We start from the raw sequence: 135,078 nt of genomic DNA, 5'->3' as shown, positions 1-135,078 counted from the left end.
TCCCTCCTCCTGCCTGTCCTTCAAACATCTGCTTCATACCGTGAAGCATCATGCCTCCACCTAGATAAAATAGAGAACGAAGAGTTGTGAATCTTAATCCCTCTATCCAATTTGTCTGTAGAAAGTACTATTAGTCCGGTACCACTAGCCTTCATCTGTATCCACTGGTTAAATTAGAGTATCTTTAAAAGTGAACTCTGTAACCGAATCCATGCATTATTGATCTGTGATAGACCTACCAATAACGAAAGTCAAACGATAATTCTATTCATCAAAAGTCAACTATCCTATTAACTCTACAAAAGTCAACACATTACGACCTTTCCAGACATACCATGCACCTATTCTTTAGATAGGTGGTTGGTCTCATCATCTTGTCTTTGACACACCCTGCTTTTTTAAGACAAGTTAGTGTCAATTCAACATCTTTGTCTAACTTCAAAAGAAAATGAAATATCTCTATCCTCCAAATAAGTCATCAATTTCCTAGCAACAACTAATTGTTGCAAATTATGACCTAAAAAATTTTTTTTCCATATTATCTATGCAAGTGAATAAGACTTAGTTTCCTCCTCTATATGCAACACCGACAACTCCTCATAATGACACGCCCTCACGAATAAAATTCTTGATTAAGAATAGACTGATGAATATTTATTCAGTCTACTATCCTCAATCGGTGTCATTCTAATAAGTACCTAAACCAGTACTAAATCCTCCTTCTGACTTGGTAACAACTTCTGGAATTTTCCAAGAAGATGTTCAGCAAATCTAGCACCTCAAATAAATCATCGTGGCATTACAGTGATCTTTATTTACCACCATCTCACGCATCCCAAAATATTAACAACCACCATTATCATAGCGTTGTAATATGACACGAATCCATGCCTAGAGTAAAGTAAATCAAACTAATCATACTAGATTATTTGACTCACAGTGATGGTTTAACTATCCCATCCCAAACAATATACTAGAATTGCTTATGAGTTGAATTAAATTAAGTGTTACTTGAGTATTTGATTATGTGTCTATGTGTTATTTGTATTTGTCTATGTGTTAATTGTTTAATTAAATTATGTGCTTAAATGGTGTTTTGATTAATTGTAAATTAAAATTTCCAAATTATCTATGCAAGTGAATAAGACTTAGTTTCCTTCCCTATATGCAACACCGGCAACTCCTCCTAATGACATGCCCTCACGAATAAAATTCTTGATTAAGAATAGACTGATGAATATTTATTCAGTCTATTATCCTCAATCGGTGTCATTCTAATAAGTACCTAAACCAGTACTAAATCCTCTTTCGACTTGGTAATAACTTCTGGAATTTTCCAAGAAGATGTTCAGCAAATCCGGCACCTCAGATAAATCATTGTGGCGTTACAGTGATCTTTATTTACCACCATCTTACATATCCCAAAATATTAATAACCACCATTATCATGGCGTTGTAATATGACACGAATCCATTGCCTAGAGTAAAGTAAAATAAACTAATCATACTAGATTATTTGACTCACAGTGATGGTTTAACTATCCCATCCCAAACAATATACTAGAATGATGCATGTCCAGGTCTAATAGATTGGCTAGAATTATGTGTATCTACTATATCCTATGACCGCATGCTCACAAATCTAGCGTAAATAGCGATATTACTCCATATTATTAAAAATAATAGTTGGCTGATCACATACTTGTGTCCCCAACTAAACCACATACCATTAACTGGAATAATCAACGAAAATAAAACACGTATGACAAACACACTAGCATAAAATATACTTCTACTTAGGATATCGTTCTTTCTAGAAAAGAAAGTCTCCTTTGAAATCAATCTTACCAGATTGTTTCACAATTTCCTTTTATAGTTTCGTAGATAATCATCCAACCTCGAAACATATCCTTTAAACATAGCTTAAAAGTAACATATGTTTGCCTGAGCAAATACTAAGGGCTTAACCCTCATCCTCCCTATACGCGGAATGTAAACTATCTAACTTGGCTTTATAAAGCGAATTAGAACGTCATAACATAATACCAATACCTTCCAGAATGTGATACAAAATCATACGTTTCGTTTTGATAAGAACTCCATCAAATCCCCAATCTTCTGAAGAGTACTTCTTATATATCTCTTTTAGAGATGATAAGACAGTTTAATTATATGTAGATTGATCAATACCAATTCTACAAATAACATTCGCTATACAACTAACAAAAAAGATCACCCTCGCTTGATCATCCATCTTCCATGTGACGGCCCTGGTTTTTAGGCCAGCGTGTCCTGTGATGAACCGAAGATTGACCCGATAATGGATCCGATATATGGAAGCGAAAATAGAAAACAAGACTCTAAGATGTCAAAATGACCTTCCATGAGGTCGTGGAACTCAATGAGAACTGACGCGGAAGCAAAAGACCAAAAATATGACAAATAAGCCCCTAGGGGCAAAATAGCCATTTCTGAAAACTGTGGACTCGGGTGCCACCGAGCACACCACTGGAAGAACAACAAAAAACTAATCAAGATGGACTCAAGAATCACTTGATTCGGAGTCCGGATGAAGAAAATATGAAACTCCAAAGTTTCATAAAAATCACATTTTTGGGTTTGAAATCAATGCAGCAAGGGTACTTCGCAAGGGGTAAAATGGTCTTTTCTGACAAAATTAAATGTAACTGAGCATACCTTTAGATAGACCAGGAAAAATTAAAGAATTTAGGCTCAAGAATCACTTGATTCGGAGTCCGGACGAAGAAGATATGAAACGTCAAAGTTTCATAAAAACCAACTTTTGGGTTTAAAATCAGTGCGGCAAGGGTACTTTATAAGGGGTAAAATGGTCTTTCAAGATATAATTTGATGCAATCGTGCATACCGTTAGATAGACTAGCAAAAACTAATAAACTTAGACTCAAAAATCACTTGATTTGGAGTCGGGACAAAGAAGATATGAAGCCTAAAAATTTTAAAAAAAACAACTTTCTGGGTTCAAATCTGGGCAGGACTTGCACAGATTTTTGGACTTCAAATGTGATTTTGAGGGCTTAAAACACATTTTTTGGCAAAAAGTTGTGAACAACCACCCCCCCCTCCCCCCAAAATCATGTTTTCTACATGACCATGTCAAGAGAAGGTTTTATTTTACAAGTGAAATACCCGAAATGCCCCTTAGATCAGCATTTTTTCCAGAAAAACCTGGAACGACCAGATTTTCCAGATCTGCGAGTTGTTTTCGGCATTAAGATGATTTTTTTTTGTAAAAACATGAAGAAGAAACCCCCCCTAAAATCACATTTTCTACCCAGAACGCAGACGAAAATGAAAAATAAACACTATGAAGTACCCAGAATGCCCCTAGATTAGAAAAGGGCAAGAGGATTAAAAAGCTGCTATATGCATAGTAGAAAGCTGAACTTTGCATGGGATTTCCGGCACCAAGGCAACATTTTCTGGGAAAACACGAAGAAGAAATCCCCCCTAAAATCATGTTTTCTAAGTGACCATGTCCAAAGAAGAAAATAAAACTGATGTGAAAGGTCCAGAATGCCCCTAGGTCAGATTATGCAAAAAAAGTGCGAAATGAATTCACAAGAGGCTCAAATCACCAAGGATGAGGTTTTACCCGGAAACGACTATGCATGCAAATGTAACTTACCTATTAGGATGTGCTACAATGGTCCACGACTTAAAAATATAGCCGATGCAAAATCCGACCCCCCAACGAGCAAGAAGGCAAAAATGGACTTAGAATGAAAAACATGGAATCCAAAAATGTAAAATGGAGTCAAATGACCATTTGGCCCTTGTCCACACTTCATATAAGATTAATAAGACCCTATGAAAGAATGAAAATGGAATTCCCACACCCGATGCAACCATGGTGAAGCAATGACTTGCGATTTTTCAAGATTTTCACAATATTTCATGAAGTTAAAAAGTACATAGAATACAATATAATGGTCATTGGCCTCCGGCCTCATCTCATACATATCAAATACATTGAAAGAAGTGTACTTAAATACACATTACATACATAGAATCAAATATACATATTTTGAAATATAAGTCTACAAAATGACATTTCATGCTAACATTCGCATGAAATGGAAACTTGAAAGCTACACGACATCCAAGGAATGCTAGGCGTCATGAACCAAGTATTTGTACCTGAAATATGCCCCAGTATCGTAGGGGTGAGTAACATAAAGCTACTCGTAGGAGATGAGCATGCATTGACCTAGCATTTTACAAATTTATCATCTTAAGGTGAAACATGTTAAAGGGGCTCATGCCACATAACGTCTATGTCCAAGTGAGACTCGGGGAGCATCCTAAGCTACCTTAGAGTTTAAGCAACAAGAATCATGATATACATACGTGTATGAAATGAATCATGGTTGGGATAATCCAAAGAACACGACAAGAAATATGCTTAAGCATAGATTAACATGAATTGTATTTTCAATACAATCGAACTAGGTCTAGAGTAATTCATACAACATGACAAAAGCATATTTGAATACAAGTTAACAAGAATCACATTATCCATGCAATTCAACAATAAAAGAGCATGTTATACAATGCAACAAGGTTTAAGTTCTCAAAGCCATCAACTTAGAATCTAAAGCACAAAATAACAGTAGTGCTTGATGCCACCTAACGTCTATGTTATAAATGAATCAATAAGATAAATCCTAAGCTTTATTAGAACGTCAAAACATAATTTTCAATATCGATGCAATTTAACCAACATTGGAATTTCCAATAAAACGCATAAAGCACAATTTCGCAAAGTTAACATCCTGTAACTTAAAATGAAATGACAAATAAGAAACCACAAGTTACAACATGATCTAGTTATCAACTTGAAAATGAAATGCGAAATCAAACAAAGTGGATACTCGAACGTCACGCCGGATCAGACCGATAACATAGTTACTTTAGGGTTACTAGCCCATTGGTAACCTCCCTATGTGCGCACTAGACCTTATAGAGGGACTATCTCCCGTACTAGAACCACGTCCTAGCCATAGTCAAATAACGACATCCCCAAGTTTCCAAAATCAACAAGTTGTGCAACAATGCATATATCAACAAGAATATACAAGATAATCAACTATCTACCCATCACAACCAAATTTGGAAACCTATACAATACATGCTCTAAATCCACAACTAATATACTAGGATGAATGTCGAATCTTCAGTGTGCGATTCCTTACACGCTATACATGAATGATGTTAAATATGAAGTGTGCAAATCATTACGCAAGATAACAATATATTCAATATTGAAAACATAAGCTCATGAGTTTAAATACAACAACAAGGTAGAACTTTAATTAAATCATGCTAATTTAAATCCCAAGGTTCTAAAACAACTTCTAATTGTTCCAAATTAATATATACTAGTAAACAAGTCATGGCCAATACAAATATCAAGTTAAAACCTTAATTAAGCTAATGGGACCACAAAATAGATTTTAATTAATTCTTTTAATTAAAATCTCTTGATTTTCAAACTTAACCAAATGCTCCCAAATTAAACTATGTTAGAAAATATGCCAAGAACTAATGTAATATCACATTACAAGTTTATTTCATTCAATTTAAGACCATGTGAATTAAACTTTCACTAAAGTTAAATATAAATTAAAAGTTGCAATTCTCATGCAATTAATCCCAATTTAATATATGTGAACAACTATACCTAAGCTTAAATTTCTAGCATGCCACAATACAATTCCAAGTTGTATATCACCATGATGACTAAATCTTAAACATGGAATTTAATTAAATAAAAGGTTTCAAAACCTAACCGAATATTCTAAATCAAATATATGTGAAGCTATATGGCATGTAAATCAAGAATATCAAGTCGGAATTCAAATAGAGTGAATAGTGCACTCGGGGCAAATTAATTAATTAAATTAATTAATAGTTACTAACTTTCAAAACACCTCCAATCACTTTCAAATTCAACTATGTTGGAGAGCATGCTAAGGCCTAATTTAATATGCTAACACATATTGATTTTAAGCTAGTTAAGGCCATGTGAATTAATCTTTCACCTAAGATAAATATTAAATAAAATCTTTAATACTTGTTCAAATTTCCTCAATTTAATATATGTCAATGACCATATTATAGAGTATTATATTACTATGCTACATGTTTAAAACAAGTCATAAGCAACTGGGAAAATCAAATCCAATATAAGAAAATTAAATAATAAAATCTCTAGATTTCATATTTAATCATGCAATCAAGTTGTATAAGCATCAATAGCATGTTATATAACAAGAATTAAACCTATAACACCTCCTATCTCAATTTGAGATGAAAATCCCAAAGGCCCACCGAAAAAAAAGTGTTCGAATACGCCGAAACCGAAGGGTTTTGTCGGGGACAACACGATGTATATGAATCCCCAAGAAGCCCCATGAAAATCCAAACTTGGCCTCAAACCCAAACTCAAAACTTGGCCAAAAATGGTTTCTAATAAGGGGTAATGGTAGAGCACGACGAGGCGAACAACAAATGCTAAGGCCGAAGGATTTCTACCAGGGAAATCAAGTGGAGGAGAAGAAAGAGTGAAGGCAGCCCCTTGGGCTCCCATGGCTGCCAGCCAAGAGGAGGAAGAAGGTCTGAAAATCTGATTTTAAAAATTAGGGCAACCTATTTATAGAAATCTCAAAAAGTGCCCCGAAAGGGCCCCGCTGGGTCCGGAAAAGTGAATTTTGAGCAAACGCGCTCAAACGGAAAAACTCCGTGAACAAAAAAGATTTAAAATAAGAAAATATGAATAACGGAAGAAACAACATTAAAAACTGAGTCCCGAGCAGAAAGTTATGCCCCGAACAAGTTCGGCAGCAACTAGGTCCAAAAACTCTGAAACCGGAGAAAAATGACCAGAAGGAAATTCTATGAATTTTCGAGTTCACAAAAAGTGAAAATGAATCCCGTACAAGGATCCAGGCTCCAGACGAGACATTTTTGCAATAACTTTCGTTAATTGCACAATAGCCCCTACAAAAAGGGTTAACTCCGAAATTGCCCCAGAATGAAAATATCTTCCAAAAGATATTTTCTTAGATGCCCCTAAAATAAAATATCTTTAAAATATATTTACGAAAAACAACCCAAGAAATGAAAAAGATTCTGAAGAATTGTGCATCTATGCCCCTGTGGACACCGGGAGCAACCAGAGTACTTTATTGCAAAAGTCAAGATACGTATTTCGAGGAAACCACTCAAGATGAAGGCACGTGAAGTCAAAAACCAACTCCGAGCATGAGAAATGAGGTTGTGCCAAAAACTGACAAACGGAGATAAGACGAAATAGGGAACATGACAGAATAGGGAAAAGACGAAATAGCGCATAGTGTCCAAAAAATGAAAAATGCGAAAATGACTCGGTCCTCAAAGGAAGTTGTCAATTCACATGAAAGAGTCTCAGAAACCAATTTTGAGTACTCGAGATGACACTAAGCGACACGAAACAGAGTTCAAAAAAGAAAATTAAACGAAAAAAATTCATTCGTAAAATTTCAGGAAAAAGGAAAGGAAGACAAATGACTGGGTCATTACATTCCAAATGTAGTACACTCTCTCTTGGATATGCTGAAATCTCCTCCATTAGGATCCTCTTTGGACTCCTAATCCCCGCTTGTCTCATTTTTGAGATCAACTGAAGTCGTGTTAGCCCTGATATGCGGTGACCTATCATGCACATCTAAATCTTTCCTTGGTTTATACTTTAAAGTAGCTCCAAACGAACCTAAACCTTCGATCCTTAATTCTACCTTCGGGCAATGAAATCAATAACGTACTCCTTTACTCCTTTGGGTCTTTATCGCTGTCGCCTTGGACCCCATCTTTTTCCTAGTGCCAACCATTCTGTAACTACAGAATATAACTAACATCAGCTCCCCTAATGAACCGTAAATAAAGTACAATGAATCCTAATACGGGCTCTAAGTTTTAAGAGACGCAATGCGGAAGTCACATAATGAAAGACACTCCTAAGGACACTTGAACCTGGAGTGCTCTGATACCAACTGTGATACCCCTGGATTTATGAATGTTTGTTAGCCAGGCCCACAACCAAATACCCGGAGATATCAAAAATAAATCGGTAATAAACGAACACAAAGTACAAAAGACTAAATATAAATAAATAATTTGCTGAAAGAAAACTAAAATAACAATCCAATAACTCAGAATAAATTCTTATTAATAATAAAAATATTCTGATACAATTAATCATCCATTAATACAACTCGGGAATCCATACTGTATGGACCCCTAGAAAAAAATCCAAAATAGAACAAGTGATAGCAATAACCGTCTACACCAGAAAACTGAAACGTAAAAGAAACTCCTGTGTAGACTCTGGAAGAGTGAAGTAGACTGATCCCTACTCAGCACGAATAACCTCTACTCCTGACGACCACCTGAAAAATAATGGTGGGTCAGGCCCATAAACAAGTTTTACTCTACTACAGTCCAAGCAGAGATTTGATACACGTATACATCCTAATCAATCCAACAATAACTAGTAGTTCACACACATATATATATATATATATATATACACACACACACACTAAAGGAACCTCACTAGACTTTAGGGTTATCTCAACCTGAATAGTAGGCAACATGCAAAACGCACATATAGTGGGCATGAGTACCTAGACCTACCAGGGTACACAACTACACTATATCTAGCTACACATCCCTGGCGATATACGCGCCCTAACCACTGATCATAAGACTCAAGCTCATATCATGACACTATACTTATATATATATAATCTAGTAACCATCCTATCTAGTATAAATTAATCCTCAATAAGTCATTCAACTTGTTCAGCTGACCTAACTTGAATATAAGTAGGACTTAACATTTTAGTTAATCCATTCCCTTATATAATAAATTAATCCTCTATAAGTCATTCAACTTATTTAGCTGACCTGACTTGAATATAAGTAGAATTTAACATTTTAGTTAATCCATTCCTTTATGTAAAATAGGTTGGACTTAACTGATAAGTTAATCCGTCCCTATAATGCCACTGTCCCATACCGGTGCATTAAACCACACAATCCAACAATTGATGTAACAATTAAGGAAATACATCAAACATTCTAGAAATAACTATGATAATGTGATATCAAGTTATTACATAATAGGAATGACTTATTATTTATTTAAGCTTCCTATATCATATGTCCTAATTGGCCCATTACTACTAACTATAACCATAAAAGGAAAATAAAAGAAAACAATAAAATAAAATAAAATATTTAATTTACAATTAATCAAAACACCATTTAAGCACATAATTTAATTAAACAATTAACACATACACAAATACAAATAACACATAGACACATAATCAAATACTCAAGTAACTCTTTATTCAATTCAACCCATAAGCAATTAGTCAAGTAATCAATTAAATAATTAAAAATACAATTAAAATAAATAAATAAATACCGAGATTATCCTTTTAGAATTAGGGGTATTACATTAGTTGATTACTCTAGAAAGCAATTAATTAAAATGCAATTAAAATAAAATAAGTTGAGTTAGGGATTTAAGAGATGAGAAATGAGGTCTTGGGGTGCATTAGAAACACTACCAAGCTCGTTCACCAAACCACGCACTTTTAACTAATTTGGGAAAAACCTTCTTGTGAACAAAACGCGACTACTAATTTCAATATTAAGCATGGACCATCAAATTCAATAATGAATTGTCTACTTAATCGACAAATAAACTAAGTGTAGTATAACCAATTAATTCTAAGCATGCCCCATCAAACTAATCACAATTGTAGCACACATTAATCTAAAGAATCATGAAATTTATAATAATAAGTCATGGAATATCAAATCAAGTATAGATTGTCTACCTACCTATAAGCATTAATTAAATTGTAGAACAACCCATCAAACATAAGCATAATCCATCAAATAATTGACAAACTCATCTAATATAAATCACGTCTAGCCATCACTAGATTCTCAATCAACTACACATAGACATGCAATTAATATAGAAAAAATAGTGTACAGAACAATTCTCAAATAATCACACATAAGACAACATGTAATCACTTAGAGAATCAATAGAAAGAATTAATCCATAAAAATCAAAGGAGAACCCAAGATTCATTAAATTCACAAGGCTAAAACACTAATCACAAGATATTATTCCCCAAAAGGTATGAAAGAGATAGAGGTTTAGATTACAAACTTGGGACTCATCCAAGCTCCAAAGAGAAGTTTAGCCAATCATGGAGGAGGTGGGTGTGATCTTGGAACCCTCAAGGGCAATCCCCAAACATGGCTCCATCTTCTTCCTCTTCTTCTTTATTGAATTCTAGAGATAGAAAGTATGTGTAGATCTTGAGATATATTCTTGGTGCCTCCACTCTTCTCTTTTCTTCTAACCCTAATCTCTAACTTTTCTAGAGAGAGAAACTAGCTATTATAATGTAAAAGTAAAAATAAAATTGAAGACAAAAGATAGATTACAAAATGGTTCAATTCCCTTTAAATATAAGGTGCTTGGAGTAGTGAACAAGTCAGATAATAAGCCTTTAAAATATATAATCCCACATTTATGTGGTAGGTGGAGTTTGGGCACGCGGGAATAAAATAGCTCACTGCCAGTGTATCTTCGATCGATCAAAGAAATCTATGATCGATCCAATCCCACTGGTGGCGAAATTCTGCATTTTTGACCTTTTACCAAATTTTTCTAGAATCTTCTCGGAACTTTTGCTTGACTCCAAAAAGGCTGTAATGGACTATTTTTAGCCCATTTGAACCTTATTGACCTAAAAATAGATAAAAACATAAATTAGTACTAAAACGAAAAAATAAAGATAGATGAATGGACTAAAATACCCAACCTTAGATGCTAAAATGCATCACATTTGAGCACTCATCACATAATATTAAGATTTAAGACTTCTTTATTATAAAATTTTTGCCTACTGATAAGAAAGAATAATAGGTAAGTTGAAAATGCACAATATTAACTTTTTGAATTATATAATCACCATTAAACTGGAAAAGATAAGATTTAAAAATGGACTATATAGACAATAGTTATAAGAACTTAGAAGACCAGTGACCGGCGATCATTCCAACTCAATTTATGCCTATTTTTTTTTTAGGTTTTAACCTATTGTACTATTCTGTTGACTTATTTTCATTGGGAATATATTTAGTAGCCAGAGTTCTTATTAGTTAATCATTGTTCCTAACTTCAAAGACTATGGTTTATCTAGTTTGGCCTGTTGGTGTCTGGTCTGTGAATAAGGCTTCGGAAAGTTTGTATTGTGTCTAAAAAGGTAACTGTTTTCTATAATGACCCGGTCATTTTCCTTCCTTTCCTTTTTCTGAAATTTCACGGATAAATTTTTTTCCGTTGAATTTTCTTTTCTAAGTTCGGTTACTCATCACTTAGTGTCGTCTTGAGTGCTCCAAAATGGTTTTCAAGACTCTTTCCTTTGTATTGACAGCTTCCTTTAAGGATCGAGTCATTTCCAAATTTTTTCTTTTTTTTTGGACACTATACATTTTTCGTCCTTTTCCTGTTTGTCACTTTGTTGGCACAACCTCACTTTCCATACTCGGAGTTGAGTTTTCACTTCACGAGTTTTCATTCCAGTTGATTTTCTCGAAATACATAGCTTTACTTTTGGAGAAAAGCTCGCCGGTTGTTTCTTTCTCCCGTAGGGGCGTGGATGAAAGGATTCTTCAGAAACATTGATGTTTGTTGGAGTATTTTTCATAAATATCTTTTGGAGATATTTTGATTAGGGGTTTTTAAGAAAATAACTTTTCATTCTAGGCAGTTTTTTAGTTATCCCTTTTTGTATGGGCCATTGTGCAATTAACGAAAGTTATTGCAAAATGCCTCATTTTGAGCCTGGATCCTCGTACAAAATTTATTTTCACATATCTTTGAGTTGTGTACTCTTAGAATTTCCTTCCAGTCGTTTTGCCCAGTTTTAAGGTTTTCGGCCCCGGTTGCCACTGAACTTGTTCGGGCCATATCTTTCTGTACGGGACTCAGTTTTTGACGCCGTTTCTTCCATTGTTCATTTGTTTTCATTTTGGTTCTTTTTTTGTTCACAGTGTTTTACCGTTTCAGCATGTCTGCCCAAATTCTATTTTTTCGGACCCAATAGGGCCCTTACGGGGCACTTTTAGGGTTTTACTATAAATAAGGGGTTATAAAATTAAAAATTCATCTTTTTCCTCTTCTCACACTACTTCAAATCAGCCATGGTAGCCCAAGGGGGCTACCACCCTTCTTTTCTCAAATTAACCTTCTTCCCTTTTGTAAAATGCCGTAGTACCTTAGTATTTATCGTAGGCCTTGGCGAGGTGCTCCGTTCCCCCTTATTAGAAGTTGATTCCGACCATTTTTGAGTTCGAGTTTGGATTTTCATGGTGCCTCAATGGTGATTGTTGTTTCTCTCATAGTCCTCGACAAAACCTAGAAGTATCGTCGAATTCGAAGCGGTTTTCTTTCGGTGGGGATTTGTGATTTCATCACAAAATGAGGTAGGGGGTGTCTTTGGTTTATATAATTGTTGTATTAATTGTTTATAAGCTTATACAATTTGTATGTATGCCTAGGTATTTTATCTATAATTTAATATAATTATTTTCTCTGTATAAGATTTAATTCTCATGGTTGTATATAGCTTGAAATTAAATTATGGTATGTTATTAAATTAAGCCTTGATATGTCCATTAACATATATTAAATTGGGAAGATTTGAATAAGTATTGCAACTTTTATTTAATCTTTCACTTGTATAAAAATTTAATTCACATGGTTGTAACTAGCATGGAATCAACTTGTAATGTAATATTAAATTAGACCTTGGTATGTTCTTTAACATATGTGAATTTGAGAATATTAGGAGTTGTTTTAAAATCTAGAGAAAATTAATTAATTAGGATAATTAATTTTATTCTAAGTGTTCTACTCACTTAAGTGGATTTTTAACTTGACATTGTTGATGAGCTTGGTATATTCTATCATATACATTAAATTGAGAATAATTGAATAGGTTTTGAGACTTTTATTTAATTATTTTCTTTATTTGGAATTTAATTCACATGGTTGTACCTAGCTTGCAATGAATTTACAATGTGATATTAAATTAGGCCTTAATTTGTTCATTAACATATATGAAAATGAGAATATTTGAATAAGTGTGGAGAACTTTATTTAATTATTTTCTTGTATGAAGTTTAATTTACCTAGTTGTGAGTTTGGTAGAAATAACTTGTAAAGTGTTATTAAACTAGGCCTTGCTATGACCTTTGACTTGTATTAGTTTTAGAATATTTGGAGTTACTATGTAATCTTGAGAATTTAGTTATTTAATTGAATTAAATTCCATTATATAGTTCCATTGAAGTAGTTAGGTATTAAAGTTGTTTTCATACTTAACTTATAAATTTGGAACTTGTTGTATGATTACATTATAGTATTCCATAAGTAGAAGTTATAGTTTAACTTGCTTATATACACATTATATATTTGACATGTTGTATGCCATTGTAACTTGAAGACATAGGATGAATATTGTGTGTTTTACTTGATTTGTTTGTGTATAGTAGTTAACCAATATATTGTATTATACCTTGATGCACAACTTGATGATTTTAAGAAAGTTTATAAGGATATTGTAATATGTTACGACTAGGGCATTGCTCTAGTACGGGGGATGGGAGCTCCCCCTACAACATATAGTGCACACTAAGTGGTTCCCTAAGGGCTAGTAACCCTAAAACACCAATATATGGTTTGATTTCGGGTTTAGTGCACACTAGGTAGTACCTTGCGGGCTAGTAACCCGAGATCAGCTTGCATGGTCATTGAGATTGTATGTTCTTGTCTTTCCGCCACTACTTGATTTCACATTCAATTCCAAGTTGTTTAATATGGATTGATTTATAGCTTGCGATGTGGTGTTTGACATTTCAATTAGGTGTAGTATACATGTGCTTAGTATACTTGCATACCTTACTTTTTAATACAAGTTAATAGCACTAAATTTTCATAACTTGTTTCCGTAGTCTAGATTTCAAGTTGTTAACTTTGATAATCTATGCCTTGATACGTTGTATTAGAAGTTCTAATATTAATTAAAATTGCATTGATATTGTAATTTGGGTATTAATTGTTTAATATAGCCTAGGATGATTCCTTAGACTCATTTGGATCATAGACGTTAGGTGGCATGAACTGTTTCTGTTGTTTTCACATTTTAGGTTACAAGTTGATAACTTTGAATGCCTATGTCTTATTGCGTTGCACTATATGCTCCTATGTTGTTAAATTGCATGAATGATGTGGTTTATGCTAAGTATACTCTAAGGTATCTTAGGATACTTCCTGAGTCTCACATTTGACATAGACGCTAGGTGGCATGACTATATGAATGGATTTATATCAACTTAATAAGTTTGTAAAATGCTAGGTCTATGCATGCTCATCTCCTACGAGTAACTTTATGTTACTCACTCACGTAGTGGGGATATTTTTCAGGTACATGATTCAAGACTTGGGGCTTTACATTTGCTTTGGGATGTCTTGTAGACTTGAACTATTTATTTCATGAAAATGTTAGCATGAAATGCTATTTGTAGCTTTACTTGTCAAAACTTGTATATTTGGTTCTAAATATGTATTGAGCACTAAAGTGTGCCATTTGGGATGTATTTGACTTGTATGTAATGAGGCCATGAGCTAATGAGTTTCATTTTGTATTCTAAGTACTTTTATTTCTAGGTGATTTTGTTGAAAAATAGAAAAATGCAATGCTTTAACTCCATTACTTTTGCATGGGTGGTGGGAAGTGGGTTTTAGCACTTCCATAGGGTCTCTTCATTTATGCATGAAGTGTGGACAATGGCCAAACGGTCCTTTGAAACCACTTGATAATTTTTAGTCTCAAGTTTCTCTTTTAAAAGCCATTTTAGACAAAATTTGAGGTTTAATAGGTGATGCTTTATATTTAGCGACTATTGAGGTTGTAGGCCATTAGAACGCGTGTAAATATGTATATTACGTTTGTGTGAATGCCCACCTTGCACAAAATATCACATTTGTATGAAATGGATGCTTGTTGGTCTCAAAATTTTCATTTAAAACATTTTCTTTGCATTTTGAGGTTCGGATAGATCGTATTTTGCATCAGGCATTTTTAGGAGCCGCAGACCATTCCCCCGCGCTTAAAATCACTAAATACATTTGTGTGTATGATCGTTTTAGCACACAACACCATTTTGGGTCAAATGAACACTTGGTGCAAAGTTGTTCATTTTTTTATTTTTTTTAATCGTTTTTGACCTATCTGATCTAGGGGCATTTTGGGAATTTCTTTTGAAAAATAAATTCCGATTTTGATATGATCACATAGAAAGCATGATTTTAGGGGGGATTTCTTCATAACATTTTCCCAGAAAATGCCATCTCAGTATCGAAAACTCCGCGTCAAATCTGATTTCCTATGCGCACATGCATTTTTTGAAAAAAAGTCTGTTATAAGGGCATTTTGGGGATTTTACGTCAAAAATAAAATATTCTTTTGACATGGTCGGCTTGGAAAAATTATTTTAAGGGGGGTTTCTTCTTCGTGTTTTTCCATAAAACGTTTTTTAATATCTCAAAACGGCACACGATTTCAGCATTTTGCCTAGGTTATTATTCATTGCCGTCAAAACACTATTCATGGCTACGGCAACGTCAAAACTTTGTTCTGACTTTTCTCTTCCATTCGGTCTCTGAATCAAGTGATTCTTGAGTCTAACTTGATTAATTTTTTGCTGTCTTTCCAACGGTATGCTTGGTAGTACCCAAATTTTGCTAGAAATTATTATTTTACCCTAAGGGCTAAATTTGTCCCTTTTTAAAATGCCGTTTCCGCTTGTTTTCCATTTGTTTCCGTGGCTTCATGGGAAGTCACACTTGTGTCTTGGGGATGATGTACATTTCTAAAGATGTTGCTTCCATGTAAAACGATCAATTTGCCCTTGGGGGCTTATTTGGTCTTTTTCTGATCTTTTTCTTCAGCTTTAGTTCTCGTTAAATTTCGTGGCCTAATGAAAGGTCACCTTGTCATCCTAGGGATGTTGTATATCCCTAGAGACCTTGTTTATGTTTTTGTGTCCGCATTTCGGATCAGTTATTGAGTCAAGCTACGGTTCATCACAAGACGCACTGGCTTGAAAAACTAAGGCCGTCACATTTTCGAATTTGGATTTTGCAATTGTTCTTATTGATTTATTTTGAATTCGATTACATTAATCATCACAGTTTTTATTTCAGTGTGGTTTCATTATATGCAATTTCATGGTGTATTATTATTACAGGCTTGTACACCTTTTGAGCATCCTGCTCTGACAAAGGCTTATTTGTTCCCTAAGAACAATAGGTTTTGACCAATAACATTTTTGCATTTTGTTGATCATTTTCTTTGTTAAATATGAGTTGCAAAATTTTGTTTTAGCGACTTTAATTGAAAAACAACCTTCATAATATGTAATTAGAATGGTGAAAAAACTATGGTTTATGTTGTTTATAAGAGAACTAGCTTCTTAATGCGTAGGGAACTAGATTAGTGCAAATAATTTGACATCCAACAAACCTAGTAACCAATTGATTAATGGAATTGCAACTCAGAGTAGTATTGATGTCCGGATATAATGCATATACAATATGTTTGGCTGAGAACATGAAGTTTGTTTAAAACTTATATAGCATAAGTCTATGGCATACACTGAAATAGATATGATCATTTGGAAGAAGTACCCAATATCAGACTATGAAGGTTGATTTCTTTTCTTTATTAAGTCCTCAATTTGCCTTCTCTGATTTCCATATCCCCCTAGCTGTCATTGTTTTCCTAAATTACTTATTTAAATATATATTTTTTTGCTCTTTTATCTAGATGTTGTCAAATCATCACCTGGCTAAAATTCATGTGATGTTTGTGAATTGGGCTCTATATTAGAAAACATATGATGATATAGAGAGATAAGTGAGGTGTTGTCAAATTATCACATGGCTAAAGTTAAAAACAGTGGTGCTAGGTGCATAAACACGTGAACTATTATGAAAGACAGCCCATTCATGCCAAAAAGAGAGATGTGTAAGTCCCTTTTGTCAAATCATCACATGGCTAAAATTCATTCACATGTCTGTGAATTGGGCTCTATAAATAGATATATAACATATGCGCAAAACCATAACATTAGCACTAGTAAATCTCAGTTGTTGATGTATGGAGCAAAAGTATATAGAGCGAAAGTACTTGTTTAGAGATGCATGGATTGAAAGTAGTTGTTATACATTCTCAATGGTTCTCAAAACTATTCTATTTTTAACTCGTCATATCGATTGTTCATTTTTTTATGTAATGATGATGGCATATAATCATCGTCTCTTCCACCGGGATTTAATGTGTATTTATTTTTCAATGTGTTTAAGTGTGTAGTTATTTTTCCTTCAATAAAATAAGTGATTGTGTTCTACAAATGTACCCTGTATGAAGTTGAGAACTTGAGAATTCCCTCATGGAAATATAAATGGTCGTGTTGTGCTTGCCAATGTAATGATATTTAACAAGACTGAAATCTCGCAGTGGCCAACGTTTTTAGTGAACCTTCTTATGATTCTCAGGGACCTTCTTATAATTTATTGGACCTTTTTTTTTTTAATTTTTTTTTTCAACTTTAAATGTGTAATAGTTCGATATGTTTAAATGTATATTGAGATTTGCCCAAGGTAAAATAAGCCATTCTATTTCCATAAACTCTTCTAAATATTATTAAAACTAAAATAAAGATTCATGCATTTCATAAAAATACTACATAAATATAGCCATATATGCATTTACATAGTGGGTCACGTGCTTTAAGTGACCCCTTTTTTACGGTATATAGGGGGTCACGTGCTTTAAGTGACGATTTATTATGCATAAATGGAGGTCTAGAAATTGTTGTGGATAGAGTGTTTGAACTAGAAGAACGTGAGTTCTGTTAAAGGGTTGGAACTACTTACATTAAAAATCAAGTACATTTTCTCTCATTACCTTCCCCGTGTATGTAACTGGAAGTTTCCATATGATCTTATATATTTAAATCAGTTGATCCTTGCGATAGTTTCTCTTGTCTTAGTTTTGCTTATTTCTGTATGTTGTTTTGTTGGTACTTTTTTGTAATAGTTTCTTCGCTGCATTTTGTTTGTCAATGATAATGATATCCATTTGATTCATAAATGATAATCTTGTTCTTTCCCTTTTGTTATTAGCATACTGAATTTGAGACTTATGTGATACAACTACTTACTTGAATTTTGTACCATGGACAAGACGTGGTTTTTTGACAAGTGCAGACGGAAACTCAAGTGTAAATTTTTCAACAGCAGTGCTAGGAAATTGATGATTTTCTTGACAAATGGATTTCGTTCCTATTTTGGAACATTGATGAATGGTGAATTGTTTTGGAACATTGATAAATGATGATTTTTTTAATTGTAAAATGAATTTTTTGTTGTAGTGATAGGCAGATATATTAAAGCATAATGAAAAAGTGATGGATGAAATAATTTAAAGAATATCTAAGTGATAGAAATAATTTATCAGAGGAAACTATAATGATCACGGAAGGAAGATTAGTGAATGATATTCGAAAACATATGATGATACATGTTAAAGATAGAATTAACATATGATTTTATGACATAGAGAGATCTGTGAGGATCTGTAAAATCATTACATGGCTAAAGGTACATAAACACGTAAACTATTATGAAAGACACCCCTTTCATGCCAAAGAGAGAGATGTGTAAGTGTCTTTTGTTAAATCATCACATGGTTAAACTTCATTCATATGTCTGTGAATTGGGCTCTATATTAGAAGACATATGATGACAAACATGTTAAAGATAAAACTGTGATATAGAGAGATATGTGAGGTGTCGTCAAATCATCACATGGCTAAAGTTAACAATAATGGTGCTAGGTGCATAAACACGTGGACTATTATAAAAGACACCCCTTTCATGCCAAAGAGAGAGATGTGTGAGTCCCTTTTGTCAAATCATCACATGGTTAAAATTCATTCACATGTCTGTGAATTGGGCTCTATAAATAGATATATGATACATGTACAAAACCATGAAGGCCATATAGGGTGGCAATGCCATCATGCTCTACCACAAACTCAGTAGAAAAGTCAGTTAAGATGCCATTTGATCCTTCAATAAAAATATTCAGGACGAGAAAGCTCAACACGTACACGACTTGTTTATTAAACGGGTGACATGACATGACCCGTGTAACACGCTTAATAAATGGGTCGTGTTGGGTTGAACACAACACGACCCAATTAACCCATTTATTATATTGGGTTTGACACGACCTAATTACATGTTATTTGATATTTCAACTCATTTATCATCTAAATAAATATATATACTATGAAATTATACAGTTATTAGGAGCTCAGGTTGCAGTTTCATGCAAGTAAGTAGACTACTTCATTTCAGATCCACTATATAACAACAAGAATGTTGCACAAGGTTAGTAGATCAAGGAGCTGATGTGAGATGTTGAATACAGCGGATGTTTGATTTCATTTCCTTTGAAGGTAAGCATTGATAGCAAATAGTCAAAATATGTTCCAATAAACCATCCAACACATAATCACATTACACATATATATAATTTCAACCCAAAATAACAAACCATCTAATGCATTACTAGTAAACATAATTTCATCCCCAAACTGACAAAGTTTCATACATTCAAATTTGTCCCACACTTCTTGCACTTGCATTTTTGTTCCTTGCCTTCTTCAAGAGGAAGCATATCAAAAGAATCCCTAAACATAAGTGGGTCTCCTTTTTTAATTTTGCAGCTTCTTTTGGTTTGAAATTGAATATTAGTAGCTTCCATCTAAAAGTTGCAACAAAATAAAAAGTAATTAGATTATTCTCATAGCTCTAAGAAAATTCAAAAATGTCAAAGTTCTAGTTTAACAAAACACGATTCTATAATCTTAATATGGTGGAAAAAGGGAAATAACTGAATAGATATAACTGTTGCGACGGCCCTGGTTTTTAGGCCAGTGCTTCAGTGATGAACCGAAAGGATGATTCGATAACGGATCTGAAATGCGAAAGCGAAATCGGAAAACAAGACTCTAAGAAGTCAAAGTGACCTTCCATGAGGTCGTGGAACTTAATGAGAACTGATGCGGAAGTAAAAGGTCAAAAATATGACAAATAAGCCCCCAGGGGTAAAATAGTTATTTTTGAAAAATGTGGATTCGGGTGCCACCGAGCACACCACTGGAAAGACAACAAAAATCTAATCAGTATGGACTCAAGAATTGCATGATTTGGAGTCCGGACGAAGGAGAAAAGGCCTGATGAAGAAAAACAAGCACTTAAGGCTAAAAGGGTAATTTGGTAATTATCCAGAAAGATTTGGGTGCAACTGAGCACACCGTTAGAAAGATAGTGAAAAATTAGTCCAGTTCACTCGATTTGGAGTCCGGACGAGGGAGAAACGAGGGTTTGAGGTTGAGACGTCGCGGCGGCCTGACGAAGGCCATGGCGCACACGGCGCCCATGCACTAGCCCACCAGCGACCAATGGCATGCACAATCTGACAGCAAGAAGAAAAAAAAATGAGATTCCAAAACTGAGGCTTGAAACGGAGGCCAAGACGAGTTTTTTCTGGAAAAACATGAAGAAGAAACCCCCCTAAAATCGAGTTTTCTATCCAAATTTGTGGACAGAATAAAAAAAAACTCACTGTGAAATCCCTAAAATGCCCCTAGATCAGAACTGGACAAGAGGGCAAAAAGTTGCTACAGGATCTGTCTACATCTGAGATAAAAAACGGGCAAGAAGATGAATTTTTATAGAAACCCCCCCTCAAAATTGAGTTTTCTACGTGACTTGCAAGAGAAGTAAAAAAAAAAATGCAATGTAGAATGCCCGAAATGCCCCTCCATGAAATCTGGTCATGGAGGTCCAAAAAGCTGCTAAAAACAGAAAGCCGAACTTTGTGATGGATTTCTGATACCAAGATGATGTTTTCTGGAAAAACACGAAGAAGAAACCCCCCCTAAAATCACGTTTTCTAAGCGAGCATGTCAAAAGAAGAAAATAAAACTGATGTGAAAAGTCTATAATGCCCCTAGAACAGATTATGAAACAAAATAAAAAAATGATTCCATAGGAGGCTCAAATCACAAAGGAAAGGGTTTTTCCCGGAAACGATCATGCACGCAGACGTAAATGGTGATTTTGAGCATGCGAGAATGGTCCGTGGCTCCTGAAAATGGCCGAGTCAAAATCCGACCCCCTAACGGCCAAAAAGGCGAAAATGAACTTAAAATGGAAAATATGGAAACCAAAATTAGGAAATGATTTCAAATGACCATTTGGCCCTTGGCCACACTTCATACAAGATGAATGAGACCTAGTGGAGGTGCTGGAACACACTTTGCATCACCCGATTTGAAAATGAACCCTTAAAGGCTCGGATTTTACTATTTAGCCCAAAAATGCAATATGTGAACTAAATTGCAAAAATGAAAACTAAATGGTGTTTAGCCCTTGGCCACACCTCACATATGAAAAATGAATGCTAAAGGATGAATTACATACACAATGCATACACCGGTGCGAAAATGACATATCAAAACCCTAGTTTTTATGCTTTTCACATTAAAGGCAAAATTCTACATTTTTTAATATACATGGATTACAAATGAAGTTTGGCCCTTGGCCACATATTATACACATAGAATGAATACCAAAAAGTGTGCTTAAGCACATAATACAAGTTTTATCAAAATAACAAAAATAAACATGATATGCTAACATGTGCCTATTCAATGTCATCAAAAATACTTCAAGACTTCTAGCATGTCTAAGAGAGTTGTGTATCCCACAACAAAGCTTCTTTACCTGCAAAACACCCAGTAACTTCGGGTGAATAAACAAGACTAATAAGTTTATTCGTAGGGGATGAGCATGCATCGACTCGATATCTTTTAGATTTTTAGACAACATGTTTCAAAAGGAATCATGTCACCTAATGTCTGTGTCAAAGGTTAGACTCAGGGAGCATCCTAAGCTAACATGGAGTATAAGCAACAAAAATCATGATATATATACATATATGAAACAAGTCAAGATTGGGATAATCCAAAAACACGATGAGAAGGATACTTGAAATCAAGGACAAGGCATATGATCTATGCGATTAAACAAGGATAGGACATTCCATGAAACACGAAAAGAGATTATGCATGAAGTCAAGAACAAGGCATAATATCTATGCAATTATACAAGGATGAAATATTTCATATCACACAAAAAGAGGTTGTACATGAAATCAAGAACAAAGCATAATATATATGCAATTTAACATGATTGGAGCATTTCACATACACGACAAGTTTAAATCTTCAAAGAATAGCAACTTGAAATTTAAAGAGTGAAATCAACCAATGTGGAAACTCGGATATCGCCCGGATTAAAATCGTACTCTTGAGATCACTTTAGGGCTACTAACCCATGGGTACCTTTCCCCTAGTGCGCACTATAGTGTAGGAGGACAATGCCCCGTACTAGAACTAAGTTCTAGCCATGACAATTTTTTATTGATATCCCAAGTCCCAAAATCAGCAAGTTGTGTGTGCAAGTCAAGATTGTACCAAAATACAAGAAATGCATTAACCACATATCATGCACAACCAAGATTTTGGAACACACAAGTTATGCCCTAAATTCACGACTATGATGGCATATGAAATGTCAAGAAATCATAGTGTGCATCTATATAACTAGAACCAAGATATATAGCACAAGAAATCCATCGAAGCAAATACATTACAAGTATAAGATATATGATATCAAGGCGTGATTAACTCGAGGGAGATATAAAAGGAAATTTAATCTACTTAAGGGATTAAATTATCAAGGTTACATGGCAAGTCCAAATGTTCTACGAACAAGTTATTTCAAGGGTCATGTCAAGGCCAAGTTCAATGTCAAGTTTCAAGTTCATTTCATACACGACACAAGCATGTAAGTTAAGTTCCATACAAAGGAAATGAATAAATATAAGTTTCAAAACTTATCCGATTATGCTCAATGTAATACACGTGAAGGAACTTATCAAGGAAATCATGAATACAAGGTTATAAACTTAATCAAGTGCATAGAACCATTGAATGGATTTTAATTATTTCATTTAATTAAAATCTCTAGATTTTGAAAGTCATCCAAAATGGTCTCAATTTAATATATGTTATACAATATGTCATAACTTAATTTAAGAACACATTACAAGTACATTTCATGCAAGTTACGGCCTTGAGTATTAAACTTTAATACAAGAAAAATAATAAATGAAAGGTTTCAAAACTTAATCAAATATTCTAGATTTAATATATGTGAAACTATAGGGCATGCATATCACGAATATCAAGTCGGAATTCCAATAGAGTGAATAGTACACTCGGAGCAATTTAATTAATCTAATTAATTAAATATTACTAGATTTCAAAACTTCTCTGATTACTCTCAAATTAATCTATGTTGAAGGGCATGATAGGGCTTAATATAATATGCTTTTACATGTTGATTTAAAGTTAGATAAGACCATATGATTTAATATTTTATTCAAGATAAATATTAAATAAAATCTTCATTACTTGTCCAAATAATCTATATTTAATATATGTCAATCTACATATCAAGGGGTAATATTCTATCATGCCATATGATTAAACAAAGCTATGGACAACCGGAAAAATTAAATCCTTCACAAGAAAAATAAATAATAAAATCTCTAGATATTACATCCAAGCATGTAATAAAGTTGTATAAGCATCACAAGCATGTAATATAGCAAGAATTTAAATTATAATACCCCCTACCTCAATTTGAGATGAAAACCTCAAATCCCCACCGAAAAAAAAGTGTTCCGAATCCGCCGAAAACGAAGGGTTTTGTCGGGGACAACACGATCTACATGAATCCGAAGGAAGCCCCATGAAAATCACAACTTGACCTCAAACCCAAACTCAATAAATGGTCAAAAAATGAATTCTAATAAGGGGGAATGATAGAACACGTCGAGGGGAACAATAAATGTAAAGGCCGAATGATTTCTACAAAGGAAATCAAGTGGAGGAGAAGGAGAAAGGGTGGCAGCCAAGGAGCTCCCATGGCTGCCGGCCAAGAGAGTGGAGAGGATGAGTGAAAATCTGATTATTCATTTTAGGGCATCCTATTTATAGTAAGTCTCAAAAACTGCCCCAAAAGGGCCCCGCCGGGTCCGGAAAAGTGGATTTTGAGCAAAAGCACTCAAACGGCAAAACTCCGTGAACGAAAAAGATTCAAAATGAGAAAATATGAACAAAGAAAGAAATAGCGTCATAAAATGAGTCTCGAGCAGAAAGATATGCTCCGAACAAGTTCAGCGGTACCGGGTCTAGAAACTCTGAAATTGGAGAAAAACGACCAAAAGGAAATTCTATGAATTTACAAGTCAACGAAAAGTGAAATAGATCCCGTACGAGGATCCAGGCTCTAGACGAGGTATTTTGCAATAACTTTCGTTAATTACACGATGGCCCCTACAAAAAAAGGTTAACTGCAAAACTGCCCCATAATGAAAATATCTTCCAAAAGATATTTTCTTAGATACCCCTGAAATAAAATATCCTCAAAAGATATTTAGGAAAAACACCCCAAGAAAGGAAATTAATTCCAAAAAATTGTGCATCCATACCCCTATGGACACTAAGAGCAACCAGAGTACTTTCTTGTAAAAGTAAAGATACGTATTTCGAGGAAACCACTCAAGATGAAGGCACATGAAGTCAAAAACCAACTCCGAGCATGAGAAGTGAGGTTGTGCCAACAATGTGACAAACGGGGAAAAGACAGAATAGGGAAAAAGACGAAACAGGGAAAAGACAGAATAGGGAAAAAGACGAAACAGGGAAAAGGACGAAAGGCGCATAGTGTTCGAAAAGTAAAAATGCGAAAATGACTCGGTCCTCAAAGGAAATTGTCAATTCACATGAAAGAGTCTCAGAAACCAATTCCAAGCACTCGAGATGACACTAAGCGACAAGAAACAGAGTTCAGAAAGGAAAATTAAACGAAAAAAATTCATTCGTAAAATTTCAGGAAAAAGGAAAGGGAGGCAAATGACCGGGTCGTTACAACTGTGATAAAGAATGTAAAACAGAACATTGCATGATTCAACTTTGAAAAATTATTTCAAAATAAACAAAGATTGCAAAACAATTTTTTCTCACAACCACCATGATGATTTTTTGTTTGCCACCTTAATTATATATGCAACTGTTTCTTACACAGCATATACTCCCAAGGATGCATTCACATATTGCATTGATTTTCAAATCCATTATGCATATACTCCTAAGGATGCATTTGCATATTGCATTAATTCTCAAATCCATTATTGACAATAGCATATATAAAAATAAAATAAAAAAACCTCCATTTCTCTATGTTATTGGTCTGTTACAGTGCATGATATTCAATCGTAAGGCAAAGGGGTGCTTTAGAATTTACCTTCAAGATAAGAATGGTTATATCATATGGGGAATTACAATAGGCAGAATCTGGGGAGATGCTTGCACCTATTGCTATTTCACTATTAATCTGAATGAAGCCTGAGTAGAGTAAATTATAACAACTGGTGGCCTGCTTTGAAAATTTTTAATAGAAAAGATTAAAATAAATAAACAAATAGTTTTAGAAAAGTTAAAATGGATAGAAATTTTGGAAGCTTACTTGAAATCAAGTATATCATACTCAAGCTCAATAATGGAGAAAAATATGCAAATTTGCTTTTAGATTGATTAACCAAAATTAAAGTGAGAAAATTACCTGTAAACCAGCTTCAATGTTGTTTAGATCTTCGCCAAAAGAACCACCCAAAACCCAAAGTTGAGATAAGTTGAACTCATTCGGCTGCTGTATTTTGGATTCCCAAACATTTATGGTTGTTTTTGCTCCATAAACTTATATCCTTCCACATAAGCTATTGCATGCTAATGTCCCCCAAAATTACCCCCAAAAAGAAAAAAAAATTGTAATTAGTACAAACAAATAGTCGCCAAATCAAGAAAAATGTCAGATGTATAACTTTTATTCAACAATAAAGATGTGTTTTTATAGGGCTTTTAAAGTTTTGCCTTTCAGAGTAGCAACAGTAGTAAAATATAGTTATATCAACCTCCAAAAAAGAGAGTAGTTCAATACAATCATATTGCTCTTTGTCATATGCAGATTGTTAACAAAAGGGTCACCTCCAAGCATATGCTCTTTGTCAGTATAGTCATGATACTTTATTTTGATGCTATTTTTGTTCGTTTTCTTTAAATATAAAAACACTAACATGGATCTGAGAAACATCTATTCAATTTATACATGTTTCATATTCAAACCATATATTCTTCAACCTTTGCCATCCAGGTTTTCCATTGTTTGGTCATGGCTACACAATATATATACAAATGTTGTATTGGTCAATAACAGAGTTCTATAGGCAATGAACTTGCAAAGAACGAAAAATAATTCCATATTCTGCTCATCACAAGTAAACTTTGACTTCATGTGGTAATAATAATAAAATACTTTTGTTTAGGTGGTTTTATTTTGTTACCCAATCCAGATTTTGGCTACAAAATTGCTTGGATCCATAAATTTTTTTGAGTTGCACCCAAGTTAACTTCCCCTTTGATATCCTATAAATTCCAAAGCTTAGTGGCCCAAGTAAAACTAATCAAAATACCAATTATAAAGTTAAGTGCAAATGTAAGAGTAATTGATGGAAAAAAACTTGTGTCCATATACAAAACTGAGGGCAAGAGAGTAATCGATGGTTTACCTTGAAATCCATAGAAATGTGTCTTCTTCATCGGAAGATTGATATAGGCATCTTCTATGGATGTCTTGTGATACCTCTCGACTCCGAGACATGGGTTAATCAGGCCCAAGCCCAAATCCGAGGGAATATCAAACAATTAATATTTAACAAACACGGAATACAAAATAGAATTAAGAAATAAAATAATAAAGTTAAAAGATCTCTAAATAATAAATCCTCAAAAATAAATGATTATAAATATCTGATAATCCAAAACCTCTAATAATATTAAACAACTCGGGAATCCATCTAGTGGACCCCTATCAAAATCCCAAACTGAAAGGTAAACAACTGAAAATGAAGTCTAAAGCTAAACTATGGAAAGAAATCCTACGTCATCAGAAGAATGAGTAGGTTGTCCCCACTCAACCACTACTGAAACTTTGGCTGGATCTACCGCTATTCCCTTTTTTGACACCACGTGACCCAGAAACTGCACATCCCACTGCCAAAATTTACACTTCTCGATCTTGGCATATAACTGGTGCTCACAAATCGTCTGCAACATTGTGTGAAGATGTCTAACATGATCGTCCTCTGACTTTGAATAAATCAAAATGTCATTAATGAAGAAAATGAAAAACTGATCTAAATAAGCCCTGAAGACTCTGTTCATTAAATCTATGAAAACTACTGGTGTGTTAGTCAGTCCGAAAGGCATGACACAAAACTCATAAGAGCCATATCTAGTGAGAAACGCTGTCCTCGGAAAATCCTGCTCCAAAACCCGAAGTTGATGATATCCAGAATGCAGATCAATCTTAGAAAAGTATGTAGCTCCCTTCAACTGATCAAAAAGATCATCAATTCTAGGAAAAGGGTACTTATTGCCAACAGTAACCTTGTTTAACTTCATGTAATCTATACACAAGCGAAGCGAACCATCTTTCTTCTTCACAAACAGAACTGGTGCTCCCCAGGGTGAAGTACTTCTATAAATAATACCCTGGCTGAGTAATTACTGAATCTGATCCCGCAGTTCTCACATCTCCACTAGTGCCATCTTGTATGGCAATTTAGCAATAGGCGTAGTGCCTAGAGCTAAATCAATCACAAAATCGATCTCCCTACTAGGTGGCAACCCTGGAATCTCTTGAAAGACATCCGAAAATTCTTGTACAATCTGTATGCTATCCAATGATACAGTAATCCCCTCCTCCGTTTCCTCCTCCATATGGAACAAATAAGTGCTAATAACCCCGTTAGAATGTGGCATAGCGACGACGTAAATATCCTAACCAAGTATGGTAAAAACCCCAGACCTATCATACTAATTAACTTAGGCATGGTAGTGAGATAACCAAACCATCCCAAGTAACACAGCATGAGTGCGCTTATCTAGGACCGATAGATTGGCTAGAAATCTGAGTCTACCAATATCTAGTGTCTCAGGCCCATCACTCTCATGTAGAATGGCAGTACCGCCAACCAGTGTAGAAATACCCTGTGATTGATCACACACTTGTGTCACCAACTAAACTATAAACCAAAATGTCTAAATACTTGTAGAGCAAAACACGTAAGGTATACAAAATGCTTCAAAATCTACTTACATTATAAAATATCACCCTATCTTGGGAATTCTCCCTTCGAAATCAAACTTACTGTATTCATTTACACAATTTCTATTATAAATTCATCGATAATCGTCCTGTCTCAACACAACATACATATAAACAAATATTTGTTTGCCTGTCCAAAACCAATCACTCCACTGTGATAATCCTTTATCATCGTAACAAACACATAAATAAAAAATAAAAAATAAAAAAAAATTCAATAAACCATTTGTTGAAGAAAACTCAAAATACTTTAAACCATAAACTGTCAAAAGAATAATTATAAATATTCTTTAACATACTACTAGTGTACGTGATTAAATATGTACCACAGTTTCACTAATACCCCTACTACTACAAGTAATTAAAATTACTCCTAAAAAACCCATCCTCCTTATGATCCGGTACCTTCCTACTTGGACAGTCGGGTATCTCCTCGTTTAAGACACTGCCTGAAAGTGTGGCCAATCTCCCCACAAGTATAACAAGTACCCCTAAAAGTACCTAACGGTCTCCTTTGCTGGTTAGACTCTAACTGATCCCATCCTACCTGTGGTCCCCCATTATGCTGTCTCTGAGTGAACCCAAGACATTGTTTGGCTGTATGCCCATAATCTCCGTAGGCAAAACAATATCCTTTAAACACATTTTGCACCACTGGTACTGCTTCTAGTGTCTACTGAGCGTGTAGCTGATTCTAAAGTGCAGTTGCTATGCCCGCTGCTACAGCTTGAACAATGGTATAAACTAACTAAGGAGAAAACTATGGTTTCTTGCCTTGATTATAGCCATAATCCAGAGACTCCTGAGTCAGCTGTACGTCCTCCTGCTTGATATGCAACTGACCACCTTCCTCCTGTTCCTCCTCCTGAAACCTGGGCAGTTGTTGTTTTTCCCCCATTTGATGACGCTGTAGGAGATCTTGCTTCCTACGTGCCGTTTCCCTTCGCTGCCTACGGTTCCGTCTAGTTCTAGTGTTAACCATTCTATTAACACAACAAAACAGACATCAACTCAATCTAAATGAACCGTAAAAGAATACAACGAAGAATACAACAAATCCTAACCTTAAACTCTAAACAAGAGAATACGCTACGCGGAAGTCTTAATACGAAATACCCTATAGACACTTGAACTTGGAGTACTCTAATACCAACTGTGATACCCCTCGACTCCGAGACATGGGTTGATTAAGCTCAAGCCTAAACCCAAGAGAATATCAAACAATTAATATTTAACAAACACGGAATACAAAATAGAATTAAGAAATAAAATAATAAAGCTAAAAGATCTCTAAATAATGAATCCTCAAAAATAAATGATTATAAATATCTGATAATCCAAAACCTCCAATAATATTAAACAACTCAGGAATCTATCTAGTGGACCCCTATCAAAATCCCAAATTGAAAGGTAAACAACTGAAAATGAAGTCTAAAGCTAAACCATGGAGAGAAATCCTACGTCGTCGGAAGAATGAGTGACTGTCTCTACTCAGCACCAACAAGCTCTACACCTGGAACAGACAAATACCTGAAAAATGATAGTGGGTCAAGCCCACGAACAAGTTCCATCTTACTACAATCCAAACAGAGACTCGATACACATGTACATCCTAAGCAACTCAACAATAGCTATATAGTCGTACATATATATATGCACACTATGGGACTCTCACTGAACTACGAAAGGGGTCTTAACCTGAATAGAGGTAACATACAAAAATGCACTCAAAGTGGGCATATGTACCTAGGCCTAACAGGGTACACCATTACCTGTCACAGCCAGTTATACATCCCAATGCATATATGCTCCCTAACCGTCGACTCTGAGGCTCAAGCTTATATCGCGGTATTATAATCATATATTTAAATTCTATTCCAAACTAGAGTATGCCATTTAATTGTTCATTGAAGTGACATAAAACATAAGTAGCAAACAATCCCGTACGTCATTCAACTTATGCAGTCGATCTGACTTAATTTAACAAGTAATCCATTTAATCGTTCAACCTGTTCAGTCGTGCTGACTTAATTATAAGTAGGATTTAGTTTATAATCCATTCCCTTATTCCGGTATAGGTAGGATGTAGTCTTTTGAAACTAATCCGTCCCTAGTATGCCACCGTCCCATACCGGTGCATACAATCCAAACATTCGATAGTTGACAATACAAACAATGAATGTAAATATCAACTAATCCATACATCTAACAATTGATAATAAAATAAGAATTATAACATCAATTGTTCCATATTAAGCATGATAAAATTTTGTAAATTAACAGGCTTATACATGTAAACATTAATTAATTCCAATCAAACATAACAGAATAAATACTACTCCGTAAAGCCCAATAATTGATACTACAGATTATACATGTAAACATCAATTAATTCCAAGCAAACATAACAAAATATATAACTTCCTATGCTTATTTTATAATACTGGAACATGATTAAACTATAAAACCATTATTGAAAATTGTAAAGATGATGTTGAACAATTTAAATCCTCCACATCTAAAAACAGCATACCAATTTGTGTCAGAATTCTATACTGTTTAAGCAACAAAACAAGGTGGTTTATTATGCATTATTCTATCTTCTAGAGTTTTAATTTATCCCTAGGCAACATTTAAATCATCCATTACAACTCCCAATTACAACTGGAGCATCAAAAATCCACTACAGTAATAAAAAACTCGCCGAAATCGAAGAAAAATAAAAATTTCGGCAAGAGCAGGCTCCCTTAAAGAGGGAGCCGCCTCCAAGCTTCATGGAGCCGGCTCCCTCTTCAAGGGAGCCTACTCCAAGGCCCTAAGAGCCTGCTCCCTCAATGAGGGAGCCGCCTCTTTGTGTATGAGAGCCCGCTCCCTTCAACTGGGAGCCGGCTCTCACCCGTTTCCCTCACCTGCTTCATCTCCGGCGACTTTCCGATCCTCTGTCCTCCACTCCTAGAGTTCCTAGGTGTCTGAACTCAATTCTAGTGTGTTCCAGAACCAATTAAATTCTTTATTCATTAATCGTCATCACTTAAAGCACGAATTATGCAAGAAAATTCTAAAACAAGCAAAAACTAGTTCATGTAAACACATACAGATTTAATCGATCCTAACATGCAAACCAGATTAAATCACCGTTTATTTATTCCTGGAGTTGTGCTAGGCATGTAAAGAACACGAGTCAAAGGGAGAGAGTTAAGAGTAGAACTTGCCTTTAGGTCTTAGTTTGAAACCTTGCACCTTCGTCTTCCTAAACTGCTTCCAGCAAATCTACTATGCACAACTCCTTTGCTTCTTCTGCCCCCAGTACGTGCTTAGGGTTCTAAAACCCTTGGCAGACTTATACCCGTATCTATATAGGCAGTTAGGTTTACCCTAAACCTAGTCCTAATAAGAGACGATTTCATAAAATAACATAAAACCCTAATTATATTTCACTCAATTTAAACCAAGTAACACATTATATAATTATTAAAATTAACCCAAATAAAATAGATTAAAACAAATAAATTATTTAGCTAATTTAATTAATTAAACCAGTTAACAATTAATTCAATTAAAGAAAACAAATAACAAAATTAACTCCATTTAAATAACAACAATTAGGCAAAATAACCAAACAATCAAATTAAATTAAAAAAAAAAAATTGCAATAACACAATAATTACAATGCTGAGACTATCCTTTTAAAATTAGGGGTATTACACGTCTTCTGCAGAGAGAGGGAGAGAGATGTGAGAAAAAAAAAACGTTATAAACGAGGTATTGACTATTGCATATGTTTGGCTATTCGTCCCTTTTTTAAGTGGCCGCTCCTCTTCTCCGTGTTTTCACTTTTAAAAAAAAAAAAACTCCCATAATAGCTTATAGATGTTCTCTCAAAACTCTAACTCTAGTAACTCCAATTTTCTAAAAACTGTTTTGGAAAAACAGAGCCAAGCAGGCTTATTTTGCAGTTTTCAATTTTTTGTCACTATGAAAACTGAAAATTGTTTTTCATAGTTCTAATCCAAGCAGGGCCTTAAATTTCTAAAAAATAATCCCATGGCTAAATGTTACAAATTAAAATATAGCCGTTAAAGAGTATAAATGTGCTTAACCACAAATATCATATAGAACGTGCATGGGTCTTTACATAATCCTTCAATTTGTTATTGTCATTTAAAAGCAATCTAGAAGCGATAGTTGCACGTAACTTGTCAACATCCTCTTATACATTAGACTAGGTAATTTCTTTTCATGAGTACAGGATAGAGAAATGAACTTCATACGTGAATGCATATAAGTGTAAATAAATAGTGATCTACTGTTGCAGAAACTATATACTTGATAAAGAAAACTTTTTCACCACTGTTGAATTTGAAATCAGACAAAATCTCGGTGATACTAAACTTTTATATGTGAAAGATTGCATAAACAGATAGCTTCATCCTTGGTAAATATGTCAGCAATTTGGTCAAATGAGCACAGAGACAGAATATAAACAAAACCACAACAAATCTAATAATAGCAAAGAACTCCCTGTCCCAAAATAGTTGTCCCGTTTCAGTGATTCCAAGGTTTTAAAGGACACACATCTTTTTTTACGAAATTCCAAAATTAATCTTCAAACTATAAGGAACTTTCAATTGTAAGGAAAATTTTGTAAAGTCATTTATTATTTTGAAAGTAGACATTATTTTGGGATATTCCAAAAAAGGAAAGAGAGACAACTAGTTTGGGATAGTGTGTGGAATACATTTATATGATTTGTATGTGCATGAATATTGTAGCACCAATTAAATGGCCCCCATATTGTCAAGATACATCAAATAAGTGCTGGGACTATGCTGCCAATAATCATACAATAATTAGGAGATTCACAAGGGACATAGGAGAGAACTTTATACATAGCCTTAGTGCTAGATTGAGCAAGAGACTACATTTTAATAGAACAAAAAATGTGTGCACATTGGTTGATTATCGAGTACTAGTGCACCCTCCTAATTAGCATAGACATAGCAAGTTAAAAGAGCCATTGGCTGATTGTCGAGTTTTAAGTTAAAAGACCTAATTACATGAACAATTATTAGACTAATGTAAAAACACAAGAAATATTTAAAATACCCTCGACTTGTAAAATATAATAAAACATCAATAAGATTGAATTAACAACATATAACCAACAATAAACCTAAAGTAAGACATGATTTAACCTAACTTAATTACACAAGACGTCAAGCATGCTCTATGTGATATTATTGATTTTCTTTTTTTCTTGTTATCATGCTTCACGCCAATCATGGCCATCAAGTATCAACATTTATGTTGTTAATGAAATCTTAACTTTCATATTATGTTAAACTTAATAAATTCTTAACTAGGTAGCATATACTTTATAATCATCCATAAAGATCTTTATTGTCCTCCAAAAATTCAAAATCAGAAACACCATTTAAAAAAATAAATAAGACCCAAGTAAAAAATAGATTTTTTTACTTCAACTTCTCTTTTGGGTGATTGAGTGAACCATCCCATTTCTCTATAAACTCCTGTAATGACCCGGTTATTTTCCTTCCTTTCATTTTCCGGCAAATTTCATTTTTTGTCTTTTTTCCTATTTCATCTTTTAGTCATTTTTCATTTTCCCTTGCATAACCTCACTTTTTGTGCTCAGATTTGATTCTGGCTATGCATACATCCATGATATTTAATTTCCAAGACATCTACATTTTTACTTTTGCAGAAAAACATACTAAATGTTTACTTTTCTTGTAAAGGGCATGGATGCATGACTTCTTGTAATTATTCACAACTTTTGGGGTTTTAGTGTAATTAGATAAAGTAATTATTTTCCATCTTAGGGACCATTTTGTAATTTAATTTAGAAGATATTTTCAAAAAGGACCTTTTTGCAATTTTTAGAAAATATGACAAGTATCACATTCCAAAGGTGCCATTTGTTGATCTTGTGGTGAAACCACTTGGGGGCATTATCCCTTGACACATGGAGGGTGGAGATTCATCCATTTGTTGGCCTAGGATAGGAGCATATGTTGGCATGGATGGTTGACAAGTGAAGGCTTGATATTAAGTCTTCATCCATTTGTTGGCCTAGGATAGGAGCATATGTTAGCATGGATGGTTGACAAGTGTAGGCTTGATATTAAGTCTTGGAAGTTTACATAGGATGGTAACAAGTGTAGGCTTCACAATTGGTCTTGCAATTGTGTGTGTGTGTGAGGTAGTGCAAGAGCACCTAGTGAGTGGAGAACCCCATCACATTTAGCTTAGGGTTTCCTTTCATTTTATGTCATTGATCTCTTTCCTCTCAAGAACCCTAACAAAACCACCATTGAAGCAAAGCTTGGTTTAAAGCTTTAAGCTTCATTTTAGCCTCTTTCCACTCACCTTAGAACCTTGAACTTGGAATACTTTATCTTCCTCTCACTCTCCTCTACAAAACCTTAGCTTGGTTTTCCATTTTGAGCTTGGTTAAATTGGATTATAGAGATTCAATTCTCTATTGAGGTAGGGGGTGTTCTAGTTTATTTTCTAAGTGAATAAATTGATCTTGTAATGATTTACAAGTTGTATGCATATCCTATGTTAATTTAAGAAATAAATGACTAATGGTAGCTTGTATATAATTCACTTTGGACTTGATATATGGCATGGCCATGACTTGAATCTTGTTGTGTATTAATTTAACATAATTTAAATGAGCCTTTAAATCTAGAGAATTAGTTAATTTAAGTTGATTTAAATTCTACTTATTTATACCATGCTTGTATTCCAATTTGGACTTGATATATGGCATGGCCATAATTTGCTTCTTGTTATATATTAAATTGGAATCATTTGAACAACTCTTGAAATCTAGATAAATTAACTAGTTACTCTACTTAATTTCTATCTTATTGATCTAATGATTTAGTCATAATTCATAGAGCTTTATTGTGTTTTTATCACATATCATGATTTATTGCTCAACTTGTTGATTTTGGAAACTTGGGATATTATCAAGAACTTGACTAGGCTAGGACTTGGTTCTAGTATGGGAGATAGAGAGCTCCCTACATTATAGTGCGCACTAGGAAAAGGTATCCATGGGTTAATAGCCCTAAAGTGATCTCAAGAGTACGGTTTTAACCCAGGTAATGTCCAAGTATCCACTTTAATTTGATTTCGCACTTTAATTTCCAAGATGATAACTTTGTGAAATTGCATCTCATTGTGCTATGTTGAAAGTTCCAATGTCACTTTAATAGTATGGATTACATTATATTGAATTGTAAACCTTGTAATAAATTAAGCATATGCACGCTCATTCCCTACGAATAAACTTGTTTATTCACCCCGAAGTTACTGGGTGTTTTTCAGGTAAAGAAGCAATATTATGGGATGTACAACAATCTTAGACTTACTAGACTACTTGGAGCATTTTTGCTATATTAGAATATGCACTTGTAAGCATATCACACTTCATTTTGCTTATTATGACAAAATATGTATTTGTTGTTCAAACCATGTAATGTGCACTTAAGTGCACCTTTTGATACACTATGGATATGTTTGTAATGAGGCCAAGGGCCAAACATGTTTACTTTAGCACTTGTATTCATTTGGTGCAATAGTTTGCTTTAAAGGCATATTTTAACTAACTTGGAGTTTTAGCATATGAAAATCTTATAAATGAAGTATATGAGGCCATGAGCTATTGTTTTATGTTCATTCATTCATATTAAGGTTGTTGGCATACTCACACACTTGAATCTCCTTGAAAACCAAATTTAAACTTTCATTTTTGAACCTAATCATCATAGGATTCAAAGCATGGGTTGAACCTCAACACCTTTGGCATATAGCAGGCATTTTAGCAGCTTTTCGAGGTGTTTCAGTCGACCGATAGCCTATTTCGATCGACCGATGCATCAATTCGGTCTACCGAACCAACCACACTTCAAAAACAAGATTTCAAAAATATTTCTGCCAATTTAGGTTATCTAAAACTTTATTTCGATCAATCGAAACTCCTCTCATATACCTGTCTTCCAGATTTTGTTCCAGCACTGAAGTTCCGACTTCAAACGGCCATAACTTCTTCATTTCTAACCCAAATGGGGTGATTCATGAGCCTAAATTCATGAACTTGAAGTTAGATTTCTAATGATATGAACCAAGCATCAAAACTCCAACTGTAGTGAGAGTTATTGCAGTTTTAGTGACATAGAATCGTGAAAACTCTTAACCGGAGAATGCAACTTCATTCTAAATTCATATCTTTTCCGTCGGGACTCCAAATCAGGCGATTCTTGAGTCTATTTTCATTAATTTTTCATTATATTTCCAATGGCATGCTTGGTAGTACCCATTTCCATTTTCAAAAAGACCGTTTTGCCCCTAGGCTCATTCTTGCCCCTTTTTGAAACGTTGCTTCCGTATTTGTTTTCTTTAAGTTCTGTGACTTCATTGAGGGTCACATTGGTGTCTTATAGACATGTAGTATCCTTTGAGGCCTTGGTTTATCTTTTGCTTCCGCATTATGGATCCATTACTGGATTAATTAACGGGTCATCACTGACGCACCGGGTTGAAAAACTTGGGTCGTTACAACTCCAACATGAAATCACCACAACTATCCCTAAATAGAAGATTGTTTAGGTATAATTCAATTATAATTGTGAACATAATCAATACACCAAGCCAGGAACATTAAGTGATAAAATTACCTATCGAGCTGTTAAAGTATGTTGGGCACATTATATAAGAAGTTTTGTAGATATCTTTTGGTGAATATCTCAACCAACATTACCTACAAATGCACAATATATAAATGATTAAAGTAGAAAATTCAGTAAAGAGTCTTCAACCTGTATACTTTACCATCCTAATTTAACATTAAATGAATACATAATCATAAAAATGAGCTCATATGTAATAAACATTTACCAAATCTTTTAACATATAGTCAGGAGTAGGCTTATTATGCAAACATCGCTTCATTGAATCCAATATATCTATATGACTATCACAAATGTTGAAGACATACAAGCACCAATATTTCTCATTTACAAGTATTGGAAAAAAAAAAAGCTGCATATTTAAAAATATAAAAATTTAATTACTTTTACAATAATATTTTTTTGATAAAAAAAGAATAAATGGTTATGTTTCCAAATGATAAAATATTACCATATTGAATTGGCGAACTTTGTTGTCATTGACCTTCCTTATCCTTTTATACTTATTCCATATTGCTTGTATTTTAGCCTTCCTATCAACCACTTTTGAAGCTATCTTGGAAAGTTCAATTTGAAAATGCACACAATTGATAACCTATATGTGTGAAACAAATACTCATTATAGATAGAAGAATTTGTTACCCCAATCCAAGGCAGAAAGAAAAATTTGTATCCTCTACGCCTTTGTTTAGTTGGAGCATTTGGCAATAGACGTCAGCCACCTACAACGCTCACATTTAAACCATAAATTCATGCGTGTGATTGGTTTGAAAAATCAATGAACTTTAAGTGAACATACCACAGTTGATATCTAATTATTGTAAAAGATTATTCTCATATCTTTTCTTATGAGGTAAAATTCACTATAATTAAACAATAACATATTAAGTGTTTGAGCATAGAAAGTAAATAAATATAGAGAAAATAAATAATTATTTATATAATTTCTCACTCATCATTTTTGCTCTCATTCATGGCATATGTGAGGACCATCTGTCCTATTGCACTAATGGCACACAATCGGTTGACCTTTATTTCAACCCTAAGTGATCCCATATGACACCTAGGCTTTATAACACATAATAAAGGGATGCTCACTGCTTCCTGCACATCACCTTCCTCTTCTATTACTGTGGAGGTTCTTATTTCCTCCTCCATTGATGCGGGGATTTCTCCTTCCTCCTCTATGGGATCGTGTTTTGCAAAAGATTGCCAAAGTGAGTTTGCTTGTTGTGTGGGGGTTTTGTATTCCTCCTCCACTGGTATGTGGGTTTTATCTTCTTCCTCCATCGGACGGTGTTGTGCAAACAATTATGAAGGTAGGTTAGGTTGTCATATGGATGAACTGGGTTTTATAGCGAGGCTTTCTGAGGATCTTGACTCCCTACCTTGGCCTACATGGTGCCGTTGCTTCCATTTTTTAAACACTATAATAATTTCAGATGTTAACTCCTAATAATTTTTAAAAAGTTTAATAAATATATATCAGTTAATATATAAATGTAACCGTAGATTTACAAGTAATTCTGAATATGCAAATTTAACCGTATATTTAGAACCAATCATAAAAAGCCATGATTGACATGATTACCTTATAATTGGCATCTTCAGATGTATGAGTTACAAACTTTACCTCACCGCAGCCAAAACCATTATATTTACGTTTCTCCAAATTAAACCTCTCACTAATTAATTTGTTGGTCCATCCACGTAGGCATAAAATCTCAACCATCGATTTTGGGCCCGTTGACATCCACACGGTGTAGGAAGAAAATCTACAACATATAAACCATTATGATAATGGCATTATAACTATTTGAAATAAAATGATAGACACATTACAAATATTATATCTTAGAACATACCATAAGGAAGAACAAGTATCCATGTATGTATTTACAACCTTCTCTTCCTTCCTTTCCTTTATAGGACGCAATTCCTTTTCTCAACCAATCTAAAACAAACTTCCCCCCATTGTATGATTTAATAGCATCCACATTGTCAACTTCCATCAAAAACTTTTTGCTAGTTTTGTTTTTCGATATGGGTAATAGAAATGATCCGCAAGCGAAAAAGACAAAAGCCCTCTTGAAGTCATCCCCAACAGGAAGAACATCCAATTGATACACTAAGTTTGGCACTTCTATTGCACCGTTCTTTAAAAAATTGCCATTTTCTAACCAATTCATATTTTCTACAATATAATTTTGGCACATCTTCTCTTTTTCCCAAAGGTAGGCCAAACAGTTTGATCGGTATAACAATTATATATCAACCTTTGCAATACCACAAATCATTATAAAATAGGGCTATTGGTCGGGTGAGTCGAACCACTAGGACTGCTAGTTTATGGTAACTAAGATGTCTAGAATCACTTTTAGAATGATGAAAGGGTATATAGAGGTTTGTTGATTTGTCACTAAGTAACTAAAATTAGAATAAGCATAAAACAGTAAATGAAAGAAATCTAAGATGAGAGGAACTTATGTAGAGAGGACTAGGGAAGTGAATTCACCATAAACTATGTAAACATGCTTGCTTGCAAATAACTTGAGGGACAAAATATACATATAACCATGATATGTAGAAATGCAAGACAACTACAATATCTTCAAGAACTTCACACATTCAAGAATTAAGTATAAGTCATCAAAGGTTGGTATAATTCATCTATCTAAACTAAGGTATAGCATGAAATATCCTTCCTAAGCTATGAATTATCAAAGTCCTCAATTTGTGTGGTAAGTGCATAAAAAGTCAAAAGCTAAGGATAATCCATCAAAAGGGAGGCCCTAAGCTTGGACTATCAAAACTTCCATACAACATGCCATTAAGATTATTTCATATTCTCATCTCCATTCTCACTATGGAGATGTAAGCCATATAATCATGAAAACATACAATCTAAGACAAGATAATACATTTTAACACCATCATTTATTGAATTAAAGAACATTTACAACATGTGTAAGTCTCTAGAATATGAAAAGATTACATACACATTTCATTCCCCAAATCAAAACAAGATTATAGCATGCTTACAAAGAATAGCTTCATCACCTCCCTAGGATAGGGAGTTAGTTGCTTATGAACGCAAGAGAGGAAGGAGAAAAGATGAAAGCCCCCTCTATTTTCGTGCTTAGAGCTCCAAGAACACACACACCCACTTTTTTACAATATTTCTCTCTCTAAAAGGTTCCTAAAATTGAGAAAAGAGATAAAACAAGCCTCCCCCCTTTTCTTCCACAAAATCTACTTTCTATCCTCCTCCTCACGAGCTCCAACCACCCTAGAGCAATTAGGACCACAAAAATTGCAAAAGGGGACCAAAATCAGCAGGAAATCCGGAGCAGGTAACTGTCATCTGTAGATCCGTGGGCGCCCGCGGAATGCTGGCGAGCGCCCGCGAGGGTTCAAAGTTTGAGGGGAGCTACTGGCATAAACGGTGGGCGCCCGCGGTGTCTCGGCGAGGGTTCTACGGGAGCTCTATGCGGCCTCGCCAAACAAGGAAGAGAGTTGAGGAGTTGGCAGGCGCCTGCAATGATGCGGCGAGCGCCCGCGAGGCCTTGTGGCTGCAACTTCATCAAGGCTTCTTGTAAGCCTCTTTGAGCCGGAGCGTTGACGCGGTCTCCACTTTGAACACTAAGCCACGAACTCCATGCATTCGAGGACTCAAGAGGCCTGGCTCAATAGACGGTCCTCAGCAACGGGGCACCTACTTCAACAAGAATGATGTCAAAACCGCTTCTTTAATCATATTCGGGGAAACCAACCTGAAACAAGACAAAAGTACACAAGTAAAGTAAGATTGTACATTATACTTCATTAATGGACTTAACTCAAGCAAGAAAGGGCACTTGAATATGCAATATTTGGCGCTTATTACACTCCCAAACTTACATTTTGCTAGTCCCTTAGCAAAACAAAATATAGAACCTAACCAAAATGACAACATATGAAATGCCGTCAACACACATCAATCATGAAACAAGAAATTATCTACGAAGCTCAAAAATAACTTAGAACAACAGAGAATTTGGAAATAGACTCATTAAGCAAACTACCTTACATATATAAAGCCTTGATACTCAAAATGGCAAAATAAGTTTCCACTTTTGCGCACTACTCATTAAAACCTATATAAACACTTCAATTGTCATTTCTAAATGGAATTTAACTCCAACTTCAGTGAAAGTGAACCGGATTCCCAATATGCGGCTTTTACCCTCTTTTTCCAATCCCAAAAACACAAGCTTTTAAATCCTTAAATCTCCTTCTAAATGAGGTCCCCAAGGCTTAACTTTATTCACAAAACAACTTTTATTACTTAATGACGATTTTATTGATCAACTCAAAAGATCACTTACTATGGTCGTACAATGTCAAAATCCTTTAAGCTTTCTAACCAACTCATATAGCAAGTGTTAGGCCAACAACTCCCAAACCAGATGGCTTTAGGATGTTAAATGTAGAGACACTCCTAGGGCTTAATAACTCGAATTGGAAAGGCTACGAACTTTGACGAACCATATTTATTTATTTTTGAATCACCATGCAATGTCTAAGTCCTTTAAGCTTTCTAACCAACCCATGTAGCAAGTGTTACGCCAAGTGTAGAAACACTCTGAGGGCTTAATAACTCGAGTTGGAAAGGCTACGAACTCAAACTAGTCATATATTTTTTTTTTTTATGAAACTTATGCCAAAGGTATCCATTCATTAGGGTCATCAATTCAGATCAACTGAGTCCTGGTCAAGGTCAGTTGGTTCACATACCTCACAATTGAGTTTTTGGTGTGCGTATGTGCAAAGTAAATCATAAAAGAGTATGAAGTCCTGCGAAAATCTAATTGAAGTACTTATACAGACCAATATGAATCAACATGCTTATTTCAAAAAAAAAATTTATTTTCAAAAATCTCTTGGCTTCTATATGCAAAGTATTAAACACATGTTTCGATTCCAAAAGTTCCAAATTACACTATCATTGCTCCCAACAACATGATTTTATTAATTAACATGCATAAAAAATGAACAAAAATCATAAGAATGTAAGCACATGCACCCCCAAACTTGAATGCCACATTGTCCTCAATGTAAGAAGACAAAGGATAAGAAAAAAAAAAAATGGAGAGTGCCAAGAACAATAGTACCAAGTTGAGGAGGAATGGAGTGGCAGTGCAAAAATAGGCCACTTCGTGAATTCTACGAGCATACCCCCAAACTTGAATTCAAAAACCTGTCAAAAGCATCTATACAGAGCAAGAATCATATGAATCCAAAAATCACTAACGATAACTGCAATTTATTTCAAAGCTAATATCCATGCAAAGAAGCAAAATGGAATGCAGTTATAAGTTCAAAAGAAACTAGAAAATAAATGCCAAACGCGGCCCAAAAGAATTCTAAAATAGTACTACTGGAAAAGGGAAATAAAACTGAAAGCATAAAATCACTCCACCATCGGAGTGGAGGAGGAACCACCAGGTGCACCAGGCGCACGGTCAATCAATGACTGGAGCATAGCCTGTAAAATCTCTTGATTCTCCTAAGTCTTCTGGACGGCGCCATCTATGGCGTTAAAGTGCAAGTCAAATGCATCAAGACGAGCATTCAGGGCGAGATAGTCATCTCGGGTCATGACATCTAATGGCAGAGGCGCAGGGGCATCATGAACAAGCGGAGCAGAGCCATAGGGGGTGCTAGAGCACCCCAATCCAATCGCCCCCAATGCAGGCCTGACAGGACGTCTTAAGCTGCACAGTGCTAGACTTCCAAACCCCAAGGTTGAAGTCAAACACAATATTCTCTTTCGCCTCACCACGAGGTGCTCTAAATTCGACATTTTTAAGCAACCTGGTGACAAGGTAAGGAAATGGAAATGCCCAGGTGGTGGCACTGCTGGACCTCACCAAGATTAACTCATTATAAATCTTGAGAATTTAGTCCCAGACAAGCTGTGGGACGCAAAACCAGTACTCCTTTTCAGCGGCGTAGAGGGCTTTCAAAAAATTGCCCTTACGCTTGGAGTGGCCTGGCACGGGAAGGACATTCTTGGCCAAGACCAAATCAAGAAACTATAGCCGGCATGGTAAAAAGGATATATTAGTGCTTGTGGTTCGATTGTCGATGAATTGGCCATGGTAAATCTCCCCCATAATGTCAAACAAGGTCATGTTGGGAGGAGCAACATAGAGAGGCAAGCCCGCCTTATCCACGGGAGATTCCAATGGGCAGTCCATAGCCATAGCATGGTCATCAAGGGTGAATTCAAAAACCTCGTCATCAATGGTGGTTTTAATGACATCAGGTTCCGCACATGAATGGAACAGATTTGCATCGAACAAACGAACCACAAGCGGGTAGTAGGCATGAGCGCGTGGTTTGAAGAGCGATGCGAGGTCACGTGCCCACAATTCGCGGACTGACTATGCAGTTTCCTAATTGTGTTCAAAATCATTGGCAATGTTGAATTTTGCTTCCAGGACAATTGGCCATTCGACCCAATTTGGAGTTGGAAGCACATTAGAAGGTCCCTCGGATGATCGAGCACGCTTGGAAGCCACTTTGGGAGCCCTTGGAAGGAAGAAAATTGGTTCAGGACTTTTTACAAACACCTGGCATGCATAAGAATTGGGAAGAGGGACAAAATGAGGTTCGAAACCTAAAAACCCAAAAATTTCAACCTGTAAAGGACATGTAATCATCATCCAACAATCTCCAATCCTTCAATAATAGATTCCCAACCTCCATTGATCATGAAATCAAAGAAAAAACAAGAGGAGAGAACTTACCCAATGGAGGAACCAAAAAAAACTTTGCTTGGTGATGGAGGATCTTGAGGATGAGAAGGAGATGGAAGGAGGAAGGATGGGTAGGATGGATGAAGATGGGAAATGGAAAGAGAGAGAGAGTGAAAGGTTTTAGGTTGGAAAAAGGTTGGGGGAGAGGGTTAAGAAGGAGAGGGAGAGGGTATGATTTAAAATGGGCTTGAAAGCCCATTTTAAATGCATCAGCGACGGCGGCGGGCGCCCGCGGAACGTCCGACCCGAATCTTACTTTGGTGGGCGCTCGCGGTGGCTCGTTGGGCACTCGCGGGGCTTCCTCAAATGTTGCCTTGTGCAGCATTTTGCAGCCTGCAAGGGCCGGGATGAGATCAAAGCTAACCTAAACATGGACTAAAAGCACTCTAAGGCCCTAGTACGCGTGAAGCATTGCCGGAGCAAGATTAGGCGCTCAAAGTCAGAAGTGACAGCCATGAGATCCAAATACTATTTGAATTTTTGGATTTGGACAAGACAAATGCCTAAATAACCATGAATAATTCCAGACGTGGTACGGAAACCTGAAAACGACTATGAAAACCAAATGTGACCATGGAATGCAAGACGAGACAATTCCGGAAAAGTGCACATTGTGGTTAAACTTAGTGAATTCCCAGAAAATTCCAGGCAATTGACACTTGGAAGAGGGAAGCTTGGAAGATGGAAGAATTTCTTCCCATGAATGCTAAATTAAATGTCAATAGCTAGACAAACTAGGATTGGCATGGCACACTAGTCCTTGTAAATTTGGTCCATTAATAGGATTTTCTCAACTTTTCGGATACTTTTCGGATAGGGACTATGCCATCGACGTAAGGCTTAAGCCGTTGGCCGTTAACCTTGAAGAGAGATCCATTGGTAGGATCTTGGAGTTCGACTGCACCATGTGGAAAGACGGTGGTGATGACATATGGACCATCCTACCAAGAACGGAGTTTACCAGGAAAGAGTCTCAATCTAGAATTGAAAAGCCAAACTTTTTGTCTAGGGGCAAAAGACTTTTTAACAATGTGCTTGTCATGAAAAGCTTAGACTTTGCCTTATAGATTTTGGCACTTTCATACGCATCATTGCGAAGTTCCTTAAGTTCATTGAGCTGCAATTTGCGAGTAGAACCGGCTTATTTGAGGTCAAAGTTGAGCCTTTTTATAGCCCAATAAGCACGGTGCTCTAGTTCGACGGGAAGGTGATAGGCTTTGCCAAAGACAAATCAATATGGGGACATGCCAATTGGTGTCTTATAATCTGTCCGGTAAGCCCAAAGCGCATCGTTTAGTCTCAATGATCAATCTTTGCAGTCCGGTCGAACCATTTTTTCTAGGATATGCTTAATCTCCCGATTAGATACTTCCACTTGACCACTCGTTTGAGGATGGTAAGGTGTGGCAACTTGATGAATGATAGAGTACTTGGAGAGGATGGATTTAAGGTAACAATTTCGGAAATGAGATCCACCGTCACTGATGATTGCTCTGGGCATACCAAAACGACTAAAAATGTTGGATTGAATGAACTGGATCATGACTTTATGATCATCAGTTTTGGTAGCCTCGGCTTCAATCCATTTGGAAACATAATCCACAGCTACAAGGATATACTCACAGCCATAAGAAAATGGAAATGGTCCCATGAAGTCGATCCCCTACACATCGAAAATTTCAATAATAAGGATGGGAATGAGGGGCATCATGTCTCTCCTAGACATGGATCCGGGCTTTTGGCAACACTCACAAGATTTACAAAAATTGTAAGCATCTCGAAACAAGGATGGCCAATAAAATCCGCTTTGAAGGACTTTGTCAGCGGTTTTTTTAGCACTAAAGTGTCCCCCACAAGCAAGAGTGTGGCAGAAATTTAGGACACTTGTGGTTTTATTGTCAGGAACGCAGCTCCAGATGATTTGATCCGGGCAGTACTTGAACAATTCCGGATCTTCCCAAAAAAAATGCTTAACTTGGGAGAAGAAACGGTCTCTTTCTTGTTTTGACCAATTGGAGGGAATTTTGCCTACCGCAAGGTAGTTAACAATGTCCGTAAACCAAGGGAGATTTGAATGGGAAATCTGAAATAGTTGCTCATCCGAAAAAGAATCCCTGACTGTAGCAAATTCAGAAGATTTTTTAATAAGTAGACGAGAGAGATGGTCTGCGACAACATTGTCTGTCCCTTTCTTGTCCCAGATCTCATTGTCAAACTCTTAAAGTAAGAGTACCCATCGAATTAGGTGGGGTTTGGTCTCTTTTTTCGCGAGCAAATGCCTAAGAGCGGCATGATCCGAAAAGACAATGACCTTGGATCGAAGAAGATAGGAATGGATTTTATCCAAGGCATACACCACGGCCAACAATTCTTTTTCAGTGGTAGTGTAATTTAACTGAGCATCAAAGAGAGTCTTGCTCACATAATAGATAGCATGTGGAAGCTTGTCCACACGCTGGCCCAAAACCGCACCTAATGCATAATTGGATGCATCACACATGATCTCAAATGGAAGAAACCAATTAGGCGGTTTCATGATTGGGGCGGATGAGAGAAGAGTGCAAAGTTTCACGAAAGCTTCCATACAAGCTTTATCAAAATTAAACAGAATATCTTTGGCAAGAAGATTACACAAGGGCCGAGAGATTTTGCTAAAATCTTTGATGAAACGACGATAGAAACCGGCATGTCCAAGGAAGGAACGGATTTGACGGACCGAGTTTGGAGGAGGGAGGTTGGAGATTAACTCAACTTTGGCTTTGTCAACCTCAATCCCCCTTTTTGAAATGACATATCCTAAAACAATGCCTTCTTGGACCATAAAGTGACTTTTCTCCCAACTTAGAATGAGATTGGTTTCCTTACACCTTTGAAGTACAAGAGATAGATTATGGAGACATGAGTCAAAGAAGGATCCAAAGACGAAAAAACATCTATGAACACCTCTAAGAATTTTTCAACCATATCCGAAAATATGGACATCATGCATCTTTGGAATATGACCGGAGCATTGCATAGCCCAAAAGGCATGCGCCTATATGCAAAGGTTCCGAAGGGGCATGTGATTGTGGTCTTCTCTTGATCTTACGGATCAATTGCCACTTGGTTATAGCCGGAATAACCATCAAGGAAAATGATCAATAGGATTTGGCCGGCTAACCTCTCTAGGATTTGATCAATGAATAGGAGTGGAAAATGATCCTTCTTAGTGGTAGAGTTAAGTTTCCGGTAGTCAATGCACACACGCCACCCGGTGGTGGTGCGTTGTGGCACGAGCTCTCCCGTAGAATTTTTAACGATGGTGAGGCTGGATTTCTTGGCAACAACTTGAGTACGGCTCACCCACTTGCTATCAGAGATGGGGTAGATGATTCATGCATCTAGTAGCTTGATCACTTCTTTCATGACCACTTCCTTCATGTTGGGATTCAACCGGCGCTGCACCTCTCTAGAAGGTTTAGCGTCCTCCTCCATATAGATGCGATGCATACAAATAGAAGGATCGATTCCTTTCAAATCAGCCACCGCCCAGCCAATAGCTTCTTTATGCTCTTGAAGCACCGCTAAAAGGCTATTTTCTTGGTCTTGTAAACGGTTCGATGCAATGATAACTGGAAAAGTTTGATTAACACCAAGAAACATATACTTGAGGTGGGCCGGGAGTGGCTTTAACTCAAGTTGTGGTGGAGATTTCAATGAAGGGACCGGAGGAGTAGTAGAGAGTTGAGGAAGTGGTTCTTTTGGCATCTTCCAAGGAGGAAAATCCATGATTGCACCTATGTCAAGCAACGAATTTACTTTTTGGATGGCTTGATCAATATCAAAGTTCGAGAGGTCAAAATGAGACATACAAGTTTCCAAAGGGTCTTTGCTTAGAATGAATGGGAGAGATTCTTCACCCACCTCATTGACCACATCAATAAGGAAACAATCATCCTCTTCGGAAGGATGTTGAGTGACATGGAAAATGTGGAGTTTGACTTGCATATTTCCAAAGGCAATATCCATCACCCCGGTTCGGCAATTAATTGAAGCGTTAGCCGTAGCTAAAAATGGCCTACCGAGGATCACGGGAATATGCTTCTTTGGGTCATGGACCGGTTCCGTGTCAAGAACCACAAAGTCTACTGGGAAGTAGAATTTGTCCACTTTGATAATGATATCCTCAAGAATGCCCCATGGGTGCTTGACTGATCTGTCGGCAAGCTGCAAGACCACGGAGGTTGGCTTTAAATCCCCCAAACCTAGTTGCAAGTAAACTGAATATGGAATCAAATTTACACTAGCTCCTAAGTCAAGGAGGGCCCTCTCTATCTTGTTGTCGCCAATGACACACGAGATAGTTGGGACGCCCGGATCCTTATACTTTGGAGGAGCACTGTGTTGAATGATTACACTCACATTTTCAGTTAATCTTACCTTCTTTGGTAAATGATTTTTGGAAGTGCGCTTTTGAGTGCACAAATCTTTAAGAAATTTTGCATAGGGAGGGATTTGCTTTATAGCATCCAAGAGAGGCAAGTTGATCTTTACTTGCTTGAAAACTTCCCACATGTCTTGAATTTTGCAATTCTTGTTCCCAAAATGTGTCGACTCTTGGAGACGTTGAGGAAACGGAGCCTTAGGCTCATAAGAAGTCTCCACATTTGGGTTGACAAACTTGGAATTTTCAACATTAGACTTTGGATTTTCTAAAGTGAACTTTGGATTAGAAGAGAGAAGATTTGGATTTTTGGAAGGAAGGGTTGTTCCATCTTTCTCTCCATCAACCTTGTTGTCCACAACTCGACCACTCCGAAAGGTAGTGATTGCTTGGACTTGTTCATGAGTTGGCCCACTCGAAAGAGATGTTTCGTCAATCACATGAATCCCTCTAGGATTCTCAAGTGGTTGAGCGGGAAGCTTCCCTTTATCTTTTTGAAGGAGCTGGTTCATTGAAGTGGCTATTTGCCCCACTTGATTCTCAAGTTTAACAATAGACTGAGTATGAGAATAGACCATTTGGAAAGTGGGTTACAATGATGTCAATAGTTGCTTATTGGATTCCATCATTTGCTTGTTTAGAGATTCCATCATTTGCTTATTTGCAGCCAAAATCTCATCAGTTGGGAACACAGGAGGTTGTTTAGAGACATTTGGATTATACGGAGGACGGTAGCTTGACGAGGCCTGAAATGGCCTATTTTGAAATTGAGAAGAGGGCTGATTTGATGCCCTTGATTTTGAAATTGTGAATTTTGTGAGGCTTGTTACCTCCACGAGAAATTTAGATGATCTCTCCATCCCGGATTGTAGGTATTAGAATATGGATTATTTCTAGGCCTTGAGAACATCACATTTGCATGCTCTTGATTGGGATTAGGAAATTGTTCCGGTGTGGGACAATCTTCCGAGAGATAGAAAGGACTAGTGCATGATGTACACACCATACTAGCTGAATTTTGAGATAGGGAAGGAGATAGATGTGGTGTCATCAATTGATAGAATTTATAAGCTATGGCATCCACTTGAGATGATTTTTCCCTCATTATCTTCGGTTGACAAGGGTTAGTGTTCTTGGCATTGGTTGAGGTTGGACCCTTACGAGAATTGTGTTATAATGAATTCTCACTCAGATTCTTTAGTAAGGTCCACGCCTCATCCGCACTTTTAGACATGAACATCCCTCCACATGATGAGTCAACCATGAATCTATGGGTGTCGGTCAAACCAGCATAGAAAGCTTGCACCAATTGCCATTTTGGAATTAGGTGGTGCGGACATTTCCTAAGGAGGTCTTGTAGTCTTTCCCAAGTCTCATGGAGTTGTTCCCCATCGCTTTGTGAAAAGCTAAGAATAGAATGCCTCATTAGATTGGTCTTACTCACTGGATAATATTTTTTTAAGAATTCTTGTTGCAATTGAGCCCATGTAGTGATGGAATTTGCAATAAGGGAGTTCAACCAATATTTTGCCTTATCCTTTAAGGAGAATAGGAAGAGATGCAAATGGAGAGCATTGTCAAGGAAGCCCCTCAGCTTGATGGTAAAACATATTTCGAGGAATTCATCAAGGTGCTTATAGGGGTCCTCATTTTCAAAGCCATGAAAAGATGAAAGCATTTGGATGATGCTAGATTTGATTTCATATTAAGCGGCCTTAATATTTGGCATCACTTTGCAAGAAGGAGAAGCATAAGTGGTAGGGATGAAATGGTCCCGAAGAGTCATAGGAACTACGTTTGGAATTTCAGCTCTATTGTTATGGATTATTTCATTTCCGACATCTCCAACATTTTCAACCATTGTGTTAAATTCAGTTTCAAGTTCTCTTATGCTAGTAGATTCCCTAAGGTTTCTTCTAAGAGTTCTATCAAGTGAATTTATGTCAACTGGCGAGTCAAGAATTGGTAAGGAAAGTGACCTACGGCCAAACATCAACAACACATAGCACAATCAAGACAATAATTCATCACCATCAACTCCACATGCGATGTTCCCTTTCTCCTCAATTATCAAGATAGAAATGTAAATGGCCACAAAAATGACCGATGCTTGCAATTGAAAAGAACAATAAGTAGCCTCGACAAGGGCTTCACAACTTAACTAAATCGAATTTAACACATGCAAGATATTCACAACTTTGAAACTAGAGCTTCGAAAACTTACCTGAAGTCGTCTAGACTAACAAATTTGCTAGCTTTCCTCAGCAAGCCTTGAATATCTAGAATCTCATAAACACTTAAAATGTCACAATAATCAAAACCACGCAAGAAAATATTCACAAGACACAATATGCACAATCAAACCAAAGGTAATCCTCAAACCTCGGTTGCAAAACCGTTTGCAGCCCCCGCAACGGCGCCAAAAATTGATCGGTATGACAATTATACATCAACCTTTGCAATAGCACAAATCATTGTAAATTGGTCAGGTAAGTCGAACCATTGGGACTGCTAGTTTATGGCAACTAAGATGTCTAGAATCACTTTTAGAATGATGAAAGGGTATATAGAGGTTTGTTGGTTTGTCACTAAGTAACTAAAATTAGAATGTGCATAAAACAGTAAATGAAAGGAATCTAAGATGAGAGGAACTTATGTAGAGAGGGCTAGGGAAGTGAATTCACCACCAACTATGTAAACATGCTTGCTTGCAAATAACTTGGGGGACAAAATATACATGTAACCATGATATGTAGAAATGCAAGACAACTACAATATCTTCAAAAAGTTCACACATTCAAGAATTAAGTATAATTCATCAAAAGTTGGTATAATTCATCTATCTAAACTTGTGTATAGCATGAAATATCCTTCCTAAGCTATGAATTATCAAAGTCCTCAATTTGTGTGGTAAGTGCACATGAAGTCAAAAGCTAAGGATAATCCATCAAAAGGGAGGCCCTAAGCTTGGACTATCAAAACTTCCATACAACATGCCATTAAAATCATTTCATATTCTCATCTCCATTCTCACTATGGAGATGTAAGCCATATAATCATGAAAACATACAATCTAAGACAAGATAGTACATTTAACACCATCATTTATTGAATTAAAGAACATTTACAACATGTGTAAGTCTCTAGAATATGAAAAGATTACATACACACTTCATTCCCCAAATCAAAACAAGATTATAGCATGCTTACAAAGAATGGCTTCATTACCTCCCTAGGATAGGGAGTTAGTTGCTCATGGATGCAAGAGAGGAAGGAGAAAAGATGAAAGCCCCCTCCATTTTTCGTGCTTAGAGCTCCAAGAACACATAAACCCACTTTTTTACAATATTTCTCTCTCTAAAAGCTTCCTAAAATTGAGACAAGAGATAAAACAAGCCTCCCCCCTTTTCTACCACAAAATCTACTTTCTATCCTCCTCTTCACGAGCTCCAACCACCCTAGAGCAATTAGGACCACAAAAATTGCAAAAGGGGACCAAAATCAGCAGGAAATCTGGAGTAGGTAACTGTCATCTGCAGATCCGCGGGCGCCCACGGGCGTTTAAAGTCTGAGGGGAGCTACTGGCATAAAAGGCGGGGGCCCGTGGTGGCGCGGCGGGCGCCCGCGGTGTCTCGGCGGGGGCTCTACGGGAGCTCTATGAGGCCTCGCCAAACAAAGCAAAAAGTTGAGGAGTTGGTGGGCGCCCGCGGTAGCGCAGCGGGCGCCCGAGGTCTTGTGGCTGCAACTTTATCAATGTTTCTTGTAAACCTCTTTAAGCCGAAGCGTTAACGCGGTCTCCACTTTGAACACTAAGCCACGAACTCCATGGATACGAGGACTCAAGAGGCCTGGCCCAAAAGATAGTCCTCAGCAACGGCGCACCTACTTCAACAAGAATGATGTCAAAACCTCTTCTTTAATCATATTCGGGGAAACCGACCTGAAACGAGATAAAAGTACACAAGTAAAGTAAGACTGTACATTATACTTCATTAATGGACCTAACTCAAGCAAGAAAGGGCGCTTGAATATGCAATATTCGGCGCTTATCACACCTCTTCAACGTTACTTGGCGTAACAAGGATCTGATTGCCAAATTCAAGGGTGAGATGGGATGTTCTAGGATTAAAGTGTTTAACCAACCATAAGCATAGGTTGCGCTTCAAATTGGTACACTCAATGTCTAAAAGGGACCCAAACCCAATCTCTTATACGGCCACCTTTTTTACCTCACTTAAATTGCATACCGCTTCCTTGAATCTACTTGGAGAACACTGGGTATTCAACATCTAGAAATAAATTACCAACACAGACACATTGATACAAAAAGGAAGGATAAAACACATATATGGACATATTTCAATTAAATAGAACAAGGTTAGACTGCATTTTATGTTACTAGTGATGAAACAGGCTTAAATATCACGAGCATTGGGTGACTCCTTCTGGTGAATTCAACATTAAGAAAAGGGAGTTAAACATAAAATTTTCAAAATCAATTATGTTAATCCATTACATAACAGTCTAACTTAAATACCAATTTACACTTCTACAGATTACAAGTTAAAAATATTCACTCTGAAATCTGCTAGCTTACACAGGTACTTGGGAGTACTCATATATTTCTAATTCATTAATTCAATACACATTCCTTAGAATTAATCCGAATAAGCACGTTAATGATAGGTAAAACACACTTATAGGAAGCATATATAAAGCATCACCTAACCCAATAGAACAAATAAAAGGAAAAAAAAAAAACATATGGATAATTATATAGCTACAGAAACATTAAGAAGTGAGAAAAATTTCACCATGGTCATTACCCAAGAAAAAAAAAAAAACAAAAAAAACTAGGACATTTAAAGTTCAAACACACAATCAATTACCAATTAAACACCCAAATTGAACTGACCCACAAATAAACATAATTAGAGAAAAAAACACATTAATATAAACAAAACTCTTCAATTCCACAAATCTAAATCTTTAAACATTTTCAAAGTGAAAGCATAATTGAATTATAAGAAGAAGTTTCTTCAGATGAGTCTCAAAATCATTATTTAAACTTGGCCTTAACTGGTCTTATTTTGAGCCTTAGCCATTTCATTTGTTGTTTTGCTTCTATTGGTTTCCAAGTGAGCCTCTAAAACTGATCGGGGTTAGTTGGGTCTGTCTATCTTTTTCACTTGTACAATTTCTTAACTAGGATTTTTATTTATTTATTTATTTTCTTTTAAATCATTAATTGTTTAAAATTTATCTTGAGCGTAATTTTAACTAACTAAAGTCACTAAATTTCAGTTGGTAAAATTCAACTTAATTCACAGTATATATTTCAAAATTGAATATAAATTCTACAAGAAGAATAAACATCCCTAACGATCATCCTATTAAATCTTTCCCCTAACTCTATAGAAAATAAGGAGAAGGGCATTTTAGACAACACAAGCTTTAAACAGTAAAAATTCATGTGCCATGTCATCTTTTAGGTCAAACACATTTTTTTGAAAATATAGGACTTTGACTCAATCAATGAGTAAATATGGGCCCTTAAGCCCATTTATATGTAAAAATCCCTAATAATTAAAGGATCGGACAACTATTAAGGAGGGCTCTGGTTAATTGGTGGAGAAATTTTTTTGGATAGAAGGAGATGGTGAGAATATAGTTTTGTAGCTAGTAAGTAAAGGCGACTTTTGTTTATATTTGTTCATGGCTTGAGCAATTACCAATGCTAATAAGCAAATATATTATATCTCTGTGTCTTGTTTGATTGTCATTAGTTATAGAAAACCACATTACATTACAAGAAAAGGAATTATCTTTGAAATGTACCTTCTTCTTTTTTTGGCAAAACATGGAATAAAATCACTTCACAATAGAGAGGCATTCGGTAGTTTGACATCACATCTCACTTTGTTTTAGCATCACAACTTTGTTTGGTATAAAGAACTGATAATAATCCAATATAATATATGTAGTCCAAGTCATTTGTTGATGGGTTCTATTTGGCAACTTAGTTTGCATGTTATAGTTTAGAATAGACATCATTCGACAGTTTGATGAAAAAGTCAGTTATGGTAATGCACATCACATCACAACATAGAGCCATCTTTGTTTTATATATTATGGGTTACCCTAAACTGAATTAATTTGTCATGCAGGACCAATATTTTCTTAATTAACATCATTGATGAAAGGAATTAGTTGTTCCCCACTAAATGTCTCCCTCTGATCTTTGTACCAAAGAACACACACAAATACAAAATTGATGTAATCGGCACTAGCGTGAATGATTTCTTTTGTCCAGATGATTGAGTTGATAGATGAATGTGTCAGAACCAAATTAAACAGATTGAAATATGTAGAAGTGTTTTTAAGTATTAATATGTCTAAAAATAATTAAAAATTCTTAATTCAAGAACTATAGTTCGAACTATATTGAACTATTTATAATGTCTAAAATCTTGATTCAATGGAGCTATAGTTTGAAGTAATTTTGAATTATCTTTATTATATAAATTTGATACCAATTGAAACATGTAAATTACCTTAAATTGTAAACTCTGAGTGTCAAAGTTCAAGCACACAATCAATTGAGCAAATTACTGAAACTAAAAGGTGCTCAAAACGGGTAGGGGGAGATCCACCCAAAACGGGTGTGGATGTGTGTGTGTGAGAGAGAGAAAGACAGAAAGGGAGAACTTACCAGTTCACAGAAGCACAATGACCTAAACGAAGGGGGAGATCCACCTAAAGGAAGTGGATAAATGGGGATGCTGTTTCGTTGGGTTACAGAGATGGGGAGAGAAAGGGCGCATAAAAGAGGGTTAGGGCTATGCTTAAATCACTGTTAGAGAGAGGGGGAGAGGGAGAGAGGGCTCTGCACGAATAAGATTATGAGTGAGGGCTGATTGTTGTTATAGAGGGTTGATCGTTCTGCACGAAAGTGAGGGTTAAGGTCGATCGTTGTTACAGAGAGGAGGAGAGAGAGAGGCTCTGCACAAAAGTGAGGGTGAGGACTGATTTCTGTTACATATAGGGGCAGAGAGAGAGGGCTACATGAATGGGATTATGAAAGAGCATTAGGGCTGCAATAAGGTAAATGTATTAAAATATGGAGAAGGGCATTTTAGGGAACACAGAAAATATGGAGAATGACATTTTAGTCAACACAAACTTTAAACAGTAAAAATTCATGTGCCATGTCATCTTTCAGGTCAAACACATTTTTTTTGAAAATATAGGACTTTGACTCAATCAATGAGTCAATATGGGCCCCTAAGCCCATTTATATGTAAAAATCCCTTTTTTAGTGGGTACTCGCACATATATGCCTTTATTGAGACTTGAATCCTTAATCCCTCCTTGAAAAGTAATGACTTCAATATTACCGGGTATTGAAATGACCATTGAAATTGAAAAATTATATGTTTCATATGACATTTAAGATATAAATAACCTTGTACCAATATGCCATGAGATAATTAATAATATATTAAAAATAATTAATTAAATATGCAACTCGATATTTAATTAAACTTGCAGAATAATGTATTAAAATAATAATAATAAATAAAGAACTTGGACTGAGGCTAGTATTGTCTTTAAGACAATTTACGCCCCACGTGGTGCTGACGGACTCTGTGGCGCTTGTCTCTAAGGATACAACAGTCTACTTCCACTAGTACCAGCACTACAAACTTGTGGATATGGCGAACCTCCTCTGTGTAATACTCTCTCTGACTCAAAAATGTATCTCTCCTACATAAAGAATGAATTGGGCTCTATCCGAACCATTTAGCTCAGACCAATTGCAATATGGCTCATTGCTATAGTTATTTAGTCTAATTGTTCAAACCATTTGACCATATGGCTTGAACCCACACCCACTTGGGTTGGGTTCATGTTGAGAGAGGGAAAGAGAATGGAAAAATGAATGAATTAAAATGATAGCTGCCTGGGGTATTTATAGATAAAGGTGGTGTCTCTTGAATTGGTCATGTCTCTTCATAGACAAAAGTGGTGTTCGCTGGATTGGTTGCGTCTCTTCACCCCACTAGTACATCTCACCTTTCCAAATTAAGTGACTTTTACCTATTTAATAGTCATATCTTGTGTTTTGTAAACTTGCATGTTCACCATCAGTTACGATGGTTGATGGGTTGCACTACACAGCACTTCGCAAAAGTTATGGTAGACATTTTAGTTCACACACACCACCAAACTATTGTGCAGACTACGCACCATCACCATAAAAATACGTTAAAATATTGATCGAGTTTTTCATTAAAGGATACATTGTTGCAAGCACCTAGCCTTCATAGGTTTGGCCTACAACTGCCATACTTTAATATATATGACTCTGGTATAATCACGTTGCAACAATATATAGTTAACATTCACATGTTGCAGTCTAATGTGATATACATAGACACGTTCTAGGCAAGTTACATTCACACACCTTTCTAACAATCCCCCACATGAATGGAAATTGGCTGCTAAAGTGCAAATGATAATGCAGATACTAGAGAGAGGATAGTCAAAAAGTTACTGCATTAGGATAGATAGCTTTTGGCCTTGAACCTTCCCTAGTGTATTACTATTGGATTTACTGGCTAACCAGTGAACGTGATGTCTTAAATTGTTCAGCAATTTATGTATACCAAGACAATAGCAAACACATAGTACTTTTCCTCATTGAGTTGGTTCTCATTGTTATGTTAATTTTGGCCCTGAACAACTCTTGGTATTCATGATTGCTCTAGAAAACTTAGCCTTTATAGTTCTTATAAAGTGACCCCACTTCACACTCATATCGGTCAATTCTTATTAAGAGTATCATATCATACCCCACTTGAATTTTCAAAGTATAAGAGTCATTAAAAACATAACTTATCATAATCCTTGCTGTAGGTGGCACTATCTTATCATAGAAATGGGCAAAAGATTTATATCTTCCCAATGCTTCGGGTGAGTCACTCATAATTTATGTTGTCCCTTTGACCCTAGATCTTGGGATCTCTAGTCATCTAGGTTGGTTTTCCATTAAGATAACTCGTTACCGTTCGGCTTTAACCCCATTCCCCTCGATGATCTGTACAATTGCTCTCTAGTACAACCCTCAATTTTATATGTGGCCACACGGTTGTATATAGAAATATTATACTCTGCAGAGATTTCCCCAATTGAGAGCAAATGTATACTTTGTGCCATAAAATTGCTTATTATTAGCAATATTCTTTTCTTTAGTGGCACATGTGTAAACTTACTTTGAAATGTCCTCTAGGTTTGATATATTCAAAGTTTTTTACTTTGATTATCTTAAAAGACATACAACTACACCTTTAATATTAAAGACATATCCACTCTTGGATTTAAAATCTTTAATATACAACATCCAGATTACATCACTGTTATACCTCCAGTATAACTGGATACCTCGATCAATGCAAAATTTGACTTAGGGTGTATCTCAATTACCATATTTATTGTTTTTCAGTGATCGTATCCTAAATTAAAAGTGAGCAATTAATCACAGTTATTAATATGTCTTGCAATCTCAACCAATGATATACTTTGACTAGTATTTATATTTGATGTTTACATCTACAAAAATTAGCTAGGCTTTTGTTATCATAACTAGTATTATCTCAATCTCACTCTATTGAGAATATACTATGTTACCAGATATTAAATCTTTAGTATCAAATATATTAATTAGTATATCATTAATTTTTTTTTTTAAGGCATACAATGTCTTATGCATCACATTTATGTCATTGTCTTGGTACTAGCTTTAATCCACTCAAGGACGTATAAGATTGTAGACTTAACTTTCAAGCTGCAACAATGAAGTCCTCTAATTGTCCCATTAAATATTTTCCTCACAGGAAGCAAGATGCATTACTGTTATAACCAATATTATAAATGATTTTTGGTTTTATAGAAAATCTCATAGGATTAAGAATCACCACATTTATAAGTATTTCTTATATGATGAGGTAACTTGTAGAAAATTTCATCTATGGATAATATCCCTCCACAACATTGGAATAATTCTGAAATTTTATTTATGATGTATTTATCATGGTTTTCTAACTCTTGAAAAACAATATACTAAATACTTCACTTCATCTACCTTTCCAAGGTTCTATATATTTGTTTCTCAACAAACATGCATAACAGTCTCTAGTGCATATGTACTCACTTTATCTCTAGCTTATTCATATAATAATTCACTAAGATTTCTATGAATTAATGCCAGAGATATTAATTAGATTGGGCTCTAATTAATATTTGCTTTTACATTTCACATAGTTATGACTTGAGTTATTATATTTAGGTTTATGTTAAGTATATCATATTAACACGTTATAACATTTCATATGTCACACATCACATAACTCAATCATTTAAGCAAATAACTCACTTATTATTTAAGTTTTGGATACATCACCACATAGTGAGCACTCACTTCTCAGCTACCATTACTAGTTAAAAGTGAGTTCTTAGCTATCATTACTACCTTAGATTAAGCACACTCTTCTCATATCTCACTACTAGGTTATGACGAGCACCCACTTCTCTGTTATTACAACTAGCTTGAAGTTAAGTTTGCTCAGCTATTAATTAGAGTAGCTCTTAACTTTAGTACACCCTTATCTAAGTTATTTATATTGATAATAGAGGAATTTTTTTGGAAAATATTATAAAAAACTACTACTTTACAAGTAGTATTATTCCCTCTTACAAGAGAAGATATGACGTATAACTCATATAGCTTATAACTAAAATGGTTAATCATCATTCTCTTGTTTTTTTACCAAGTTGAGAGTTAGAACCAGCTATCAGATTTTCATCTTCCTCTTAGGTTCTGTGCACCTCATTAATCATTTTTAGCTTATAGCTAAACTAACTAGTTTACAGTTCAGTAACATTTTAGCTTTTAGCTAAATTGTACATTATAGCTAACTAACTTGACTTAACTTGTCTCAGTATACTAGCTTAGTGTATCCAGAACATTTTCCATTAAACTCTTTAGAGAAAATCTTCTCTTATTCAACCCATTCACAGCTATACATATCTTAGACACCAGTACTCTAGATATTTTTTCCTTAACTATTTGGATAATTGACATAGCAATACTAGTCAATTTTTTTTTTTTTTTTGTATTAAATACACAAACCAGTCATGAACTCATATAAAATTAATAATATCACACATTAAATAAACTATATTGTAAAATTGAATTACTAATTAGCACACTAAGTAATTCAACTACATAGTTCAATATTATATCACATAATTAATCTAGGAAATACTAATATTTAGGAGAAGACTTTGCTTCCTTAAAGCTTTGTGGATCATTTTCCAATAAGCATGTTACAAAATTAGGACCACGAGATTTAGACATTCTAGCCCTCTTGCTACATCTAAGCTCATTCTTATTTTCATTGTATGATTTATGTACAATAAAATGATATGTACTACTATTATGAGCACAACCTATCACAGGTTTTATGTAACGATCCACTCCACCAAATGGTATGATATTATCTGCTTTGAGCCCGATTTCACATGGTTTTGTTCTTGGGTTTTATCCCAAAAGGCCACATACTCATTGGAGATAACATCACCATATAAAACCACTTCACCTTTCCCTAACCTAGGCGATGTGGGACTGTGCGCCTGTAGTTCGTCCAGTGTGTTAGCTTATAAGTGCATCTTGCACCCACCCACAAGGTCGCCATATTTTAGGTCCCACTTTAACTTTCTTAGGAGTAAGAACTGCAACCTTAGTTAGACACCCCCACATATTTAAGAATTTATAATAAGATTCTTAACCTTTTCATATGTAACGACCTGAACCTGAGGGTCCGAATAGTTTACCGGGTCCGTACTCGAACCCGAGATCATCTAAGGCATTACCGTCCTTTCCTATGCCAATGCATAAAATATATACGTCATCTCAAGACTCATAGTACATCATATCACTAACATCACAAAAAACTCACAAATGCAAGTAGAATAGCTGCGGTGTCTAAATCCATGGATACAAGTCATACGTCTATACTCCTCCGGTTTTCTTGAAAATGTTAAGATAAAGGGTGAGCTCAACGGCTCTGTAGGTAATGCCTAAAACACCGGTTTTGGACTCCTTTGAACCAACAACTAAAGAACGAGAATAGAAAAGAAGCCGGGGTCCGTACAACCTTTATAACATAACAATCAATACACGCAGTCACATATCACAATTCTTTAAAATCATGCACATGATATGAAATGTGATGCATCCCATCCCAAACTTAGTCTATATCGACCTAACACTCACTTTTCAAAAACCCGCTAACTGACTTTACCGAGGCGAGATTGATAACTATCCCTGGTTCCAATTATGGCAAAGCCTGGCAATCGTTAAAGGGCCTAGTACAAACTTTTTCACTCCCTACAATGGGCCGCGCTCCTTCTAGGTCAAGCTAGCCCCAGACTCATGAAATCCAGTTCATTTCAAAATCATTTTCTCACAATCCTTTCCAAACACATTTCTTTTAAAAAAATCATTTCAACCTCACTTTTCCCAAACCATGCCCATGCCATGAATGGAATCATGCAAAAATGAAATTAATATACATATGTTTGTATTTAATCAATTTAACCATACATACCCATCATCGTCATTATGTATATACATATAACCTCAAGAAAACATTTCAACGTAAGGCATGCTCTTTAAACACCTTTGCAACCAAGCACATATATATATACATACACAGTCAACATCATCTAGAGCATGCTTTGCCATATAAACACATAATTAACACTTAAAATGCCAAATTTATCATTTTAATCATGATTAACAAGAAATCAAGTAAACGAACTCAACTAAAGTCAAAACTTAATGGTTTAGACATCTCTACCTTAAAAGTAGCCAAAATGTATCATCGGTCGGAAAAGTCAACGTCGGTCAATGCGGTCAACGTCGGTCAACAGAAGTCAACGCCGGTCAACGACGGCGGAACGGAAAACTGGTTGGTAAGAATGTAACCGTCGATGAGGAGATTCTACTGTTCCAAAGGCTCAGCTCCGGAATCTGACTCCAAGTGGCCCAAAACACCCTTCAAAACCTTAGATCCAAAATTTTCAAAAAATCATAAAATAATCACCGCTCGACGAGAGGAACCTTTTCCTTCAGGAAACCAAGACCAGAAACCTGACCGATTGACCGAAAAATGGAGGAAAAATTTGAAGCCTCAAAAGAAAAGAAAAAATGAAATGCTACAAAAGAGGAAAGGAGAGTTGTAGGAGACTGAGAGAGATTATGGCTAAGAATTAAACCATGTGATAGATATACAATGGGTCAATGACTTGTGGGGCCTACCCAAAAAGAAATTTTTCGTTTTACCTTATATATATATATATATATATATAGACATATATATGTATACTAAACACTTCACAACCACACATATCCAAACACATAACCACATAAATCTATATACTAAAATAATATATGAAGAGTAACGGCCCCAGAAAATAATTCCTGTATAAAATAATACCGGTTACAAGTCCCGCCTAGACTTCCCGGCCTGAAAAACTGAAAAATGTCAAAATGGCCTACAATGCATTCTAAGAGTTTTGAATTCGAAGAAATACCCAAACCATCTTGAGACTCACTCGGCACACCCCACTGGGTTCGATACGCAAAACGAGGTACACAAAGAAAAATCTTCAAAAAAATAAAAAAAAAATCCCCAAAGATGAAAAATAGGGAAAATAAAAAAACATTACAATCTACCCTCCTTAAGAAGATTTCGTCCTCGAAATCTACCCTCCTTAAGGAAAAATGGGCCCACAGCCACACACCTTCCCAAGAAACACCTTACAAAACTGCAAGACTATGAGCTCATCAACCCTATTGCCTTTGACACCAGACGTTAATAGGCAATCGCACACCACTGCCACTAAAACACAATGCTCACCACCCTGCAATGGTACTTATCACTCATGAAATTGTAACGCAAAACCGGCTGGTACATTCTGTGCTGTACTTGACTCAAAACGGAGATCGATCCACTCTACACTGCCATGAAAGGCTCCAAAGCTTGAAAGAAGAATAGTCACAATACCACTGAACATGACAACACCCAATTTCAACTCTTCCTTCAAAGGACACACTAAACCCCATGCAAGGAATCCCATCCATCTCACAATCAATCTCAAACTCAAAACTACATATCCCTGTCAGACCAAATACTCACTATCTAAGGCATAACTACACCGTCACATATCGGTACAAACGACCACCAACTGCACCATTTGGCAATCATTACACTTAACAACCTCAATATGACTAAACAACAAATCTCCCAATGACTACATAATCATGAGTCACCAGAACAATAAAACAAGTAATGCGGTACCCAGGACACAAATCCTCAAAACAAGATCTTCAATAATCAACAATCGTACCGCAAACCCTTTATCAGACACTTGGTCATACCTAACACACCTCGTCACCCGAGAAAAACCACCTCAATCCACACTGTCACACTGACACAACACGCAATACCATGCTCTCACTGTCCCTGACAAATCGAAACAATCATTTACCTTTGACCCGACATCATGCTAAAGAGGGACTACTTCAGGAGAAATGGTTGGCTAGGCCATTCTTATCATCAATCCGACCTCAACAAAGACATCGTTGATGTCCTTAGGTCCAAACTTCAAACACAATCCCACACAGTCCATAAGTCAACCATGAGATCCACTCACTATCAATCCATCGCTCTACGTAACCTCAACAACTATACAGTCACATACCTACTCTAAAAACCCCAATCATGCATTAATCAAACAACTTATAACAAGCTAAAAAAAATACGACACCAAATATCACAATCATTAACCCACATAAAAGCTCTCCAATCTCTCATAACACCCATACCAGGTAAACAACTCCATAACATCATTCAATTCATTTCTTACCTCGTCAATCAAAATACGATTACTTCAAGCTTGAAATTTTAAAACCAAAATCAATCATTCCCTTTATTCCTCAATGGAATCCCACATTCATTTTCTCTACACACGTAGTTTTAAGGCGATATTGACACTTGTCCTTAAGATACTGCTCAAATCAAACGTCTACAAAAACACCCAAGTACATGACTTACATCACCTAACCATCCTCGAACTTACAGTTTACGACACATCCCCTAGACATCACTATTAGTACTAGACACCAGAAACACACAATCCCTATTCAGTAACTCGTACCTCACACACCACTAGTTAAAACCACTCTCAGAACAAGCACAACAAAAACCAAAGACTCCACCTCATTTCATGGGAGTGAGTCGACCTATTTAACTAAACCTTTACCAGTGAACTCTAACAGTATAATGAACCACACATGGGTTCCCATCCGCGAATATGCATAACTCCTAGATGGAGGTTAAAACATACTGTAAATGATGTCCTTGTCAGGACCAGAACAAATGGAAGGGTAATGAACGCCGCACTCACCAGAGACTGACAACTCATACCTGAATGCACCTTACACCCTGTGACACACTGCTAACCAATCGTCCAACCATGGACACCCAATCTCACCTGAGATGAAATGAACTCATTGCACACAAGGAGAAAAACCAACCTGATACCCGTACGGAGCTACGAACTCAAATTTAGGCGATCTCACAACTAATGGACCGTCATACACTATCAACACCGGAACCTCGCATACACTACACCGCGATACCCATGCTAGTCAAAACCAATCAGATCCATACCACCCATTCGTTAAGTACTACGATACAGCTCACAACACGACCATCATATAAGAGCACCAATGCTCATAATATACTAACACCAGGGACGATCACAGTACGTTGGACACCACATCCTGTTTTACCTAGAATCAGTCACTTCCAAATGACAACCTCTAAGCCATAAAACGACAATTTACCACCCATTCCATCTCTACCTTTCCAGATGATACTGCCTCGATCACTGTGCACACAAGACTCGTGACCTCAATCATAATAACCCACTGACTCGTCAAAAGAAAAAGGTGCCTATCTGGCAACATCGTTTTCACTGGCTCTAAAAGTTGCCTCAACTAGTGCACAATCCCTATCACCTACCTGACAACACACAACAAACAACTCACAATCTCTAATCCCTCCTTGGATCATACCTAAAACCATTATACTTATCAGTAGTAAAAATTATACCATAACGCCTTTACTATCATCATCCTCAAATGACAACTCAAACTCATGTCTCACTAACTCAACAAGCTATTGCCAAACGATCTCCCCTCAAGCATCCCTAGGATAACACCATCATAACAAGAAAGTAAGCCTCACTCTCGATACTCCCCACAACAACCACTACATACCACTAAGATAGGACCCTCACACGGTAATATTATGCTAATAGATCCCAAAGAAAAGGAATGAGCACAAAAACCAGAATGCTCAATACCTAACTTTCTCCTCAAACCATTTACAACACAATTAGTCAGCAACACTTAATTAGCTAGTCTGACCATTCTTCCTAAGACAACACCATTACTTTCCCTCTTTACCATTCCTTAGAACACCATTAGCCCCGACAAAAGCCAAATGGAGCTACCTACTAGACTTATGAGATTAACCCAGTCCTAATTATTCCAATTAAAAATCCATCTCTTTGGATTCTCAAACAACCAGCACTTTAATGACCCAATACAACTTGCCTTATTGTGCAACCCTGTACTATACAGCCAAAACTGACCACTGTACACCACCTCAAGATTCTCCCTACAACCGTGCCAACCCATAACCTCTCTCATCGACTGAGCCATGCAATCGACTCATCGAGAGTTAATTTCCCACAACACACTCCTGTAACTCTCTAAATGGGGATTACCCCTCAACAAACCAGTCTCTAAAACAGACTCTTACAAGAGTACGAAATGATCCACATCATGCAATGACTCCAGTCAATGCCTACGTCACCCTAGATGTACAGAATCCAACAAGTCCTCTTAACAGTCGTAACCGATACACTTCCTCGGACCGTACCAGAATACCCAACATATATGTACACGATCACCAGACCATGCTCAAGACTCTGTCAACCCCCATCACACCTATCACAAACTGGTTTGAAAAGAACCTCTGTATTAAACCGTGACCTAAGTCACAACCACTAACCCCTAAAGTCATACATGCTTCACGAAAACTTCACATCATACACCTGACCTTCAGAATCACAAGAACCTACGTGCTAACACAAGAAACTCATGTGTCTCACGCTGGACATTACACTATGCCATACGTAATCGTTCGAAAGTCGTGCCCCAAGCAGTATGCCCAAAAATAACGAAAAAACTGAAGTAACCAAGCACCGAATAGTTCAATCCATGAGCTAAAGACGTATGCCATTCGTTTATTAAAAACTGGCACCCAAACAACCCTGAAGCAACTGAGCTCCTCGCCTACTCAGGTCAAAACTCACACAACTAGCTATGTTGTGATAAGTACTCTAATATACTAACAACCATCCTGTGCTTGACCATATACTCTTATACATGTATACATATGTATATAATAATCGGAACATATACCTTAACACGACCGTGTCCTATCCCATCAATTTAAATAACAAGTCCATTAAATCATTATATGAAAATAAACATCCCGTTCATCATTGTCATCCATTTACAATTAACATGTTTTCAGATCATGTATACACTTTATTTACATATACTGAGATTTAAACACGTAAGCACTTAGCAAATAGGCATACCTTCAAAACCGTGACATATAAGTAAGTAGTAAGTAGCAAGTAAACATGTTTCATAAAATAGTAAGCATATAAACACAAACACGTAATCAACGCAGGTCAAACCCCTTTAGGCAAGCCAATACCCGTCCTCCAAAAGGTATTCGAATCTAACGCTTCGATACCAAATTTGTAACGACCTGAACCCGAGGGTCCGAATAGTTTACCTAGTCCTTACCCAAACCCGAGGTTATCTAAGGCATTACCGTCCTTTCCTATGCCAATGTATAAAATATATACGTCATCCTAAGACTCATAGTACATCATATCACTAACATCACAGAAAATTCACAAATGCTGGTAGAATGGCTGCGACTTCTAAGTCCATGGATACAAGTCATATGTCCATACTCCTCCGGTTTCCTGAAAATGTTTAGGTAAGGGGTGTAACGACCTGGTCATTTTCCTTCCTTTCCTTTTTCCTGAAATTTTACGAATGAAATTTTTTTGTATAATTTTCTTTTCTGAGCTCTGTTTCGTGTCACTTAGTGTCATCTCGAGTGCTCGGAATTGGTTCCTGAGGCTCTTTTCTGTGGATTGACAACTTCATTTGAGGACCGAGTCATTTTCACATTTTTTGTTTTTTGACACTATGCACTATTTCGTCATTTTCCCTATTTTATTTTATTCCCGTTTGTCAGTTTTTGGCAAAACCTCACTTTTCGTGCTCAGAGTTAGTTTTTGACTTCACATATCTTGATCTTACGTGATTTCCACGAAATACGTGTCTTCACTTTTTCAAGAAAGTACTCTAGTTGCTCACGGTGTCCATAGGGGCATGGATGCACAATTCTTTAGAATTCTTTTCTTTTCTTGGGGTGTTTTTCATAAATATCTTTTGAAGATATTTTATTTCAGGGGTATCTAAGAAAATATCTTTTGGAAGATATTTTCATTCTGGGGCAATTTCGCAGTTAACCCTTTTTGTAGGGGTCATTGTGCAATTAACGAAAGTTATTGCAAAATGTCTCGTCTGGAGCCTGGATCCTCGTACGGGATTCATTTTCACATTTCATCGAGTCGAGGACTATTAGAATTCCGTTCTGGTCGTTTTTCTCCAGTTTCAGAATTTCAGGACCTAGTTGCCGTCGAATTTGTTTGGGGCATAACTTTCTGCTCGGGACTTAGTTTTTTATGCTGTTTCTTCCGTTGTTCATATTTTCTCATTTGGAATCTTTTTCATTCATAGAGTTTTTCCATTTGAGCGCGTTTGCTCAAAATTCACTTTTCCAGACCCGGCGGGGCCTTTTCGGGGCACTTTTAGGGTTTTTCTATAAATAGGGGACTTAAAGAGAACAATCAGAATTTTCTTCTCTCTCTCCTCTCTCTTGGCCGGCAGCCATGGATGCCAAGGGGCTGCCATGCTTCTTCTTCATTTTTCGGCCACTTCCCTCGAGTGAAAACTCTTCGGCCTTAACGTTTAATACTTATCTTGACGCCGCGCATCTTATGCCCTTCTTAGAACCCATTTCTGACCAAATTTTGAATTTGGGATTAAGGTCAAGTTTGGATATTCATGGGGCTTCTTGCGGATTCTTGTTCCCGGTGTAGTCCCCAACAAAACCTCTCGGTATCGTCGAATTCAGAGCACTTTCGTTTTGGTGGGGATTCGAGATTTTCATCTCAAATTGAGGTAGGAGATGTTCTAGGTTTAAATTCTTGTTATATAGCATGTTTGTGATGTTTATACAACTTGTTGGCATGATTAAATATAAAATCTAGAGATTTTATTATTTATTTTTCTTGTATGGGATCCGATTTTCCTAGTTGCTCATGACTTGGTTTAAATATGTAACATGATATTATATTACTCCTTGATATGCTCATTATCGTGTATAAAAATGGGAACATTTGAATAAGTATTAAAGATTTTATTTAATATTTATCTTTAGTGAAAGATTAATTCACATGGCCTTACCTAGCTTGAAATCAATATGTGTTAGCATATTTTATTAGGCCCTAGCATGCTCATCAACATAGATTAAATTGGGAGTAATCGGAGTTGTTTAAAATCTAGAGAATATTTAATTAATTGATTAATTAATTTGCCCCGAGTGTCTATTCACTCCATTTGATTTTCGACTTGATATTCATAATGTACATTTCATCTAGTTTCATATCTATTAAATCTAGAATATTTTATTAGGTTTTGAAATCTATCATTTATTATTATTTTTCTAGTATTAAAGTTTAATACTCATGGTCGTATCTTGCATGTAATTCACTTGTATTGTGTTTTTAAAATAAGCCTTGACATGTTGTATAACATACATTAAATTGAGGTCACTTGGATGACTTTTAAAATCTAGAGATTTTAATTAAATGAATTAATTAAAATCCATTCAATGGTTCTATGAGCTAGATTAAGTTTCTAACCTTGTATTCATGATTTCCTTGACAAGTTCTTTCACATGTATCAAATCAAGAATAATCGGATAAGTTTTGAAACTTATATTTAATTAATTCCTTTATTGGAACTTAATTCACATGGTTGCATCTTCTATGGAATGAACTTGTAACTTGACATTGAACTTGGCCTTGACATGATCCTTGACATGCTTTGTTGTAGAACACTTGAACTTACCTTGAAATCTTGATAACTTGATCCCTTGAGTAGATTAAGTTCTCTTTTTATGCTCCCATCGATATAATCATGACCCCTTGTATCTAGGTTTCATTAACGTATTTAATGAACATGTACTTGTCTTGAAATGGTTTAATTACACATGTGTTGCTTAGAAGGTAATTGAATCATGTATCTTATACTTGTGGTATATTTTCTTCAATGAATTCCAAGCATTATATATCATGGTTGTTGTCTATATAGTTGCACGCTATGATTTCTTGACATTTCAGATGCCATTATAGTTGAGTACTTAGGGCATGACTTGTATGTTCCAAAATCTTGGTTGTGCATGAAACGTGGTTAATGCATTTCTTGTATTTGATACAATCTTGACTTGCACAACTTGTTGATTTTGGGACTTGGGATATCAATCAAGAATTGACATGGCTAGGACTTGGTTCTAGTACGGGCGAATGTCCTCCTACAACTATAGTGCGCACTAGGGGAAAGGTACCCATGGGTTAGTAGCCCTAAAATGATCTCAAGAGTACGGTTTTAATCCGGGCGATATCCAAGTTTCCACATTGGTTGATTTCACACCTTGTCTTTGTCATGATATGTGAAATGCACCAATCTTGTTTCATTGCATAGATATTATGCTTCATTTGTGATTTCAAGTATACTTCTTGTTATGTTAATTGGTGTAGTCCAATCATGTAAATTGCATTGATAATGTAATTCTTGTTAACTTATATTCAAGTATACTTATTGTCGTGTTATATGGAATATTCCATCCTTGTTTACGTGCATAGATAGTATACCTTATCCTTGATTCCATATGTTACTCCTTGACGTGTTTTATAAAATGCACAAACCTTGTTAATCGCATAGATATTATGCCATGTTCTTGAAATCTTATATGACTCCTATCGTGTAAATTAGAATGCTCTAACCTTATCATTAGCATAGATATTATGCATTACCCTTGATTTCATGTATATTCGTTGTCTTGTTAAATGGGGTGTTCCAATCTTGCTTAATTGTATTGATAATGCAATCTATGTTGATCTATATTCATGCATCCTTCTTACCGTGTTCTTGGATTATCCCAACTTTGACTTGTTTCATGTATGTACATATATCATGATTCTTGTTGCATTGTATAACATGTTTCTATGTTGTTGAAATGCATGAATGATGTGATTTATGCTAGAAACACTCTAAGGTAGCTTAGGATGCTCCCTGAGTCTCACTATGACATAGATGCTAGGAGGCATGAACCCCTTTAACATGTTTCACCATAAGGTGATAAAACCGTAAAATGCTAGGTCGATGCATGCTCATCTCCTACGAGTAGCTTTACGTTGCTCACCCCTACAATACTGGGGCATGTTTCAGGTACGAAGACTTGGTTCGTGATGTTTAGCATTCCTTGGATGGTTTGGAGACTTGAAGTCCTTTTTAATGCATTCTTGATCACATGCAAGTGTTAGCATGCTTAAGTCCAGTTTTTGAATTGTATTGTGTAAGTAGGCCAAAATGTCATTTTTTTTGCCTTTGACTTGTAATATGTGCTTAAGCACACTTTTTGGCACTCATTCTATGTATATGATATATGGCCGAGGGCCAAACTTCATTTGAAATCCTTGCGTATTGAAAAATGTATAAATTTGTCTCTAATGTGAATGCTATGAAAACCATGTGAATTACCATGTCATTTTTGCACTGGAGTGTACATCGAGTGTGTAATTCATCCTTTGGTATCCATTTACCATGTATGAGGTGTGGCTAAGGGCCAAACACCAATTTGTCTTCACTTTTGCATTTTAGTCTTATACATTGCATTTTGGGCCAAAATAGTAGAATTTGAGCCTTTAAGGGTTCATTTTCAAATCGGGTGGCGTGACGTGTGTTATGACACATCCACTAGGACCTATTTCATATGCATGAAGTGTGGCCAAGGGCCAAACGATCATTTGAAACCATTTCCTAATTTTGGTTTTCAATTTTCTCATACCAAGTTCATTTTCGCCTTTTTGGCCGTTGGGGGGTCGGATTTTGACTCGGCCATTTCCAGGAGCCGCGGACCATTCCCGCGCGCTCAAAATATTTACTTACATTTGCGTGCATGATCGTTTTCATGAAAAACCCTTTCGTTTGCGTTTTGAGCCTCCTACGGATTCATTTCACCCATTTGTTGAAAATTCTAGCTTAAGGGCATTTTGGGTATTTTCTTTGGGAAATAAATTTCGTTCTTGACTCCGTCACATAGAAAATGTGATTTTAGGGGGATTTTCTTCTTCGTGTTTCTCCGAAAAATGTCATCTTGGCCTCAAAAACCAAAAACACTGTTCCTGCTGTCTTGGGTTGCTTCTGCCCATTTGGGCTGGCGCCCGTGGGTCTTGGGTGGGCCCCTGCCATGCACAGGGCTGCTCCGCACCATTTCCCATAGTTCTGCCCATTTGGGCGGGCGCCCGCGGGTCCTTGGCGGGAGCCAGCGGATACTGTTCCTGCACTGGACACTCTTCTTCAACGGGCCATATCTCACTCGTTTTAAGTCGGAATTGGTCCGTTCTTGAGTCTAAACTGATTGCGTCGAAATGAGCTTTCCAATGGTACCAGTTAGAGATTCAGATTCCATTTGTAACTCAAGTTATTAATGTTTTAGCCAAGTAGTGTCAGTATTTGGTTCGAACCGGGATAGGGTTTCCCTTCCTTCGACTTCGGGACTTGATATCTTTGCTATCTGGACTCTGAATTAGGTGATTCTTGAGTCTAAATTCATTAATTTTTCATTGTCTTTCCAATGGTATGCTTGGTAGCATCCATTTCTCTGTGAAATGACCATTTTTCCCCTGGGGGTTAATTGTTATCCTTCCGATCTCTTGCTTCCACACTTATTCCTTTGGGTTCTGTGACCTCATGGAAGGTCATCTTAGGGTCTTAGAGGTGTGTTTTGCCTTGGGAGACCATTGTCTTATTTCTAGCTTCCGCATCTTGGATCCAGTTCGGGTCATCACGGGACACACTGGATTGAAAAATCCAGGGTTGTCACAAGGGGTGAGCTCAACGGCTCAGTAGGTAATGCTTAAAACACCGATTTTGGATTCCCTTGAGCCAACAACCAAAGAACGAGAATAGAAAAGAAGCCAGGGTCATGCAATTGGAGTCCGTACAACCTTTATAACATAACAATGAATACACGCATTCACATATCACAATTCTTTAAAATCATGCACATGATATGAAATATGATGCATCCTATCCCAAACTTGGTCTATACCGACCCAACACTCACTCGTCAAAAACCTGCTAACTGACTTTACCGAGGCGAGATTGATAACTATCCTCGGTTCCAATTCTGGTAAAGCCTGGCAACCGTTAAAGGGCCTAGTACCAACTTTTTCATGCCCTATAATGGGCCGCACTCCCTCTAGGTCAAGCTAGCCTTAGACTCGTGAAATCCGGTTCATTTCAAAATCATTTCCTCACAATCCTTTCCAAACACATTTTTTTAAAAAAATTATTTCAACCTCACTTTTCCCAAACCATGCCCATGCAATCAATAGAATTAACATACACATGCTTGCATTTCATCAATTTAACCATGCATACTCATTATCGACATCATGTATATATATTTAACCTTAAAAAATATTTCAACGTAAGGCATGCTCTTTAAACACCTTTGCAACCAAGCACATATATATATAAATACACAATCAACATCATCTAGAGCATGCTTTCCCACATAAACACATAATTAACATTTAAAATTCTAATTTTATCATTTTAATCATGACTAACAAGAAATCAAGTAAACAAACTCAAATAAAGTCAAAACTTCATGGTTTGGACATCTCTACCTCAAAAGTAGCCAAAATGCATCCCCGACCGAAAAAGTCAATGCCGATCAATGCGGTCAATACCGGTCAACAGAAGTCAACGCTGGTCAACGGCTGCGGAACGAAAAACTGTTTAGTAGGAACGTAGTCGTCGACGAGGAGATTCTAATGTTCCAAAGGCTCGACTCTAGAATCCGACTCCAAGTGACCCAAAACCCCCTTCGAAGCCTTAGATTCTATTTTTTTTTAGATTCGTAAAATAAGCACTGTCCTATGAAAAATAAACCCTTTGACTATGTGATAGAGAACAACAAGAGGAACATTTTTCGTCAAGGAACTTAGACCAAAAATCCGACCGATTGACCGAAAAATGGAGGAGAAATTTAAATCCTCAAAAGAAAAGAAAAAATGAAATAATACAAAAATGGAAAGGAGAGTTGCGGGAGACTGAGAGAGATTATGGTTGACAATGAAGCCATGTGATAGATATATAATGAGTCAATGACTTGTGGGGCCAACCCAAAAAGAAATTTCTCCTTTTATCGTTATATATATATATATAAACATATATATGTATACTAAACACTTCACAACCAGACATTTCCAAACACATAACCACATAAATCTATATGATAAAATAATATATGAATAGTAACGGCCCTGAAAAATAATTCTCGTGCAAAACAATACCGGTTACGGGTCCCGCGTGGGGCTAATTGGCCTGAAAATTTGAAAAATGTCAAAATGGCCTACAACGCATTTCTAAGAGTTTTGAACTAGAAGAAATACCCAAACCAACTCTCAAGACTCATCCGGCACACCCCACTATGTCTGGCACGCAAAACGAGGTACACAAAGAAAAAACCCGAAAAAATAAAAAATCCCCAAAGATGAAAAATAGGGAAAATCAAAAATATTACACCATAATTCATATAATGTGACATCAGTTTTCTTTTGAGGTATTTTATTGAGAATATAATTTGCAGAAAGCAAAGCTTTCCCCTTCCACATAAATTATGGGTTAAATAAGAGCTTATCAACATAGTATTCATTATTTATTTTAAGGTACGATTTTTGCGTTCAGCAACACCGTTCCGTTGAGGTGAATAAAGAGCAGTAGTTTAGTGAATAATACCATATTCTGAACAAATGTCAGTAAATGGTGCTTTGTATTCACTACCTCTATCATTTCTTAATACATTGATTTTTTTGCCAAGTTGACTCTCAACCTCATTTTTGTAATGTTTAAACAATTTCTAAGGATTTATTTGCGGTTGATTGTATAACCTTAAGGATTGTGGACTAGGTTGTACCAAGCTTCGTGTGTTCTAATGTTAGAATTAATCTTCTTATGATCTTTATATTATCTTATACGTTGATTGTGGAAGATTGATCTTAACCTCTTCACCTTTTGTAATTGTGAGAAGGATGGTTATACAATGGTGCTTAATTGATGTAATTGTATTCAACTTGATAATTCAAGCTTAGCTTTGATGAATTGTGCTACATCTTTATGGTAGAAGTAGGTAGGTAGACAATGTATGCTTAACTTTGATGAATTTTGCTTGATGATGCCAATTATGTTATTCTCTTGATCTCTATTGTATACTTGTAACCACAATCCATACTGTTGCCCAAATAATAACTCTGGGGGGGTGAAGCAAACTATGGTCGATTTTTAGTTTCAATTAATATGCAAGATATAATCAGATTTTCTCAATAGTTATGCTATGACAAAAACAGAATTTTATGCTATTTAGAGTTTCATGCTTTCATGTAATCATCAAAAAAGAATTTAAACAATCAATAACATAAGTTTAAGAGACAGGGGGAAAGAGATTTTAAATAAGTACCCAGCGATTTTTGCGAGGTTTGGAAACTCTTACTGCTCGACCCCTCTTGAGACTTCCCAATCCACTATAGCTTCTCTTTACGAGTAGAGAACAAACCTTTACATAAAGCAACTCCTTACTTCACTTTGCTAAGAGAACAACCTTCCCTTAGTCTTCCTTGGGCCACACCAGCCCTTACAATGTTTGAAGATGAGAATTTATGTACAAGATTATCTCTCATAGACTTGTAATACAACTTTCAGATCACTCTAGAGTATATATGAATATAATGAAGCTCTATATTATAATGACCCGGTCATTTTCCTTTCTTTCATTTTTCTCAAATTTTATGAAAAAAAAAATTTCCGTTGAATTTTCTTTTCCGAGTTTGGTTTCTCATCACTTAGTGTTGTCTCAAGTGCTCAGGAATGGTTTATGAGACTCTTTCCTTTGGATTGACACTTTCTTTTAAGGATCGAGTCATTTCTACATTTTCACTTTTTGGACACTATTCACTTTTCGTCTTTTTCATCATTTGACACTTTTTGGCACAACCTCACTTTTTGTTCTCGGAGTTGATTTCCGACTTCACGTACCTTCATTCTAAATGGTTTCCACGAAATACTATCTTTATTTTTGTAGAAAAGTACTCTGATTGCTCCATGTGTCCATAGGGACATGGACGTGTATATATATATATATATATATATATATATATATATATATATATTCAGTTTTTTGCTATGACTGGCAGAAGGAGCTATTGGACCCGGCGATTAAGGGGACCAACAATGTACTCAATGCGGCAAAAGAGCTGGGGTCCGGCGAGTGGTGGTGACCTCATCCGTATCCGCGATCACTCCGAGCTGCTACTGGCCAGCCGATGTAGTCAAGGTTGAAAATTGTTGGACAGATATTGATTACTGCAAGACAAAAGGAGTGAGTCTCTTGCGTTTTCTTAGACGTTCACCTTTTTTTTTTATCTTCTCCCAAATTTGTTTTGAGTATTTGCTTATTTGGTATTAATGACTTCGATCTCCTCCAGAGGGAGGATTATTCATAACCCATAACCAACTGTATTATGATAAGTAATTAAATAATCATATTTCACCACAAGTTATTGTACTTAACACTAACATTATTATTTGGTTTGCCATCAAAATCATTCACAGTGCTCCTCATGGCAATCACACAAATTCAGAGAAGCAATAATTTCCAATAGTTACTGATAAAATTTTGTAATAGATTACCATAACATCTATAATTTTCCTTTTAAGCTATGTATCCTGTATGGAGAAATTATTGCATGGTCCGGGACTACATGGTCCCGGCGAATCACAACTCGGCACTTAAGCAAAAATCTGATTAAAAATTGACACATTTGCCTGCGTATCGAGTTGTGATTAGCAAGGACCATGTAGTCTCGAACCATGTAAAGATTTCTCATCATGTATGCTCAAAATACCTTTTGGGAAATAGCTTTGTTGATTTGAGTTGATGCTAAACTTATACCCTTTGTACTGAGAAATTAAAAACAACATATCTTGCTCTTTCTGCAGCTGTTTGGTTTATTTTCAAAGTTCACCAGAAAACAAAGACTCGAGTTTTTCCATCATGAATTGTCATGTTACGGAAGCATAAATAACTTATCAAAAAAATGTTATAGAAGTATGAATGGCTTTGAGGGAAATAATGTCACGTAACAAAATAGTTGTCCGTGGGGTTTACTCTATGTTTTCACAACTAAACACACATTATTCAGTTTTATTTTTATTTTTTAGTGACGTTTCTTATGTACAGAAAATAAATGCATATAATTTTGCATGCATGTACTTGCTCTAAGGAATTCTCTGAGTCTAATGTTTTTACATTTGTTTCCGATGTGTTATCTGTTGCTCCATGTTGTGCTTGAAGACGATTGAAGTACTTTAGGTGTGTTTTTGATGTTTGCTTTCTTCAAAAGCACATTTATGTCTGTAGATAAAATTGGATTCAGTAAATTTCTCAGTTATTGTTTGTGCTTATAGGTTAATATGATATACTGGTATCCAATTATGTTCTTAAATTGCATTTTATAATGTTTATTTATTTATTTTTGCTTTCTGTGGGCTAGCTGTGGTATTCACTTTCTAAAACACTAGCTGAGAAAGCGGCTTGGGAATTTGCCAAGGAAAAAGGTTTAGATGTGGTTGTGGCGAATCCTGGAACTGTTATGGGACCTATCCTGCCTCCAGCACGTAATGCAAGCATGTTAATGATTCTTCGCCTTCTTCAGGGTATTGCACAAATTTGAATAAGCTATTGTAGTTTATATTGAAGCATGCTGCACTTTAAAATGTTAGCATCTAAGACGTGCGTAAATATATCTTTGTAGTATTCTTTTGCTTGAGTCCATTGCAACAGAACTCGTGCATTACAACAGATTATTATCTGTTCAATTGATATTTGTGAATTTTCAGCTTTAGACCAATATATGTTTCTTCATGTTGAACTGGGGATCTTAAAGGAGTATTTGGCATTTAAAGTAATAGGGCTGTTGCAAAGTGCACCCCTCGCCACTCCCCAAGGAAATTGTTTTTATATTTTATTTTTCCTCACAAGGGAAATAAAGTGAAAATCTTGTTTGTTTCAAGCTAATTTATTAATTCTGTCATTGTTCACTTTGTAATTGAACTTCAAGCAGACATTAAACTTACCCTGTATACTATTCTGGATGCATTTGAGACTTTGAGTAGTATTTCCATTCCATTGAACTATTTCATTAAACTCTTTCCGGGCTATGCTTAAGGTTTTACACACTATTAGTCCTAAGCCTGGAAATTTGAAAAGAGTTACTTAAGTTGACAACTGGCATGATAGCATGTGTGCATGTCACTTCCATAAATTCTCGTGTTCCTCATTTTTTGTAATTAGTGGCATAAGATTGCATTTTGAGGATTTATTTTCCTTTCTCCTGGCTCAAACTTATTAATGAACTGTGTAGTTTCCTTAGAATAGATTTGCCTCTCTGTCTTGCCAGTTTCCTCTCAACTCTTGATCATCTAGTGTAGTAAGTATTAAACATTGTAGTCCTGAAGCTTGTCCAGTGCTTCACATTCATTTTTAGATGCTGACAGTTTTCAATCTCTACCGAAAACATTACTCAGTCATTTTGGAATTCCAAACTTATAATTTTTAGAATTAACCCAAGAATTCAAATTGCATTTTGGCCAGGCTGCACAGAAATATATGAGGATGTTTTTATGGGGTCTGTCCATGTTAAAGATGTGGCCCTAGCACACATATTAGTGTATGAAAACACGTCAGCAACTGGAAGGCACTTGTGTGTGGAAGCTATATCTCATTATGGCGACTTTGCTGCAAAAGTTGCAGAACTTTGCCCTGAATATAAAGTGCCCAGGTAATGTGTTTAAACTCTCCATGCTTGCTTTTTAAAAAAAATTTATTGTGTTTTTGATTTATTATTTATTCATTTTTATAGTTAGAACTATTTACGTGTCTTGCGGCTGTGAAACTGATGATAATTGTATGCTGGCATCTAAAACTCATAACTCTGCCATATGGTTTAATAGAAGGATAATCTTTATAAGGGTGCATAATGATTAATTGTTAGCAGTTTTTATGGCATTTTGAAAAAGTAAAAGGAAGTAATGTTCACAGTCCATAATTTTTTTTCCTCCCTTCACTATCTTATACGGTAATAGTAAGGTACAATGGGGAGTGGAGTACAGGATGATTTATTTGGGGTGTGAGTATTGTGTCCAAAAAAAAAAAAAATGAAAAGAGATGCTTGTTATGGATTAGGAATATGTATTTTCTGTTATGTCTAAAGAGCATTGCCCCATATTATTAGGATGTAAGAAAAATAATCAAGTCAATAAATGGGTCACATATTGTAATATCATGCCAAAAAAATCATATAGTCCAAAAGATCACATACCTCCAGCCATGAAATTAGTTCTGCAAAACAAAATGAGAAAACCTTGATACATTCACGTGTATGCAAGTCCTTATGCGTATACTGATGGAGACAACATAGAAATTTCTTTTCTTCACTTGCTACGCATGGAAGTACAATCCATCACGCATCCCCCATTTATTCGGCTTTTCTCTTCCTATGCTTCGGCATTCAATGGTTCGCAGAACTCGTATGGTTCGTTGGCTGTGCGATCGTCGACGACACAGAGGAATGTAGGTCACAGACTCGTGATTAACGCAAAGAAGGAAGTGAATTGAAGATGCAAGAAATTTCTTTCCCTATCCTTTTTACAGAATTTCATTACATTTCAAGAATCATCCCCCCTTTCCCTCTCTTTTCCGTCTATTTTTAGACGGTTACAAGTGTTCTAGGAGCTTCCTAACTGACTTCTCCTGCTGAGTTCTCATTGTCGGGCCTTTTTCTTCTTGGGCTTGGCTTTATTTTACAGATCCTCATTTTTAGGCCTGCTTTAAATGAATTCGGTATGGACCGAGGTCAACTACCCGGTCCATTACTCTTCACGCGGGTCACACCCGGCCCATGCCGTCTTTGGCATCCTCAACTGCCCCCATAATGACTCCCTAATTAATTAGGGAGTGATTATTATTGATCACTAATCATGGCATGGCGGCTGAAGGTAATTGCGTGGGGAACGAGTGGTCGGCTCAAAGATCAATGTTTTTAATTTCGAAAACCCTTCATTTTCCTGACGTCTCGGCTCTTGGGTCCACTTTCTCTTTATAAACCCCAAAGATGTATTATCACCACTCTTTACCATCTCAATCTCATCTCGTTGTCAATCAAATCACTGTTCATCTTTTTAAAGCAAGTCAAACTTCCTCCGGCGATTTCCTGCAAGAGTTTCTTTACTTTTAGTGATCTTGTAGCGTCTGTTGCAGTCTTCAATTTCTCGAGGTTAGTCTTTCTTCCCTTCTTCTTTTTCTTTCAAATCTTTTCTCACTTCTTTGGGGATCCCACTTGCTTCCACCAAGCCCATCGATTTAGATGTTCTTCGTATGAAACTTCAACTTCCCAGTGATATTCACATTAGAGAGTGCCCTAAGAACGTGAATGTTAGGACTGGCGCTGGCCTTCTTCTTGGCGAGGTCTTATTCTCCCTTCATCATCTTAACATCATTAGATTCCCTCTGTACCACTTCTTTAATTATGTTTTTAATAGGTTGGGGCTTTTCCCTCTTCAAGTGAATCCCAACTTTTTCAAAGTTCTGTCCGTTCTGCTGCTTCTGAACCGTGATAGGGGTTTAGATCTTCTCTTATGCTATAAGGTTAGCAAAATCAGGCTAGATGACATGTATTTCCATTTTTACCCTATTGAAAAGAGATCCATATGTACGGACAAACTTAAATCTGAGAAAGGTTGGAAAAACAACATAGTTGGGGTCAGAGGTTGTGATACCCCTCAATTCTAGAGCCATGGGTGATCAAGTCCGGGCACAGATCCGAGAGATACGAAGCAATTAATATTTTAAAACGAACACAGATGACAAAGAATTAAAAGAAATAATAATAAGCTGAAAAGAATTCTAAATATAAAAATCCTCCAAAATAAAAGTCTAATATAATTTAAACCTTCCAATCTGTACAACTCGGGAATCCATCTAGTGAACCCCTAATAATCCCAGATGATAAATAAATTTACAAAATCCAAAACTAAAATAAGAAAGAAAATCCTACGTAGTCGGAAGAGTGAGTGACTGTATCTGCTTCAACACGATCAAGCTTTAAGCCCTGACGAACACCTGAAAAATAAGGGTGGGTCAGGCCCACATGTAAGTTCCATACTACTACAATCCATACATAAACCCGATACGCAGATACATCCTAAATAACTCAACAATAGCTAAAGTAATCCATATAGATATAAGTACACACTATAAGACGCTCACCAGCCCATATAATCCGTCTCAACCCGAGTTGACCAACCAGAGAAACATCATCAGGCCTAGTTATCAATCATAGGCGATATACGCACCCTAACCATGATCCTGAGACTAAAGCTCATATCACGGTACCATAATGATATATATAAATCTGTCCTAATACAGAAAAGTAAAGCAAACATCCGTTATGTCGTTCAACTGTTTTAGTTGACAGGACATGCATCCATGTAGGATTTAACTGATTTAGTTAATCCATTCCGTATGTATGCACAGGTAGGATTTAGCATTTTGATCTAATCCGTCCTTGATATGCCACCGTCCCATACCGTTACATATAATGCATATGATCCAAAAATGATGCATATTCATTTGAACATCAAATCCATCCATAAACAACATAATAGAAATCAGATATATGCAAGATTTCCTTATGCATCCAGTATATGATTATAATCATAAAACTCCTTTTAAATTGCTAATATAATGATGAATAATTTAAAACATCCACATCCATATAATTGACCGAACAGAAATTATAACAGTTCATCAATTAACATCCATAGTACGATATAATGATAAACAAAATTATAACTGAGCACAGTATACTAGAATTTCTAACCAATACTTCCATAATGGTTCATTTAAACTACTAGAACAAAGACTAGTAATACTATCCTCCCCAATCCTTGACGGCATGGAAACTAATATTTAAATCTCATGACGTCCCTTTAATCCTTAATATAAATCCAGAGCATAATATATTGATACACAGAAGTATAAACTGAACACATTATATTTAAATGCCAAAACCACCTCCATACTAGTCCAATTAGTTTACTAAAGAGAGACTAGCAATTACAACTTCCATTACTCCTGATAGCATACAATTTAGTATCTAAATTTCATGATGTCTATAACTACAGTCGAAACCAACATTCCTGGAACTTAATAATGTTATATAAATCATTGATATAAAATCCCAAAATTACATTTCATTTCAGTCCATTTAATTTGCTAAAACAACTAGCAATTAAATCTTCCTCCTTCTTTGACAATATGCATATTATTTTTCTATGTTTCATGATGTCCATTCCCATAGCCTACACCAATAATCCTAGGTCTTTAATGTGTTATAAACATCATTTAAGAACCCCCCATCAAAGTTTATAATTGCCTTTTAGCCCCTGGAGTAGCAAAAATCCACTTACTGGGCAATTCCAAAAGGTAGAGCTGGCTCCACCCACCTTGGAGCTGCCTTAACACCTTGTGGAGCCGGTTCCACTTCAATGGAGCCGCCTCCATTGAAGGGTGGAGCCGCCTCCACTCACCCAGCCTCTATTTTTCCTTCTCTGCTTCTTCTGTTTGCCTTCTTCGCTTCCGGCGAAGTTTCAATCCTCTGTCCCACTTTTGCTAAAGATTTTTAAGGTTCAATTTAAGTCCTAACAATCCTAGAAACTTCTCCAATTCCAGTACGAATTACTTGATAAAAGCTTAAACCATGATTGAAACAGTTTATGCTTCCTCTGTTTGTCTTCTTCACTTCCAGCGAAGTTCAACCCTTTGCTCCAGAATTTTTTTAAAGTTCTTAGAGTTCAATTAAGAACTTTAAAGGCTCCTCAAATTTCAACAAGCATTGCTTGACAAAAATTTAAAACCGAAACAAAACAGTTTATGCAAGAACCACAGTTTCAGTTACAAGAACGTAAAACAGTTTACAGCCTAATCTAACATGCATAAACGTCCGTTTTAAAAGTTTAATTAGATTCCTGGAGACTATATAGAATGCACAGAACACAAGTTTACAGGAAGGAGATAGAATGAAACTTTCCTTCGGTTTCAGATTTGAAACCTAAACCACCGTCTCTGAGTTCCAACAACCCCAAGATTGTTCTCCTCCTCTGATCACTGTTCCCCTCCTTTGTTGCCTCTTGGTTCTACCCACAAGAAACTCCCGTTACTTATTCCTTGAGCCTCTCTGTTTCCCCTCAAGTTTCTCTCTCTTTTCCTCCCAAATCCTTCTCTGAATCTCTTTGCCTCACAGTACGTGATAGGGTTCTCTAACCCTAGCAGACAAAACCAAGAATATATATATACGGCTAAACCCTAAGTCGAATTATACAGTATATATATATAAGTTTTCACTAAACCCTAATTCTAAACCCCACTTGAAATATAAGTCGGCGAAACTATCTTCATACAAGAAAACCTTAAACCTAAACTAAACATACGACCACATAAAATCTAAACCAATTAAGTAATACAAGCCATTTAAATAAAACACGTCAATTAAAACACCACTTAATCAAATAATTAATTTAAATAACAATTAACCAATTAATCAAAAATATACAATTAAACAATTAAGTTAAAATAAATCATTTAAACACATAGCCATATAATCAAATTTAAATGCACATAAAACAAATAATCAAATGATCAATTAAAATAATCAATTAAACACATAGCCAGATAATTACATTTAAATGCACATAAAACAAATAATCAAATAATCAATTAAATAGCACCTAAAACAATTAAATAAATTCCAATTATATCATTTTGGAAATTAGGGTATTACAGAGGTGCCTGGTCCGCTCCGGCTGCAAGGGATTACCCTATCCCGAACGCCTTTGGCGAGTGTTCTGTCTCTTCATATAAAAAGTTCAAAACCCATGCAAGTGATTGCCCCTGTGAAACTTACATTCCTCGTTTTTACACTTTTCTATGCCATTCCCTGCGTATCCCTTAGAACGAATTGAGCTACGGTATTTGTAGGTATAAGATCAATTACGTTCAGGAATACATTCTGAGCAACGTTCCTTCTTGTTCAGATCTACTTATTTCAGAAAACCTTACTGATATTTCGGCCTTCGGCAGCACAATGAGTCAACTCAAGATCCCTTCCTTCAGCAAGAAGAAAGATCCTCCTAGGACCGTTGCTGCTGTTGCAACAGCTTCTTCTCCAGCCTTGGCATCCTCTTCTGCCACTACTTCCAGCATCACTCCGAACGTGGTAGCTGCTAATCCGATCTCTAGCACTCCATCTTCCAATCTGAATGCAACCTCTCAAGTCAACAATCCTTCTGCCTCTGCCACCGCGTTCGTTCAAGATAAAGAGCGAGGGAAGAGGCCTCAGCCTGACAGTGAACCCAGTCCTGATGACATTCCTCTATCAAGGAGAGTTCGGACTTCCGGGCTGAGGGGCCCATGCCTCCTGGCCACCCAGTGTTATTAAAAGCGCGCCTAGGCGCAAGGTACAGGCGCAGCTTTTACGCCTCATGCTAGCCCAGGCGCAGCGATTTTCACTAGGCGCGCGCCTGGTCTGCGCCTTGGATGGTTTAAGAGGTGCGCTTCATATATTCTATGGTCCTTTTATAATTTGTTTGGCTGTTTCCTTTTATGTATTACGTGTACCATGTGTTTGCTTTTTTACTTTATATTATTATATATATATAGTTACAGCTTTTGAAAACTGAAAGTACGAAATGGAAACTTTAAGTACAAAATGGAAATTTGTCTTTTTGTGACTTGTGAGGCAACCCAATGTCTCCCACTAGTCAACAAAACAAATCAATCTATAGTAAAAGCTGCAGCAGAAATATAGACGTGAGGGAGTGGGAAAGAGAAAGAAAGAAAGAAAGAAAGAAGAGAAGAGAGGGCTATCAGTTGCTTCAATCCGACGAAGATGAAGCCGGAATCACCGAATCAACCTACCAGGTCAGTTTAGTAATTTTTTTTCCTCCTCCTCCTCTTCTCTTCTCCTCTTCGCTCTCTCTCTCTCTCTCTTCATTTGCTTATTCTCTAATCTCTATATCTCGCTATTTTTTTTTTTTTTTGGTCTCTTTTTTTCTTCTTCTTCTCTATATCTCTGGTTTTCTTCTTTCTTTTTCTAGGTCTCTGGTAGACTAGTATATTTTTTTTTTCTTCTATCTTTTTCTCGATCTCTGTTTTTGTTCTTATGGGTCTCTATTTTTTTTTTTTTTTCCTTCTATCTTTTTCTCCGTCTCTATTTCTGTTCTTCTGGGTCTCTTTTTTTCTTCCTCCTCTCTATGTATCTGGTTTTGTGTTTTTTTCGGTCTCTTTCTTTTTATGGGTCTCTTTTATTTTTTTTTCTTCTATCTTATTCTCCATCTATGTTTTTGTTCTTCTGGGTCTATATATATATATATTTTTCTCTCTAGCTTGTATTTTTTTTTTGTTGTATTTTTTTCTCGCTGTATTTTTTTTTTTTCCTCTGGCCTGTATTTTTTTTTTTCTCGTTGTATTTTTTTTCTCGCTATATTTATTTATTTATTTTTTTCTCTCTGGCCTGTATTTTTTTTCTTCCTTGTATTTTTTCTCTTACTGTATTTTTTTATTTATTTTTTGTCTCTCTGGCCTATATTTTTTTTCTTCGTTGTATTGTTTTTCTCGCTGTATTTTTTTTCTCCTTTCTTCTTTAAGGCTGCCTGTCTCTTCTTTTTTTTTTTTTTTTTTTTTTTTTGTTGTTGTGTTCTGTTTTTTCTTCTTTTGAATGCAATTTACTAAATTTTGCTACATGCTGTATGCTAGATTATTTAAATTTTGAATGCATCTTTCTGAATGGTATTTGCTGAAAGTGTGAATGTTGTTTACTGAATTTAACTTGGTCCGTCACTCCATTGACTCCATTCTATTTAGTGTTTTTATTATTGGATGTTCATTGTTTAATTGTGTTATTTTTGTTAAGAATTATTGTTTTAAAATTTTACTTGTGCGCCTCACATCACTCAGGCTCGCGCCTCGCCGTGCGCCTCGCGCCTAGGCTCCAAGGGACCTCTAGTGCCTCGATGTGCCTTGGGCTTTTAATAACCATGAGGCCACCTACTCCTTCTGGGTCCGGCACAACCTCTGCCTCAGGCGTTGTTCCATGGACTCCTCGATTCATCCGAGCGGATGGATTGGCCGTAAAATCAAATGAAACCATGTTCGTGGATGGCTCAAACGCTATGGCATATTACAAGAACTTGTGGTCCTCCAAGGACATTGAGGTGGCCAAAGGTTTATCTCAAAAGGAGATATTCAACCGTTTTCCTCTGGCTGCAATGGAGGTAATTTTCTATCCCTCAACCATTTAATTTGAGACTGTCTTCACACTTTAATTCCTATGAATATACGCTCGGCTTAAGTAGTATTCGTGCATTGCCCTACAAACCTTGTTCGGCATGATGACCATGCAGAAACAGATTGAGTTGTGCAATGCTAAGGTGCGCAAGTTTGCCAGCAGTCTTGACATGGCCAATAAGGAGAACAAAATTATTAGCACCAAGAACGCTGAACTGATGGTTCAGCTTAATAAAGTTGAGAATGAAAGGGATGCTCTGAAGAACGATGTAGACTCCCTTCAAGATGAGAGGGACGGTCTGCAGATTGAGAAGAGTGTCTGGCAGACCGAGCGTGAGACGGTCAGGGCTGAGAAGGAAGAACTTCAACATTTGCTGGGTGTCGAACAAGCTGCGCAAATGGACTTTGAAAAAAGAGCCTTGGATGAACGCCACGCCTTGCTCGGCATCATTGGCAAAGTGAATACTGGAATGCTGGCCCTTCATACTCGCTTCTCCAGGATCAGGACCCTCAAGTATGCCCAAGGGTACCGAAAAGGTTACACCGAACGTCTTCCAGCTGAAGGTCAGACCAGCTCCTCTCCAGATGAGGTTGATAAGGAGCTAAATATCAATCCCTTAGGAGTCTATGTTAACCCAGACTTCACTCCTGCCGGCATATCTTTGACGAATGTCAAGAGATCGCTTCCTCTAGGGTCATCCCTATTCCCTCCAATGCTCAGCCTTTGGACGTTCCTCCTTTGTCCACCATGGTTCCTTCTGCAACTGCTATTGAGGATGGAGCTTAGCAGAACGAATCAGTTATTCAGTTTGACTCTCCTCGTGTAGATGGGACAACCAATGATGGCGAAGAAGCTGCTCAGCGCAGCCAAGAAGCTGATGGAGCGGATGCCACTAGCTAAGATCCTTTTGATGTCTCAACTTTTTCCTCTGTATTCATTTCATCTGTATACTTCATCTTTGTAACCTTAAAGTTCATCATGAATGAAATGAATGATTTTTTATTGAATCCTGTCCAAGTTTTTTTATTTATTTATAACCTCTTACTGCCTTTGTCTGTACTTCAGCAATAGCAATTGATTTCATTTTTTGGCAAGTTTTTGGCGTTCGGCTCATAGTGCCAGCTACCACTTACTTTGCTAAGTGATTGGCACTCGGTTAGAATGCCACTTGCCACTTTCACTTTTTATTTTTGGCAAGTTTTTGGCGTTCGGCTCATAGTGCCAGCTACCACTTACTTTGCTAAGATAAAGCTTAATTAGCTTTCTGAAAAGAAGTATCATTTTTTATAGATTCTTCAAGGAATTTTATACATTCGCAAGTACACAACTGAAAATGAATCATTACTCGAAATACAACTTAATCTTCTATTGGTAATACCTTTTTAAAGATGTAGCGTTTCATGGCTTGTTCACCAACCTTCCTGCCATGGTCTCCAGAACGTATGCCCCCTTTCCTATGACTTCTGCAATTCTGTATGGGCCTTCCCATGGTGACATCATCTTTTTTACCATCCCCACCTTCCTTTTCAGAACCAGATCACCAGGGGCGAAGCCTCTATGCTTCACCTTTTTGTTGTGGCTATTAGTGAGGGTCTGCTGATAGGACGCGAGCCTTACTGCCACGGCATCTCTTTTCTCCTCTAATATATCAAGGTTAAACTTCAGCATACTATCATTCTGTTTTTGATTCCACGATAAGCTTCGGATAATTGGAACTAAGTGTTCGACCGGTATAACTGCCTCAGTGCCGTACACTATGGCAAATGGGCTTTCCCCGATCGGCCGTCTCGGGGTTGTTCAGTAAACCCACAAGACGTTCGGAAGTTCGTCTAACCATTTTCCTTTTTGATCCTCTAGCTTCTTCTTGATGTAAACAAAGATTGTTCTGTGTGTGACCTTAGCCTGACCATTTGCCTGTGGATGGCTAACTGCTGCCAACTTTTGGTTAATTCCATATTCTTCGAACAACTCCCTTACTTGCTTGCTATCAAGATTAGTTCGATTGTCCATGACGATCAACCTTAGAACACCAAAGCGGCAAATAATATTGCTCCAGATAAAGCGTCTCACATGAGTTTGGGTCACACTAGGATACGGCTCTACTTCTACCCACTTAGTAAAGTAATCTGTTGCTAGCAAAACGTATTTGTTCTAAAACCTCGCGGTCGGCAGAGGACCAACCACATCCATCCCCTATTGCGCGAAAAGCCATGGTGTGGCCATTACGTGTAAGTCCTCAGGTGGTTGGTGGATCAGTGGTCTAAACCTCTGGCATTTATCACACCTTCTAGAAAATTCTTCTACATCCTGCGACATGTTCGGCCAAAAATATCCTTGTGTCATTGCTCTGTGCGCCAAAGATCTCCCCCCTGAATGATTTCCACATACACTTTCATGAATAGTTCGCAGTATCTACCGAGCTTCAGTGGGGGTGACATACTTCAAGTATGGTCCGGAAAAAGATCTTCTGTACAACTGGTTATGCACTATGGCGTACTTTGCAGCATTCGATTTGATTTTCCTTGCTTCGTCTCTTTGTTCAGGCAAAACACCATCCCGTATATAAGTTATGATCGGATCTATCCAACTTAGCTCGTATGGGATGACATTCACTTGCCAAGGATCTAAGCCTGATGGTTCCCCAAAGATAGATGGCTAACACAATACACCCACTGGAATCACCCTCACTAGTGTTTCTCCAGAACTTGACGCACTGCACGCTAATCGATCGGCATCTTCTTTATGCTCTCTCAGCAACTGGATGAACTCAATTTTATCAAAGTCTTTAGCCTCGCGGATAACGGCAGAATGGTATGCTTCCATTGTTTCATCTTTGGTTCCGTACTCTCCGTTCACCTGCCGAATAATCAGCTATGAATCACTAAAAGCGACTAAGTTACTGACCTTCAGCTCTTTAGCTAACTTTAGTCCAATCAGCAATGTTTCATATTTTACCTCATTGTTGGTGGCTCTGAATTCAAGTCTGAGCGCCTGACTTAGGGATGTGCCTTCTGGCGTCTGCAATTTGATCCCTATGGCTACCCCCATCTGATTCGAGGAGCCATCTACAAAGAGCTTCCATGAGCAACCCCGAGGGTCCTCCTTTGAATCTTCCGTATCACATTCCAGCAAGAAATCAGCCACTGCTTGCCCTTTAATAGCCGTTCTGGGTTCGTATGTTGTGTCAAACGAGCTTAGCTCTATGGCCCATTTTGTCATCCTCCCTGACAAATCTGGCTTATACAAGATTACCCTTATCGGAAAGGTGGTTAGAACAATGATAGGATGGGACTCAAAGTAATGCCTGAGCTTCCTTTTTGCATTGCCTAGCTAGAGTATCACTCGTTCAGCTTTTGAATATCTCCGTTCAGGCTCGGTCATCGTTTTGCTGACATAGAACACTGGATATTGTTTTCCTTCTTTACAACGGATCAGAATGGCGCTTTTCGCGATACTGGACCCTACAAGATACACGAAAAGCTTCTCTCCTGACTCAGGAGCAAATAGGACCGGAGGACTCCGCATATATTCTTTTAAACTGGTTAGCGCCTGTCGTTGCTCATCCCCCCAGGCCTGCCTCATATGGCCTCGTATTGTTTCAAAAAATGGCTTGCAGCGATCTGACAACTTAGAGTTGAACCGACTTAGCGCGGCTATCCGACCTGTGAGGGCTTGTACTTCTTTGATTGTCTTTGGTTCAGCATTTTTGATCAGAGCTTTTGCTTGAGTTGGGCTAGCCTTAATTCCTCTATGATTGACCACGTGCCCCAAAAATTGGCCAGAACTTACGCCGAATGAGCATTTGGTTGGATTAAGCTTCATTCCATAGCTCCTCAACACCCCAAATACATCCCGCAAATGCTCCAGATGGTCAACTTTCTTCTTACTCTTCACCACCATATCATCAATGTATGCTTCCACAATCTTCCCCATCTGATTTTTGAAAATCTTGTTGACCAGCCTTTGATAGGTAGCTCATGCGTTCTTTAGTCTGAACGGCATGACTTTATAGAAGTAGGTTCCTTGTTCAGTAACAAAAGAAGTTTTCTCTTTATCATTCGGGTCTATGGGGATTTGATTATAACCTGAGTAAGCATCCAGGAAGGTCAACCGTTCATATCCAGTAGTGGCATCCACCATTTGATCAATCTTCGGCAAAGGCAAGCTATCCTTCGGGCAGGCTTTGTTTAGATTGGTGAAGTCAATACACACTCGCCATTTCCCATTCTTCTTCTTCACAACAACGACATTTGAGAGCCAGTCCGGGTACTGCTCCTCTCTGATGAATCCTGCATCAAGCAACCGATCAATCTCTTCTGCTATGATTTAATTACGCTATAGGGTGAATCTTCTCTGCTTCTGCCTTACAGGTTTTGCATTCAGATTTACATTTAGGGAATGATAAGACACAAAAGGACTAATTCCTGGCATGTCTGAATGACTCCATGCAAACACATCTGCGTTCTGAGACAAGAAGTCAATCAACTTCTGTTTCTCCCCCTCAGCAAGTTTAGTTCCCACTCTTGTGGTTCGGTCTGGTTTATCATAGTCAATCTATACGTCAACAAGAGGTTCTTCGGTCAAGACCAAAGGTTCATCCTCTCCACTCTTATTAAGAGGAGGCTCCTGTAATTGCTATTTTGGGCTCGTAGATCGGATAGGAGCTTTTCCTTTTTCGGCAGACTTTAAGGTGACAGAATAACATTCTTTGGCTGCAACCTGGTTCCCATGAATATCTATCACTTTTGTTCCGTCTGGTCCCAGGCACCTCATCACTTGGTGCAGAGTTGATGGAACACCTTGAACTCTGTGAATCCACCCTCTTCCCATCAGAAGGTTGTAAGATGGATGGATTTCAATGACCACAAAGCTCTTAGTCAGAACTCTTTCTGCGGCTTGCACTGTTACTTCTACCATGCCAATGGGGTCCACCCATTTTCCATCAAATCCTAGCAATGGATTCCCGGTTGGCTTAAGCTCCTCTGGTTTGATCTCGAACCGATCGAACGTAACTCTTGGCATGACGTTTGCACTGCTCCTAGGATCAATCAGAACTCTACGTACTAAACATTCCGCCACTGTTAAGCTGACAACTAATGGATCTTCGTATGGCGTCTGAACGGGCAACAGATCCATTCTTTTGAACTTTATCTACGTTGACACATTCTGCTGGTGCAAAGCATTCACACTTCCTATCCTCCTCTTTATTTGTACTTGGCAAAGGCGAGTCCTGAGCAATTCATCTGACTCCTCGCTCGGCTTAGGTCGACCGTGAATTGCGTTTATTATCTAAACTGGTTGTGCGTTATGGGAGCTCGGCTTTTGACTCCTCTTCACTTGCTCTACCGGTCGGTTCTGCTCTATCGCCAGCCCTTGAATATATCCTATAAACTCTCCTCTTGCTATCAACATCTCCACCTGCCTCCTTAAGTTCCTGCATTCATTAGTCTGATGACCAAAATCACTATGAAAAGCACAATGTTTAGATTGATCCCTCTGCTCGAAAGGTTATCTAATTGGCAAGGGAGAGCGAAACTTATCTTTATTTTCTTGATACAGCCTTGCGAGAGTAACTTTTAGTGGAGTGATCAGCTCTTCTTTTCTAGGTCTCTTCTCTGCCTTCCAGGAGGTCTGTCGCTGTGGTGGAGCCTCTTTTTGACGGATCTTGGCTTTGGTCTTCTCCTCCGTTGATATTATGGAGGTTTTCCGAGCGTTAACTGCTTCTTCCTCCTTCAGACGCATAAATCAGTCGGCTCTTTCATTCAACTCATCCATAGTCTTCGGTGTGTTCACCACCAGGCTTGTGTGAAATGGTGTACCACGATTCATTGCTAGCTTGAATGCTTGAACCGCTTTGGAAGGATGGCACTCAATCACCATGCTCTTAGTAAGGTTGAACCTAGTAAGAAAAGCTTGGAGACGCTCATCTTCACGCTGCTTCATTATGAACAGACTCGAGATATCCTTGGCCGGGCGCTTATTCACATAGTATTGGCTTATGAATCGATCGCACAAGCTTCGAAAATAGGTATGGAGAATTTCCGTCGGATCAATCGGATGGAGAATTCAGATCGGTCGTTCCGTCGAACAAAATGAAAATAGGCATGGAGAATTTCCTCGGACTCGGAGCATTCAGGATCTCATCAGTGAAAGGCGAATCAACTGTTCGTGCTGCTGATCGGAGGGCCTCATTCTCCCTTTGGAACCTTGTAACAATTCTTTGATCTGCAGATCTTCGCTCTGAACTTCCATAATCATACGTGGCCATTGAAGGCCGGTAAGGCGGATCGAGCGATCTTTCCTCCGTTGACTCCTTCTGCCAGAGCGGTGTAGCTTTATGCTGACCAAACTCCACAGCTTCTTCTCGATTGTGCCTTTCTTGATATGGATCAAAAGTTATGGCTTCGTTCCACCTGATCTGTTCGCGCTGTGGATCCAAGTGAATTGATCCCTCACGCGGCAAGCATTTGGCGGCAAATCATCTGGCCTGACCTCCTCGCAGCGAAGATCATGTGATTGTTCCTTTCTTGCTCGCCTTGGTGTGCAACATCGGGTTGTATACCTCCCTCGCCTGCTAGAAGTGGTCGCGGAATCGCCGGAACTTCTTGACGCTACATTCCAACTCTCAACTCTGCATTCTCTCTTCTGAGAGCTTTGATCATGTTCGTCAACTCATCAAGCTTCGTCTGCTGGTCATTTGCCTGTAAATCGGTATTCTCACTTCCAATCATGGTTCCTGATCGTAGCAGAGTCATTAACTGCAAAATCTTGATCAGATCTGACCTCTGCTCACACAAATACACCAGATCTGATTCTGAGATAGCTGAATTCCGATTTCTTCAAACTGGATCGGAATCCTTCTCACTGTGAATTCAGCATATCTAGCTGTGCGAGCCAGATCACGACTACACAGATCTAACTCCAAAGATCAACTAAACAAAAAATTCTACTGAGTCCAGATCAGGATCTCGCAGATTAGAGTCTCGCTGATCTGAATTCAACCTTCAGAAATCAAACTTTTACTTGACGAATGAATTTTGATTGAGTCAATCTTCATCGTTTCCCACAGACGGCGCCATTGAAGATGCAAGAAATTTCTTTCCCTATCCTTTTTACAGAATTTCATTACATTTCAAGAATCATCCCCCCTTTCCCTCTCTTTTCCGTCTATTTATAGATGGTTACAAGTGTTCTAGGAGCTTCCTAACTAACTTCTCCTGTTGGGCTCTCATTATTGGGCCTTTTTCTTCTTGGGCTTGGCTTTATTTTACAGATCCTCATTTTTGGGCCTGCTTTAAATGAATTCGGTATGGACCGAGGTCAACTACCCGGTCCATTACTCTTCACACGGGTCACACCCAGCCCATGCCGTCTTTGGCATCCTCAATTGTTTATACACGGTTACAAGTGTTCTAGGAGCTTCCTAACTGACTTCTCCTGCTGGGCTCTCATTGTCGGGCCTTTTTCTTCTTGGGCTTGGCTTTATTTTACAGATCCTTATTTTTTGGCCTGCTTTAAATGAATTCGGTATGGACCGAGGTCAACTACCCAGTCCATTACTCTTCACGCGGGTCACACCCGGCCCATGCCGTCTTTGGCATCCTCATGAATAGTCGGCTATTTCTGGACATCCTGTTCGAGCCTTTCGAAGAAGTGAAGAAGGAGCTCCTCCTCGTTCCGACTGTTCGTCAAGCGTCGCTTGCTCGCCAAAAGTACTCCAATGAGGTCGAGGCAGCCATCAACGAATAGATCAGATGCGTTCTGTTTTGCTCTCTCTCTATTTATTTATGTATATATGCATGTGTTTATATGGCCATTTCTGCTGGTTATTGAAAATGATATTTGTGTCTCTGTTTTGGAGAGCGACTAGAGCTAGTTTATTTGGGATTCCGTATTTTTTTGTTCATTCCGTTTGGCTGATGAGAAAATTGTGAAAAGTACAAGTTATAAAATTTTTGTATTTGGGGAAAGTACAAGTTACAAAATATTTGTGGACCCATGATTAATGAGGATGCATACAAGATATATTTTATAAAATCATATATGTGTTGAATCTTGTACAGAGCTATTATATGTATAGAATTTTCTTATTTCTAACTTATAATATGATTAATGAGGATACATGCAAGAAATTTTTTTATCTGTACAGCAAGTGTTAATAAATGATTTTGTATTCCTTCCCTTTGGTTGATGGTAAAATGAAAATACAAGTAACAAACTTCTTACATTGTTTATGCTTTTTTGTAAATGTAAAAATTTATTCAAATACGCAATTATATTTGGTAGGCTGAGATGGCTAGAGTTTTCTGTTTTATACATCAGCGTCATCATCATCCTTGCCTTTATCCTATAGAGATGGGCTCTTTTTCCATTCCTTCTACTATACACCATGTCTTTTTTTTCTTTTCTCTTTTTCATAGTTAATTATACACCATGTCTGTAGTTTGATATGACATCAAGGTATACAAATCAACCTAGAATCAAGGTGGTTGATTTATATCTTTACAATGTCCATTCTTAAATTTAGATTTTTCAAATAGTTCTTAATTACTTCATCCAATGTGAGTTTTGGTCGGCCTCTTTGTCACTTACCTTCTATACAAACAACTCTTTCTCTTTTTATCATTTATAAATGATAAATGTTATACCTAGTGTTCCCCTCACTCGTTTCCTATCATCCAACGTAGCATTCTCATTTCTGCTACATGAATACGTTGTATTTGTGTCTTTCTCAACGCCCAACACTCCCGCTCCCTACATCATTGCCACCTGGTAACAGTTCTATAGAATTTTCCTTTTAGTTTATTTGGTACTCCTTTGTCACAAAGGATACCACTAGCTTGCCTCCATTTTGCCCATTTGGCTCCAATCCGATTTTCTATCTCCCCATCTATCTCCCCATCTTTTTGTAGTATTGATCCTAGGTGCCGGAAATAGTTCTTTTGAGTAATTATTTGGTCTTGAAGTATGATATTTATATTGTCATCGATTTCTACTTCATCAAATTTACATGCCATATATTCAGTTTTAGTTTTACTTATTCTTAGGCCCCTTGACTCTAATGCTTTTCATCATTTTTCTAATTTTGTTGCTAAGGCTTCCTTAGATTTATCTATTAGGACTATGTCATCCGCAAATAACATATACCATCACCATGGGATGTTTCCTTGAATATCTTTCGTTTTTTCGGCTAATTTTATCGCAAATAAGCATGGACTCAACACCAATCCTTGGTGTAGTCCCACCTTTATAGGGAAATCACTAGTTTTCCCGTATATAGTGTCAACTCCAGTCAAGTTCTCACTATACATGTCTTGAATAGATTTATAAGTTTTATAGGTACTTGTTTTCTTTGTAGAGCCCACCAAATTTTGTCCCTTGGCACTCTATCATATGCCTTCTCCAAATCTATGAAAACCATACGCAAGTCTTTTTTTTTGCCCCTATGCTCTCCTATAAGTTGTCTTGTCAAATATATGGCTTCTATAGTGGATCTACCCGGCACAAATCCGAATTGGTTATCGGATGCCTGATTATACTTTCCCATAATTTCATTGTGTGACTCATTAATTTAATTCATTTATACTTTCCACAATTTTGTATATCATCTTTATTCTTATAGATTGGTACTATTGTGTTTTTCTTCCACCCACTTGGCATCATATTTTTTTCTCATAAAATTTTGTTAAACAACTTTGTTAACCGTACAATGCATATCTTACCTAAAATTCTCCAAGCCCCTATATGTATATTATCCGGTCCTACAGCTTTCTCCGGTTCTGCTTTATTCATATCCCAAATACTGAAGAAATTTAAGCTTTAAACTGGTACTTCTTTTCTTTTGGCATGTTTTCGCAAAAAACAAAAAGATTCATGCTTGAAGCTCCTGGTGTTTTTTCTCTGTTTTCATTTCCTCTATTTATTTCTTGTACAGATTCATTTTCTAGATATACTGTATTGATATGTTTACAGACACAATATTCTTCCATACTTGTTCTTAAGCAGTGTCTGTTTGCTCTTTTCTTAATGTAAAATTGACTTCTTGTGTTTTCTCTCTCTTAATTATAGTGACATTACATCCCTTATTCTTCATTCCCCGTAATGTTTATGTTTTCCATATATTTATAATCTTCTAATATCTCTATTTGATGAATGACAGTGTGGAATACAATGTCTCCTATGTGTATCACGCCATGTATGCCTACTTTGACAGGGACAATGTTGCTCTCAAAGGCCTTGCTAAGTAATCTCTTGGATCCCAAAAGACCTATCATTTTTGTTGGTGTTATATATGTTTGTGCTGATTTGATTTGTTTGACTACAAATAGGTTTTTCAAGGAATCTAGTCAGGAAGAAAGGCAGCATGCTGAGAAATTTATGGAATATCAGGTTTTTGCTAAAATATGGTTTCTCTTTCCTCCTTTCTCAAAAGTTCCAATTAGTTTCAGAGTTGGTAATTACTTGTGCTTTTACTTTGTATTCTAATTTTTTTTAAAACCTTTTTTGTCATTCAGAATAAAAGAGGAGGAAAAGTGAAGCTACAGTCTATGCTCATGCCCGTGTCTGACTTTGATCACATTGAGAAGGGAGATGCATTGTATGGTATGTTTGAGTAGCCACTTTACTGCGTTACAGATAAATGTACATGCCTTGCTGAAAAATTATGTGCAATTACTATATGGTCATCACCCCATGGCTTTTTTTAAACTTGGTGTACATGAAAATGTGTTTGTGGGACTTTGTACCTTCTTAAAAGGCACACTTGTTCTAAGATGTTATTCATATGCATTTGATGTCAACAGCATTGCATGTGTTATCAGGTATTCAGGTGTATTGCACTGATGTACATCTATAATGATATTTGCTCAAGTAGCAACCTCATTTGGCTGCTATTGTTTTGTCTGGGAGTTGACACAAGATGCATTTTTTCATTGCAATTTCATGCATGTCTACCATCTTACTTAGGCCTCGTTTGGCATAGCTTTTACTTTCGCTTTTATACATAAGAAAAAGAGAAGCGAAAGAGGTCACTTCTACTTAACTTAAGCGTACTGTTTGGTAATTATGTTTTAGAAGAGCTTTCCATGACAAATAATTTTTTCGTGTGCGTTTGGCAAAACATTTGTCAAAACTTTTTTACTAATGAATTTACACTTCTGCCCTTAAATTTAATTAACTATTGTCCAGGAACTACCTATCTTTTTCTAACATTGTCCCAATGAATCAATTTTTAATTCCTGATCCTTGAGAGGGAGAACAAGCCCTCCAAACCAAAAGTATAGGATAACAAGGCCAAAAAAATCCCATAATAGCAGTATTTAACATATCTATCAAGCAGCAGTATACTTCATATTCTAATCATGCAAATTCACACGCACTTATAATATATATATATGTATATATATATATACACACACACACACACTTCTTCATTCTATGGAGTTATGCATTTGATCTCACCAAAGGAATAAATTGACATAATTACAATAAGCAATTGCATAGCCCACCAAAATATCAAAAGAATTAATTTTACCAAATAAAATAAAGCAACTGAATATTTATATATATTAATCAAGCTATAAGCAATAGATTAGCAATTTTATATGAAAACGGAGCTTGATTTCTTAAATCAAAGCATTTTAAAATGCATTTCAGATTAGAAATTTAGAAACAATGGACTGTGAGAGAACGATTTTTATTGTTAAATTCACTAAACGAATGAACCCATCATAGATGTTGAGATTTATAAAGTTCATAGAAGAATCAACCAAAAGTTTTAGGGAATTAGAATGTTTTTTGAAAAATAAAACCAACAACCTAGAAAGAGAGCAAATAATAGAGATGAGGATGAAAAACCTAATTTGAGCCAGAGAGGCATATTTGCAGCGAGAGGGTTAGAAGAAGAACGATGACATTGTGGGATACAACTGGAAATTTATTTTTTTCCTTTGAATCACAAGGGGCACGCTTGGTAATATGAAAAGTTCATTAAAACCCCAAAACAGCTTCCCGCATCTCTTCCTACAAAAGCTGGTCCAACCCAGCTTCGTCTAAACGCTCTTCTAGAGGCCCAAAGCTCTTCTACAAAATCATCCAAACACTACAAAAATCAGTTTTTTGACTCTGAAAGCCTAAAGTGGCTTTTCAAAAGCCAATGCAAACAGGGCCTTAATCTTTGTTATGCCTATGAAGTGTTCAAAGTCTTATCTTTAACACAATGATCCCGTACATGGGAGGAGTGTAAAAAGTTTCTGCGTGTGTGTAAATATATGTATATATATATATATTAGGATTTTAAAGTTTCCCCATCCAATGCCACCCAATCAAATATGGCCCTAAGCTTTCTGCTTTGCCTATCCTCTCATAGAAGTTGTAAAAGTAAAAAAAGACATGAATTTTAAAAACATGGTCTGCTCATAGAACTGTCCAAGTTAATCTAATATCAAAATTGCAACAATATTAGCAATCCACACAAAGAAAGATCCTTTAAAGGCAATTTAAAGGATGACATAACTCCTTACTGAATGCTTCTATCAGGTAACCAGTCTAACACAGAGAAACTATATATAAAAGATCTCATGAAAACATCCACAGAATCCAACCTCAATTCTGTCAATTCTGAAGATCTCTAAGAACTACAGTACTTTGTTCTCCAAGAAAGAACCTGACATTAGCAGATACACGTGCCCTTCCCTCCAAGGCAGTTCTAAAAAGATTCAGAAGTATAACATATTGTGCCAAATCATACCCTATGGCAATCATTCGCTTAACATTGCATTCTCTTTTGGTTTTTCTTTTTAAAGGGGCAAGTGTTACTAATATAAATACCCAAGTTGCACTTCCTTTAAGAGTTTCAACTTTTAGAGCAGTTGATTGTTAACATGGTATGGCAAATAGGTCCAATGTTATAATCCATGGCACCTTCCTTACAATTAGTATTTCTATTTCTCTCACTTGTGAAGGAGAGTTTGACCACACACGAGGAGGTGTATTTTATGATATAATTATTTTAGCTATATATACTCTTATCAGTTTAAGCTTTAAGAGCAATTAGTCATTAACAATAAGTAAACATTGAATAAACACAGATGATACACATATTTGACTTTATGATTTTATAAATAATGTAAAAATGTAGATAACGTTGTTCTGCATCGATGAACATATTTACAATAATCTTGACTTCATGTACGCATGTGTCTTAAGTGTCTTGCACTTATATTAGATGACAGTAATAATAAATCAATGGAAAAATAAAGGTTCAAATCTTGTGAAGGGCTGTCTAAAGCACTTTGGGTTATTTCTCCAATCACTAAGAGAATGAGCTTGGCTTTGCTAGTGTTATTGAACTTTTTTGAAGTCACATGCCTGTTTTATCATTGACATGGTACTAAAATTTTGCCATTTTTATTCAGCAATGGAACTTGTGTTGTCCCTGGAAAAGTTAACAAATGAGAAACTTCTGAATTTACACAAGGTAAAAAGGTTTATCTTCTCATTTTTAAGTCTTCCTTTTCCATTTTCCTTTTCACTGTGGAGGATATGTGTACTTTTTTTTTAATTGGTTATTCTGTGTCTCAAACACCATGTTTTCTTTAACCAATATGTTTTAAGCTGGTATTATGGATACACCATTTGCATACTGGCAATGTTCTTCTAATATATTATCTTTCTTGAATATATTACAGATAGCTGATCAGAACAACGATGTGCAGCTAGTTGATTTTATTGAGAGCGAGTTCTTGGTAGAGCAGGTGGAGAACTGCTCTCTCTCTCTCTCTCTCTCTCTCTCTCCCCCCCCCCCAAAAAAAAAAAAATTTCCTCTTTTTTTTTCCTTTTTATTTTTTTTATTTTATAATTTTCCTTTTGTACGTTTTCTTAATAATTTTATTTAAACCTAAATGTTTGTAAGTGGGACTTCAGAGATTTCTTGTGGAAGCATCCAAGCAAATAATTTGGGTAATTTGTTCCTTCCTTCGCAGCTAATTTTTTTTTCTGGAGTTAGGTTGAAGCCATCAGAATATGTTGCTCAGCTGCGAAGGGTTGGCAAAGGCCACGGTAATCCTTCATCCCCTTGCCATCCAATTTTCTTCATCCTATTTTCCTTGGCATTAATTTTCATCAATCCTTAATACACTGGTAAATTCTTTCGTTCATATTTTGACAACTCATCTTCTTGACACTAAAGTTTGCTTTGCGGCTGTCAATTTGCAGGTGCTTGGCACTTCGACCAGATGCTCCTTAATGATGTGGTTGCTGCATGATTTAGAAATCCAGCCATTGTTTGTTCGATATGTTTTCAAATATGAGCGTCATGGATTTGTTAGTTGGCAAAACTTAGCTCCATCCTTGCAATCATTTTTAAGGTTGGAGCATTATAGTTGTTTGTTTGAGTGAAGTATTTTGATGTTAGACGGTTATTGGCTGGCTTGTTTTTCTCCAAGAAGCTGAGCAAAATTCATGAGACTGTTTTAGCAAACTAATTATCTATGAAAAAGTTTCTGCTGTGTGCTCTTGTGCTTGGAAATCAAATCACGTTTATTAATTGTTTGCGTGCTCCTATTATATCTGAAGCAGACTTAGCAAGATGAGATCATATGCCATGAGAAGGTAAATCGTGAGACAAGAGAACACCCAGCACCCAGCGAACTTTGTACAGGAAGCACTGTACCGTTGGAGCTAGTAATCAGCAACTGCTGATGAGGACTCATAATGTCCACAACATTCAATAGATTGGTGCAGTTTAAGCAATTGCGCTGTTTAATACAACAAAATACATCGGTCTCTAGCAAAAACTTTTTGTTGTGTGTTTTTTTGTTTGCCTTTTTCTTTCCCCTTTTCTTTCTATTGCAGAAAATGAGACTGAACAATGGGGGCCAAAAGGCGCACAAGCAGAAAAAGTAGCGAGACGACACAACCAACTCTAAAGAAAAGCAAACACCATAAGAGGGATAGCAGCAGGCAAAAGCTTGCGGTCAGCTGCAGAGAAGCAGATGGCTAGTCAGGACGCTTCCTAGGAGGCCTGATCACTGTGCTGGGAAGGGACCATAAAGCTGCAATGACTCTACTGGCTTTGCAATCTTTGAAGGATACAAAGGTAAGCTTGAGTCAAATGTGATTCATGATATCCTTGATCAGAACCTGAGGGGTCCTCGATTTGTTTCTAAAAGTTTTATTATTCCTCTCCCTCCAAATGCCATACACAACCTGTACAAAAAAAGCTTATTGGAGAGAATCTAGGACTACCATCCCAGTTTGAAGAAAGCCAAAGAATGAGGTTCTTCCGGTCTTTGGAAGGGGGTGAAAGCTGCAGTGAGCTAAAAAGTGTTTCCAAATCTAACTATACTGGAACTGACGAACACCTGAAAAATAAGGGAGTGGGTCAGGCCCACATGCAAGTCCTATCTTACTTCGATCCATACAGAAATCCGATACGCAGATACATCCTAAATAGCTCAACAATATCTAGAGTAGTCCATATATGTATATATAGTACACACTATAGGACGTTCACTAGTCTAATAGGTCTGTTTCAACCTGAGTAGAGATACCATGCAAATCGCACATAATGTGGTCATGTGTACCTAAACCTACCAGGGAACAACAGCTATGTCCAGTTATCCATCCTAGGTGATATACGCACCCTAACCATGGTCCTAAGATTCAAGATCATACCATGTCACCATATCATAAATATATAAAGTCCGTATACTCTTAATATAAAATATCATCCATCTATATAGTGATCTGATATATGTATAACAAATCTTCCAGAAACCAAAGTAGGTCATTCAATTATTTTATTGACATGACTCAAATATGAGATGGACTTAACCTTAATGGTTAATCCATATCTCAATCCAGATTAGGTAGGACTTAGTGTTTGAACTAATCCATACCTAGTATGCCACCGCCCCATATTGGTGCATACAATCTTCCAACTAACATAGTTGACAAAAACAATAGTAGATATTCATCAACCATTTTCCAAGATATGCACAAATAAAGTTTTTTTTTTACATATATGATGATATTAGGCTTTCATTAAAAGACCTACAAATCATGTCTCAAACACTTTAAGCTACTAAAATAAACTTAAGCATTTAAAGTCTCCAAACTATCCATAAATTGATACAATCAACAACCATTTAACTATCAATTAAATCCAAACTAAGCATAGTTAATTTCAGTTAATTCACCATACTTATAAAACTGTGGAAATATGATTATATATAATTAAATCATATATAAAAACTTTGATAAGTTCCGGTAAGTAAAAACTAGCAAAAACAGTGTGCATCCTACCGGCGTTTCCCTTAGGTTCTTCTTGCCCTATTCCTTAATCCAATTATGAATTTATGTCTCCTCATAATTTTACAGGTCTATAATAGTCCCATACATCCTTTAAAACAGTTTAAACGGAGTACAAAAACTCTGTACAATCCAAGCACAGCCTAAAAACCAACAATACGCAAAACTGGACGATTAAAACCAAAAATCCAGGTCGCGGTCCAACTGAGCAGGCTAAGTTGCCAACTTAGTCTGCTAAGTTGCCAACTTAGTCGACTAAGTTCCAACTTAGACGGCTAAGTTGGTGCTGAAGTCCTCTTCTTTGTCCGTTCAGCCTCTGTAAACCCCAAAACTTCATTGTTAAGGCCTCTAAGCTTCAGCCTAAGTCCCATACGTCCATACTAAATTATTTTAAGTGTTTTAGTAGGTAAAGATTCAACTTAAATAACAGTTCATTCATAAAGATCAAAGAAATAAAGAAATCACGAACAAACATATGTAATCATGAAATTCTCTGTTTTAGTCCAATTAAGCATGCATGAATATTTCGTTTTAGCATTAATTAAACCTCTAGAGTCTAGCTAGGCATGCACAGAGCACAGATTTAAGGGAAAGAGTAGAATAGAGACTTGCTTTGAGTTTCAGTTTTGAAACTCTAAACCACCGTCTCTGAGTTTTCCGACCACCTTTTAAACTGTCGTTCCACTCCTCCGGTGCTCCTGGTTCAACCCAGAAACACACATTCCCGTCCTCCTTGAACCCCTCTGTGTATCTCTTAACTTCACTCTATGTTTCTCTCAAATCCTTCCCTCTGTTTCTCTCTGCCTCTCACTCCGGGAATAGGGTTTGTTTTTAACCCTATACAGACGTATAATATTGTATTTATAGGCTTCACTTAAAAACCGAATTCTAATTCTAAACCAACTATAAGTCGGCTAAAACCCTTACCGTGATAAAACATAAAAATCCTATAATAAGTTATACCGTTAAAACAATTATACACTTAAAACAATTATAAAACTAATCAATTACATCCATAAAAGAAAATAATACTAATACAATTAATGTAAGAAAATACAATTAAACACTTAGACAAATAATTCCAATTAAATATAAATAAAAAAAAAAAAGATCAATTAATTCAATTAATTCAAGTTTAATCCAAGTAAATCACCACAATTAAAAACAATTAAGCAAATAATCAAATAAAATACCACATAACCAAATAAAATGCATTTAAATAATAATTAAATACCAGAAATATCCTTTTAAAATTAGGGTTATTACATGTTGCCTCAATGCAAGGTCCATAAATCGGTGGGCAAGAACAAAGAGGAGCAGACATCAAGTGAGGAGCGTGGCCAGAAAAGAAAGATTCATGACAGCTTGACTTTCCAACAACCGGTAGAATCAGTTACGATAACCATTCCAGCCAAAGGACGGCATGTTAACAGAAGGCCTTTCAATCAGAAAAGGCCTGAATATGCAGAAAATTTCAGGCTTCGGCCAAGAAGCCCAGCAAGGGTTTATAAGAAAAAAAAAGCATTTTTTCATCAACAAGAATAGATTCCAGATTTCGTGAAGAAAAAGTGGAAAGGCCTACCAAAAAAGATGAGGAATTCTATAGTGTTTCTCATGGAAAGCCCAGAGTTGCTTTAGAAGTCTGGGTAAAGAAAGAAACCAAAACCCTCAAACCAAGGATGGTCAAACCGCTAATTCCTCATTCAGAAAGGTGGAAAAGGGTGGACCATCCCAAGTTTCCTAAATATAGGGCAGCTTACACGCGAACACAGAAACGTCGTTTCCAAAGGAAAAGAGCTGAAGGAAGAAAGCTGTGGGAGGAGGATCATGGCTGGAAAGCAAAAAATGAAGTAAAAAAGCCAGCAGACCTAACCAAGAAATTAGCAAGAGGAAGAGATAGAGCCCCAGAATGCTTAGATGATTTCGCTTCTAAGCTAGAAGAGTCCCTGATGGAAAAAGATAAGGCACAAGAAGCAATCCCAGTAAAAGAATTGGAGAGTTCTAAAAACTCATCCAGTTTGAAGAAAATCCATTTTGGGAGTTTTCCAGAAGAAATGTCATGCAACATGGTTGTTATCCTTCCATTGGTCTTTGAATCCAAGCCAAATCAGCCATCTTCAATGATAGGTGATGTTGCTGATGACGAGTCACTTCCAGAGGAAACAGAAGTTGCTGAATTGGATCTAGTTCCAGAGGAAAGGATAGACGGCATACACATAGAAGAAATTACAGAGGAATTTTCAGAAGAAGAAACCGAGGCTTTGCAAGAGCCTTGTAGAATTCAAGATAATGTACTTCCAACTCCAAAGAAGGTGATTTTGGAGAAACCCCCTATTGGAATGACTCAGCAGTTGAAGCCACTCTATATAAAGGTATTAATTAAGGGTCGTCCGCTTTCAAGAGTCTTGGTGGACAATGGCTCACTTCTAAATATTATTCCTATTAATGTCATGAGGAAATTGGGCAAGACAGCAGAGGATGTAATTCCTAGTGACGTGGCTATCAATGGTTTCACTGGAGGTTCAGTGGAAACACAGGGAATTCTTCCACTGGAATTAATTGTTGGAGATGTTACAACCATGACGGCATTCTTTATTGTGGAATCTACAGCGGCTTATAATTTATTATTAGGCCGCAAATGGATACATCCCAATTTTTACATTCCGTCCACGTTGCATTAGATGCTAATTTTTTGGGATGGCGATGAAGTTAAGATTGTGGAATCAGATAACAAACAATTCATTGCTAAAGTGTATCATGTAGATGCTAAGCTTTACAATAGAGAGTTCATGCCAGTAAGGTTCATTGGAAAAAACAGCATGGGCCTACTCAAGTCGGCGACAATGCGGAAAACTCTTACTAAAGAAGAAGTTAAAGAGTTGTTCCAGGAGATGTCAAGGCCAACAATCTTCTCACAGGCCGACGTCCAACGCTTTACACTTTAAATAGTTTAATGGAAGAAGCTCACCAGAAAAAGAGGGCAAGGAACCAGGCGGTGAACTGTTGCCTGGAAAGATTAAAAGCATACCTAGCCAAATTACGGCTGGAACGAAGTAGACGATATGCCAAGATATTTTTCAGTAATTTGGTAGAAACCACGGAAGATCTAGAAGGTAAATTGGATGCGATTCAACTAGCAAATTTGAAGTCTGCTCCAGCAAAGCTTGATGATTTGAAGGCCAAGGTTCAGGATCCACTGTTAGAAATCAATTTGGGGATGGAGGAAAATTCATGACCAACTTATATAAGCGGACTATTGGAACCAAATTTTCAAGAAGAATTGATTTCTCTCTTGAAAGAATTTAAGGATTGTTTTACCTGGACATATGATGAGCTGCCTGGTCTTTCTAGAGAATTGGTGGAGCACAAGCTACCAATTAAAGAAGGGTACCAGCCTTTCAAACAACCTCCTAGAAGGATGTCATAGGAGATTATTCTGAAAGTTAAAGAAGAAATTGAAAGGTTTTTAAAAGCGGGTTTCATCAGAACTACCAGGCATGTGGAATGGCTTTCAAATATAGTGCTAGTCATCAAGAAGAATGGCAAGCTAAGAGTATACATAGATTTCTGAAATATCAACTTTGCAACTCCAAATGATGAATATCCAATGCCTGTGGCAGATCAATTGGTAGATTCAACGGCAAAAAATGGAATTCTATTGTCCATGGATGGCCACTCTGGTTATAATCAGATCTATATTGCTAAGGAAGACATTTCAAAGACGGCATTTAGATGTCCAGGCTCCATTGGGACATTTGAATGGGTGGTAATGCCATTCGGCCTTAAGAATGCAGGTGCTACCTACCAAAACCGATGAGTGCAATTTTCCATTATATGATCGGTAGGTTTATGGAGGTTTATATAGACGACGTGGTCATCAAGTCATCAGAAAAGCCTCAACACTTGATCAACTTAGAAATGGCCTTCAGAAGGATGAGGATGCACAAGCTAAAGATGAATCCATTGAAATGAGCTTTTGGAGTTTCAGTTGGAAATTTCTTTGGTTTTTTGGTGCATCAGAGAGGAATAGAGATTGATAAGAATAAAGCTAAGGCCATTATGGAAGCACAACCTCCTCAGAGTAAGAAGGAGCTTCAGAGGTTCCTAAGGCAAGTAGGTTTTCTTCGCAGATTCATTTCCAACCATGCTGGAAAAACCCATGTTTTTTCATCCATCTTGAAGTTGAAAGAAATAGAAGATTTCCAGTGGACAAACTAGCATCAAACAGCTTTTGAAGAACTCAAGAGATACTTGGCTAATCCACCTATAATGATGCCCCTAATAAAGAAGTGGCCTTTAAGGTTATACTTATCGGCCGTTGAGGAGTCCATTGGGACTCTATTGGCGCAAAATAATGAGTGGGGAAAAGAAAAAGCTATTTACTTTTTTAGTCGAGTACTCACTCCAGTGGAATATAGGTACACTCCTATTAAAAAGTTATGTCTTGCTTTGTATTATTCTGTGATGAAATTAAGAATATAAATGCTTCCTATTGTTGTGTACATCGTTTCTCAAACTGATTTGATTAAGTACATGCTATCGGGGCCTTTGATTACTAAAAGGATAGAAAAGTGGTCATTGGCCTTGATAAAGTTTAGTTTTAAGTACATTCTACAGAAAGCTGTTAAGGGATGTGCATTAGCAGAATTCCTGTCTGATCACCCTTCCACTGAAATAACAACAGAAATGTGTGACGAGTTGGATAACCTTTACCTCAAACATTTTTTATGGACATTACTCTTTGATGGTTCATGTATTAGTGATGGAGGAGGAGCCGGAATTGTCATAATTTCACCAAAGAAAAGGAAGATATCATTTTTTTTCTTTTTGGATTATTTGGGTACTAACAATCAGGCTGAATATGAGTCACTCATAATTGGTTTGGAAATTCTACTAGAAATGAAAGCCAGAAGTGTACTCATCATTGGAGATTCCAAGCTTGTGATCAACCAGTTGGCTGATGAATACAGATGCCTTAGTCATCATCTGAGGCCTTTCCATTTCTTGGCTTTACAATTACTTAATCAATTTGATGTTTATCAGTTATAGCATTGACCAAGACACTTGAACAAAGAGGTAGATGGACTGGCCCAGGTGGCGTTCAGCATAAAAGTTCCACCTAGAGTAGAAGAAACTATAATCTTAGTAAAAAGGAGACTACTACCTTCTATGGAAATGAGGAATGAACATTTGGAGGTTAGTCATGTTGACTTGGAGGAGGCAGATCCAGATGATTGGAGAGTTCCTATCATTAAGTTCCTGATGAATCCAAGCACAGATGTGAATAAGAAAATTCAGCTTGTAGCTCCTTACTACATTCTAATGGACGGAGAGTTATACAAGAAAAACAAAGAAGATGGTTTTCTCCTCAGGTGCTTGGAGAAGCTGGAATCAGTTCAAGTCATGGAGGAGGTTCATAACGGGCTATGTGGAGCTCATCAAGCTGGAACAAAGATGAGATGGCTTCTAAGAAGGTATGGGTATCATTGGAGAGGCATTTTAAAAGACTGTAATGACTTTGCCAAAAGTTGTCGAGCTTGTCAGAAGTATGGTCCTATCCAGAGAGTACCAACCATCAACATGCAACCTGTGGTGAAGATTTGGCCATTTAGAGGGTGGGCGTTAGATTTCATTGGGAATATCATACCTCCTTCTGCCGATGATCATACTCATATAGTAGTAACCACAGATTATTTCACGAAATGGGTGGAAGCCATTCATTTGAAAACTTGTGTACAATCAACAGTGATGGATTTCATTGAAAAGCATATCATTCACCGGTTCGGGATTCCAGAAACCATCACCACTGACAGAAGTCTTTCTTTTCTAGGAATTTTGGTGCAAGACCTCTTCGATGTATATATTATCCAGTTTACAAGCTCTACTCCATATTTTGCTCAGGCAAATGGACAAGAAGAGGCGTTTAACAAGGTCATCATTGGCATAATTGAGAAGATGATTGAGAAGTATCCACGGTAGTGGCATAATCTTTTGTTAGAAGCACTATGGGCATATAGAAATTCAAAAAGATCAAGTACTAGAGTTACTCTTTATATGTTAGCATATGGATATGATGCAGTACTTCTAATAGAGATAACAATGAAGTCAGTAAGAGTAGCTTTTCAAAATGAGCTAACTCTAGCCGAATATATTCAAGCCATGCTAGCTGAGTTAGAAGACCTTGATTAAGTTTGTTTAAGCACTTTGGACTATGTCATCGCACAGAAGAAGAAGGTGATGCGAGCCTACAATAAAAAAAGTAAAGGCTAAGTCTTTCCTAGAAAAAGACATGGTGTGGAAAGTCAAATTGCCACTCAGAACTAGAGACAAAGAGTATGGCAAGTAGACTCCAAAGTGGGAAAGACCCTTTTTGGTTGAGAGGGTTCTAGGAAGAGGAGCCAATAAATTGATGGATATAGATGGTGAGCCTCATTCATCTCCCATCAATGGGGTATACTTAAAACAGTATCACCCCTCAATCTTTGAAGCATGGGAGAAAAGGATACTAAGACCAACTGAATGAACGGTTGGTCAAGCCTTCCAAAAGGAAAGTGGCATTTGGAAGGGAAAGAGGATTTTCCTATGGAAACGCTTGAAAATTTTCCAATAGCCGTCTCACTGGCCTTGGCAATTATGAATTTTCATAGGATTTTTAAATGAATAAAATAACCAAGTATTCCAGCAAGAGGTATTTTGGTTATTTCATGTTTTTAAAGTGTTGCATTTGGAACCAACTCATGGTTTTTAAGTTATATTTTCAATCTTGCCTTTTATTTCTTATGCATTCCATTTTAATTAAATAAAGTTTGGTTTAAAAGCACAAAGAAGTAGGATGAAACTAAAAATGGCATTTCAATATATGAGAAAGTTCCATTACATGCCATTCAAAAGAAAAGGTGTACTGACCTAAAACACCTGTGATTATTACATCAAAAGAAAGTGTCCAAGAAGGGACATAGAAGCTAATCAAGAACCACATCATTTCCCAAGGAGGCAAACTTGCCTTTAAAGCTTTCCCAAAGAAGCTTGGATTGGTCAGCCATTTCCATGGCTTTGTTTTTCACCTTTTCTAGAAGAGTAATTTTTTCAGCAAGCTCTGCCCAGCTCTTTCTATGTTTGCTTAACTCAGCAAAGATTGCTTGAGCGACCTGTTCCAATTCAGCTTCTTCGGCCTCAATCTTCTCTAATTCCTTTTGAATTCTTTCCATCTCAGCAGTAAGACTTGCCTTTTTATCAGCTAGTTGATCAAACTTGGTTTTGATCTCTGAGTAAGGGAGGAGGTTGTTATTGAGATCTTCAGAAGCCTTATCCTTTAATTAAACTTTTTGATTAAGTTCACCAGTGGCTGTTGCCAAAGAGTTGATATTTGCCATCATAAAAGGCAGTTGGTGTTGCAATTGGTTCAATGACAGTTTAATTTCTAGAGAAAAGTCTGGATTTCTCTTCAAGGTAGATAAGACGGTGATCAAGTTTTGTTGAAATGAAGGAATCTCTTCAACATTTTTCTTGAGCTTTTGAAGCAACTGAGCTTTAGCAACTCTTAAAGCCTCTCCAGTTAGACAAGGATCAACAGGAATACTAGCACTAGAGGTGGAACTGCTTGAAAATTTTGAGGCCTTAGCCATATTATACAAGTCGTCCAAAGTTGGGAGTGCCCTTCTCTTTACCATGAAGGAGGTAAAGGTGGACAATGAATGAGTTGTCTATATCACAGAAAAGGAAACAATTTTGGTTTAATTGAAGAAATATTATTAAAAATTTGGGAGGAAAGGGTTTACCTTTGAAAGGGAAGGAGTAGGTCTAGTTGAAACTTTCAAAGGAGGGACAATCGCAATGGGATCAATGGAAGCAGGCATGGTATTGCTATCCAAACTGAGTGGAGGAATTAAACTTGCAACAATAGACTTTTGGAGATTCAAGTCTTATTCTTCTAATAGAACACTCTCCAAAGCAATGTTTAATAGATTGTGGCATGTGGAAGCTCCCTAGAAGAAGGAATGATGGTTAGTCAAGTCCAAGTTAAAGAAAGGCAGTAAAACTAACTCACCAAGTTGATTTCTTTCTTGGCTTTCTTTGTTTCTGGAGTTAGTTGAAAGAAATCAGATTCTTCATCTGGTTTGGGGTCTACGAGGAGTTTCCTTTTACTTTTCAAGGGATGATCTCGGTCAAGTGGACTTGCATGTTTCATGGACTTGGCAGAAGTTTTCATTGAAGAATTCCTTTTTGAAGTACTCTTTTCAGAGGCGGTAGAGGAGTCATCCTCACTCAACAAAGTGATATGAGGTATGTACTTTTTCTTGGAAATGGCTAGAGCCTGTCAAATAGAAAAGTTCAGTAGAATTTAATGAGAAAGGGATTAAAAGGGATGTTATGCCAATTAGATAAGTATTTATAGAATACTTGAGAAGAAGCAGCAGCTTTCTTTTTCCCTTTTACTTTATAGAGCTCATCTTCTTGAAATTTTTCCTTCTTAACCTTCATAAGGGCCACACCTTTGTCACTTCCTAAAGGCTTGTTACCACCAGAGCCTTCTGGATTACTATCCCACCTCCTTCAATACCTTCAACTTCTGCAGTCAATTTAACTTTCCCTTTCTTGCCGGCAGGATTCTTGTCATTTCCATCGGCATCATCACCATCATTGTCTGTTTAAAAAGAGGATAGTTTTATTAATTGATTGTATGTGATTAGTGTGAAAAACTCAAAGTATGGAAAACTTACCATCAGAGAATGTTTCTTCACGGCTTGGGGTGATAGGCTTAAAGAAGTTCAAAAGCCTGTTGCAAACTTCTACGTAAGCCAATTTTCTGGTTGAATTAACATAAGCAGTCCACCAATCAATGAACTCTTGGGTTACCTTTGGGCAACTATTAAAGCCTTCCAATTCAAAAGTGTTTTTCTTCAAGGCATACTTTTCATCCACTGCCTGGAATTGCTCATTCTTGATGAATCTAACTCTCGTGTTAAAAAGTCTATTAGCTAATTAAAAAGGGGGTAAAGGAATGAGTTGTGTCAAGCCAAATTGTCTAGCCAATTGAGCTGGATTGTAATACTCAACCCCACAACGACTATTCTTTGAAGTTAGAGTGGAGGTTCCTGGTGGGTTGATATATGTTACCAATAATAATCAACACTTGCAATAGCACAAATCACTATAAAATAGGGCTATCGTAAGGGTAAGTCGAACCATACGAAATGCTAGCTTATGGCAATCAAGCTTGTAAGATTAATTTATGGTTTGATTTATGAAAGATAGTTTTTGGATTGGTTTGTTTGTCACATACATAAACTGAAATTAACTAAAAATATATAATTTGAATTTCAACTAAGGAGAGTGTGGGAAAGGCTAGGGAATTGACTTCACCACAAGCCATATAAACATGCCTAATTGCAATTAACTTAGGGAACAAAATATACATGTAACCATGATATGTAGAAATGCAAGACAACTACAATATCTTCAAGAAGCTCACATATTCAAGAATTAAGTATAATCTATCAAAGGTTGGTATAATTCATCTATATAAACTAGGGTATAGTTTGAAATATCCTTCCTAAGCTATGAACTATCAAAGTCCTCAATTTGTGTGGTAAGTGCACATGAACTCAAAAACTAAACCATAATCCATCAAAGGTTTCCCTAAGCCATGGACTATCAAAATTTCCATACAACATGTCAATAAAACCATTGTATAATCGCATCTTCATTCTCACTATAAAGATGTAACTAGCATAATCATGAAGAAACAATTTCTAAGACAAGATAAGAGTCTCAACAAGATTAAATATGGAATGCAACACAAACACATCAAAGTGTATCTCTAGATTATACAACCTGTCACATATATGCAAAGTTCCTCAAATATAAATACAATTAAAACATATTTACTTGACAAGGGTTACATCAACTCCCTAGGAAGAGAGTTAGCCTCTCATGGTTGAAGTTGCAACCCCTAAAGGAGCTGAAGAGCTTCTATCTTCGTGCACCAACTCTGCCTCTTCTCCTCAGCCCTCCTCTGCTCTACACCCCCAAAATTCTCTCTCTAGTTTATTCCCTAAATATTTTCTCCTTTCATTCAATGATGTAATCTCACTTAAATAGACCAAATATCTTACAAACACCCTTAAATTCATGATCAATGTTCCCTAAAAGAAGAAAGACACATTCCTTCAATTAAGGGAATTGCATTGGGCTAAACAAAGAAGACTATTCATTGTTTGACTTTCTGGCAGAAATTCCATCAGACCTTGGCCTCCACTTTTGACCCCTTACATGTGCGAATTTGGTCTTCAATAAAACATGAAATATGAAGGGCTATGAGTCAGCTTTCCATAGACATAAAGTTTGCCTCAATTGGATTTGTATCCAAAGAGTTATGTCATTTTTACCCCAGGTGTGCAATGCTGAAATTTACAGCCTGGTAGCAGTGAAGTTCAACTTTGTTCTTCATTTTTGACCCATCAAATTTAAGAATTTGACTTCCATTAAAGCATTATATACTTAGATCTTTGAGTTAGCTTTCCAAATCATCAAACGGTTCGTCATTTAGAGTTCGGAGCAGAGAGTTATGACATTTTTACCAAAGGTGCGCAGAGTTGAAGACAAGCGCGCGGGCACCCGCAAGAACCCGCCGGTGCCCGCCAAATTGGGCAGGGGTTGGAATTTTGAAAATGCCAAATGGAGGCTGGGATGAGCCCTGTAATTAGAAATTTAAGCTCCATAAGGCCCTAGACACCCAGAATGATCATCGGAACGACATTCGGAACCTTCCTGTGGAAGCGATATTTTTATGGTCCGAAATTAATGGTCTTTATTGCATTTTATTGCATTTTGAGGCTAAACACCTGAAAATAAGAAAAACACAAAAACGCATATAAGGTATATAACATCAATATAAAAATGGACTAAGATATGCAATTTAGGGCACTTGAATATGAAATATTCGGTGCTTATCAGTTCCATAGTGTAAATCACGGCAGATTAAAAAGCTTGCCCAAATTTTCTTCCAATCATCAGAGGATTTTTTGGTTAAAACTCCAAGGAAGGGTACAAGCCAAGAAGGCATCAGTCTATAAGGGGAAAAGGGATCTAAGAATGAGTTTGGCTTAAAGTCATTATGGTCGTAGAGGAAACGAAATACTTCTGTGAAAGAGAAAGGGGTGGGCCGGCTTTCAACAAAGCTATAAGTTAACAGGGATTTTTCAGGTTGAATAGAAATGGGGGTAGTCAAGTTGGGAAAATATATTTTTAGCCACACTTGAAAAATCCAGAATGGGCCACCAAACCGAGTGAAATTAAACTCTAAGAGATCATTCATACCTCGGTACAAGTGAGAAAGAACTGGAGGAGTAAGGGCCAAGTCTGCACTTTTGGCAAGAGCAATGACAATTTTGACGAAATCCTTGGTGACCTATCCAGAGGGAACACATAATAGGTGTCCAGAGAGCCATCAAATCAAGAAGGAAGTAAGTTCTTTCATTACAACGGGCCCAGTCTTTTAGTTATGGAATTCCATGAAAGGGACAGGAGAAGAATATAATTTCTTGTTTCCATCATCAGAGGAAGGAAAACTGAAAGAACCTGTATGTAGTAAGGCGCTGATGTCGTCTCCACAAGGTTTCAAACCAGTTATACAGCAAATGTCCCTCATTGTGACAGACATCATTCCATTCCGAAGATGTAAAGAATTAGTCACGTTAGACCAGAAAAGACAGTAGGGAAAAATAGGTTCTTGTCCTGAATCATTGATACCTTGCTCAATTGTATGGCATCAAAAATACCTTGCCTTTTCCAAGTAGAGGCGACCTTGTCATCACTGGAGAGACGATTGACCCATGATTTCCACAATGGACGGCATCTTGGCCAGTTCTTAAGAGATAGAGTGGGCTTAACCTTCTTTCCTTTGACCAGGATCAATGGGTATTCCCAATTAAATGGAAGATCATCCTCTGCTGCAGGGTAGAACTCAGATAAAGATGAAGGAAATTCATTCAACAGAGCCGGCCCTAGTCCATTCAAAGGACCAACACGATGAAAAAAATCAAAGGTGATATCTAATCCAGGTACTAACTTAAGGATTTTTTGGACTAGGGGGCTATGGCTATGTGTTTTGGTTTGATCAGAAGAGGGAGCAAGCACAGTTGAACTCGTAGTAAACCTGGTTAGCCGTTTTTGTTTTGGAGCCATCACAGAAATGTCTGAGGTTTTCGTTCAGATTGGGGTCAAAGGAGAAGAGTTTGTTTTGAATACCTAAGGTAACTAGATGTCTATTTATAGTTGTGATGGATACGCAAGAAAGATGTGAGGGTTGTTCAAAATTTAAAAGCAAAACAAACCGAGGAGATTTGAATGGCTAAGGAAGGTGAGTATTTATGGAGACTTAATTAGATAGATACAAGATGCGGTTAACTTGCCTTTTCAAGATCAAAAGTAATTATTGCTTTCTTTAAGGAACAAGATTTGGTAGGTCCTTGCATTCATAAAGCCTTGAAAATTGGTTCAAGATGGAAGATGGATAAGCTGCTTTTCCAATTTACAAGGGGATAGTTTCTTTTCAAAAATGGATTTGGTGGGACCATTGAATGATGGGGTTTTTTTGTGCCAGTTTAAAAATTAATGAGTTCCAAAGAGACGTCCCAATTTTTTTTCTCTAAAGCAGAAAGAATTAAATTTTTTTGGTGGGTCCAAGAAATTGGTAATTCGGGTGTCATTGTCAAAAGCCAAAAGAAGTAAGTGATTTATTTAAATTTCATGCCTTTTCTGTGTAATCAAAGGCAAAGAATTTAGGGGGGCAATGTTTACACCCTTATTTTCCCCAATGGAAAAGTAGACATGTGGAAGGAATTGTGGGCTGAGCCGGTATGTGACATGAGAAAGGAGTTTAGGTCAAGGCTAAACTCAAGGAATTTCAATTAGAAGTGGTTGATGGTTTTTTTGTTTAAAAGCAACTTCTCTAATTGAAATTGGACACGTGTGGCATAGGTATGAGATTTATCTGATAATTGAATTTATATGGAAGTCTATCACAAGAGAAACCACGTAGGAATAAGACGACTTGGTCAAAGGAACATGTTAATTGCTAGACTTGCAGACATGGAATTCTAGTGCCTAAAAATATGGGAGTTGGTTTCTTTAAAAGGGCACGATACAACGGAGGAGTTTTGTGACGCGGGCCACTACCACCACCATCAGGAGTAATGGCCATTGATTCAAACAAGGAAAATCATGCGATCTATTAATGGCATCAAAGGGCACGATTGTACGATTGTTGGCACGTTTGGAACGTGGGATATCCAAGGGAAAGTCAAACACGATGACACATTTGGAACGTGGAAGTTCCAGGATATCAAAATATGGTTCCAAAATGTTTGGAACGTGGGAGTCCCAGACATGATTTCCAGACACAATTTCCAGACACGGTTACATGATTGGAACGTGGAAAAAGAACATGGAAACTCTAGAATAATCAGAAAGGCACGATTGCATGGCTTGGACACTTGGCAGCTTTTAGTGGCATCGATGGAACTGCTATTATTAACTGATTGTATTTTTCATTCTATAAATAGGGTATGATGTTGTAACTTAGAAGGTCTGCTCAACGCCAAACACAACATTCCAACACTATTTTACTTTTCATTACAATGCACTTTCAATATGATTAGGTTTAGTCCTGCACTTTCATTAGATAATTCATTTACTTTCATAGGTAATTTTACAATTCTTCCTAGCCAGTTAACAATCCCGAAGTCCTATATCAAAGGCAAAAAGAACCCAGAGGTGGTCATTCCAAACCTCTTCACAATCGCCTGGTCTTTTAATCTTCCATTTGGAATATTATTTGGATCTCTCTTTGGAACTATTGCAGTTCCTGGCATGCCCATCCAGTTCCATCGGAACCGACTGCTTTTCCAAGCCAAACAGGTTGCAAATGAGTAAAGTTGTTCATAAATAGTTTGGATTGGACTGACTCCAAACCATCATTTGTTTGTTACTTGTTCTCTTATCTTATTTGTCAACCTCATATTATTGATTGTAATTTTTATTTTTTATATCATCTATCAAATCAACTTGAAGTATAATCAGATATAGCACATAAAAAACACTTAACATATCTTTTCTTCCCTCTTTGCCCATTGTTGAAATGACTGAGTGGGATACTTGCTAAGGAGCAGTTGAATGTCATCCTAAGTAGTGCTTTTTAACTAGATAAAAAATAAATAAATAAATAACCACATAAGCATGCAATATTGTCAATCCCAACTCTAACTCAACCTATGTCAACCCTACCCGTCATCCTTAGGTTTTCGAACCTAAAGCTCTGATACCAATTTTGTAACGACCCAAACTCACACCGGACCTATTATACACTTCATCATAAAATCAATCACTCATCCCATTATGCCAACATGATTATTACATGCTTCCATGGCCACACAAAATACATCAAATTTCTTTCTAAAATACGGATACATTGCCAATTTATAATAATAAAATGATTACATAGCTTTGTCTAAACTTTTCAAAATATACATCATACAATATAATACAAGGAAAATCCTTTCCAACCCCGTCCAAGTTCGTGAAGACCAACACCCACCAGCTCTAACTCGTGACTTGAAAAATTGTAAAGGAATGAGCACGACGGCTCAGCAGAGATTGCTTAAGTGGCACCTCCTCAAATAAAGTAAGTAATCTAATGCTTTACACATAATGAATAGGTAAAAGGAGTGGGGTCATGCGAGGAATTTCACATATAGCACTTAAATTCCCAAATAAATTTTCATCACTATCACATACAATGCCATGCATAAATGTCAATGCAACCCCATATCACATCATACCCTCTCTTGTTCACACCTCGTCTCCATAACATCATGTATCCACATTTTCCCTTCTCCGCTATCATATATCTCCACATCTCATCTACACCCACCTCTCTCTTTTGACCCTCAAATGCCCTTATGCCATGCACATGGAACATTTTTAATTTCAATTGTTTAATCATCAACCTCCATTCATTATGAAATAAACAAATTTCATGAACACAATAAATTAATTTAACAACTTAGCATGCTTTAAAGTACACCACAACAACCATACTAGGAGTAACATGTATAATCCACCACTTAGTCATCTTTTAGCATGTCATGAGAAATTCATATACAAAATAAACATTTAATGCCATCAAACCCATTAATTTGGTAAAACTCAAACATGAACCAAACCCAAGAATTTTCATTCTTCAATTAACATCAAATTAACATGCCAAAAGAGGGGGAAAACATTAAAATTAACTACTAAATCAAAGGAAAATCGTCAATTAGACAACTCTACCTCAAAGAAGCTAGCTAAGACAAACAAGCCCTTAAGCCTCCAAATTTTTAAATTCCCTAAACCCCTTGCAATATTGGTCTCAATAAGAAGCTCTTCTCAAGCTCATCACTCCTTCACCTATGGCTTCATTAAAATCCCACTTTAATCTTTCCAAAAGCAAGCTTGAAATTTGGAAGACAATAAGTGCATATAGATAGATATAGAATGAGAAAGTGAAGGTTTTTGAGAGAGAATTGGGTTATGCCGAGAAAAGGAATCGAGAAATGAAATGGTTGGTCAAAATTGACTTATGGTCCATGACTTGCCACTTGTCACCATGTGTGTGTTTGTCACTTTTTGGTTAGTTACCTTTTTGTCCATCAACATCCATTCTAATACCAACTAGGTCCCTAAAATATCTCCCACCAAAATAGATACACCTATATATATATGCATGGGAAATGACTACAATGCCCCTCACTTAAAATGAGAAAACCGGAAGAAGTTCCTGAGTCCAGAATTCGTCCTAACTTACGAAAAATTCTAAAAATGATATTGTCACTTCCAATTGACTTCAAATGGTTAAAAATAAATTTCCAAAACCCTCGACTTAAGGAAAAGACCAAAATGACCTTAGGGGCCCGCGTGACATGTAAAACGAGGCAATGATTAAAATAATCCAGAAAATGAAATAATTTCTAGAAATTAGAAAATGGAAGAAATCAGTAACATTACAATCTCCCCAACTTTAAAAGATTTCGTCCCCGAAATCAACCCACCTCATAAGGGAAAGACGAACGAAAACAGTAAATGGAGTATGTCTCTGAGTACTCTAACCAACACTCCACACCGAAAACCTCGACACCAAGAATCCACGTCCAATGTCACTCGCAACCCTGTGCCCTTGACCCAACGCAACCTCGACCAAACAGTGACCACTGTTACACGTGATTGCATCCCCCATAATAACTGGACGAAAAAGGCACTGCAGTATCGAACAAAACTATCTACCATCAACTATAAGCAAACGAGACATAAGCCCCCAACTAAACTCCATGACTCCACTATGCCCTGACCATTAAGAATCCTTAAACTCAACAACCTTCTAACCAGAACACACTACCAGTCGGTACTAAATCCGTAAACAACGATTTCAGTCAACTCACACGACAACACACATTACAAAAGGAATCTATTAATCCAAGTCACCACGACACTCAACCATCTACTTCCATACTCAACCCAGGTTAAAAACCTGTCCAATACATAAAATCGTACTAACATTGTCACGCCCCGAATTTTCTAAATAAATTCCTCAATTTATTCAAATCCAAATACATTAGTAATACACCAAGGATCTCAAAAATAAATATAATTTATTGATACAAATCAATTTCCTCAAATAAATACACAAAAAAATCTCAAAATAAATTCAATAATTCCTCAACACCAACTCTTCCACCTAAGCCCGCAACTAGCAATCCAACATCATCTTTGGTACCTGAAACTGGAAGGGGGTGAGACGGGGAAGTCTAATAGGACAAACCATAGCAAGGATTTTAAAGAGTTTTATGAAAAATTTGTTTCACAAAAATATACATATGCTTTAAAAAAAAATACATATATGCAATTTTAGTAAAATAACAATCAATAAAATATCTGAAACAAAATAATCCAAGCCATTCAAGATGTGATGACCCCTACTCTATAAAATAAATTATATCACTACATCATCAAACCTGAATCAAATTCTCAGCCCTCTCGGCTCTGTCTGTGTGTTCCCTCTATTTTCTCTAATTCACTTCTGTTTTAGTATCACTTGCAACACTCACAATTTATAAGCCAAGTCCACTGACACAATACTGCTCACCACACAAAATATCAATCATCAAAAGACAAAGTATCTAACCCACTAAATTCGGTTGGCAGAAATCAAAAACCCATTTCTCTTTTTATTTTCTATCATCATCTTTATCAACACCATTAACCTATTTCTCCAACAAACCCATGTGCAAAAATAGCAAAGTCAAAAAGTTGCCCAAAAAAAAAACCATTCTAGTGGGTCCCACCACATATGCATCACAATCTCTTTTATTTTTCTTTCCCTTCAGCCGTCCATTTTGCTTCTTATCTTCAACAGATGCTTTATATATAAAATATATACTAATACAACAAAAACCAAATCAACTTTCTTAACATCACGCAAGTGAGTCCGCCAAACACACCTCACCAATACCTTTTTCCCCCACCAATTTTCAGCAGCCACCTATTTTTCTTCCCATCATTAAATTATATTTATATATAAATAAATAATTCAAACCCATTAATAACATTAGGTGGGACCCGCAAATCACACTTCACAATTTCGTTCTTTCCTTCCCTTTTCCACGGCTGGTAGTAGCTCCATTTTGCACCAATATATACATATATATATTATGCAACAACTAAAACATCAGTCAATTCTCATTTCTCTCTTCATTCGGCAGCTCCCTATATGCATCAATCTCAAACTAATATAACATATATATATTTGCATACCTTGTGATAAAAAATCAAGACCCATTAAATAAAATCAAGTGGGTAAATCACCAATTGGTAAGTCTTTAATTCAAAATTAAACTCAATTTTGACAATTAAAAATAATGAAATAAATAAATTTCAACTCTTAAAAATCCGGGTTGTCACATTCTCCACCACTTAAAAAGAATTTCGTCCCGAAATTCAGATCCTACAGTCTTCACATATCTGAAAACAACAAAAGTGGCAAAACAAAATCCAAAAATCCTTACCCCAGGCGATGTGAAATTCAGTGACATGAAAAATATTGTGGTAACTGATAGTGCTAGTTACCCGCCCACACACTCCGTAACCGTTGTGGTAACTAGATGATACCGTCACTCGTCCACAAAATAAAACGGATAGTGATTTAGGGACACTTGCCCCTAATCATCGAAAGTAATCATTCTAGTAGCTACCAGTGAATGACATCCGGACACACACACCCGGCTACAAGTCGTAGCTAGTTAATACTAAACACTCGCCCACACACACCCGACAACATCAGCACAAAACTCATACTTTTGGCTGGGTACAGGTTCTGATACCATTCTGTCACGCCCCAAAATTTCTATATAAATTCCGCAATTTATTCAAATCCAAATACATTAGTATTACACCCAGGATCTCAAAAATAAATATCATTTATTGATACAAATCAATTTCCTCAAATAAATACACAAAAAAATCTCTAAATAAATTAAATAATTCCTCAACACCAACTCTTCCACCTAAGCCCGCAACTAGCAATCCAAGATCATCTTTGGTACCTAAAACTGGAAGGGGGTGAGACGGGGAAGTCCAGTAGGAAAAACCAGAGCAAGGATTTCAAAGAGTTTCATGAAAAATTTGCTTCACAAAAATATACATATGCTTTTAAACAAAATACATATATGCAATTTTAGCAAAATAACAATCAATAAAATATTTGAAACAAAATAATCCGAGCCATTCAAGGTATGATGATCCCTACTCTGTAAAATAAATTATATCACTGCATCATCAAGCCAGAATCAAATTCTCAGCCCTCTCGGCTATGTCTGTGTGTTCCCTCTATTTTCTCTAATTCCCTTCTATTTTAGTATCACTTGCAACACTCACAATTTATAAGCCAAGTCCACTGACACAATACTGCTCACCACACAAAATATCAATCATCAAAAGACAAAGTATCTAACCCACTAAATTCGGTTGGCAGAAATCAAAAACCCATTTCTCTTTTCATTTTCTATCATCATCTTTATCAACACCATTAACCTATTTCTCCAACAAACCCATGTGCAAAAATAGCAAAGTCAAAAAGTTGCCCCAAAAAAAAACCGTTCTAATGGGTCCCGCCACAAATGCATCACAATCTCCTCTATTTTTCTTTCCCTTCAGCCGTCCATTTTGCTTCCTATCTTCAACAGATGCTTTATATATAAAATATATACTAATACAACAAAAACCAAATCAACTTTCTTAACATCATTCAAGTGAGCCCGCCAAACACATCTCACCAATACCTTTTTCCCCCACCAATTTTCGGCAGCCACCTATTTTTCTTCCCATCATCAAATTATATATATATATATATATATATATATATATATTGGCGCAAAATGGAGCTACTACCAGCCGTGGAAAAGGGAAGGAAAGAATGAAATTGTGAAGTGTGATTTGCGGGTCCCACCTAATGTTATCAATGGGTTTGATTTATATATATATATATATATATATATATATATATATATATATATATATTATGCAACAACTAAAACATAAATCAATTCTCATTTCTCTCTTCATTCAGCAGCTCCCTATATGCATCAATCTCAAACTGATATCACATATATATATTTGCATACCTTGTGATAAGAAATCAAGACCCATTAAATAAAATCAAGTGGGTAAATCACCAATTGGTAAGTCTTTAATTCAAAATTAAACTCAATTTTGACAATTAAAAATCATGAAATAAATAAATTTCAACTCTTAAAAATCCGGGTTGTCACATTCTCCACCACTTAAAAAGAATTTCGTCCCGAAATTCAGATCCAACAGTCTTCACATATCTGAAAACAACAAAATTGGCAAAACAAAAACCAAAAATCCTTACACCAGGCGATGTGAAATTCAGTGACATGAAAAATATTGTGGTAGCTGACAGTACTAGTTACCCGCCTACACACTCCGTAACCGTTGTGGTAACTAGACGATACCGTCACTCGCCCACAAAATAAAACCGATAGTGATTTAGGGACACCTACCCCTAATCACCGAAAGTAATCATTCTAGTAGCTACCAGTGAATGACATCCGGACACACACACCCGGCTACAAGTGGTAGCTAGTCAATACCAAACACTCGCCCACACACACTCGACAACATCATCACCAATCTCACACTTTTGGCTGGGTATAGGCTCTGATACCATTCTGTCACACCCCGAATTTTCTAAATAAATTCCTCAATTTATTCAAATCCAAATACATTAGTATTACACCCAGGATCTCAAAAATAAATATCATTTATTGATACAAATCAATTTCCTCAAATAAATACACAAAAAAATCTCTAAATAAATTAAATAATTCCTCAACACCAACTCTTCCACCTAAGCCCGCAACTAATAATCCAAAATCATCTTTGGTACCTGAAACTGGAAGGGGGTGAGATGGGGAAGTCCAGTAGGAAAAACCATAGTAAGGATTTCAAAGAGTTTCATGAAAAATTTGCTTCACAAAAATATACATATGCTTTTAAACAAAATACATATATGCAATTTTAGCAAAATAACAATCAATGAAATATTTAAAACAAAATAATCCAAGCCATTCAAGGTATGATGATCCCTACTCTGTAAAATAAATTATATCACTGCATCATCAAGCCTGAATCAAATTCTCAGCCCTCTCGGCTCTGTCTGTGTGTTCCCTCTATTTTCTCTAATTCCCTTCCGTTTTTGTATCACTTGCAACACTCACAATTTATAAGCCAAGTCCACTGACATAATACTGTTCACCACACAAAATATCAATCATCAATAGACAAAGTATCTAACCCACTAAATTCGGTTGGCAAAAATAAAAAACCCATTTCTCTTTTCATTTTCTATCATCATCTTTATCAACACCATTAACCTTTTTCTCCAACAAACCCGTGCAAAAATAGCAAAGTCAAAAAGTTGCTAAAAAAAAAAACCGTTCTAGTGGGTCCCGCCACAAATGTATCACAATCTCCTTTATTTTTCTTTCCCTTCAGCCGTCCATTTTGCTTCCTATCTTCAATAGAAGCTTTATATATAAAATATATACTAATACAACAAAAACCAAATCAACTTTCTTAACATCATTCAAGTGGGCCCGCCAAACACACCTCACCAATACCTTTTTCCCCCACTAATTTTTGGCAGCCACCTAATTTTCTTCCCATCATCAAATTATATATATATATATATATATATATATATAATCAAACCCATTAATAACATTAGGTGGGACCCGCAAATCACACTTCACAATTTCATTATTTTCTTCCCTTTTCCACGGCTGGCAGTAGCTCATTTTGCACCAATATATATATATATATTATGCAACAACTAAAACATAAATCAATTCTCATTTCTCTCTTCATTCGGCAGCTCCCTATATGCATCAATCTCAAATTGATATCATATATATATATTTGCATACCTTGTGATAAGAAATCAAGACCCATTAAATAAAATCAAGTGGGTAAATCACCAATTGGTAAGTCTTTAATTCAAAATTAAACTCAATTTTGACAATTAAAAATCATGAAATAAATAAATTTCAACTCTTAAAAATACGGGTTGTCACATTCTCCACCACTTAAAAAGAATTTCGTCCCGAAATTCAGATCCAACAGTCTTCACATATCTGAAAACAACAAAAGTGGCAAAACAAAATCCAAAAATCCTTACCCCAGGCGATGTGAAATTCAGTGACATGAAAAATATTGTGGTAGCTGACAGTGCTAGTTACCTACCCACACACTCAGTAATAGTTATGGTAACTAGATGATACCGTCACTCGCCCACAAAATAAAACTGATAGTGATTTAGGAACACCTGCCCCTAATCACCGAAAGTAATCAATCTAGTAGCTACCAGTGAACGACATCCGGACACACACACTCGGCTACAAGTGGTAGATAGTCAATACTAAACACTCGCCCACACACACCCGACAACATCAGCACCAAACTCACACTTTCGGCTGAGTACAGGCTCTGATACCATTCTGTCATGCCCCGAATTTTCTAAATAAATTCCTCAATTTATTCAAATCCAAATACATTTATATTACACCCAGGATCTCAAAAATAAATATCATTTATTGATACAAATCAATTTCCTCAAATAAATACACAAAAAAATCTCTAAATAAATTAAATAATTCCTCAATACCAACTCTTGCACCTAAGCCCGCAACTAGCAATCCAAGATCATCTTTGGTACCAGAAACTGGAAGGGGGTGAGACAGGGAAGTCCAGTAGGAAAAACCATAGCAAGGATTTCAAAGAATTTCATGAAAAATTTGCTTCACAAAAATATACATATGCTTTTAAACAAAATACATATATGCAATTTTAGCAAAATAACAATCAATAAAATATTTGAAACAAAATAATCCAAGCCATTCAAGGTATGATGATCCCTACTCTGTAAAATAAATTATATCACTGCATCATCAAGCCTGAATCAAATTCTCAGCCCTCCCGGCTCTGTCTGTGTGTTCCCTCTATTTTCTCTAATTCCCTTCTGTTTTTGTATCACTTGCAACACTCACAATTTATAAGCCAAGTCCACCGACACAATACTGCTCACCACACAAAATATCAATCATCAAAAGACAAAGTATTTAACCCACTAAATTCGGTTGGCAGAAATCAAAAACCCATTTCTCTTTTCATTTTCTATCATCATCTTTATCAACACCATTAACTTATTTCTCCAACAAACCCATGTGCAAAAATAGCAAAGTCAAAAAGTTGCCCAAAAAAAAAACCTTTCTAGTGGGTCCCGCCACAAATGCATCACAATTTCTTTTATTTTTCTTTCCCTTCAGCCGTCCATTTTGCTTCCTATCTTTAACAGATGCTTTATATATAAAATATATACTAATACAACAAAAACCAAATCAACTTTCTTAACATCATTCAAGTGGGCCCGCCAAACACACCTCACCAATACCACTTTCCCCCACCAATTTTCAGTAGCCACCTATTTTTCTTCCTATCATCAAATTATATATATATATATATATATATATATATATATATATATATATATATATATATATATATATTATGCAACAACTGAAACATAAATCAATTCTCATTTCTCTCTTCATTCGGCAGCTCCCTACATGCATCAATCTCAAACCGATATCATATATATATATTTGCATACCTTGTGATAAGAAATCAAAACCCATTAAATAAAATCAAGTGGGTAAATCACTAATTGGTAAGTCTTTAATTCAAAATTAAACTCAATTTTGACAATTAAAAATCATGAAATAAATAAATTTCAACTCTTAAAAATCCGGGTTGTCACAAACATGGTCCACACAAGACATCCCACCAGAAAGCGGTTGGATCCCATACATGGTAGGTCCAACCAACAGCGCCTTTCACAATCCGTGCCAAATGCCCTAAGGCCCATAAAATAGTGGCTACAAAACCGTTCAACGAACCAACATACGAGCTCAACTCGCAATCCCAAGGAAGCACTTAAAACCATCTCTGATAATAGCTGCCTCCAATACCTATACCATAGCTAAACACCCATGACTGTAATCAAGAGAACCATCCGACCTGTCAATTGTACCATCAGGTACAAGGAAAATAACCCTTCAACATAGTTCAAGGATCAACTGATCTAACAACTGAAACTCCTTGGACACGTAGTCCCACACCAAGTACACCACCATCCACAACAAGTCACTTGAACACGTACAAAGAATACCATCAATCTCAAGCGAGACACACTCTAAATGAGATCGTACTACCACACTGATGAGCGCTGAAAAGTGCGCATTTAAACCCCTTAAGCTTAGGTATTCTAGGACCTTTATCTATCTTATTTTCCCACTTTAAATTGATTTCGTATTGTTTCCGTTTTCAGGCACTTATCCCTAAAATAAGCTAACTCAGCCAAATAAGAGCAGAATTGAAACAATCCTGACAAGAATTAAAGAAAGGAGTAGAGTTGGAGCAAAAGGAAGCAAGTGGTGGAAATTCACAAGGTTTGATCGATCATGGAATTTCTTCGATCGATCCAACTTTGATCGATCTCAGTATTTCAAGATGGATCCGAGCTATTTTGTCCATAACCAACGATCCCACAAAGTTTGATCGATCCAACTTTCTTCAGATCGATCGAAAAGATTCCATCTTATCCAATTGTACCACCCCACCTACCACTTTTGTCTCTTTCCCAAAAATATCTCAAAGTTGTCTTTATCCAAAAAGGTGCCGCCAAGATGGATCAATCCAGCCAAAGTTTGATAAATCTCAGCCATGTTCGATCGATCAAAGCCAAGGTTCGATCGATCGAACTTCCTCAAGTGCGAGAAAATTCAATTTCCAGCTCATTAAAAGTTGTCTCATATCCCAATCATTGGAGGAATATTAGTGTACGAGCCTAGGCTGTTATGGGGTGACATTTGAGCTACGTATATAAGGACTTGACCTACTTTTTAGAGAAGAGACACACACATCATCTTTAGACATTAGGGAATTCTTAGTGAGCAAGAAAATAAGAAAGGAGGCTAGAGACACAAGCTTGGAGGTTCTTCATCAACCAAGAAGGGGAGCCATTTCTACCATGGAGATAGCCCTTGGGGTTGGAGGAGCACATCCATGAGTGGCTAGACATCCTTTTGGGGCTAGAGTTAGCCTTCAGCATGCTTTCTACATCTTGATTTATGTATTTTTGAGGGATTTGTGTTGTAATACATGTTTTGACATTTATATATACATAGATCTTGTTTATTCAATGATTTATGTGGTTTAATACTTCCAATTGATCATTTCATTCTCATATATCTGTGTATGCTAGACTAGATGTTCATGTGTTTATTTCTAACTTTTGTGTTATTGATGCATGTCTATGTGTATTGATGCTATGGATCCAGAGATTATCAAAACATAGTGCTTAATGGAATGCTCTTGTGATTTACTTGATGGTTCATACTCATTTCTTGATAGATTATGCCTCTCCATTTGTTTAATTAGTTTAATTTCATGTTATTAGCCTAGTTGTAGTGTAGTTGTAGTGTATTTGCCTTAATTTCATAGATGGGAGGACAATCCATGCTAGTTATTTGATGTTTCGTGCTTTTGAATGCAAGTAACATATGTCTCTAACCTTGTGATGTATTTGGATTGTGAGCTTAATGGAAGGATTAATGGCTTAGTTTAATATATTGTGTTTTTCACTATATTGCTTAGACAATATATACTTAATTGATCATCTATACTAATTGAAAAAACCAAACACACACACACACACACAAATATTGCAACACATGTTTTCCCCTTATTACTCATTCATTAAGGGTGTAGAAAAGCTATGCTTAGTGGTGACCTCTAAACCCCAAGATCTCTTTCTCTCTCTATTTTTTCTCTATTGCACTTAATTGTTTACTTTAGTTTAATTTGCATTTAGCATAATTCAACCAACCAACCACTTTTTCGATCACTCGACCTACTAACCCTAATTTTAATTCCACAACCAATACGACCTACCAATCCCTTGGGACGATCCCTACTCACCCTAACTATATTTTTAGTGAAAGGTAGTAGTGGCAATTTTAAATGTAAAACGTGGCCATACTCACCTTAGCACACTTTTAAGCTATGTGGTTGACGACGACCATAGTTTTTGGCACCGTTGCCGGGGATTGATTGAAGGGAACGTCGTATTTGTGGAATCAATTAGGAATTAGTACTCTTTTGATCGTGTCTTTACTTTATTTTCATTTTTCTTTTGGTTACTAATTGTGTTCGTTCTTGTTTAACTAGGTGCATTAGGCTAGGAAGGTGAGCAAAGGAGCATTCTAGCAAAGAAGCTAAGCAAAGCAAAGGAAAAAGCTAAAATCTAAAAAAAAAAATTGCAAGGCTAAAAGTGAAAATTTTTTGAACTGCTAAAGGACCCTTTGTGAGCTCTTTTTCTAACTCAATCTTTAGTTAAATCGTCGGCCCGCGTGGAGGCTTGTATTTCAATTCTTAGATAAATCGTGAGCCCACGTGGAGGCATTTTATTATTTTTTGCATTGTTGTTGAAAGCATGGGAGTATAAGATCATTGTATGTGGAGGAAGTTTGTTGATTGATTTTTTGCGAAGGTGAAGTGATTGTTCATTGTTGCTTGTTGTGTTTTGCTTGTGTATGCATGGTTATAGATCATTGAAACCTACTCTTGTCCTTCTTAATTTTTATCTTGAATCTGTAGTTCGTAATCCTAGGGGAAGAGGAAGTTCTAGTCAATCCATTTCATCAATGGAAGACTATAATGGAGAGCATGTGGAGGACCTTGATCACATAGACCAACAAGGTGTCCTCCATCCCAATGTGCATCATGAAAACATGCAAGTACCATTAGGCATGCCTAGGCCATTCATTCACCAACCACAACAACAAGGCCAAGTTCCATTTAGAATGCCTAGGCCAATGTATGCTCCACAACCTCCCATTGTCCAAGGAAATCAAGGTGCCCATGTTGCACCTCCAATTGCTAATCCTCCCCTTGCTTTAAGAGATCACTATGTGTCCAATGAATATAATGCTCCCACATGCATTTAATTACTACCATTTAGAGCACACCACTATGAGATCAAACCACAAACTATTTAAATGCTTCCTAATTATCATGGACTTCTAAGTGAAGAACCCTATAAGCATTTGGATGAGTTTCTTGAAGTATGTTCCACCGTAAGATATACGGACATGCCGGAAGAGGTCTTAAGGCTTAAAATTTTTCCATTCACCCTCAAAGACAAGGCAAAATATTGGTTCAACAATCTTAGGCCTTTTTCAATAACTTCTTGGGTAGAAATACAACAAGAATTCTTGAAGAAGTACTATCCAGTTTCTAAGACCAATGCTATGAGAACCTCAATTAGAGAGTTTTCACATGGGGATGGTGAAACATTTTATGAGGCATGGGAATGATTCAATGAATTACTTAGGAAGTGTCCACATCATGACATGCCCAAATGGCAATTGGTCCAATATTTCTTTAAAAGTTTATCGGACAACTATAAAGGCATGGTTGATGCTTCCATGGGTGACTCTTACATTAATAGGCATGAGGATGATGTGTGGCGTCCTTATGAAAGCATGAGTGAAAACTTTTTGCATCGATCTTTATCTTCAAAGAATGGTAGAAACTCAAGTCGTAGGAAGAGTGTTGGCTTATATCAAGTCGACCATTCTAATGAAATAGCTGCTAAAATGAAATCCTTATCTCAAAGGTTTGATCAATTCTTGATCAACCAAAACTCGGCGAATCAAGTATCTTCCTTTGCGATGACCTTGTGGGCGGGTGTGCCGTGGGCGGGTGCGAGAGACACTGTCAGGCTACCATACTGGCGAGCTATGGGTGCACAGTCCAACATCGCCTGGGTAGAGGAAAGGTGAAGTGCTTATATATAAGTATGTCATCTCTAATTGGTATGAGGCCTTTTGGGGAAAGCCCAAGAGCAAAACCGTGCGGGCTCAGGCCCAAAGCGGACAATATAATACCATGTGGTGGAGTGGGTTATTACAAATGGTATCAGAGCCTAACCCAGCCGGAAGTGTGCCGACGAGGACGTCGGGCCTCCAAGGAGGGTGGATTGTGATGACCTTGTAGGCGGGTGCGAGAGACACTGCCAGGCTACCACACTAGCAAGTTACGGGTGCATAGTCCCACATCGCCTGGGTAGAGGAAAGGTGAAGTGTTTATATGTAAGTGTGTCATCTCCAATTGGTATGAGGCCTTTTGGGGTAAAGCCCAAGAGTAAAACCGTGCGGGCTCAGGCCCAAAGCGAACAATATCATACCATGTGGTGGAGTGGGTCGTTATAGTAGTGCATTGAAAGCTTTCATTTTGATAAAGGTGGATAACAACCCCTTTTCACTAAGTAACAAGGATTCTAGCCTCATCAAGCACTGAACTTCTCGCGCTGAAAGGTGGAGGGCCCAAACTCTAGGTTAATAATTGAATGAAAAAAAAAAAAAAAAAAAAAAAAAAAAAAAAAAGTGAGGACTTCTCCCAAAAGGTGACAAGTGGGAAATGATTAGATGGATGTTATTTTGATTTGTAACCTAGTTGATTTGAGCTTGTAAGTTCGTAAGGGTGTTTAAACACCTAATGCCCTAAAACAGTCCGGTTTGGGAGTCATTGACTTAACACTCGACCTCATGGATCATTAGAAAGCTTAATAGATCAACACATTACACCATGCTTCCATCTTTGATCCTCAATGAAAATAAAAATAAAAATAAAAATTTTGAGTGAAAAGAATAAGCGCACCTAGAACAATAAAGCTTTAATAAAAGGTCCACTCTTTGTCTTGATGATCGGTACTAGATTTGTGTGCTAGTTTGAGGGTAAGGATGTGATCATTTCTTTAGTTGGCTAAAATAGCAACATATTTGATGCCGGTCCACTCAAAAGGGTTTTAGAGTTGTTTTGATTTGCATGATCATTTTCTTGATGTGTGGAGGACCATATTTGCTTGCTTGATGTTGAGATTTTGGGAGATTGCTTAGAAATGGTTGAAAAATTGTATACTTGAGGTAGTTTTCTCCCAATGCTTGTTTGCAATATTGGTGCCTCTTTTGAAAGAATGAGCTTAATGTTTGTGGGTATCATTTCTGAAAACCTTCACGAGACTTCACTCGTCCACTAGGGGTAACTTAGGGGTTTAAAAGGCTTGTTGCATGTGCTAAGTGCAATCGTGTTCCCTACGAAAGTGGCATTATCCTTTTATTGCTTTCTAGTTTATACTTGTATAGTTGTTCATTTGATTCCTTTACTTTCTAGTTCATTGCTAGGGACTAGCAATATTTAAGTTTGTGGGTGTGATAAGCGCTGAAAAGTGCGCATTTAAATCCATTAAGCTCAGGTATTCTAAGACCTTTATCTATCTTATTTTTTCGCTTTAGATTGATTTCGTATTGTTTCCATTTTCAGGCACTTATCCCTAAAATAAGCTCACTCAACCAAATAAGAGCAGAATTGAAGTAATCTTGAGAAGAATCAAAGAAAGGAGCAAAGTGGGAGCAAAATGAAGCAAATGGTGGAAATTCACAAGGTTTGGTCGATCATGGAATTTCTTCGATCGATCCAACTTTGATCGATCTCAGCATTTCAAGATGGATCCGAACTATTTTGTCCTTATCCAAAGATCCCACAAAGTTCGATCGATCCAACTTTCTTCAGATCGATCGAAAAGATTCCATCTTATCCAGTTATACCACCCCACCTACCACTTCTGTCTCTTTCCCAAAAATATCTCGAAAATATCTCAAATTTGTCTTTATCCAAAAAGGCACCGCCAAGATGGATCGATCCAGCCAAAGTTTGATAGATCTCAGCCATGTTCGATCGATCAAAGCCAAGGTTCGATCGATCGAACTTCCTCAAGTGTGAGAAAATTCAATTTCCAGCTCATTAAAAGTTGTCTCATAGCCCAATCATTGGAGGAATATTGATGTACGAGCCCAAGCCATTGGGGGGTGACATTTGAGCTACCTATATAAGGACTTGAGCTACTTTTTAGAGAAGAGACACACACATCATCTTTAGACATTAGGGAATTCTTAATGAGCAAGAAAAGAAGAGAGGAGGCTAAAGACATAAGCTTGGAGGTTCTTCATCAACCAAGAAGGGGAACAATTTCTACCATGGAGATAGCCCTTGAGGGTTGGAGGAGCACATCCATGAGTGGCTAGACATCCTCTTAGGGCTAGAGTTAGCCCTAAGCATGCTTTCTACATCTTGATTTATGTATTTTTAAGAGATTTGTATTGTAATACATGTTTTGACATTTATATATACATAGATCTTGTTTGTTCAATGATTTGTGTGGTTTAATACTTCCAATTGATCATTTCAATCTATCCATATATCTATGTATGCTAGAATAGATGTTCATATGTTTATCTCTAGCTTTTATGTTATTGATACATGTCTATGTGTATTGATGCTATGGATTTAAAGATTCTCAAAACATAGTGCTTAATGGAATGCTCTTGTGATTTACTAGATGGTTCATACTCATTTCTTGATGCATTGTGCCTCTCCCTTAGTTTAATTAGTTTAATTTCATATTATTAACCTAGTTGTAGTATAGTTGCCTTAATTTCATAGATGGGAGGACAATCCATGCTTATTATTTGATGTTCCATGCTTTTGAATGCAAGTAGCATATGTCTCTAACCTTGTAATGTGTTTGGATTGTGAGCTTAATGGAAGGATTAATGGCTTACTTTGATATATTGTGTTTTTCTCTATGTTGCTTAGACAATATATACTTAATTGGTCATCCATGCTAATTGAAACAACCAAACACACACACACACACACACACCAATATTGCAACACATGTTTTCCCCTCATTAATCATTCATTAAGGGTGTAGAAAAGCTATGCTTAGTGGTGACCTCTAAACCCCAAGATCTCTCTCTCTCTCTCTCTCTCTCTCTTTCTCTCTATTTTCTCTCTATTGCACTTATTGTTTACTTTAGTTTAATTTGCATTTAGCATAATTCAACCAACCAACCACTCTTTTGATCACTCGACCTACTAACCCTAATCTTGATTCCACAACCAATATGACCCACCAATCCCTTGGGACGACACCTACTCACCCTAACTATATTTTTAGTGAAAGGTAGTAGTAGCAATTATAAATGTAAAACTTGGCCATTTTCACCTTAGCACACTTTTAAGCTATGTGGTTGACGACGACCACACACGTACGCAACGTACAACACTATACTCCAATTGCCACTAAACATACTAAAATCAATGATCGTTGACCTTTGACCCGATATTATGTTAAGAAAAAACTGACTTAGAGAAATGGTTGGCCAGGCCATTCCTATCGTCGATCCGACCTCAACACCAACATCGTTCTTGTCTTCAGGTCTAATCCTCAAGCATACATACATACCAATCCCTACACTTAACTCTAGACTCACGGTTCACAACACACGGTCTAACCATTCCCCACACATAAGTCACACCACAACTACTAAATACTACTTCTAACTCCAAGATCCTAAGAAAACGTATACACCGGTAAACACGTCACGCCACACGTCGCATCGGTCACGACCTTTCAGAATGAATCCCCAAAACTAAGGACTTCAACTCCTACCGTGGAGGTAAGTCGAACGATCCAGAATAAACCCTCATTCGGAATCTTAACAAAAGAGGGAAATCTATAAAGTTCTTTCGCCCACTGACACGCACAACTCCTATATGGAGATACAAAACTCATAGATGACAAAGTCCTTGCCAGGACCAACATAAAAAGAAGGGAGACCAAGTCCCTCTACCACAATAGAACAAAACACGCACCTATCGATACCTTACATACGCTATGCTAAGAAAGAGGAACTAAATGGAGTCGAAACAACTTATACGCTTAATATCCATACGTATTAGAGGACAGTGCCCCTTCCCAAAACACTAGAGCTAAACAACGAATTTAAGGACATTGCATCTCATCCTGCCCAAAGCAGAACCTTAACAAGTGAAATTCCAAACCTTCCATTCATAGTTACAACTAGGCAATGCTAACCACTACATCAATAACCTTTAAAGAAACATAGCTAAAACTTTTCTGTCATTAATCCATCATCAAAACCATTACATAAGAGCTCAACTGCCCACAAAATACACATCATTATCTAATAAAACTGTCTGGAATACTCATATAGTCTTATAAATACATCATTGCTTTAATACATAATGGTCACAACTGATACATTATTATTACTTGAAACTCATACAAAAGTCCTTGATCTATATCCTGCCCTAAGGGCCCACACTAAGCATCATCAACATCATCCGGTCCAAAACCACACTACGGGATATGTCCACCATCCTGACACAGATGAACCCGACACTGCACAAAGTGCACAGGCACCTGTCCAAATTCACGGGTAGCCCCCATTACCAGAACAACTGTGTACAGGCATTTCCTGTCACACCCAAACTCACAGGTATCCCCCGCTATAGAACTCGCAGGTATCCTCCGCTATGCAGTCACAGGTAACCCCCGTTACTATACCAGACTCACAGGTATCCCCGTTACGACACGACACGACGCACTAACAACAACATGACAAGATGCACATATGATAATGCGACATAACTCCCAGGTAACTATGTAACACGACTGACAACTACCGTGCAACTCGATATGACTCACAGACAATAATACAACACGAGTCATAGACAACAATGCATCACAACTCACGGGTGACCATGTGACACGACATGATTCACAGGTAGCCCCCGTTACAACATGACACGACTCATAGATATCCCCCGTTACAACACATGCCGGCTCACAGGTGTCCCCCGTTACAACCGACACGACTCACAGGTATCCCTCGTTACAAAACTCATAAGTAACCTTCGTTACTTCCAGCACAACTGTGCACATGCAATTGCCTAATCTCACAGGTATCCCCCATTACATAAGAATCAATCACAGTAATATCTCATCTCTTCTGTGGACAATCCCTCTTCATGTGGCCCGACTAACCACACCGAAAGCAAACTCCGGAACTAGGTCTATCAAAAGGACACTCCACCTTGCGGTGTCCTGGATGCTTACAGTGATAACACACAAAGCTTGTCCTAGAAGGCTTTGAAGAAACACCAACAATAGGAGTAGCACTTGCAGTCCGCTGCTCCTGAGTAAACAATGAAACATCCCCGTGCCTCTTCCTATCCCGACTCCTGGAAGAAGTACCCATACTCGTACCTCATTCCTGAGAACCGACGGTACCACTCCTCTCTTGCTAATCCTTGGCTTCTGCTTCTACCATTAATGCTCTCGTAACCGCTTCAAAATAATTCTTTAACCCCAAAAGTGTCACCCCTGGCCTAATAGAACGGTTTAGGCCATACACAAAACGCCATGTCTTCTCATCCTCGTTCCCTAACACATCCGTAACGAAACGTGAGAGAGAAGTGAACTTATTCTCATACTCTGTTACTGACATGTCACCTTGCTTGAGACTATCGAACTGCGTCCTCAATTCCTGT

The 135,078-nt window shown here is 36.8% G+C and overlaps 1 protein-coding gene and 2 pseudogenes across 3 annotated transcripts; 2 read left to right on the top strand and 1 right to left on the bottom strand.

Annotated features, from left to right (window-relative positions):
- Nucleotides 1–43,481: 43,481 nt before the first annotated feature.
- LOC132304910 (cinnamoyl-CoA reductase 1-like) lies at nt 43,482–78,055 on the top strand (annotated as a pseudogene).
- Nucleotides 78,056–93,260: 15,205 nt separating this feature from the next.
- LOC132303156 (ferritin-3, chloroplastic-like) lies at nt 93,261–100,146 on the top strand. Of its 3 annotated transcripts, none has more exons than XM_059800300.1 (8): nt 93,261–93,339; nt 95,774–95,857; nt 95,943–96,003; nt 96,129–96,216; nt 99,030–99,091; nt 99,303–99,368; nt 99,597–99,672; nt 99,829–100,146. In XM_059800300.1, the coding sequence occupies exons 1-8, from the start codon at nt 93,335–93,337 to the stop codon at nt 99,876–99,878; spliced, it is 492 nt and encodes a 163-aa protein (XP_059656283.1). In that variant the 5' UTR covers nt 93,261–93,334; the 3' UTR covers nt 99,879–100,146. The 3 variants fall into 3 exon arrangements, with proteins under 3 accessions (XP_059656283.1, XP_059656284.1, XP_059656282.1); XM_059800301.1 differs by having other exon boundaries at nt 93,261–93,372; nt 99,620–99,672; XM_059800299.1 differs by having other exon boundaries at nt 93,261–93,372.
- Nucleotides 100,147–128,914: 28,768 nt separating this feature from the next.
- On the bottom strand, nt 128,915–129,013 carry LOC132305633 (small nucleolar RNA R71; annotated as a pseudogene).
- Nucleotides 129,014–135,078: the final 6,065 nt, after the last annotated feature.

This window comes from Cornus florida, unplaced genomic scaffold, assembly GCF_030987335.1.
Source record: "Cornus florida cultivar Cherokee Brave unplaced genomic scaffold, ASM3098733v1 CherokeeBrave_3.0.0_Hap2_Chr04, whole genome shotgun sequence".
NCBI classification, from domain to species: Eukaryota; Viridiplantae; Streptophyta; class Magnoliopsida; order Cornales; family Cornaceae; genus Cornus; species Cornus florida.
This window is presented reverse-complemented; position numbering and strand designations above follow the sequence as displayed.

Bases quoted from the DNA above. Each gene is read 5' to 3' on its own strand.
- LOC132303156 (XM_059800299.1), top strand. From the start codon at position 93,335: ATGAGGTCGAGGCAGCCATCAACGAATAGATCAGATGC. The intron at 93,373-95,773 runs GTTCTGTTTTGC...GATGAATGACAG, and splicing joins TCAACGAATAGATCAGATGC to TGTGGAATACAATGTCTCCT. The intron at 99,092-99,302 runs GTAAAAAGGTTT...AATATATTACAG, and splicing joins AACTTCTGAATTTACACAAG to ATAGCTGATCAGAACAACGA.